This window comes from Gavia stellata, chromosome 12, assembly GCF_030936135.1.
Source record: "Gavia stellata isolate bGavSte3 chromosome 12, bGavSte3.hap2, whole genome shotgun sequence".
NCBI lineage: Eukaryota > Metazoa > Chordata > Aves > Gaviiformes > Gaviidae > Gavia > Gavia stellata.
This window is the reverse complement of record NC_082605.1, coordinates 21,449,466-21,593,644: the sequence shown is the minus strand read 5'-3', so window position 1 is coordinate 21,593,644 and position 144,179 is coordinate 21,449,466. Positions and strand designations below refer to the sequence as shown.

The 144,179-nt window shown below is 41.6% G+C and overlaps 1 protein-coding gene across 1 annotated transcript; it reads left to right on the top strand.

Annotated features, from left to right (window-relative positions):
* Positions 1–32,664: 32,664 nt before the first annotated feature.
* Positions 32,665–88,304, top strand: LOC104254057 (contactin-3). The gene is made up of 20 exons (XM_059823493.1): positions 32,665–32,695; positions 33,558–33,653; positions 46,607–46,810; positions 47,126–47,228; positions 48,227–48,411; positions 57,372–57,508; positions 59,851–59,980; positions 61,229–61,379; positions 71,997–72,124; positions 73,554–73,729; positions 77,424–77,541; positions 78,351–78,509; positions 78,606–78,755; positions 79,514–79,584; positions 80,501–80,735; positions 80,912–81,027; positions 81,999–82,185; positions 85,458–85,570; positions 87,451–87,619; positions 88,204–88,304. Exons 1-20 carry the CDS (start codon positions 32,665–32,667, stop codon positions 88,302–88,304), a joined length of 2,760 nt encoding a protein of 919 aa, XP_059679476.1.
* The last annotated feature ends 55,875 nt before the right edge of the window (positions 88,305–144,179 follow it).

Below are 144,179 nucleotides of genomic sequence, written 5' to 3'. Positions count from 1 at the left end.
CAATAACTTTTTAAAAAAGGTTACAGTAAAGCTGAGCTGCAGTGCTACTCAGTACTTATTTTTTGGAGTAATTTCAAAGCAACAAGCTTACTCCAGTGCCAAATATTCACTGAGGGTCTATAAACAGCCTAAACCCATCCTCCAGCTTGGCAGAGGTGACCTCGAAGGGGAGGGCAGGGAGCCCGTGGTGGGTCTCGTGCTTCGCAGCCCTTCGTGTACCTGTTGGCAGCACACTGGGATGGCGGCAGCAGAGAAAAACCTCCTCTTAGCTTCTTTTCTTTAATGGGAAGGCTGTTGCTCAACAATGAGCTGAGGAAAAACTTCAAAGAATTTTATATGTTGATGTCTGCTTGGTGTTGAATCGGAGTGTGTATGAATTTGCATCCTCCTTTGTGAAGAACTGACCTGTTATTGAGCAAAAGGATATGTTTATCTGGCTTAAACCTACAAATCTGAACGCTTCTAAGTGTCATGTTTTAAAAATGAAATTTTGGGTATTCAGGAATAGATCCTAGATTAGCAAAATCTTACATAACAGAGAGAAAATGAAGCATTTAAAGTAATTTAAATCCTACAAGGTCAGCTAGCTGGTAACTACTGTTCTCTCTTTTAGGTATTAAAATTACCCACGTATAACAATTTCAAATTTTTTTAGCTTCTACTAAAGTACTTTTTTCTGGCCTGAAATAGATCTATCATGTTCTGCTTTGCCCAGAGCACTTAAAGAACAAAATCAAATTAATTTAGCTTTTCCATCTTCCCCCCCCCCCCCCCCCTTCCTTGGAAGACTGCAAGAAAGCTGACATATAAGAGCGACCTACTTTAGCGTTCCTACTCCACCTCCTCCCCTCTCCCCTTGCTGCCCTTCTGGCTAGCCTTGCTGCGGAGGCCAAACGTTACGCTATAAAATCACTAGCTTCCACGGGCTGGGGTGGTGATGCTTGGGCAGGATTTAGCATTGCAGCCCAAAACCGGGGGTGTCGCGAGAGGCTCCTGTGCCGGGCTGGCGTGGCAGCGGTGCAGCTGTGGCTTCTGACGGCTGCGGGACCAGCCGCTCCTCACACAGCGTGGCCGGGGCTGTGGCCGGGACGGATGCTTGGTTGTCCTACCTCTGGTCTCTGGCTGCCTGCGGATGACCTTCCTTGGGGGAAGGTTTTGCAGATGGCCTTTGGAGACCCAGGGCGGGGAATGACCAAACCCGAGTGTTCAGTTTCAATAAAAAGTGTTTTTCTCATTATCGGTTTGTTTTTGGTTTTCTTTTTTTCTAAGAGGGGGGAAAAAAAAAGTCTTGAACTGCAGATCTGACACAACAGGTTTCTGCCTTCCTTTACGTGACCTCCTCAGTTTGTGCATCTGACCTCAGGGGTTTTTTTGGCTCCAGGAAAGGAAGAATTAAAATGTTGCCAAAACACTGTTGTGAGTTTTTAACAAGAAAACCAGAATTTGTTGTACTGACATGACTCCTTTTGGAAACCAATAACATTTTAGTTACGTACGATATTGTTCAGATCTTAGTTTATGAGAACGGGGTGTGGTTCCTCAAACTGTCTGATCCCAGAGAGCTGCCTGGGGGTGGGATAGTCCCCCCCTTTTTAGATACTTAGGTATTGCTGTACCCCTACAGTAAGCTTCCCTCTCCTACCAGCTTTGCTGGCAGCAGATACCTGCTGAGCGATCAACACCTATTACTTGATAGAAATGTGTGGGTTTGGTTTTGCTGCTTTTCTGGGTTAGAAACACATGAAAAAATTGGAAGGCCATACTGACAGTACGGGGGAGAGGATGCTGCTGTCAGTGCCATGGGCCTCGCTGCGGAAGTTGATAGCGTACCCTGCGTGAGCTGGGATCGCAGGATGAGAAAAGATATGGTTCTTGTGGCAAAGGGCCATGCGATGGTTTTTTTGGGGGGAGATTAAATTTTCCTGGTGAGTCATGGGGTGGGGATGTATCAGAGCGGACCCTCTGTATGCTCTCTTTTTCTGTGGTGCTTAGCTTGAAATTCAGACACTTGATTTACAGAAGTATTAAAAACTTTCAACTGTAATGTGAAGTACAGTTCACATGGAAAAATCAAATTCAGACATCTCAGATTTGACTCCTCAGAACTAACGGTTGCTTTCTTGACCTTAAAATTTCTGTGCGTTGATCCATAGACTAATTCCAGAGGGAACCATTTGGTCTGGTCTTGCGTACTGCAGAACCTCAAATTTTGCCCAGCTACTGTTCCTCTGAAGAAAGAGGATGCTGTGGAAGTGACACACGCAAAATATAAAGGCCACAGTTGTCATACAACTTCAGAAAATTTACTGTAAAGCTTTTTTTAGGAAAAAAATCAAAGTAAAATAACAACGTCGTATCCAGGCTAGTAGACCTTGGCAATCCATTCATCATCTAGCCAGTAACAAAGGTAGAAATGGAAGCCAGCAAATTAGTTCATAGTGTGGCATTACACCTGATGCACTTGAACGCAACGTGCTCACTGGTGGTTTTTTCCATTTTACATCCTCTTCAGACTTTTACAACACTGTTACACGCATCAAGTACAGATTCAGTATGGAAAACAAACAAACAAAAAAGGGTTAGGCATGGCTTTAATTAAATCAGTTATTGCACATGTTCAGATTGTTGCTAGTGTGGTGTATACAATGCAAGTGCAATGCAAGCTCTTCTTGTAACAAACGCGTTATGCTACTGTACTTTGTGTATGATTGCACCTCATGTACTCTCTCTTCCTTTAAAACTACTGTATCTGACAAGTAAATGAATACTTGGAGATTAGTGAGAAGTAGGAACTACGAAATTAACTTACCCGTCAGCTCTGCTCTTGCTGCATTATATAACTTCTAATACCTCATATATATACCTAAATGCGATATGTACGTACCCTTCTGTTGAGGGTTAAGTCATAGGAAAAAAGAGGGATTTTAGAGGATCTGTCAACTTTGTATTTATTAAAGTACATTATCAAGGAAGGCAGTTCTTAAGGATGATCATGGGGTTCACTTTTATGTTTGCTCTTTTAACAGGTTAAACCTTGTACCTGGAAGACTAACCATACAGTTCATCTGAGGCTGAACCAGAATTACTGAATTTAGGTGACTGAAGATGCTGCTGCTGTGGAAACAGCTGTTCCTGATATCATTTGTTGGCTGTCTTGGAGGTAACAATATACAATAATCTCTAATTTCCAGTTTCGAGCTACGCGTAAGCCTCCAGATTCCAGATTTGAACTGCACTTGAGGAATAGAACCATGGAGGCTTTGAAATGCAAATGTCACGTAGGGTTTAGAAACCAAGCATGCAATAGATGTCTTAAATAATACAAGATATTAACAGTGAATGAATTAAAATAACCTTGTTCCTCCAAAGTTCCTACATAGGGATATGCTTTCAAAGCAAGCAGAATATATTTGAATGCATTAAGGGTGTTATTAGTAATGCATGCATCGTAGGTATGCTGATTTAATAGCTGCAATATGTGTTTTTCTTTAACTGGAAGCTTTAAATTATTGCTGTAACTGGGGATGATTGCTGCAGCTTTTGTCAAAACTTTGTTTACTTTAGAATGGGTTTATTCATGAGGAGTAGTGCTATGTTACCGCTGCACCAATTCAGCAGTTCAGAGGTTTGCTTTTCCTACTCTGCCAGACAATAATCCAGCTAATTCTCAGTGTTTGGAACTTGTGCTGCCTTTCAGGTCTTTACTCTCTCCTGCCACATTAGCTCTTCTGAGTCATTTTTATTTACCTTATTGAGGTCAATGCTTACAGCAGCAGTAGAAGTCCCTCGCTTTTCTTGGTGAGCTCTTCGTTCAGCATGTGTTCTGCTTGAGCATCCCTAGTAATGCCAAGGTGCGTGTGAGGGGGAGAAGAGGCCCCTGTTCTGTCCTCAGGGGTTGACTCTTGGTGATTCTGGTGCACGTTGGCATTCCCAGGGTTGCAAAGAGCAGGCACAGCCGGTAGTGCCCAGATTACCTACATGCATCCTGTACAGAACGGTCTGCGCTGCTCTGGGAAGGAGGGCGGTGCATATGCACGTACTTTAATTAAAACATGTAAATCAAATGGTTTGTAGCCTGGGTTTGTTGTGAATAGATGTGTTTTCTTTGCGACAACTCTAATGCAGGGGTGGATAGAGAGAGACTTTGATGCTGTGGCTGGCCTGTGCAGTCACCCGGCTATGATTACTTACTGATACTGCATGTGCTGTGCCAGCCTTGCCTCTCATCCCCCTTCCTCCTGTAACCTATGCTTCTGTTCTGGCTGCCCTCAGGAGGATTGAATTCCTGCATGAGGTGCACAGAAACATAACTGTGAGTAAGGTATATGGATTTATCTTTATATGGAGACTCAGAAGGCCAAGATTTGCTTTTGGCTTAGTCAAAAACTTTGAAGAAAGGGAAACCATGTTGTTAAACCAGTCTGTAAAGTGAAAGGTGCTAGTATTGTCTCTATCAAACCCAAATCTTTTTCTACAGGAAAAAGAAAATCCCAAGAGACTTAAAAATATAAATTATTTTTTCTGCAGGACTACTTCACGGATTGCTTTCTGAAAGAGGTCTTGGGTGTTTCTGACTTGCACAGAAGTATTGCTTGAAATAGAGGGGCTTTGCTTTTCTCTCCTTTAAACTGCTGGGAGCAAAGCTACCTTTTTAGTACTTCTTTTGAGTGGATACTGTCTTGCTGCTGGGTCCATGCTTTCCCTGGGTCAGTCTGGTCCATCCCACTGCCATGGCATAAGCCATGCAATGAGTGTGACTTGCTTTGAGCCTGTGGAAATCCCAAAACAGCGAGGGAGAATGCGGTAGGGAGCTGTTTCCCTGCAGGAGGGTTACAGGTAGTGTTTTGTGGCATTCCTCGATGCTGCTGTTGTACTTCCAGCTTTTCTCTTCTAGCAGCAGATGTCTGCAGCAGCGGTGCTGGGCAAGGCAGGAGTGTGAAGTGGTGAGCATCTGCATTAGCTAGGAAGTGGAGCCATCCCAGCCAGGGCTGTGCCTCTCTTGGGCTGCATCTGGAAATACCTGAAGTTGAAAATGTGTTTGTAGTCTTAAAATGACTTGAAGGATCTAAGTCCATTCTCTGTGATGTCTACTGCTACATCTGTGTTATCATTGGGGAATTACTTATAAGGCAAATTAGCCACTGCTGCATCTGAATTGGCAAAATCTGACATTATGAATGTCAGCAAAACAATTTGTTGTTGCAGAATGTATGCGCTTCTGAATCTTTCTCTTATGTAACTTCGGATTTCTGCTGACTGCTCAATACAGCTGTTACTCAAAGGAGATATATTATTTGTTAATTTAAATAGAGACTAAGCCAAATAATTTTTTTTTAAAAGTGAGTAGTTGATGTAATGAAGTATACAGGGAGGGGGGGAAGGTAAAATGCAAACATTAAAAACCGTTAGCTACCTAAAGGATTTTTTCCAAATGCAGTTTTGCTGGTTTTGATCTGCTGAATGTTGTTTTTGTAATATTTACATTGCAATACTTAACTAATGTATTAATAGTTTTCATGCAGTAAATACCTTCTGTTGGTGATGGGCTTTATGCATGTTATTTGTAGTAGAATGAATGATTTCATTATGTTCGTGGTTATGTTAGTGTTAGATGAGCATTGATGCTATAAAAAGGCTTCGTTTTTAATCTCTTAAAAATAATTTCTTTCTGTGATATTTTGGTTGATACAAGGTAAGGAAGATCAGGACTAAACTTTATCTTGCTGTAGTTTTCAGTTACATTTGTACAATTTAATAGTTATCCATTGAATTGTAACAAGTATCTGAGATACAGGTAGTATAAGAGGGAGAAGGCTAGAAAAGCCAATATTTCATTCATAGATAACACACGGTAAAATGTTCTTTTGAAAAATGACAATCACTTTACCCTTATTGAAGCTGTATCTTTTTTAAATTGCAAAGCATCCAAATCTTCTGGCTTGATATGTTGAATTTAAATATGCTCTTTTTTTTCTTTTAAATGGAAAACACCTTTGAGATAATACATGAGGTAACATTCAGACCCAGGAGGGCAGGCTGACTCTTAAATAGCACAGGGTTCTCCTAGTCTCCCAGGCACTGCTGTTGTGTTACAAGCAGTAATATGGAGAAGGCTCTAAACATCCCTAGTTGGAGACTTGCAGACAACTACTTGGAGTATGAGCTGCAACATCTGTAGAACTATTGTTGTGACACCCTCAAAGCTTTGCTCAGATCACTTTGACCTTGCTAGTGGTTTGTGTGGAGAAGTACATAACCTTGTTCTACAAGGATGAAAGATTTTTCACCCGTCTGTTGAAGGACTTTTTTTATCTTTTGGTCTTTCTTACATTTTTATTTCATGTCATGTCAGTGCTTTTGGGTCATATTTAAAAGCAACTTAGATGAAAGCAAGTTTTCGTTTTGCTGCCTATGAAGAAAGGTAGCCTTAAGGATCCAGGATGAATGGGAAGGTTTCTTATGTTAAACCGTATTAACACCAGGTCTATCAAATGACTTCTGAAAAACATGTAGTAATGATGTGTAGTTCTAAGCAAATGTAACTGCAGAAAGAGACGCAGTATGAAAGGGAGGGATGATGTTAGCTGCAAATTCATCAATTTGCACCTCTCAAACAAAGTTCAGTATTTTCAATAGCAAAGTTGGCATTGATTATCATTGAGTTTGCTAGTAGAGAAGTGTTTGTTCAGCTAATTACTCGACTAGTAGAATACTTAGTTTCCAATGACCATTGCAGTAACAAGGAAAATGTTGCTAATATTTTGAAGTGCAAATGGTTGTGGTCTTGTCTAAGACTGTCCTCTTCCCGTGTTCATCCTGCTAGCCCTTCTTTGCCTCTATTTCAATTCATCTCCCTTCAATTAGGGCACTTCCCAAATGTCAGTTTAGTAGCCATGGGGAACTGGTAGATTGGAGGACAAGCAAGAAGTCAAGCAAAAAGCTATTTTTCACATTGCCAAAAGCCAGATGGCTTGATGGAGCAGGACTGCTTGGAAGCCTTGAGCACCCATAATTGATATATATCCCTGACTTGACATTGTTATATTGCCGTCATTGAGATTGTTGCTTGGAGTTACAGTCAGCACTTGCAGAGACGAGAGTTTGAGCCAGATGTAATTTGCTGAACAGCCTGATTTGAGCATTTCCAGGTGCCTAACCCATCTCACTTGAAACTCTGCGGAAGGTCTCAATCCTGACATATAGATCATCTGCAATTTGGAGACTGGGTGTGTGTCTAATGCTAACATTACCTGTTTGCTTCAGTTGCTTGAATGAATATTATTAGTGGACTTTTGGAACAGCATGCTTCTAAAATCCCCTTGGGAATCCTGTAGTTGAATTTATTTCAAGACAGATTTTTAGTAAGAGCAAGTTGTAAACGTAAAACAAGTTGTTAAACAGTTTTAAGAATATTACTTTTAAGCTATCATTAAGATACATCAGCAGGTATTCTGACTCTCTATAGAAAACAATTTTTCTTACGCTCAGCTTATAAGCAAAAAGACAGTACTTCTAAGACCTGTCTGCAGTTCAATGTTATTTCATAACATCATAGCTACAGAAATGGAGATGCTGCTGATCTTGGCTTAGAAACCTTGACATTCTCTGTCCTTACAGATAATGTATTTCAAACTAGTTCCCTTATTGCAGTGTCCTATATTGAATTGCTTTTCATTTATTCTATGTGAATCTTAACACTTCATCAAAGTGGGGATGTGAGAGTATCTAATGGAAAAAAAAATGGCCCTTGGGTTTTTGTTTATTGGTGTATGCTTATATCTGTATGACTAATGATCCTGCAGTCTTTTTGTCCATTTACCTTGGGGAGCAGAAAGTTGATTACTTGGCATTAAATACATATATGGAGTTTCAAAATGTCTACCTTGTTAGGAAAGGAATTTCAAAACACATACTTTAGTGTTATTATGTTTAAATTACTCTGAAGAACAACTTCAAAGATAAAAATGAATAAACGATGCAAAACAACATGAATAGTTAAAGTGCAAAACTAAGCCATGATCTGTGGTGAAGTCATGAATTGATTCCAGGTGTGTTTCAGCTTCTCCTGACTCTTGTATAGACTTCCACCCCTCCTGAGTGACCCAGCTGATTTCACTTACTCTTGTGGTAAACTGGGTAGCAGTTCTTTCCTTTCCAGAATGCAGGAGGCTGAGTGTGCTGCAGATGGTGATGCACTGTTATTGCAGTGACGGGTGAATATGGTGAACATCTAAGATAGATAAGGTAAACACCTATCACATGAGTGTGTAAACTGCTTCTCTGCAGTTTGCATGACAGCTGGCTTTTCTTACCACTCTTGCTAATTCTGGCTTCACTTTCCTGCTGCAGTTTATTGCGCTGCTCAGCCGGAGAGCAGCAGTAAGCTCTGTGGGGAGCGCTGCCTCTGCCAGCCCCAGCTGGCACGAGTGCTGTGCATTTGCTCACCCAGCCTTTCACAGCAGCACCGGTGTGAGCATGGGCATTAGTTTCTTTTGCTTTCTCATAATTTACTTCTGTTTTCAGCTGTTTTATACTGCTAAAACTGACTGCCTTGTTCTCCCTGGAAAGGTATCTTTTTAAAGTTTCTCCTGAGAAGTAAGAGGAAAAACAACTTTTGAAGGGGAAAGAAAGTTGTGAATAAAGAGAAAGTTTGGAGAAATGAAACAAGACCTGTGTCTGTAAATGCATAAAACTTCTTGTTCTTCAGGAGATGAAAGGGCACATTTCAAACAGCATGTCCAGGTTGAGACCTATAGAATCCCCTTGCACTAACTTCCTCTGCTAAGCTTCTAACTCATTGCAACCACAAATCCGTGTATCCTAACACTATTTTGACTGCACTTTATCTAAATAGGGGAAAAATAAAAAACATTAAATTTACTTTTTCCTCCAGCCATTGCAAGCCTTAGCTAAAAAAAAAAAATATAAAAATCTGTTGTAACATAGAGAAGCTATTGGGACATTGAAGCCTGGTTCCTATTCTGTCCCTTTACACTGAAATTTGCCACCAGGGAGGTTTTTCTTCTAATTCCTTATTGAACAGTCCATTTGAGTTTAAAACTAGATCATGTTATATGTATTTATGTCAATTCATGTGTTTTCATTGGTTTAATGTTCATTTTTTGATTTTGTTTTTTGTAAGTCTAATACGGAAAAAACACCATTAAACCCTCAGGCTCAGCAGTGTCATGTATCAGATGCACAGCTGTCCTCTTTATTAGTATTAAGTTTAGGAGACTTAGGAAATTGGAAGGCATAATTCTTTATTTTCCAAAGAGCATGAAAACAAACCTTCCATGTTCTTACTGATTTATTGTTGCTATTAAATCATGCCACGAGAACAGTAGAAATAACCTCTTTAGAGGAAAAGCTTGGCTCTCCACACCTGGAATACCATTTCATGAGGTGGTGGGTGATTTGCTTGCTTGGGCATGTGCAAAGGATCTCAGTCAGGTTCCTGTTTTGACCCCACATCTTCTGTCCCATATTGATTTGGGGGGGGGGGGGGCAAAAAGGGGATCCTACAGTGTGATATGGGTCTACTTTTTAGTATCATAGCGATTGCCCTGGATTCCAAATATCAGGATCCTGTAAGATCAATGAGATGAGTGAACAATATTCCTGTTCATTCTAGCATCCAGTATAATTGGAGACAGGCTTGAATTTTTGTTTAATCCTTACTAGCCAGCTGATCTGGAAAGCCAGTACCTTGCTCCTATACCGGGTTTAGAGATGTGCTAGTACGTATGTTTTCCCGTCAGTCTGGGATATGTACTTCTTGGAGTGCTGTTCCAAACACAGTAATGCATGTGGTCTCGATCCGTGCTACCTTGCATTTGTATGTGCAGTCTGTTTAAGAGCTCACTCTCTTGCCCAGTATCCATGGGTACATCTGTGTTTCTCTTGGTATGTGCTTATGTAGTGAGATGTTGTCTCCTTGTGGCTGAATGTCTTTTGAAGGCACAGGAGTGTGTACCAAACGTCACCATGTTGTTGATTTAACATAGATGAGGAAATAACTCATGTGTTTCTGGTGAATTCTTGTATTGAAACTAGTCCCATGTAGGACTCTATTTGCAGTCATAAATGTGTAATTCTTAGCGTAGGCTTCTTGGACATTGGCAGAATGGCAGCAATACCTTCCCCTGTGCAAAACAGATACGCTCTTAAAACTTGCAATAATTTTGATTTAGTCTTCGGTGAGGAGTTTCTGTATGGATGAGAATCCATTTGTAGAAAAACAAAATAGCTATCATCACTTACTACTATGACACTGCTTTTGTTAAAATTCAGTTTTCATTAAGATTTACAGCATTCAGACAGAGGCAGTCTCTATCTTAATGCGTAATGGTTTTGCATATTAATAGTAATATCCTTTTTGTACATTATAAATGTATAGTCATAATGTTAAAATGCATCTATGCCAATAGCGACTGTCAGAATTGTTTAGCTTGGATTGCTTGTATATTGCTAACAAGATTCATTATGCTGAGAGAAAATTTTGTTTGGTTCCTCATTTTGTAATTAATTCAATAAGAAATCTTAGAGTTGTGCTTTGCTACGAATTGTTTCATGTCATGGGTGCTTCATCAGACAACAGAATTGCTGCTGTAAATCTGAAAAGGCACCCATCGTAGATATCCCTTTGCACTTAAACCCAACATACTATCAAGCCTAGCAACTCCTCTATTACAGTCAACAAAGGATGCAGCAAACAGCCTGCTGTATAAGCTCTGGGAGGCAAGAAATCTGCCCTGCTGCAGGCATCTTTTGCTTATAAACTGACAGATGGTGGTAGCTTACTGGAGACCCAGTTTCACCTCGTGCTGTGAACCAGTGTAAATCTTGCCTTTGCCTCCCTGCTGCAGCTCTTGCTTTTAATAGTCGTCTTGTACACCTGTGCCTCGGCGTTGCAAGCTTTTCTGTTTTCAGCCTACTGATAGAGCACCCTCATTTCGGCAAAGGCTTTTTAGGGCTTGTTTTCATTCTTCATCAATATTGCAATAAGAAGGTGAGCAGCAATGGAGAATGTTGCTAATCCATTCACTTGGAATTGAGGGAATAAATATAGTCTCTTCATCAGGCTCTCCTGTTTTTTCTTTTTAGCTATATATACACCTGGGGCGGTCCAAGCCAATGAAAAGACTGTCATTGCCTGAACAGACTTTCTCCAAGTTCAGCGGATTTACAGGAGTCTGTATTTTGATGGTGGGCACACTCTTATCAGTTACAATATTTAATTCCTTAAGTGTGGAAAATGCTGTGATATTAAAACTCTTTTTGAAGAGAGACCTTAAATACTCTGAAGTGTCTCCTCGGTTTCTGCTTTGTCTTCCAAGTTGAAGAAAACTTTCTCTTGAAAAGCAGCTACTTCTTGCTGCAGGTACTGTCTAACCTTAAAGTTGAATCTTCACCTCCGGACAATTAATGCTTCATTTCAACAAGACAAATGCTGTCTTTATCTTCATTAATTAAACTCCTCACAGACTTTATGACATTTGAATGGAGAAATTTTGGCTAGTGGCAATTCTAATTTTTACATAAATCACCAAGAAGAAATTTTCAAGTGCTTTATGCTACAATAAAGTTTTGTTATTGCAAATACTACTGAGCATGAAGGCTGTACATCTGTATTTACAGTTCTTCTGCCTAGTGCAGTTTAAAGTATGGTAGAATATAGCAAATAATTCCAATATATTTTTTGTAAAAGATTATGGAGCTTGGGTGCATTTAATAGTAACCCCTAACAGAATACTTACTCAAATCCACAGTCTAAATATTTATTTAATAAGAATGGTGTAACTCCCAGTGCTTTGGGACTTCTGTTTGCTGAGTTTCTTGGTAGGTAGGTCATTGCCAGGTATTTAGTATATGGCTCAATATATTCAGTCTCCTGTCTCTGAGAAAGTAGCTTTTGAAGGTACATAGCCATTCCTTAGCACGTAGCATGCCTGCCGTGTGATGAGGGTAGGACAGGAGCCTCTCCACAGCTGCTTTTTTGGGGTTAGTGTGGTCCAACATTGGTAACGGAGACTTTCAGAAGCAAGGTCTTGGAAGTTGTTGCAGGACAGCTGGCTTCCACCCCAGCATCAAGCAGCTCTCCCCTCCCATCCCGAGGTGGTACGAGGGGATGCTAGGAGCTGTGTCGAGGAGAGGCTGTGTCATCTGCTCTCTGCAAGTTGGGATTCCTTTCTTCTCTCTTCAAGCATCAGCTTATCTCTTCTTCCCTGTCCCCTGGCAGCAGCTATTAAAGTCATTCTTCTTTACTTGCCAGGCTGTCCCTGCTGAAGAGATAAAAGCTTAAACTTGGCTGTTTTGCCTTTCTTCTGCTGGTTTGTGTAATGAAATGAAGATAAAGGTTTCACTCATTACCTGAATAGCCATCCTTTTGTTTCTTCTGCCTTTTGACAGCAAACTAGACAGAAGCATCCCAGGCTTGCTGTTCAGCCATCTTCATTGATTAAACTACCTTCTGAATTATCTATTGTTGGCTATTGCTGAAGAATAAATGATGACCAAGATGGATGAGTAATCTCATCTAGAGTCATAATTCCCAGGGTCTTGGGTACTACCTTTAATCTTCTATTTCTTACCTAAAAAACAGATCTAGTGGTGCTCATTGCTTTATGAAGGCTGGAGATCTGCAGGTGAGTCGTGCTACAGAAATACCAAGGCGGGCAGGAGGAAACTCTCTTCTCTGCAAGGAGAAAGGTAAAAGACACTGGGGAGGGAGAACACAAGGGGAAAGGATTTTGGGAGAAGTTTACTGTGCAGATCATAAGCTGCATCAGGCCCTCACTTGGGAAGCTCAGGTCACTGTTGGGAAGAAAAACATGCAAAAGTGGTTGTGAATGGCAGTTGAAAAACAGGGAGGTACACTGGTTGAAATCTAAAGCTGAATAATTTGGCAGATGTTCAGGAAAACCACAGAACTGAGAATAAATACTTTGTTTTGTATTTTAAAAAGCCTTCTAGAAGAAACTGTTCTGATTTTGTTGTTCTTAATGATCATGTTCAAAATGAATGCTTTAGTGTTTTAGTTTTTGGTAGTATTAAATATGCTGCTGCTAGCCTCTTGGACAAAAGCTTGATTTTTGACATAATTAACCTTTCAGTTAAATTTGTTATTGTTTAATAACAAATGGGATAATACTAGTCTTTAACTTTTCCCATACAGGATGTACATAACAGTGATGAGATTTGGGGGATCATTTTTTATCAGGGATCAGAACATGATTTTCACACTTGGTTTTCAGTAAAAAATAACACAAGGTTGTAAAGCAAAAGCTAAACCTCAACCCTATTACCGTACATGTTTGAAAACCTAAGCAAATAAAAGCTCATTTATATTCTTGTCTGATTAGCACAATCAGAACTTATTGATGCTAAAATGAACCAAATTTCCATAACTATAAACAGAATATTAAAATATAGCTGTTTAATGTAGCGGGATGGCTTTTTCCTTCTTGGATGGAACAAATAGTTCCAGACAAGACTTTCCTGGCGACTTTTTAGGAGTCTTGTAACAAAAGCATTTCAAACACATGCCTTGTGGCAGGAATATGGACCTTTTTCTAGACAAGTGTTCTTGGAAGAGAAAGCAGAAGATGATGCATACGTGAGTGTGTTTGTGCTTGGTTATCCGTTACCCTTGCATAGTCAAGGGTTGGATGTTTAGGGACTGTGAACTCAGTGGAGAAACATTTGAACATAGAAACTACCATATTTGAACCAGTCGCTGGAAGTATTTGTAGTATTTTAATCCAATCCCCAATCCAGGGGAACAGAAAGCCTTAGTGAAAAAGGGGAGGTACGGAGTAACTTTATGCAGCGATGCACAGTAAGGAACTCTGTATACTGAAGCCAACTGGATGTTTTCCTGCGGTGTAAAATGAGAAACTTGGAATAGCCTAATCCAAAGGGCACAGGGCTGTGGGTTTTAAGGAGACCTGGGTTTGATATGTGATGGCTGTGGCCTTGTGCAGGTGACTTAGCAGTTTCCCTTCAAATTGCCAGGAAGAAGCATAATGACACTTGCAAGGGTCTATGTGAAAAGTCACAAAACAGAGACTTTCTGCATTGTTCTAAATACACATCGGGGTTTGTTCCCATCTCACACAGAAGCACTAAGGTTGGAAAAGACCTGTAAGATCATCAAGTCCAACCATCACCCCAACCCCACCATGCCCACTAAACCATGTCCTGCAGTGCCACGTCCACATGTTCCCTGAACCCCTCCAGGGATGGTGACTCCACCATCTCCCTGGGCAGCCTCTTCCAGTGCTTCACTGCTCTCTCAGGAAAGACGATTTTCCTGATATCCAGCCTAAAACTCCCCTGGTGCAACATGAGGCCATTTCCTCTTGTTCTATCACTTGTCACTTGGGAGAAGAGACCAACACCCACCTCCCCACAACCCCCTTTCAGGCAGTTGTAGAGAGCGATGAGGTCTCCCCTCAGCCTCCTCTTCTCCAGACTGAACAACCCCAGCTCCCTCAGCCGCTCCTCATCAGACTTGTGCTCCAGACCCCTCACCAGCTTTGTTCTTGTCATTTTGTTAAGAAGTACCAAGTGTGAGAAATAGGTGGATTAGCATCACTTTTGTGTAGTAGAGGCAATGTAGTATGTCAGAGCTTATTTTAAATAAGCAGAAAATGTCACAGCTCCTGTGCCGCCACTCCACCATCACAGACTGGAAAGGCTCAAAAAGCCACCTTGTACCCGGTGAACCGCGAGTCACGCCTTGCGCACAAGGCATCTACTCTGCAAAATAGTTCACTGCATCTTTGGGTGCTCAGCGGCAAGAGGCAAAGGACTGCAAAGAAGAATGTAGCGTTCATTTGCCTTTGGCGGTTGTTGTGCAATGAGAACTTCAAAATGTTTTAAACCTGAATTAAAAACAGCTTAATTTGCATAGTCGAGGGTAATTAGTGTATATTTTATCCTGGTTCCTCATACAGCTATTTATAACTCTGAAAGCAATGTAGAAAATTCCCAAATAGTTCAATGTTAGCTTCAGTTCAGGCTTCTCCCACACTTCAGAGGTGGCAGATAGAAGTATTGCTATTGGTAAACAACTTAATGGCAAATTTTATGATATTGACAGTAACAGTCAAATTGTGACACAGGCTTAGTACTGGACACGGGATTTGATTCATGTTGATGTGAATGTATCCCAACATAAGTCTTGCATTGGCATCTTAAAGGAGCTTCAAATCTGCTCCTTGGTCGCTTCTAGGAGGCTTTTGCATAGCTTAGGAGAGCTAAAGTGCAAATAAGAACCGGTCTCTTAAAGCTCTGCTCCATGCTCAAGAAATCTTTTAGGTAGTTCATTCCAGATTATTTTCTGGTCTTTATGTTGCTGGAGATCATCCATCAGTAGAGACTTTGAATTGGGTCTTCTAAGGTTTCATCACATTTCTCATTTTCAAGGTTCACTGTATAGGGATATCATATGGCATGTTACTTACTGAGTCAAGGCAGCTATGGGGGTATGTAATGGAAGGAAATACATTTTCCCTACTTTTTTCAAATTGTGAAGAAACATTTATCCTATATCAAGAGCTTAAAATTGGGGCAGATTCATTCATTCCCATGATGTTTTGTGCTAGCTGGGAAGCGATTCCGGCAACCTCTGATAAGAGACAGTGTTTTCAGAGATAAACCACTGACATTAATGGTGTCTTGACTTTTTGGGGAGAGGGGGCGGTGTTACAGTTCTTTCTGCCTTCAAAATATGTAAGAATTGCCTTTGATTGCAGCTGTGGAAAAAACTAAATCTGAATTTACTTACTAGCCTATGCAAAACTTCATGCAGTCCATAGACTGTGGTTTAAAGAAAGAAAATTATATGGCTGAATCTGTTTTTTTAATATACATATTTTATATATAAAATATAAAGATTCATCTCAAATTCTGGATCTACAACCATAGCATTGATGCAGAGTTTACAAGTGAGTGACAGTAGCGAGCAACATACTGGAAAATATTACTTCTAATTATTTTTTAAAGTTTTTGGATCTTAACTGGAATGATTGTATTCTGTAAATAGTATCTGAAGAGAAAATGAAATTACATAAAAGTATAGAGTAAATGAGGGAGAAAAAGCAGTTGTTGCAGATCAGAACCTTATCAGTTGGGGTGACAGTTCCAATTCTATTTGAGTTCTCTTCAGTTCTCATCCTTTTTATGTTGGATTAAGTAACAGTTTTTGTCATCTTACTCCCATAGCAACCTTATCTTTCTTTTTGATGTAAATCTGCTTGTCTCTTACTATCTTTCAAAGCTTGTGCATGAATAGCTTGTGAAGGAGGGGAGTATGGTGAGGAGAGAGAGCAGAGACTTTCTGGCATAGGAAATAAGGAAGAGAATATTTTAGAAAGAGAGAAAACCATCATCTTTTGACCCAAAGCTATTTATTACATTGTTTTTTAGTGTAGTTTTCTCATGAAGACTAAAACTTTCACTTTGTTTTAGCAGGTTGTCTGGGCAAAACTCTTTCAGAAAGTTGAAGGCCAACCTCTACATGCCCAGGCAAAAAGACAGACTTAAAGTGCCGCTTTCAGTGAAGATAAGTTAACTTGCCGTGATTTTGTTCCTCATGTCACTTGGAATCTCTAAGAGAAATTTGGGTGCAAGCAGAGGTTTAGCTGGGTGCTGTGTTGACCCCCAGCTTTGTGTCCAACCCTTCTGCCTGTTGGTCCATGACTGGTGGCCCACAGCTGGGAATATCGTGACCTAGGGAGGGTCTTTGAATCCCCTGGATCACAGGGATGAGACCCCAGGTCAGGGAGTAAAACCAGTTTGTACAAAAGGGTTCACATCCTCTGTTAGTTGCATCTGCTTGCCGCTTTAGGGCATTAAATGAGGTTGAAAAAAGCAGCTGTTGCTTCGTCTCTGTACATCTTTTTCTCATATTATATATTTCACTTGATTGGACTTGCTTAATATAATAGGTGTCTGAACTGAAGTGCAATGGAAGATCGTTATGTAAATTGATCTGAATCAAAATTTTTCTTCCATAGCTGTGATGGAGATGTTTTAACTGTCTGCTACCTCAATCCTGACGGCCGCAGCTTGCTGTGAACCAGAGGCGCAACCCGGTTGCGGCAGCGTTAGTACTGATGCTAGGAAATAAGGATCTTCTGGAACTGCAGTTCTGCGTGCGCCTTGTTGATCACCTGCTTTTGGTTCTCCACCACCTTTTTTAGTTACTGCCAGAGTCCTGCTGAGAGCACCTTTGCTACCAAACTTTCTGCGTGCATTCAAAGCATATTTATTGTCAGTGGGTGGGAAACAGACTGCTTATTTACTAGCCTGTTCCTGTTTCATCCTCATAATCCCTCTTGGTCATTTCTCTAACAGCTATCTGCATTTTGGCAATAATTATTTTTGACTTAAACACTAATTTTGCTACCTTAAATACTCTTTGGAGGGCGATAATTTGCTTGATGAAATTATTTAGCACATGTAGTGTCTAGTTCTTAGATTGTAAGGTTTTTTGATGGTTTTGGTGGTGGGGCTTGTGGGGAAGGTTTTTTTGGGTTGGGGGCTTGTTTTGTTTGTGGGGGTTTTTTTAAGGCTTTTAAAACCTAGAAGTTTTCTTTCAATTGCAGAATATACATAAAGATTAAACCAATATAGCCCATTATATTTTTAGACATTTAGACTATATGCCTACATGCTGAAATCTTTTTAAGAGGAGCCTTTTTAAGTGCTAGCTTCGCTTCTGTAGGTGTAAGAATTTTTATAAAAAAAGTAACAGTTTGGGGATTTCCTGCCCCCCCCAGCTCTAAACAAAAAATGTTTTCATTTTAATTCTTGCAAATCATCTTTTTTTTTTTTTTTTTAGAAGAGTGGTGACTTTCCTTGCACTTCAGGACCGTTCTTAAACCTCTGGTGTATGGCTTATTTGGGAAAACAGCTTATATTCACTGAAAAATCAAAGCAAGTCATTGCTGGGGAAAGAATTTCAGCCCTTGTTTTGTTTGTCAGAATTACCCTAATGGGGTCTTGTTAGCCCATTTAGCATACTACAGATAATATTACGATAATACTTAAAAACATCTACATTACATTAATACCGCATTAAGGGCCTGATCTAAAGCCCATTGAAGTTGATAGGAACATTCAGTAGGAATTTAATGCTTTGATCTTTCAACTGTAGTATTACAACTTACAAAATGACATAAAAATGTTTCAGTCAACATAAACACATCTGTGTTATCTGTGTCATACTTCACCCTTCATGGCTAATAAAACTACTGGATTTGGAGCTTCCTCAAACTGAAGTAAATACTTAAAATAATAATTCTGCATGCATTTTACAGCAACAAGTTCTGAAATGGAAAAAATAATGTTGCTAAAAGGTGTATAATAAGCACAGTTGTCTTGTAATGTACCGAATTACACTAACACTCAGTGAATATATAAATATATAGTAAGTTTTAACTGTAAGTAACCCATGGCTGCAACACAACAAATGTCAGATTTAGGCGGGATTAACTGTTTAAATGTCTTCACTGTGCATCTTCTTACTTTAAATGCACTTTTTCAGGGCTGCCAACCTGCCTACTTTGCTTCCTGATGTTTACTGTTGGTGTAGCTACTTGCTAAGCAAAGTAGGTATCTTCACAGCGAAGCGATGGGACTTGCAGAACTACTCCTATTACACTGCATTGCTTCTGTCTTTGTATTGATAATGTATTTACGTAAGTGTTTCTAGTAGAATATGGTAGCGAGCGGTGACAGAGAGCGCAGGCCGTGAATTGTGGGGAGTCTCATCTAGTAACTAAGGAAATTCTCACTACTTATGAGAAGAGATGCAGTACCTGTTTTTTATTTTCCTGTTATTACCTCTCTCAGCCCTGTGCAGTGAGAGATCTTCTTTCTTTTTTATGAAACTGTATTTTTTCAGCCCATGGCTTTTCATTAAATTGTAGTTAACGATATACTTTTGAGGATTACATCACCCTACGTGGAGCAATTCGGCTTAGGCTGGAGATCAATCTGCACATAGAGCATCTGTCACTTGTTGGTGTCTAAGCAGAATCATTAAAAAGATTTGAGGTCCCACTGTGTTTCGGGGGTTTTCTCCTTATGTAGATGTCTCAATCTATTAAACTCTCTTCAGTAGCACTGGGATTGTATTTGTTTTTATAAACGGAGTAGCAGAAGAATAGATAGATATTTCTGGGCAGTTCTTTTTCTCCACTCCTGCAGCTTCTGTTGTCGAATGGTCTGATGCTGAATTTATTAATCTATGCAGTTGCTTGCTCAGGTGTAATCCCTTGTTCAGCCACATTTATTCATCCACTGAAGGATGTGCACATTGGTACATCATGGCATATTAAAGGTTTACCGCCGCCTGCCACAGCTGTCATCTCTTTGACCCTTCAGTAAACTAACAGTCTTCCACATAATTTTGCTTTCGTTCAAGTGTAATGCCATTACTGCAGAGGCAGACAGAATGCAATTCTCTAAAGATCTTGTCTCGTTCCCTTCTCTTCCGAGGAGGTTAATGTGCTCAAATGATCCCTGCATTTTCTTTTTTCACTCTCTTGCTGCAAGAATAGCAAAGAAGAAAGTGCTCTGGATCATCTGTTTGCAGTAGCTTTTGGGGGATGGAGCAAACTGGAAAGATGAACTCGCCAGTTAGGTGGAAAGCCTTTTTACCGCTTGAATTTCAAATGCCTTCATTTGTTTCCTTCAAACTTTTATTTTTGTAGCTTTTTATTAAAAGGTTATACAGATTTCTTTCTAATAGTCCTTACCATGGAAGTAAGCAAGTCAAAAACCTCTTTACCCAAACCCAGCTAAACCACATTTAAATGTTAATGACATATGGGAATAACTTAAGACTTAAGTTTAATTAGTGTTTTGTCCATAGACATTTGTCATTTACAAGTGGTACCATTTCAAAAAACAAACACACACACTCCCGCAACTTCATATTAATGTTTGCATTATTCACACTGTCTGCAAAGTACTAATATAACCTTGCGATCTTGCAGAGCTGATGGAGAGGATGAGAGTTTGTAGATGATGGGCTGAAACTGGCATCTGGGTACATCTGTTTGAAACCCTGGTGTGTAAGAAGGCAGCTACCATGTCGTTGAGTGCCGTTTCTCTTCACGAACTTACTGTCATTGTAATGTCTAATGAGTTGTATTTTCCTATTGCTTTTATATTGATTGCTTCTACTGTATGTACTGCTATTTTACCCAGTAACAAAGTTAAAACAATCAAATGAGTCTGATTTATTGGGTTTCTTGGTTCAGAGACTGATTCTACACTGCCACAGCTTCTCATCTGCTCTCTGAACTCTTTGCAATTTGCCAGTAGGCTTCATCACTTGCTCTCCGAGTACTAAAGTAGTGTATGATATGACGCTTTTATTGATAATCTGATATTAACAGTTGTGTTTTGCATTTCCTTATTGATTGTTCACACTCGTTTGCATCCAGCTATTTTTGAACCTCTGATTTCTTAATACATATCTCTTTCTGGTTTTATTTCTTACTCTTTTCAGAAGAATTTTTTTGAATATTCAGCTGCTTTTTGTTAACAAAATCTAGCATTTTTCTCCTTAGTATTTCATAACTTCAGCTCTTAACATATGCTACTCTTATACACAAAGATGAAAGGGTAAATAACTCTTTTGTTCGCTTCCATTTAAAATAACTGTAGCCTCTCTTTAAGCCAGTTCTGTCTTATCCATCCTGTATTTTTCTTTCTCCTAGCTTTTCTGATGGCGATTCAGTGGAATTACTATCTTGTTGCTTTTAGAAGCCTTTTTGCCTCACAATAAATCCTTCTCTACTGAAAAAATTGTCTAGGGATTTTGATCTTCATGTCTAACTGTGGGACCTAAACATATTTCCAGACTCCAGTATTTACTGACTCCATGGCAAGGGGAAAATTGATTTCTCACATCCCAGTGTCCATGAGAAGATGTTGGTCTAAAGGCTGGAAAAGGGCTGCTATGCATTGCAACTGTTTTCAGTTGAAAGCAAGACACTTGGGCATACCGTGGTACTTGTCTGCCACACACCCTGAATTGCATTGATTTGTCACTGTGTAAGGTGTCCAAGTAGATCAAGTTAGAGTGAGTTCTTATCCCAAATCATTGCTTTGTGTAATGAATTTAATTTATTCCAAGTCATGCTTGCAAGGGTGTCTTGTTCTTCCTCCAGACGACGCAGTATCAGATACCAGTTCATTCTGAGCAGGACCAAATGCAACTTTATCATCTATTTTACCCCTCTGTTTAACTGCGTAAAGATTATTGTTCCTGCTTTTATAAACCAAAACATAGGACTTGTTATCTGCTTGGGGATTATACCGCATGGTTTTTAAAATGTCTATTATATCTGGGTCAGAGCAATGATTAATATTTGGAAGAGAGGTTTTATAACCAGACAGAAGCTCTGGCACATGTACTGAAAAGGCCATTCTGATTTTATGGAGGATATGAGGGGCAGAAGTAGATGCGTGACAGAGCAAATGAAATTTTGGCTTAATTGCAGTGGGTAGGCTTTGTGTATAGTTCCAGTCAGGCAGGCTGGTTAGTGTGTGTTTGTGTAGATGGTACGAACAGAGCAGTTCTTCGATAGGATGAAAGGTAACGTTTACAGTACTTCAGATTTGAGAAAATAAGCTATGCCATAGGTAATTCATGCCCTTCTAAGATGAAAGATCAGAAGGAACTGTTAGATGATCTGTTTTGATCTTCTGATGTCACAATACAATTTTACTCATAACCCTGGTATTAAACCCCTACCCATTACGTAGTAACTTATTGCTGCTTCTGAACTGTCCACAGTTTTAATTCTAACTTGAGTTTATCTGGCTCCAGCCTTTGGGTTTGTCCTACCTAAGAAATGATACCAGGAGAAACTCCTGTGAAAACGCGATAGGCAGGTGAGTGGGCAGTGTGCTGCTGAGAGCTGCTGCAAAGCCAGCGCCAACCTCGCAGGTCACGGTGGTGTTTATTTTTCCGGTATGCCTTCATTCTGCTCTATTTCTTTTATTCACTGCTATGAGTCTGTTGATGGGAGGGTACAAGTGTAAGAAAGTTGCTTAGAGTGAAAACATATTTCAGCGTAGATAAGTAGAACTGCTGCAGCGTGTCTCGCTGTGCATGTTGGAGCAACTGCAAGGATCTCTGCTCATCAGGTTTCCTTAAACATCCTACCAGGAGCGTGAAGTCAGTGCTCAGCAAGAGCTGCCATGCATTCGATCCCTGCTGCAGCTTGCCGTAGGTGCAAAATAATTTGGCGCTTTCCACTGAATGTTCATACTCTCAAAAACTAATTAAATATACTCAGTGGTACTCGAGGAAAGGAGAGGATTCCAGATAAGACAAGAAACTGGCTGCTGTAATAGCAGGAAGCTCTGGTACGAATCATCGACTCCCCGTGCTGAGCAGCTCAAAAATGAGACCAGATGGCCTTGAGATCGCCTTTAGGCTGTTTTGGTTGAATTGACTCTTAGTCTTTGTCTTTGCTGTTTAAGAAACATCTCCATCAAATTCTGCTCCCTGAAGCTTCCCGGCTTCACTGCAGCATCTCCTTCTCCCTGTACCTTAGGTATTGACAAGAAAGTCCCTTTCTAGGTCTTCCCCTACACATGAAGACTTGCCAAGAGTATGCCCAAACTCTTGGTTGCTCCTCGTGCTTGCTCTTCATTGCTGTTTCTCTGTAATGCTCACCTAACAGAGTCTGGCATTGCTGTTGAGATGAGACAGTCTGTCTTGAGTTCGGACCCTGGCAGCAAAAACTATGAAAACCCTCTGGATTAAAAGAAAAGGGAGGAGATAGAGGAGCTTAATTGATTATAATGAATATCATGATCATAATTAAAGGGTAAGGGATTGGCAGAATGAGTTTTATGAGACTGCAGATAAAGGGATTTTAAGAGAGGTTGAGACGTTTTGCGCCCAGGTGTTGGTAAGAGTTGAGGAGGCTGGAACTGGTGGGGAAGCAAGGACTGAAGGGGAAGCCATTGAGGAGAAGGGGGCACAGGCACAAAGGTGTGTGATGACAGAAACATGTAGGAACTGCATCTCGAGCTAAAGCATCCCAGACCCCATGAGAGACCATGGCATTGGGACTGGGGCTCTCTGGAACTGGGGGTTTCAGTCTGGGTGGCTGCTTCATGGGATCCATGTTCATAACCTTCCTGGTGGCTGCTCTCCTGATAGCAAATGTCCCTTGGTGCCTTTCCCAGATGCAGCGTGTCCCCAGCCAACAGCAGCAAACACATGCTTCCATCCAGGAAAGGGGTCTGGGCGTCCTGGGAACAACAGGGTGGCCATGAGCCAGCAATGTGCCCTTGGGACCCAGAGGCCGATGGCATCCTGGGGTGCATCGAGAAGAGTGGGGCGAGCAGGGCGAGGGGGGTTATCCTCCCCCTCCACTCTGCCCTGGTGAGGTGCATCTGGAGTGCTGTGCCCAGTTCTGGGCTCCCCGGTTGCAGAAGGACAGGGAGCTGCTGGGGAGGGGACAGCAAAGGGCTACGAAGATGGTTCGGGGACTGGAACATCGTTCTTGTGAGGACAGGCTGAGGGACCGGGGTCTTTTTAGTCCGGAGAAGAGAAGACTGAGGGGGGATCTTATTGATGCTTATCAATACTGAAGGGGTGGGTGCCAGGAGGATGGGGCCAGGCTTTTTTCGGCGGTGCCCTGTGACAGGATGAGAGGTGACGGGCACAAACTTGGCCATAGGAAGTTCCACCTAAGCACGAGGAGGAACTTCTTTCCTTTGAGGGTGGCAGAGCACAGAACAGGCTGCCCGGAGAGGTTGTGGAGTCTTCTTCTCTGGAGATACTCAAAACTCGCCTGGATGCGTTCCTGTGCACCCTGCTCTGGGTGACCCTGCTCTGGGGGGGTTGGACTGGATGATCCCCAGAGGTCCCTTCCAACCCCTGTCAGTCTGTGATCCCAAGCCCTTGGTGCTAAAATTTTGGTGGTTTAGGTTTTTTTTTTCTTGGCCGATATTTGTGATCTTGGGCAACCTTAATTCTGGTATTTTCTAACTCCAAATAATTGAGTTTGCTACCTCAGTATGTTCTTTTAATTTTATTAGGGACTACAGAGTAATATGTTAGCACAAGAATGCTGAAATAGATTATGCAATGTTTTTTAGCTTTTGATTAAATAATTTCTTTAAGAACTCGTGCTTGTGCACAGGTTGGAGATGCAGGTTCATGGGGAAACTTTTTGTTATTTGGCTTTCATCTTCAGTATTCAAGACATGATTCTGCCACTTGGACTGCACAATGTCCTGTCTCCTAGAGATCAAGTAAGATTTTTTTCATTTTTGCTCTTTTATGTGAACCTGGCAATTTTTTATTGTTTTAAACTTTCCACTGTCAGCATCAAAATGATGTGGGTTTTTTCTTTTCTTTTTTCTGCCTTATCTGCAGTAGAAAATACCAGTTTTGCTTGTCAGCTGCAAATGACATCATGGCAAGAAATGCATTTCACTGCATCCCTGTTCCCTGAAGTCTAAGAAAGTAACTGCAGACCATCTGCTTTAGCCACTTTCAGCTACTGTAAAGAAAATGAACAAAATATGTTCTGGTTTGCTTTGATGTGCTCCTGAACATCCGTTAAGGTATAACTTTAGTGTTGCTGTATGGTGCCTGGATAGAAGTAGATCATTTTTCTTATCTGTCCTGTCCTCCTGAGCCTGTTAATGTAGTCTAATCCTAGCTAGTAACCTAAGAGATTTATAGCCATAAATGTTTGCAGCAATTTTTCAGAATCTGTTTTATGCTGTGGCAACATCTTTGTACTCAGCTAGATGCTGCTGCAGTTGTAGTGGAGCACCCAAGGAAGAGTGTATTATATCCCTGTTTCAGAAATGTTGGATTTGAACATCAGAAACAATTAATGTCAGTACCATGTGCTATATTCAGGATACTCAGTCTGAGTTACTTTATTTGTCAGATGTCAAAATTCACTTACCTCTTCCTTAAAATTGTTATGTGAATAGTTAATACAGTAAAAGAACTCTTCTTCCTCTACACAAACCAGGCAAATGTGCTACCGTGAAAATGTGTTACTTTTACTTCTGCCTTGGCATTTTTCATCTACCAGTAACTCGACAGTAAAATTAAAAGTTTTAATTTCCTCTGAATTCCTCTGTAAATACTGTTCTTGATTCAGTATTAATTTCTCTGCTTTCACTGTATCCCCTGTGTGGCTTACTTCAAGTAGGTAACTGAAGTTGCTTATGTAGAAATAGTCATCTTCTCTACGTTCTCTTGTACTTGTTTTATTTAACTAAAGAGTTGAGGTGTAATGTACCTGACAAGCCCACCGGTTTTTAGGTTGAGAAACAGTATACTGGAGACTTACTAAAATAAAAACAAAAAATAAAAATCCGTTAGTGTTAGCTCTTCCGGATCCCCAACATGTCAAGTTAAAAATACCGAACAGCACTTGGAGCTAGAGGCAAACCCCAGCTGATTCTGGAAATGCAAACGGCACAGGTGATTTTTGGCAGGGTAGGTCATGGGTTGAGGTTTGTTCTCTTCTTCTAGGCAAATTACTCTTGTGTTGTAGCTCGTGGCTGGGGAGATGGCTTGTTTCATTGCACGTGCCTGCTGGCTGCAAAGCTGGTGGTAGAGGGACAGACATAAACAGATAAAGCTACTTCAGAGTTTTAATCACAGCCAAGAAAGGCAGTCTCAGGGTTGCAAAGCTTTGGAGAGCCTGATCCTCAAAGAGGTGCTCCACAGGCTATGAAAGCTGGAGGCTCACTCTGAAGAGCTGGAGGAGCTCCATAAAGACGGTACGGTTTCCTCCAGGGGCCCTGTTTTTAATTAGCTGTGTTGGCATTAATGGCATCCCTTATTATGTTTGCAGCACTATATAAACTTATGCATTTCATATTATTTTGCTTAACCCCAGTAGGACACATATTTTGATGAGAATTATAAATATTTTGAAGGTCTGTGAATATTGGATTTTTATGCTGACTAACAAGTTGGTGTATTTCTACGTGTGAAGCAGCAGCTGTGGTAAGACATCTGCTGATAGGACACTTACTCATCTGCTATAGCTGTTATTTGTCATCGTTACATCTGTTATAGTCCACATGGCCCTAATCAAAGCAGTGGGTTTTTTGCCAGGTGCTCCATACCAAGTGAGATAGGGGAAATGACAGATTTTGGTTACCCGTATCCTGCCAATACTTTCTGGTGACAACCCAGCTATATTTTGTGATATTTGTGGGGGAATATGTCCATTTCTTTAAGGAGGGTGACTGTCCTGGGAAAGAGAAAAGAGTGAAGTTGGTGGCAGAAAAAAATCCCGTTGTCATCAGCATGTTCCTAGTGCTTCAGAAATGAACCGTTGTAGGATGTTTTTTGTTGATTGATTTATTTATTGAGGAAAGTCTTCTTGGAAACAGTGCCACTTATTTAACAAATAAACAAACCTTCAGGTAACTAAACCTAGATCTGGCAAAGCATTTAGCCATCTGTTTATTAAAACATGAATAGCGTGGTGTTCTTCACCACTAAACCCGCTTTGTGGTCATGAGTGGTTAGTGATGGAGCTGCATTGTGGACTATCAGGATATTCTTAGGGATTGTTTTAGGAAAGCATTAGGCAGACAAAATCGGTGTTGCATCTGAGAACTCAGCTGTAGGATAATTTCCTTGAGCAAACATCCTTCCCTCCTGGGATATTTCTCGAATTGCTTTGTTCAGTGCTGTGTTTGCCTTGAGTGATAATTCCCAGATAATATGAATTTATGGAAGGCATATTTTTGGAAATATTTATTGGAGAACAGTTTTCTTTCAAAACATGCAGTTCCTTTGTAATGCTATTTTTTTTTCCTAGTTCTTTCAGTGCATTTTTGCCAATGCAAAGCGTGTTTAAAAAAAACCATTCCCTGCTCATCAGATGTTGACTCAACTTTTATGCTATTAATGTTCCTCTACTGCTTTTCTCTATTCTGCTGTCTCTGGTCTCTTCCTTCTGTTCAACACAGCCCACAAAAACATCTCATTTCTCTCTGTCCCTCTTTCTCCCTCATTCCTGCACACTCTTCTACCTCTTTCCATGCTGGCATTTCACGTTCACCATGCTCTGATACATCCCTGCCAATTTCTTTTTAGCTTTTCCTGTTTGAGTTTTTGTAACGCAGGCTTTGTTGTATGACTTTTAAATGATTCTCCTTTAATTGGTGTGAGAGTGTTTAATTCTTTCCTGTTTCATTTTTCGCTGCACCCCAAGTGATTTAAGGGGAGGTGAAGAGTTTGAGGGGTTTGTAAGTTTTTGATGCTGTTGGTTGGTGCTGTTGACCACAGCCTGTTAGTCCCTGCACAATTTGCTTGTTAGATGTTCTGCTTTCCATGCAATGGAAACAACCTGCAGGGTCTTTCCCTCGCCTGCTTGCTCTACCTAGAAGTATGCTGCATCTTATTAGCAATATTTCTATGGATGTGAGATACAGGCTCAGATGGGCTTTGTTGAATGAGACTAATGTAACGTGAGCAGAGACGGAGCGGCATTTCAAACTAAAAACTCAGCGTTGACTTAAGTAGTGCTTTGGGTTGTGAATAAAAAGTGCCTTGGGGGTGGGAGGTTGCTTCTGCTGGCCCTGTGCTGGAGCCTTTAGGGCATGAATTGGCCAGGCCATGGGTGGCTGTAGGCAGCCGGGCTGTGTTACTTGCCGCGCATCAGGGCTGGGTCTCAGCCAGGAGGAGCGGTGCCGCTGTCCTGGGCTGCAGGAGTACACCAACAGCACCGGGGCTGCTCCTCTCTTATCAAAATGGGGTTTAAAAATAGTCTATAGTGTGTGTGTAACCCACTGTACTGTTACCTTCGTACAAACAAATGTCTTACTATAAAATGAAAGTTCAGCAGTGTGTCACAGCATTAAGGAATTACATGATTTCCCTGTAACTCCAGCCTGACAAAATTGAAACTGTGGAGATGGTTCCCCAGTAGCCAGTGAATGTCTTCTCGAGGACAAATCACCCCGATTCTTTGCGTGCTTTGAGTAATGTTCACTTTTGCACTGTTAACATTATTCTCCTCTCTCTCCTTTCAACCTCCAGCAATAATTGATTATTACGGAGATGATTTTTGGTCTCATCCCTCTCTCCCTTCCACCCCGGCACGATTCTCCCAGGCGTGATATGAAGCCCAGGGCAGGCAGCAGAAAGTCTTACTTGCTCCGTGTACATCTCTGCTGTCCTTTTTCCAAGTGCTGTATGTCTGCAGGGCTGTGTTGGGGTTAAAAGGCTGTGTAAACTACTATTCTGTTGAGCGGATACAAGTATTTTTAAGAAAATTAAAACTATGCCAAGTGTACGCTTGGTTTCTGGTATCTGTCTAAAGAGAAGTATAAAATACATGGTCATGGAAATGCCTTGGTGTAGCCAATTTTGGGATACAGAGTGGTGGGGAAGAAGCTTGCTTAAGCATGTAGGCGATTTAGGTGATGGTGAAGAGTTTTTTGTGGGTATTTTTTTTTTTTTAAAGAAACAGATTTGTCTTACTCTGTTTTCTCCAGAAGTTGTTATTACCAACATAGCTATTACAACATGCTGAGGCTGTTATTTTTTCTTAAGAGCTGAGAGACTGGCATTTCATTCCTTTTTAATAATGTGACTTTTACCAGGGCAAGCGGGTTGTGAATTAGTACTTCATTATGTGCTGACATGGAACAAAGTCCCCACTTCAGAATTACCTATTCAAGAAAACAGTTAAGATTTGGTTGTCTGACTCATTTAAGTACTTGAACATCCTACCAGTACAGAATTATACATAAAGTATATTTAACAAGTTCTGCTGCTTTGAATAATAATGAGTCTAATGAAGTAATGGAATAAATATTTTTGTGGCTCTTAAGGGACAATTATGTTTGTAAAGATGAACCCTTGTTCTGCAGTTATCAAAACATGGTAGAATTGCTAATAAACATGTGTTGACAATAAATATCAATTGATGTAAGTGTAATAAGATGCTTGGGTGTCACTGGACTTGGAAACCTACTGAATCCTGCTCCTCTCCAGGGAGTGAATGTGTGTTACTTTAACAAAAAAATGGAAATAAAATTAGAAGTAGGTATAATTTCTAGCAGCCTGTACTAATGTTATGAAGATCCTGTGTACAGATACATGTGACTAGGGTTGGAACATCACGCAGGTTTCTTGGCACAATGTGATACAACTCAGTGCTGCCACAAGCTAGGGGTTGTGTGTGCGGAGCTGCTTCGTCAGCAAATACTCTCTGAATTTTGGTAACATGGTGTTCTGTGTCTTTTCAAAGCATAGGCGTAATATTTGATCTGATCTTGCATGATCCGTTTGCTTACCTTCCTTGATTACAGAAACCAGAAACCTTTTAGAAGGTATTTGCAGTGAACTGCAATGAATGCAGTCAACAGGCATGCATTCTGCACATGAAGATCAGGTTTTTTTATTCCTTCTCCCATGTTGACATCAGGTGAGAACAAGGTCTGTTTTACCTTATACAGGTGCTTCAGGTAACGTATTCTCATCATGAATTCACAAATCCACGTCTTCTAATTGTCACGGGTATGAACTTTTAAATGCTTCTGTTCCAAATGCATAAAACAGTTATTACAGGGTAGAGGCAGTGAAAATGATGCTTATGTTACTGTTACTCCATATTTTGAAATCTTTCTTAGCAACGTGCTTGAGACTTAAAACTTAGCTTATTAAATGGAAGGAGAGAACCCAATGGAATACGCAATTTTCATATCCTTGCTGTTTGTATGTGCAAGAATACATTTAATTGTTCTCCTTTTCAGGCAGAATAAAAGGCTTTTCAATAAAGCTGAATTACATTTTCTTGCTCCATTTTATTGCAGTGGCATGTATATTTCAGTTGATGTAACTTTATGTAGTTGGTACTAAAGCGGTGAGGCAAACATGTATTAGCATGGGAAGGGAGAAGAAAATGCTGTTTCAGGAGTCAGAAATGTCTCAGTTGCTAATTTTAAACTTTATTCTGTATGGCAAACTATAAGCAGGCAATAAAAACATTTAACTTGCAAATTACACAGTTCTAGACTGGCTTTAAGTTGAATATTTTCCTTCCTTGTGTAGCCAGGTTTTTGTAACATCTTTACCAAAATATTTTCATTGTTGTGATTAGAGACTTCGCCTGGTAGAGTTAAGTAATAAAGTTGCTCATTTCTTACTGGAATGGTAGCATGTCAGATGAAAGGAGATAAAAGTGGGGCATAATAAATCATAATAAATGCAAGCAAGAAGTAAAAAGATATAGGGAAGAGAAACTAATTAAAACACTTTATTTTGGTGACTAGTTTGAGAAAGTAGATAAAGCTTTAAAAATCTGATGATGAATAAGATAATCCATAGATAACAGATAAAATGCAGAAATACTTTATGTATGTTTCAGCCCTTCTCTTTCAAACAAAACAAGGGGCTATTGTCATCCTACGGAGTGCCGAAAAGTGAGTCCTGTTCTGACTCATTGCTTCTCAAAACCATCTTCTGTCTTCTTCTTACCTTCAGTCTTTGTTTCCAGTTATATTTTTTATCTATTAAGACATTTCAGCAGGGTAAGAGCCTCTGATTTCAGAGATACAAATTGATCTGTAAAAGTAAATCTTTTCCATTATTTGCCCACCTTTTACAGTATTTTATTTACCCTGTCAGTTTTCTGAGAACTTAATGTTCCTTCCCAATGATTTCATGTAATAGCAAGTTTTGTTAGAAGATACAGCACTACTCCCTAGTGTTATTGTGGTTAGGATACTGGCTTTATTAAAAAAACCCAATAAACAAAAAAACTAAACCAAAAAAACCCCCAAAAGAAACAATCTCTCCTGCTGTTCTACTGAACCTGACTGGCTTTGACCTTTAATACTCTGAATATGCTACGGAGATGCCTGAAAATCAGACCAGAGTCTCGTATATAAGAAGGGAATACTTTCCAAGGTCAGAGGTTTAGACTTTGTTATATAATGCTAATAGAGAACTTCATTACTACTTTGCATGGTGATTTTTAATTATTTTCAAAGTGGCACCAGACAATGTGTAAAGAGAATATACAAGCATATAAATGAATTAAGTGATGATATTTCTGCAGCTGTGTGATTAGTCTGGTACTTAAAACACTCTGGAAGGTAGGATGGAGTGCTTCCTGCTAATTAGTGAAAAATTATTCTTTCATTGTAGTATGGTTCATATTCTTCATTTTCTGATGGATTCTGCATTACTTCTTGTTTCCCAAAAAACTATTCCCCTGTGACAGCAGTCTTCATCTGCAATCAGTGATTAATAACTTCTGCAGTACAACATTGCAACAGATCAAACCGCAGAGCTGTGTGGGTCCCCGCTGGGTACCTGCGGGATAACGAGGACGTGCCTTTCTGAATGCCTCGGCATGTCCCACGGCTCCCATCCCTTCCCAACGTGCTCCCAACCCCATCCCATGCTGCTCCTGTGGGGTGTCAGACAGCACAAAGACAACCGAGTTTCTGAAGGTTTATATTTGCAAGAAGTGAGTGTATGTGCTTAAAAGCAGTGATAAACCATTTCATTTTAATTACAGAAATTGTGTATTGCATAAGATTTGACTCGCAGTGGTTGTGATGTAAGAGGGCAAAATTTGGTCTAAATTAATTTTATATGTAAAATAGAGATTTTTTTTTTTTGTGAAGTTTAAAACGCAAATTGCAACGCTGTTTTCGTCCTAATATAGAATTGTGTGTGTCCTCTGGGGTGCTGTCAGCTCTTGGTTCTTCCTTTCATGACTAAGAGGAATTGTGTTAGGGACAGCTAATGAATCCATAGTGTTATGGAGGGAAGAAAAGGATGCTTAAAAGGCCTGAAACAAATTGCAGGGCAAGCTATTTTGATCTCCCAGTGAAACTGGTTTGGCTGTGGTTGTATGCGACCTCCGCAATGTGTCCAGCGGAAGGATCCAAACTAACTCTGTCCATGAAAACGTAGGCCATGAGACGTACCTGCGCAGAAATTTAGTTGGAAAGCTGAAAAGAGCCCTTTTAAGAAACTCTCCTGTGGGCTTTATGTGCAGCAACAAAGAATAATACAACAATATCTTATTGTGGCATTGAATGTATTTTTTTTAAATGAAGCATTGAAATTCTAATCACTCTTGTTCAGTGTTCTGACTGTTGCTTTTCAATATTAAAAAATACTCTGTTTTGGGAAATAGCTACTATTGGTCAACTCGCTACTCCTATTATGCTTAGTTATAAAGACAGCCTTACTTTAAAGACTGTGTGTTAGTATCCTTTACAAGGTTATAAACAAACATTTTTTTAAAAATTGTCTTCTGTTTGGTTTTATTATGGAAAAATAACATGGTTTATTCATGGAGAAAGTTTTTCTTGGTGTAGTACCTCAATCTTAGTTTATATTGAATGTTATATCTAGCTTAATTCAGGTGTACAATGAGGCCATACTTTCTTGGATCTTGAGTCACCAGTTAGAGGGAAAATTAATTTAAATTTATGATAAAATACTGCTGCTCTGCAATTTTGCCTATATGTATACTCGGTAGCATTTGTTTCCCCTCTTACACAGCTTAAAAAGATCACTGAAGACCTGAAGCCATGCAGAGCAGGGCTCTGGGTCGGTGCGCCGAGGTGCAAAGCGCTTGCCTTCGCCAGGGCTTAGCGATGTCGCAGGGGATTCTGCTGCAGGGAGATGGTCGAGGGGTTTCTTTTCTGTTTGAAAAGATATATATAAGATTTCTGAATAGCTGTGTTATTAGTGTTATTTTACGGTTGGTTAGAGGAGCTCAGTAGGATCTTGATGCTATTTTCATCAGGGCCTTCATTTCAGAAGAAACAGTGGCTTAAAGACCTATTTTTAAGTTACACTTATGACTCCTTTTTGGTTATCAAAATTAGGGTAGCATAAGCCTAGTATAAGAACAAAATTAGCCATAGGATCTAGTTCATTATGTTGTTGTAAATTGGTTCGCTTCAGTCCTAATTCTGTCATCCTCCCTCACGTTGAACAGCTATTTCTTTTGCAATTTCCTCTTCTGAGGAGCAGCTGAGGGAGCTGGGGTTGTTCAGTCTGGGGAAGAGGAGGCTGAGGGGAGACCTCATCGCTCTCTACAACTGCCTGAAAGGGGGTTGTGGGGAGGTGGGTGTTGGTCTCTTCTCCCAAGTGACAAGTGATAGGACAAGAGGAAATGGCCTCATGTTGCGCCAGGGGAGGTTCAGGCTGGATATCAGGAAAAACGTCTTTCCTGAGAGAGTGGTGAAGCACTGGCAGAGGCTGCCCAGGGAGGTGGTGAAGTCACCATCCCTGGAGGTGTTCAAGGAAGGTGTGGATGTGGCACTGCGGGACATGGTTTAGTGGGCATGGTGGGGTTGGGGTGATGGTTGGACTTTATGATCTTACAGGTCTTTTCCAACCTTAGTGATTCTGTGATCCACTGAAATCACTGAACTTAGTTGCCTGCTAGGAGATGTGGTGTCAGGGTTTGAGAACTCAAAACTCTTGTATATTTAGTCTTTTCTGTTTCCTAATATCCAGCTCACCTTTCTTCCAAAAACAGATCTTGAAAACTCCAGGACGAAAATGAGAAGCGCGGTGTCAGTTCGAGAGGGGCAGGGAGTCGTGCTGCTCTGTGGACCACCCCCCCGGGCGGGAGGTAAGGGACCTTCCAGGCTTCGTGCTTCAGCTAGAGCTGATTGACTGTAAAATGGAGTAGCTCTCTGGAAAGGCAGAAGAGAGATCCTTCAGAGAGCACAAGAATGAAACCTGGTTTCTGAAGTAAATACAGAGAGAGAGAGAAAACAAAACCAAAAAGGGGGGAGGAAAGTACTTCGGAGGAATTACTTTTATCTTGAAATGCCTTTCTTGCTTCTAGTAATTTCTGTGCGCTTAACTTCTCTGATTTTTATGATATTTCCAGTAATTAATTGAGTATCTTCTGGAGTTAAATTCTGCCCAATTTCACAATTGCTGAGCCTCAATGAATCTGGTTTTCTCTATGACTAGACAATTGCAAAGAGTGGATTGTTGTCTTTAATTATGCTAGTATCTGTCTGTTTTCTTGCAATCAAGACATTTGATAGTGTAATGTAATGATGCTGCCATAATTTGCCACCCTCCCCTGAGACAGTGGTGTTTTAAGAAAACTGGAATTACGGATCCTTGGTGGACCAAAAGTTTCAAGTACATTTTATCATTCATTCAGCATCTTCAGTCTTTGACTAAGTGCTATTGAGCCTCAAGTAATATTTGAAAGTAACTGGGTATATTTGTTTTTAATTGATATGGAGTCTCATTGTCGCTGTGATGATAAACGTTAGATTTGATTGCAAAGACAAGGTAATACAAGCTAAACATTGAACACAATAATATAGGTATTGTGGCCTCTTAAATTTGGCAGCGTCCAAGCAGACACAGCCATAAAGTGGCAATTTTACAACTGTCTGAGCTTGCAGAATTTTTCTCTCTCTAAACTGATACATACTCTTAAATCATCTTTATAGCCTTACAACAGCTTTGTCTTTTCAGCTGCTGAGAAAATGGGTCGTTCTCTTAGCTATCTATAAGAATTAGAATGATTAAATTTTGCTTCTATATGCTGCCCAAAGTCTGAATTACCCCAGCCGTTCTTAAACTCCCATCCCGTGCATGGGTAGGCACCCAGAGGTGGTTGCCAAACTGACTATGGCTCTGCACTGAGTCTTGCAACGTTTAAGTTTGAGTTGTTAAGCAGGAGGTGATAGAAAACATGCTCATGTTGCTAAGAACGTTGGTTCAAGTCAACATGTGGAAGAGGTGAGAATTTCTTTCGCAGTCAGCAGATGGGATATAATTGACACCCCCACACACTAATTGTGTTATTCATGCAAAAAAGAGAGAGCTGAAGGCTCCCTGAATTATCAAATGGAATTGAGAATTGGCACCAGAATTATTTAAAATCCTTGGATTTGTCTAAGTGTTGGAGGATTAACCATTAAAGTTTTCAGGAGATATGGAGAAAGGTGGAAAAAGTCCTTCCTCTTCTTTCTACGCTAAAATAAACCTATAGCATGGTGACATCGAGCATACAGTGCCTCTAGATCTGGCATGGTAGGATGCAGGTTGGTAAGTCTTAGATAAAATATCCGTCCATTAAGTAGAAGTAGTTTGTTAGGAATAGCAGGGATGGTTTAGGAACAGCTGACCTGGCCTGAGGGCTCTTCAGCCCTTTCCAGATCAGTGATCTGGTTCCTTTCTTTTCATTTCTTACGTTCTCTGTAAGGAGCCTTCAAGAAGAGACTTGATAAAATTGTGATTATTCCTCCATATACAGCATTCCAGTTATAATAGAAACCAATGTTCATCCCAAAAGAAATACCAGTTTATAGTATGGAAAATGGAAATTGCTTCCCTTCTACAATTTGGCTTTTTTTTCTTTGCTTACCTTAGCCACAGAGATTTACATAAGCAATATGAATATTCCCTTTCAATGGGGAGCAAATTATTCATTCAGTTAGCAGTACTTTTGTCCTTTTGAGGTTTGCAGTTCCAATTCCATCAGGGTATGGACTTCTACCACTTAAACCAACAATGAAACTTGATTTAACTTCATACATATCGGCACATATGCTGAGCTTGTATTTTAGCTTTGTTTAGCTTTGTTTCTGAGATGGCTGGTGGTGTATGGGGAGGGGAAGACAGTGCTCAATATTTCCAGTTGAGGGTGTACAGATCAGTTTTCTATTTCTGTCATTAAACGTGAGCCGTATCACAAACTACTCCAATATTCTATTTTGTTTAGAGTTAGTGAATTTTCCCTTTTTGACATTCCCTTTTTTAGCAGTCTTGTTTGAGATTTACTGAATGGGAGATTCAGTGAATGACGGGCTTTGTGTGTGAAGACTTTCCCCCAAATAGTTTACTAATTCAACTGTTTTTTGTTAGATAATGTAAGCTGTATTATAAATGAGCAGTGATTTCTGGATAATTAAGATGGTCATCTGTCACCGTTCTGCATGACCATACTTCTGTATATAATTTTTAATTCTGTTCCAAGGAACCTGTTAAAATATCCTGATTTTTCCCCAAATCAGTAAATCATCTCCCCCATACACTCGAAAGATAAAATGACATCTGAAATTGATTTCTGTGGATCTCCTGCTATCTTTTTCAATTGTTATAATGATTAAATTCTACTGAACTCTCTACAGCTCTTCTGACTTTTTACTGTGTTACTGTTATGTCTTTGGTTTTAAAGAATCATCAGTGAAAACGTCTCAACATACAAAACTTAATATTGGACGCACTTAACATGCAGCAGTTAACAAACATTCATGCGATGCTAATTTTTTCCTTTCTGCCAAGAATGGAAGAGGCTAGACATATGGAGATCTAAAAATGATTTTTCTCTGCTATTGATTTTGTTCCAAAATCGGTATCTAAGGAGTGACAAAGCCCTGCGTAAAGCAAATCCACAAGTTCCTTTAGGGTTTTAGCTACTGTTACTACTGTATGCGTATCTTGATTATCGTGTAGCTTGTCTTAAGATACTGTTTCTCTTTGGTGGATATTGTGATTTATATTTGTTTAGTACAGTCAGTTTTACTAATCTGACATTGATTTTCCATTTCAGGAAACGTTACTAATTTATGAGCTATATTCTGTTCTTCGGGAGGGGAGAAAGCAATGAGACATAGTCCTTTAATGTTGTCTGTGGTAGTTTCAGGGCTGCTTTACACACAGGAAAGATGATGATTTTTTTTAATGGTAGAAGTGAAGATTTGCTTGATGGTTATTAAAACTTCTCAAGGAATTCAGGCTTGCCTGGAAAAACTAGGCATTAGTTTTTTGTTGGTGGATATACTTCCTGTGGAATATGACCATAACCCACAAGGAGTTAAGTAAATGGCAAGAATGTTGTGGAGCTGACAAGCTATTGCTTGGAAATTGCAAGGAAATTCTACTTGTCTTATATACGTGATTAGCCTCGTGTGATATGTGTTCCTACTTCATGCAATATGGCAGGGAGATTTATACATATATAAAGCAGCAAGAATATGTTCTCTTACTAGCATGCCCTGATCAATGTAGACTTAATCAATAAATGAGACTGTATTTGAAGGATAGGGATCAATCTAGCTTATAGCTTATTGTTTTAAAGTTGTGACATGCTGGTTTGAAATTATATTAAATCATGGAAAAATAGATCCCAATTTTATTGCTCACTGCTTGGTATGACAAATATTTCAGTGAATAATGTCATGTCGGTTGCAAATTAGTATTTAGACTTGCAAATTTTTGCTCATGTCTCTTGTATTGCCATTTGGAGACCTGCAAGTTCCAGCAAGACTGTGCCTCATGAATAACATGGCATGGAAAGTATCTCAAATGCCAGAAATATTTTGTTGCTTTGCTTATTTCTTTTCCACAGCTCTTGAATATCAACATGCTATTTTTCAGGGAACTGTAAATTGAATCGATTCTACTTATTTGGCTTTGGAAACACTTTATACCCTTAAAACAAAGCAAACCCAAACTGCTGGAAGTCCAGAATATGGTTTCTTTTGTACTGCTCATCAGCATGTTTTCAGGAAGCGGAAAGCATCCTGGTTTTGCACCTCTACTTCTTGCTTTTGTTGCAGACTGTGGATGACGCCCATCTGGGCGTGAACAATAAATTGTACTTGCAGTATGCACATTATGAGGTTTTTGCACAAAAATGCATTCTAAGGAGACTAGCATGTTGAATATTGTAAAAGCAATGGCCTTAAAAATGATTCCGTAGTGTTCTCGAGCTGTTCCCAATCTGCCAAGGAGAAATGGTATTTTTGTTTAAAAATATATTTTGCAATAGTCCTGCTGGTGTCATCATCATCATCTGCACAAATTTTAGCTGACAGTTTGAAATCAAATGGTACCAGAGAGACACTTATATTTGTCCATATGAGGGACAATAATACATGTTCACAGCTGGATTTTACAATGATTTCTATCTGTCAGAGCAGTATTTTCACCACTAGTAACAAACCAATGCTACAGAGACACTCCCTCTGTTCTGCACTTTATCAAATGTAGTCTTTCTAAAGCACTTCTTTTGATAAACCTGTGTTCCAGGCTTAAGTAAACCAGACTAAAATTAGTATATCCTTATTTATGTATTTGTGTAACATCTGCAGCTACTTTACGCTACACGATTTTAAGCTAGCGTGGAGGTGTATAACTAGCCGTGTAGCAAAAATGCATGATTCCAGTTTGGGAAGGGGCAAACCGGACAAGCAAGTTATCACTCCAAATTCTTACAGAACTCTTTAACTCCATGTTTCATTATGCACATCAATGACACTGGACATATGAATATATTAGTATTTCTATTTTATTTCTTAGATATTTGGTCTTCTATCCCTTTTGTAAGTCTTAGTTTTGAGAGATGTATCTAGATCGTGAAGGATAGCTTCATAGCCAGGTAGTCAGCAGAGCATAAAGCCTGGAAATATCTATGACCAATAATATTAGCTCTCATAAATTTTGCACTACATCTTGAATACCCGTTGCAAAATGATTATGGGAATATTGCAGCTTTTTATCATTTTGTTCTTAAGGAAAGATTCTAGCCTTCAATCCTTCATAGATATTCTTTTTTTAAAGTAGCATTCCCAAGTATACAAATCAGTAAATATAACAGTATTGTTAAATCTCGGTATCTTAAAGCTAGATTATTTGTTTAATAAGTGGGAGGAGGGAGCATGTTAGAAGCTATAGTCTGTGCAGCGAGGGGTACAATTTCACCTAAAGCCCAAGGAGGAGTTTTGCGTAAGATTGGATCAGCTCCTCCTGGCTGCAGTACATTTGGTTTCCCCTAAAGATTCACTAAGATTTTAGTACATATAGTAGTGGCATATATAACGTGGGCTGTTGCAGGAGAGAGCAAAGAGCAGAGCAGATGTTGGTGGGACTGATACTGCATAAGTTTCATCAGCAAAGTGTATGTGGGCACTCCAGAAGACCTCAGAAGACTATGGAGTGTGCACTTTATTGCTGATACCTGCTCTTGTTTGCCCTCTTCCCTGAACCTGAATAAACTGAAAGAGGCAGCAGTATGGGATAAGAAGGTTTTAGTGGGAGACTCTTCCTCTCGATGGTGGAGTTACTTGTTGGGAGGAGTGGGGGATGGAAAGAAAGAGGGAGAGGTAAATCAGGAAGAACCAAATTGCAAGAAAAAAGTTGAGGTCGAGCCTTTTCACTTGGCTAGTCCTGGGTATCTCAGGTAAGCCCTGGGAAAAAGAGGAGAAAGTTGGAGAAAATAACTGGATTTGGCCCTCTACCAAGATTATTTTTATCCCTAAATTGTTACTGTGGGGTTTTTCTCCTCTGGCTCTTTATTACCTTCTCTACTAAAATATTTGAGTTTTGCTTTGGAAATAATTGATTCGGAAGAGGCAGGAGGGAGATGGCTGCAGTCCCAGCACACAGCCATAGCTGAACGTTACACTCCTAACAAGAGTGCTGAAAGTAATTTTTGTTTTTCACAGAACTTTACCGAGTACCTTCTCCTAAGTGAGTGCAAGACTACTAAATGAAGTTTGTCACTAACTACTACTTCAACCTACAAACGTTAGTATGTTCCCTTGAAAATACACTCTTGGGTATTTCCATTAGTTTCCCTTAGTTTATCTCCCTAATATTTAACATTCAGATGTGTTTTAGTTGAGCAATAAGCTAAACTATCATCTTTTTATCCTCAGAATTACTATAGGCAGGAAGCAATTTAAAATACTTTCAACTATTGAGAAAGCACAACAGAGTTGTTAGAAATGCTCTGAGCAATTAAATGTAAAGTTCTAGGGAGGTGATTAAAAGAACAATTTGTCATTTGAAATGGATATGGCTAATGGGTACGTATTTAAATATTGCTTCCTAAAGCAGTTTCTTACTTTTCTGCATACTTCCAGGGTACGAACAATTTGATCGGAGCCAGTACACTTTGAATGACACAGCTAGTCTGAAACAATTAGTTCAGAAATGTGATAAAGAGAAACTAATCCATCATCCCGCACAGCTACAGGGGAAGCGAAATTGGGTTTTTATTCAGCACTGGAACCCAAATGTAGAAAAGCATTTTGTTAGACTCTCCCATTAGCATCTGGATTTCCTTTGGAGCACCAAGGAACATTGAACCTGCCAGTTAAGGAGCACTTTTGTATTACAAGGTCACGTTTGGTTTGAAACTTAACACTAGTTAATGGTCAAACCCCACATGTGACAGGAGGGGCGGGGGGGAAAGACAGACAGCAGGCAAGGCCATATTGCTGAGCTGCTTTTCCAGTGGATGTGCTGCTTGGAAATGTACTTAACAGGAGTTCTTCTGTGGTGTTAATAAAGAAATAACGCTGCTAGTCTTGAACATCTGCGTCTCCCAAGGATGAGCTTAGAAATGTTTACGTTTTAATTACAATGCTATACTTTGCTTTTGACGCTGCCTTGAAAAACTTAGGAAAAACTCTACAGATTGTAGAGTATAGAGAAAGACAGACCTTCAGTGGGCTATTTCACATCGCCGGAGCTTTGTCACCTGTGGCAGCCGTGCAGAGGTAGCAGACTAGTGTGTGCGATTACTGCTTGGCCAGTTCTCGGGTTGTGGTGTAGGTGGGGCGGGCGTAGAGAAAACATACAATTCGTGCTGCAACTATGTTTAAGGAATTGCATCTTTTTTTACGTCACGTTAGCTCATTTCAAAATCGGAAAATGAGTGGACTCTTACCATATTCCATTTAAAAATGAAAATTAGGTGTTAGCCTGAAGTAGGAACCTTGCAATTTCAGCTAAAACATTTCAATATTCTCATTAAATGTGTAGATTGAAATTGCAAGATATTACATAGGTCTCTTGCACTGCTTTCATTGGTTTTGGGTTATTCTGTACACAAAGTTGCATGCCTAATTACCAGCACAGCATGCTGAAAATTGATCTTTTATATTTTATTACAAAATCATTCACCTTTTATGCCAGAAAGATTAATGGTATACATTAGTTTCAAATCAGGGTGTTTCCATTATACTCGGGAATAAAATGAGTTTCTCAGGATATGTTCTTCACTTTTTGTAGCTGGACTCAGCTTCCCATCATGCAATTTACATTTTGCATAAACAAAAATATCTTCAACCAAAAGAAGAGAGTTATTCTAAAGAGTTCAGGGGGAATTTCAGAAGCATTTCTAAATCTCCAAACTTTTTTTCCCCCAAGCGGGGAAAATGTTACAACTATTTTAACCAGATACTCATTGTCTCACCTTACTCCTGGTGGCCACAATTCAAGCCCTATTAATTGTCATCATTTTTATCTAGAAAACATTAACAAAAAGTAAACTGCCAACCTGCAGTTTATAGATAGACTGTACTCTGGAGTGTGACTGCAGCTTTTGTAAACAGCTAAAGATTTTTGCATTATTAGTGGCATAACTACTTGCATGCAAACCATTCTGGATGCCCCTCGGAAATACGCAGTCTGAGTTTTGTTTTGTTCTTCCCAGCTGAACACACTTAGGATACTTTTTCAGTTTCTGGGCATTTAATGTGCTGAAGAATACACCCTAAGACGCTGAAATGATGTACAATTTATTTCCAATAAAATTCTAAAGAGTTTTTTTCATTGTCAAAACAATAGTGGCACCTAAAGACGTTGTCATATCCAGTTTATGCATATGTTAGGGGAGTACTCTATATTGGAGTACATAAACACCTTGTCTTACATGTACAGTGCATAAGATTTTTATTTGTAGTACAACCTTTAATGTTTGCAAAAAAAAAAAGAGAAAAATGTGATTTATTTTTATGGCAGAGATGAAGCATTACCTTTTTTATTTTTTTTTTTTGGCTAAAGTCCGGGCACCAAGAACAGCCTTGCAGCTGGCTGTGCTGGCTTGCTGAAGGAAGGATGGACTACTCGAAGCGGTGAACTAAGTGGAATAAAGTAGCTAGGGTTTGCCCAAGTAAGAAAAGTAAAGTAGTTAATGAGAAGTTTAAAGGTAGTGTATGTAAGATAAAATGTGTTATAGCCCCTGGGGGCACTCGCATCCACAAGTACAGTGACCTAAACCCATAGCAGTGTAGTCCTCAGCGGATGAGGCTGCAGTGAGCCAAGGACAGTTGACGTCTAGGTTAAGAGCGTCCTCTGGGAGTTGAATGCACTTTTACTTCATGCAGATTAATTTCCTGCTTTGAAATAACTTGTTTGCCCTTTCCTAGGGGTTCCTGTGCGGACAGACGTACAGTGCTGACAAATTGACATTTCTGTGCGGGACTGCCCCAGGGAACCCTACCCCACTGCTTCGGGTCTGTGCCCCGAGAGCTTACTCTTTCCTGAGCGATGCTCATCCACAAAGCGAGAGGCTTTTCGCCATTTTCTGTCATTTCATCACAGTTTGAGCCGAAACTGGGCCAAATGATGAACTAATTGGTTTCTTCCTTAATGATGCAATCTGTCATTATCCTCTCAAAATCAGCGTTACTTTTCCATTACTTTTAACTCTAAGGTAGGTAATTCAGAATAGCTGGTTGTTACAAATTTCCATGTCTTTAATTGCAGTTTCTGTCACTGCTAAATTTTGTCTGATTACCTTCTTGCAAACAGTTTTTTAAAAGTCCTGTGCCATCCTGCGGGTTAGGCAGAGTGCCAGCTGAAGACAGAAAATACCAGGCTATTTCAACTTCCCATTGTATCTGTATTACAGAATATTGTAAAATCTGAATTGGAGACCTGTATGAAATAATAGAGATTTGGGTATCAACGATTGACGTGAAACTTCTTTTCTTGAAAAAATTAAAACATAAAACCTCTAACTATGTTCAGTCAGCTTGATGCACTCAAAATCAAGTATTTTCATTTCTTTTCACGATTATTTATGGAAACATCCGCTTCACTAATTGAAATCCAGTTAGTTTTGAACATAAGTTTAAATCTGTTTCAGCACGATACTGTTCACATCATTTACTTTTGGCTATTTTAGAAATCTCATTTAGGTGTGAATTATGGGGCTAGCGGATACATATTAAGCAGGTGCATAGGAGCGATGGTCCAGAACAAAAGGAGCAAGAGACGGTGGGGAATGACAAGCAGAGCAGACCTTCAGAATTTGTGCATTTAGTGGATAAAATAAACTTTGACTTGTCCTTCTCCTTTCGGTCATAGATCTATATGCCTTTTTTATTTTTTTTCCAAACTTTTGCTTTCCTGACTTCCTGAATTCATTTATAGTTTTGGATTTCTGCAACTACTGTTGTCTCGTAAATTCGCTTTACAAGAAATAAAATTGCCCTGGTTCCGTTCAGTGGTCTCCCACTGATGTGTTGCAGCCTCTCTTAGAGCAAATGTGTAATATAATTAAAAACAATCTTTTCAAAAGCATGTACATGAGCTTAAGGCCTAGCTTTGAACCCGGTTACAAACTACTGAAAGTGTGGGGCTTACCCCCTTATGTTCCTTTAGCAATATTAATGTTTCTTCTTACACAGGAAGTGAGGATATGGTTGGGGTTTTTTTAAGGCTCATAGATGGCAGGAAATGTCCATGGTAGACCTCAAAGGCCACGCGGATTGAATTGTTGAATTTTGTAAAAATTTAAGTTTAAAAATGATAGGCAATTTTATAAGCAATTTTTAACTGAACACTTAAGTGCACAGAGTGCCCAGAACAGTATGAGCATGCTGAGTGTGTTGTGGCTTGTAGACTGCACAGTAAATAATAATCAAATAATGCAAAATAAAGAGAAGAAGCCAACCAAGATGTAGTAAACAAATAAAAATTGAGTAATAACTGTAATTTCCAATATCTTATCCATGTATGGTTGCCAAATAACGAAAAAAAGGCATTGGAAAGCAAAGGCTTAGATCTCCAAGGAAGCCCAGAAGAGACATATTACTTCCATTTATAACAGAAAATCAACTGAAAACTTGTAATTGACAGAAAGGGAGTGAGTTTATGTCCCTTGAGGTGCCCTAGGATCAGCAACAGGCAAATGGTGTAAACATAATAAATCAGAGAACAAGTTCTTTAATATGAATTTTTTTGGAAAATAAGAATACAATTTTGTAAAGCACAATAAATATAAAATGAGATATGGCTGTGGGGCACTGGTAAAGAAACACCCTGCTCCTTTTTTAAGAGAGTCGATGAAAATAGATGTTGAATGGGAAATTAGGTTTCCAGGAGTGCTTTTTCATAGGCTGTTGAAGGATCCAATTAAACTGGAATACACTTTGCATGGCTTTCATAATCATAATGACTGATTTCAATGAGTTTACTCTTGACTTAACCCAATATAATAGGAACAAAATCAAGCTGCTTATTTTCCTGCGGCGTATTCAGATCTGTCCGTCCCCTTTGAATGTTTTGAATAATGTCTTTTTTATTTTTCTTTTTTTTTATTTTTGGGGGGGGGGGGGGTGTTGGGTTTTTTTTTTGTGTGTTTGTTTTTTTAATATAATAATATTTTGAGCTAAGGAGAACAAGTTGCCTAATAAATACCAGAACCAATAAAGCTTGGCTTCCCACACTTCTGTGTCTTGTGGATGCCTGAGTTTGATGTAGAGCTGAAAATGTAAATTTTTCTTTTTTTCTTGCAGTTCCTGAATTAATAACTAATTTGGTCTACAGCCTTTCCCTAAGCCTTATGGTCACACTCTTCATCCAGCTGCTCTGTAGAAATGGAATTCACTTTATTTTCTGGTCTTGCCCATTTAGCAAGATCATATAATCTTCGCTCTCGAAGAGGTTGTAGTCCCTTTCAAACTCTTCAGGTGTATTCTTTATTTTTTTCCCTCTTTTAAAATAATTTTTTATTTTATTTTTTCTGTTTGAAGTGGCTGATAGATACTGAATAGTGCTAGACCACAGCCAGAACAGCGCACAGAAGCCACCTCCCTGCTGCGCAGTGCTTACTCAGCAAGCCCTCTCAATTCAACAGCAACCTATTGACACCTACATCTTGGTATTTGTGTTGTAAAATGGAAAAATAGCTGTACAGAATATTTTTTTGTTGACTATACTAATATCCTTTGGCTTGTATATGAGACTCTTGTGGCACATCTCGGAAATCTTACTGAAGTCAAGCTAGATCACAGGGTTTTAATTCCCCCTGCACTAACTACCCTGTCTTTTCTTGGCAAATCCTTGTTGGCCTGCCTTACGGTAAATTAATGACACCTCCCGTGTTGTGTAGGAAGGAACTTTTAGAGATAGCCATTGTTTCACCTGAGGAGACACGCCACAGGTCTAGAAGGGTAGCTGGCAGTTTTCAACAATAAATATTTCCAAATACGACAAAAGTTTAACTCTTGAGAAAAGTCCCGAGAATGTTAGTTGTTCATACACACCGCTCCTGCAAAACTATGTTAATGGAAGGAGTTTAAATATTGATAGAAGAAAATTAAATGCAATTATGATAAGCCATTTCATTTGATACCCTTTTTGCATTAGCCAGTCCATAAATATTTTAATAATTTCATTTATTGAATGTTTTTTCATCTGCACAATCTTACCTTGTGTTAAATTGTACTGTTGGCTTAGCGCTTTCCTGGGTGCATATTCATATGCAACGATGAGGGTTACGAAAATGCCTATTCTCCATTTCATGCCTGCATCCAAATTTATGCACTTTCAAATTAAACCTGTGCAAAAAGGGATGATCTCCATTTTTTAGGGGCAGTGCAAATGCTACAAGATACTTTAACATGAAGGCAGGTCAATCAAGCCGTAATCGTCTCTAATTAGCACTTGCAGAAGCTGTAATCTTTTTATAAACTTTCAGCTGAGCGGCAGTTGGGTGAAAAATTATTTCTTTCCTGGAAAACCATTAAAAATTAATTTTCTTTGATTCTGTAGAATATGAATGAGACAAGCACATGGCCTTGCAGAGGAAGGGGGTTTTGCCAATTAAAATTGGACACACAGAGCTCAGAGTGGTGTTCAGAAAAAATCAAATTATACTGCAGTTTTTGCCAAATCTCTTAGTTTACCTTTTGAAGTGTGGTTATCCTTTCAAGTGACCATAATGAATGGTAGTGAGGGCTATTTTGCCATTTCATACAGAGATTTTTTTTTTATGGAATTTTTATGGATTTTTCTATGAAAAAAACCTAGTTTTGCTATGCGTTGAGTTCTAAGGGGAGTTTATGCTTCTTTCAACATTCCTTTCACTTGGCGTATACCTGTGCTGTTTCTGTCTGCTAAGTATCTGAGTTAAGTAGCTACTGGATGGAGATTGTGTTTCTATTTTAGCAAAGTTTGCTCTCTTTTTTGCTGTCTGCTCCACTTCCCATGCATATTAAGTCTTAAAAAAAAAGAGTGGTTCAAAAAAGGCACTTTGAATTCCTTTCACCTTTTTTTTTCTGCTGGAGGAGATATGGCTTTGGTGAAAAAATGGTTAGTTTTGCTTGTTTCTGGCACCTTTTTAAATTTAGTTCTTTCATCATTGGCTTGCTGGTCCTGTTTGTTACATAATACAGTATTGTATATGGTATTGAAATATTGTATACAGTATTGAAAACACAATACAATAATAAAATAAAGTGCTGTTGAAAAAAAAAAAAGTGGAAAGCCCTACCAAACACATTTACTTCTTTTTTTATTACCAACTAGAATTGTCATTTGCTTGGATCTTCAATGAATATCCATCGTTTGTACAAGAGGACAGTCGTCGATTTGTGTCTCAAGAGACCGGTCACCTCTACATAGCCAAAGTCGAGCCGTCAGATGTAGGAAATTACACCTGCGTTGTAACCAGCACTGTGACCAACAGCCAAGTTCTTGGGTCACCAACTCCTCTAGTGCTGCGCACGGATGGTATGACTTTCCTTCTACGCAGTGAATAAATAACACATTTAGTCGTTGGTGAACGTTTTTGTCTCTTACAGTGTAACCTTTCTGAGTGCATTCTCAGAATATTGATCACTTTATAAGAAGATAAACTGTTTTCTGTTGCATGCTCCTCTTCCTCTCCTATGTCTGACAGTGATTTCACTGGCAGGTCCCTATGCTTCTCTGTATAAATGGAGTGCGAGAGAAATAAACTTGATTTTGAATTTAATGTGCTGTAATGCTAAAGAGAGAAAAAAGGCATTAAGAACTAAAAACCACCTTTTCAATTGTCTCATATAGGTGTGATGGGAGAATATGAACCCAAAATAGAAGTTCAGTTTCCTGAGACACTTCCTGCAGCTAAAGGCTCAACTGTGAAGCTAGAATGCTTTGCACTAGGAAAGTAAGTTTTCGACTTCACCCGTACTGAAAGTTGAAGCACATTAGGGTTCATCTGCACAAGAGGTGTGGAGTTCTGGCAGTCGTTTTGGCGGTGTTTTCTAAAGACCCTATTTTGATCATCACAATTACTGCCTTGGAATAAGAGGGAAAAGAGTCTTGGAGTAATTTTTTATTTTGTTTAGAATTAAAATGTATATGTTGGCAACACAGGAATGTACATTTCATTTCAAATTATCTTGAATAAGATCTGTGCAGTTTCGCATTTAGCCTTTGACCTAGCTCTGCTTTCTCTGTGTAGAAGGAAATGTTGAAGTCTGCGAGAATTTTGTCTAAATTTTACTGTTAAATGTACTTGATGCTTTAAAAACACTGTTCTTCCTTTATGGCTGAAATACAGATCAAAATGCATTCCTCTTCTCAATGATATTTCACACACAATTGATAGCTTTTCTCTTTCACAGAGGATCTGAGAACGCATTTCTGTTTCTGTAGATGTATTTACTTACCACTTTGTGGTTTATTTGCAGACAGCTTTGTCAGTTGTTCGTAATTTTCAGTGCGAGATTGATAACTTAATCAGGTGCTATCACTTTGCTTCCCTGGCTAGGTGAGTGAAAGTTTTAAAATCGGAGAATGACTGGCTGTTGTAGATGGGAATTTCAAAAGACTTGCCTTGATTCTCCTTCCCTGGAAGTCACTGGTAAATCTCACCCATCTCTTCAGGGGAGGCCAGTGCTGATTTACAAGAACTTCTACAATCATTGGACTTTCACACAGATATTCATGAAAAATTTGGTACCACAAATTACAGCGTATGAAACAGAACGGTAAATCAGTTGCCATAGTGTCTGACCATCTGTCGTATACAGTATGAATACTACTTTTAAACACAATCTTTTAGTCACTTCTGAGTTTTATTCTATATTAGTTTAAGCTTCTAATTTTGACAATCAAGTACTTTAAGCAAAGCTGTTTAAAATCCCTTTATTTTCTTTTTAGCCCTGTGCCTCAGATTAACTGGAGAAGAACTGATGGTCTGCCATTTCCAAGTAAAATAAAGCTGAGGAAATCCAATGGCATGATTGAAATACCTAATTTCCAGCAGGAGGATGCAGGACTATATGAATGTATTACTGAAAACTCAAGAGGAAAAAACATTGCAAGAGGACGTCTCACTTACTATGGTAGGAAACTTACTTTCCTCCTTTCCCACCCTTCTTTCCACATGAAATATAAACCCCTCTAGGGTACTTTGGGGTTTCTAGCTTCTGCAATACCATCAAGCATTTGTGCTTAAAAATCCGTGGCATCTTAACTACTTGCAGAGAGTGAGTAGTTCTGCACCAGGTTTTTGCATAACACTTGTAATAAATGTCTAGGCTCAAAACGGTTGCTAAGAGTAGTGCAGAAAGTGCTTGTGCTTATTTTTCTATGGCGCAAAGACTGTTTTTTAAATATTTCTTATTGGTCCATTGGTGAAACCTTAGATTTTCAGTCAATTGGATTTATTTGGGGGATCATTTAGGCCTTGCATTTACAGGAAATACAAATTTTATCTTGCTTTAGGAAAAGATTACTGATGGATATTGTCAATCCTTTGCTTTCAAAATGGCCAATTTTATTTTAAAATGAGTAAATAAATGAGACAATATAATCCAGCATAGGAAATGACATAATACAAAATTTAATAGCTGGAAACAGACAGAGTCTCTTGTGCGTTTAAGGCTGTAGAGTGAAATGAATATCAGCAAAGCACATTGGTGGTGTTTTAAAGCTAGAGTGATTTGCAACAAAGTGGTAATTGACAATTTTTGTTAAAGCCAGATCTCAGCAAATATAATTTTCTTTAGGTAAATGGCAATTTAAAGAGTGTTTCAGACTGCGCTTTGGCATGCTATTCCTCATGTAGGAATATTTGGGCAAAGATTTTCTTTAAAGCTGTGTAAAAAAAGCATGGAGCATAGCTACTCTACAACTTTGAGCAGATGTTCTTTTGGTTTACTACTTCTGTATGGGAAGCTGCTGTTTACTAGAACACACAGAGTGCTGCAATGTAGATTTTAGTCAATGAAGATTTTAATTGAAGGCACAACAGATTTTTATAAGGAGGAAGGAAAAGAGACTTCTCCCCCCTTGCCAACTTCCAAATTAATCGTACACTGAATCGGTGTCCCATCATTGGAAATGTTCAAGGTTAGGTTGGAAGGGGGACTTTGAGCAACTTGGATTTTCCATATACTACTTGTAATTACGACTTTTGGAGAAATCCTATGAATAACATAGGGCAAAAGGTCTAAGATACTTCATCTGCCAGTGTCATCTGTCATTCCAAACTTGGCACTATGTATTTGATTTTATAAAGTGACTTTTATTTGCTACTTGAAAGTTTCAGACAAGTTGTGGTGTGTACATCAGTTTGGTTTGGTATTCCTACTCCAGTTTTAAATCAGGGCACTTGCTGTAAGACACATCAATGTAAACTACATACAAAATAGAGTATATTTGTCCATTAGTCCTTGTAATGTAATTACGACAGTGGGCAATCTTGCGATAGTCGACCTGCTTCCCAAGTTTTGGTTTGCTCACTGAAGGACACAGAGCTGAAATAAAGGATGTTGCAAACCAATAAAAGCAAGCAAGTTGCAGTTTTGTGACACGTAAATCAGTGTGAACATTTCTGTTACAAGTCTAGAAGAGGATTTGAACCCTCAAATAGAGTTCATAGTCCAATATCAATGTCTGTCCATATTAGATTCGTCCGTAATATGGATATTTATCCTAAAAAGAATAATGAGACCTGTAGTGGCATTAATGGCACTCCAACAGTTTCATTTCATTTGTTCTGCTTAATGAAACCCATTCTGCAGAATTAAGTAGATTTAAGTAATCTTCCTTATTTTGTTACTTGCTTTGTTGTTGCAAATAGAATGCCAACACGTCTGCATTCAGGATAGGATCCTTTTGACAATTTTGATAATTTGAAGGATTTTAATTATGTTCATAGATTAATAATGTTCTATAACTGAAGATAATATCTTCTGATGGCTTGCCACTGCGTCAGATATCAAAGCTCAGAAATCTGTCTGGTAAAGAAATCTAACTGTATGCCACTCAGTCTTCCAATAAAAGATCAATATTTTAAAAAGTTGTTCTAAAAGCAGATGAGGATTTGGGGAAAATTAATGCAATATACTGAAGACTTAGAATAAAAAAAATCCATCTGCCAGAAAATACCAATGCTGGCAAAGATGACTCAAATCTCTGTGGTAATGTTAGTGGATGTTGGCTGCTGTTAAAATGTTTTATTGGTAGAAGTGTAAGACATGTCTGCTAACAATATATAGGAAAATACATGCATTACAAATGGACGAATTCCTTTTTATTTCAACAGTCAAAACATTTATTTTTTTTTCTTCTCAAAAGAACAAAGCACATTTCTGGCTTACCCAAGAAAGAGTATAAGAAGAATTGTGGTTAACATTTTCCAAGTTTTCTTAGTGAAATAATGTGGAAAATAAATCTCTTCAGGGGAAAAAAAATTCGATTTCACTGAAAAGTAGAACGTTTTCCTTTCTTTGTAGATTTTAAAGATTCTTTGTAAATGAAACATAAAGCTAATCCTAAACAAAAGCTTGAAACATTTCATTGCTCTGCTATAAAGTGAAACTCTTATTCTCCTGATTTGTTTTATGAGCTGAAAATGTAAAATTTGAATTCTGAAAATTGGGTTTTTCAGTACATAAGTGGTTTGATTAAAAAAAAAATCAATTATGTTTTCTATGCTATCCTGCCTCTTCTTTCAGTAATGAATTATAGTCTTGAAACCACAAAGCGCTTGAACATAGGCTCAACTTTAATTGTATCCATAGTCAATTTTCTCAAGAATGCTTATAAATTTGGTTCAGACATTCTGTGTACATCTGTAACTCTTTATGAAAAATAAAACAAGTCTGTTTTTTCTAATTTCACTGTGGGTTTTAAATATAATCATAGAATCGTTTAGGTTGGAAAAGACCTTTAGGATTATCAAGTCCAACCGTAAACCTAACCCTGCTAAGTCCACCACTAAACCATGTCCTTAAGCGCCTCATTCACAGGACTTTTAAATACCTCCAGCGATGGTGAGAAGAGGAGAAGAGACCAACACCCACCTCCCCACAACCCCCTTTCAGGCAGTTGTAGAGAGCGATGAGGTCTCCCCTCAGCCTCCTCTTCTCCAGACTGAACACCCCCAGCTCCCTCAGCCGCTCCTCATCAGACTTGTGCTCCAGACCCCTCACCAGCTCCGTCGCCCTTCTCTGGACACGCTCCAGCACCTCAATGTCCTTCTTGGAGTGAGGGGCCCAAAACTGAGCACAGTATTTGAGGTGCAATCTCACCAGTGCCAAGTACAGGGGCACGATCACCTCCCTGCTCCTGCTGCCACACCATTTCTGATACAGGCCAGGATGCCGTTGGCCTTCTTGGCCACCTGGGCACACTGCTGGCTCATATTCAGCTGGCTGTTGACCAACACCCCCAGGTCCTTTTCTGTGGGGCAGCTTTCCAGCCACTCGTCCCCAAGCCTGTAGCATTGCATGGGGTTGTTGTGGCCCAGGTGTAGGACTTGGCCTTGTTGAACCGCATACAGTAGGCCTCGGCCCATCGATCCAGCCTGTCCAGATCCCTCTGCAGAGCCTTCCTGCCCTCCAGCCAATATACACTCCTGCCCAACTTGGTGTCGTCTGCAGACTTACTGAGGGAGCACTCAATCTCCTCATCCACATCATTGATAAAGATATGGAACAAGACCGGCCACAGTACTGAGCCCTCGGGAACACCACTTGTGACCAGCTGCCAACTGGGTTGAACTCCGTTCACCACAACCCTTTGGGTCCGGCCATCTAGCCAGTTTTTTACCCAGCGAAGCGTGCACCCATCCAAGCCATAAGCAGTCAAGCAAGTCTCAACCCATAGCTGAAGTCGATAATTAAAATAGATACTCTAAAACTGATATTTTGGGTTCTTTCATAACATTACTAACAGACTATTAATCTTCTCCTGAAGGATTTTATCAAGAAAAACCCAACATCAAATATTCAGGTTTTTTGTCCTTTGTACAGTTCCAACATTTGTTTAATGCCAGTTTTCTCCTCAGGGGAGTTCAGACTGTGCTAAAAATAGGACAAGATTATCTAACTGTGATTTAATATAAAACCTGAATATATAAATAATTTGCTTTCACTTTATTAGTATATTCGTTTGTCATCGCTATTAGCCCTTTCCATAGAGATAATAGAATAAGAAAGAATCCATGGAGATGTTTCATGGCATGGAAAAATGAGAAAAGACGAAACAATTACTTTTTTGTATTTTCAGATGCAATTAAACATGTAACATGGCAGAGATATGTAAAGCAATTAATTTAAAGTATAATTGAAGAAAATATATTCTTAATTAGCACATGCTGATTTAATGGAACTCATGCTTGACAGTACCAAGGTAAAATGTTTAACAGGGAGAAAAAATTCTGCTGCTGTTCTCCTTTTGCTCTGCAGTGGTGGTCTGTGATAGCAAAGGTGAACCCCCCAGTAAACATAGACTCTACATAATTTTTTAGTATATCAAAAAATACTTGTATATTTTTTAAATTATTTTGGTAATGGCATACACCAAAATTATAATGAAACTACATTATTATTGTATGTGGAAGACCCTTACTGTTTAAAGCTTTTGTTTGATAGCCTGACTCTATCTTATTTATGGCAGTGTCTTCAAAATATTAACTACAAAACTATAAATGATTAAATAATATCAAGGAGTTGCTGAGTTTGATCAACCTGGAGTTTAATTGTCGATGCTGTCTCATAATTTAATTGCCTTGCTACAGAGACAAATTGTTCATCTTTTTTACATACTAAAACTGTCCCCGATGATGTAGCAATTACCTGTTGCTTGCGAGCATTTTTATTTTTGAATGGAAGTCAAATAATGGACATCTTCAGGGATGTGTTAGAGGCTTCTCTAGGCCCAGTTTTATCAGAAAAAAATTACTCATGCTTAAAATCACTTGGAGTTTTGAGATAAAATAAGGTTCATCACTGCTGTAGGCATCAGTATGAGTATAATAGTCTGACTTTCAGATACACTACCTAGAAAAATAAGGGTGGGTTGGGTTTTTTTTTCCCCAGTATGCTTCATAGCAGCTTTCTCTTGAACTATGGAAAGTTCCTTTTGACTCTGATTTATTGCCCAACTGCTGAGCTATCCAAAGGTATTTTCAAAGGAGATTTCCAGCCTGGCTTTCAGACTGTAAATTTCGAAGTAAAGATACATGTATAAGCAGACTGCATCTTATGTGCGAGCCCCAGTTAGGGAGTATTATGGATAGAGCTTCCCGTAGTCTTCTGCCTCCGAGCAGAGGCATGGCAGACCTTAATACTTTCTGGGATAGCGCAGTATCTAGACAAAAAGTCACGGGCCTGAAGCTCTGCCTCTCCTGCTATTCCTATGGCTTACAGAATTGAAAGCAGATTTTTTTGGAGTCTCCTACTCTGAAGGAAATCAGATACAAAAATTGCTGTTGACATGCATCGTGCATGATACCCACAAATTATTTACAAATTAGATCTCAGCACAGCTTTTGAAAAGTGTCAACTTCTTCAGCCATTGCTTCCAAGAGCTTCATTGCAGTCACTCATTGCAGTCGGTCTTCTTTTGCATCAAACCCCAGAACAGTTATCGCAAAGGGTTTCTTAAAAATCTGAAAAAATGGTTCTTGCTTTCCTTATGGCCTACAGGGTTGCTGTAGAGTGTGATGAAGCAACAGTTGTTTTCTTCAGGAAGACCTGCCTGGACTAATTAGCTGGAAGAAAAGGGTGACCGTAGCCAGCAAAAAAATGATGACCGAGTCTTCTCACTGGGATAAATTTTATGAAGTTACACACTTGTATCTCTTCTTGCCTGTGGGACCATGAGTATAGCAAGGAATATTTTAGGCAAAAACAATGGAAGCAAAATAGTCTGGTGCTTTTCCAAGTGACTGACCATGAGGCTAACAGCTAACCTTCTTTAGAAAATCAGTTACCTACAAGTATTTTGTCCTAAGGGAACTTTATATGAATCTTTCATGAAGATTGTACAGCAAGTTCCTAAGAATTCTTAATGTTAGCACACAATACGGATTCCTGTCACAGTCTCAAACCCTGCAGTACAAACTCCATTAAAATCAAGTTCCAACCTCTCAACTTACAAGACATTGTCTTTTTTTCATCTCAATGAAAATACGTTGCCTGCATGCCTATTCCTTGCTTAAGGAGGAAGGAGCGGTGTCTCCTCCAGAAGATCGACGTTATACATCAAGCCAGTGCAGTAGCTTCATGAGAGAATGAGGCTTTGTTGTGAAGTCATTAGTCTTCCTTCAGGAGCACTGATGTGGCAGTGGTGGTGGAACCAGATGTTCTAAGCAGGTAACATTTGCCTAACAGTGACTAGACCTCAAGAGGAATAAAACTGTGTATTCAGAATCTTTTAGGTACAGTCAGGTAGAGCTCAATAAAAAGGGCAGTGCTAGGCTTGGAAAGCCTTGCTTATCTTTTGAGAGGGTGTGTAGATCTGCTGATACATGACCTTCTGTCTGCACTTCTCTCAGCTCCTGCAATGTGGACATCTTTACCTTGGCCAAGTTTCAGAGTATTCATTCAGTGGAATATTCCCAGCTGGAATTGCCCCTGTTTAGCTGCCTTTTCAATTTTTAACTGGTTAGTTGAATTCTTTTTCAAAAAGTTTCTAATAGTTTTACAGCCTTTTTTAAAGACTTTGAGATGTGGCAGATTGAAAAGTGTATTTTTCTTTCTGCTGAATTCCTTCATTTGAAGAGAAAAAGAGCCTTCCTCAAGAAAATCACTAAAGTCTACATCAACACTCTGTTGCGAATAAACAAGCACCATAAATTTCTCACATTGTGGCTTAGGAAGCTCTGTTCTGTTCATTTCTGGTTTGAGTGGTTGTCTTGCTTCCATGCTTTCCAAAACAACCCAGTTTATCATATCTACCGTGGAGACTTGGGAAACCCTCTTATGGAGACTGTCTGACATGGAATCCTAAAATGAAGATTTATGGTGTAGACAATGTTTTTCTTATTAATGGAATTGAATCCAAGATCTTGAACTTGAAAATAGACTATATTTAACCTACTTTGAAGTGGAGATATGCAGCAGATGTGAAAAATTGCACATACATGGATCCATCAATAATTCAAGCGCTGTTGCTTGTTGCATAAATATTTAGGTATGCAAAGTGCAGGAAGCACGCTGACATGGCTTTCATCCCCTTAACACATGTGGGGCAAATATGCCAAATGACAGTGTGAGATTAAGCAGTGGCTCGTTCTTGAACTCTAGTGTTGTGACATTAAGTTTTAACCAAAATTAATATCAGTGAGATAGTACGTTGTCTGACACAAAGATCAAGTTATCCTGTCTTCTAGAGCTGACCTTGATAAAGAGAGTGTAAAAAATATATCATCCTCAGATCAGTGAAAGGCATTAATCCTCATAGGGTGTAAGGGACATGCAAAACAAAAGAAATAACAGCAGGTTTCACTGTCAGCAAATACTGGTTGAATTCCAAAACCTCCTAAGTCTATACATCAATGAATACATTTTAGTAAGTTCTTCTGTGAGAAGTTAATCCTAAGTATGTATACATAAATCATTAATAGTATTAATCCTTGTTATTATAAAAGTACGGTACTGTACATGATCGTGTTGAGATCTTATCACTGTATTGCAGAATATAATATGGAGAGAAAAACTGTATGCTAGAAAAGAATGAATCCTTTTTAATGAAATGAATACCAGCCCTCATCCAAACATTGGTCTGCTGGTCTTGTGCCTGTGGCAATGGAACAGGTTCAGCTCTCAGCTGTGCTGCAGACTTCCCTTGTGGCCATAGGCGAGTCGTTAATTTCCCTGGTCTGAATTAATTGCTGGTGTAACTCCATTGTAGTAGGAAGTTCAGTGGGAATTAATCTGACCTTCTGTGCTTCCAAAACTCATCTATTAAATAGTAATATTCTTCTGTATCACCAGGGACTTCTTTTTTTTTCCTAGTTGTTTTGATAGGAGAGTGTTATGAGAGTTTCCTAAATTACCAATTTTGGAAAATCTTTAAGGTAATCAGATTGACTCCAGAAGATTCTTTTGCCCTTAGCTATATATTTGCAACCAAGTTTCATCCTACTTTTTGTCTGTTTTCTCCATACACAATGTCTAGAATTTATCTTTTGTTGGGCAAATAGCATACATTGAGATTATAAACTTTCTAGCAAATTGAATAAATTCAAAGAAGATTCACATGAATTAGCTATAAAACAGTTGTGCTGTTGTGTGAAATAGCACTAAAGGAATAAACTACTGTTGTCTTTCATGCGGTGATGTTTATTTGCCAAGTTAGCTTTTTTTTTTTACCCTGTGAAAGCTCTAACAGATGTTTTAAACTCTATCTTTACAGTTTTAATTGTATTTTAGGTAATTCTGAAGGATGTATGGTATTAATACATCAAAATTTTGTTCAAAAATTAGTGATTTTTATGGACTTTCTTAAGGCCATATTCTAGTTTGCATCACCCAAATGCTGTGCTAAGACTAATGCTTTCAAAAACAGTCTCATATATCCATATAATCATCCAGTTAAGTACTGACTAGCATTAGAATACAATTCAAATGGTATCTAGAACTAAGGCTGACATACTATTACATTTTTTTAGGACTTAAAGGATTCTCTTCAGTATTAATTTGATGATTTAGCTGCATCAATTATTTAATTCCAGTATTGCCACTAATTTCTTTATCTTACATTTACCTCAATTTCAAAGTTGTGTTCTTTAATCATTAGTGATTTTAATATTGGTTTCATTTGTTCAGCTTTAGTGATCTGTAATCTCAATATTCTTTTGGTTTACTGCCTGTAATAAAAATGTCTGAAAGGAAGAGTGAGTAATTTTTTTCGTTAGGTGACTTGAAGCAGAACCAGTGAGGATCTCTGGTGGTACAAACCAGCCCACGCAGAAAACTGATGAGTGCTGTGCAAATTAGCCCGTTGATTCTCATATGGAACAATAACTTGTTAGGATCTTCACTGTTGATATGTATTTAATCTGCAGCAAAACCTCACTGGATACAGATGATAAAAGATATTGAAGTTGCTGTAGAGGACACCTTATACTGGGATTGCAGAGCAAGTGGGAAGCCCAAACCGTCGTACAGGTGGCTGAAGAATGGAGACCAACTGTCAATAGAGGTAACATTCTGTTTTGAAAAACATGATGCTGTGTAAAATTAACAATACTGTATATAAGTATGAGAATTCACAAAAATGTGTGTAATTAGTCAAGAGAAATATTTGATGCTGGTTTTTGTATGTTTGTCAAGAGCATCCAGATGGAAACTTAAAAAGCTGAAATACCAGAAACACAAAGATAAATTATGTTATACAAAAATATCCCAGCTAAAAGGAGATTCAAAAGCAACGACAGAAGCATAGAAATAAGTATGTAAGGAAAGACTGGAGAAGGAAGTTTAATTAAAGTTATACATTAAGAACCATAAATGAGGGGTAGAGAGATTTTGTTATAATTTCTATTGGCATTTCATTCAAGTTAATAAGAGAACATACTCAAACTTCTTGATGAAAAAAGACAAAAAACCCTAAAAATTTGTTGGTCGCCATTACTTGATGCAAAGAATGAAATATAAACAGTAATGTAACATAGGTATTTGTTTTAATCCAATCGTTAAAGTAAATTCATGGAAAGCAATGCATGTGGTAACAGGGAAAAGAGTTTCTGCTTAGAAGGTGAGATACCTGGTCTCCCAGATCAGAAACATGGAACATGTGTCTGATACCCATATTGATTTCAATTCTTACTGCTTCATTGAGAAAACTGCCCAGTTCAGGTAATCAGGAATATAAACTATGGGCACTATCACATCGCAGGAAGGCATTTTGCCCTTGGCCAATGCGTTGTGCTCAACGTTGGCGCCCACAGTTGAAGAGTTGGGAGCAGGGGAGTTGGACTAGATGACCTTTAAAGGTCCCTTCCAACTCAGATTATTTCATGATTCTAAGAAAGAGCGACTGCTCAAGTGAATTCAGTGGATGGCCATGAAAAATGATCGAAGCACTGAAAAACATTTCTTACCATTCAGAGTGCTATAGTTATATGCTCGCTAAAAGGAATTGTAGTATTTTGTGGACAGGTTAAACGAGGGAGTACAAAATCTCATCTCAGTGATTTAAGAACATTGTTACCATATCACACAATGTCACTAAGGTAATGCGCTTTTTTATCTCAGTAAGTACAAAAATACCTTCTCTCATTCAGCCTTCCCATTTCTCCACTTTTGAGCATTGATATCCTGCCTTTTGGCATGGTGTCAGGGCATAAGCATGACTTACTCTGGAAATATTTAAGGTCTGTAAACTATAGGACTAGCTTTTTGAAAGCCAGCGCTGAGGAGACATCAGGAGTTCTCTGTGTCGTGATCAGTTGTCGTCAGCTCGTTACTGCAATAATCTTTCTTCATGCTGGGTCTCCTCCACAAAAATCTCCTGGTGGGTCATTCCACTTAGCTTCCCTTCTCCAGAAATGAATCTTTTGTTAGGAAGAGTAGAAGAGCAGCTGGAGATGCTAGAGAGAGGATTGAGACATGGAGACTCAGGCTCGTTCCTCTTTGGGACTGCTTTTGTCCTTTGTCTAACTGGCTGAGTACCTTGCATGTAACTGGGAGGAGACCTGTCAAGGAAGGAGCTGAGCTGAGCTGTCCTGGCTGCCCATAGATAGCCGAAGTCACCCTGCAGTGGGGCCAACTGTAAGTACATGCCCTTAAGAAAAGGCAGAGAGTGACTACCATTGCATTAGGCCTGGTGAGCCACGGCCAGATCCCAAAAAAAAATCAGAAAATGTTTTTGAGCAAATAGTTTGTTCTTTTGTCTGTTCCTGTTTCTCTGGTTTTCCCCAAAGGAGAAGCTCCTTTGGTTTGTTCTTTGTCACTGCTTCCTTTTTTTACCAGTTTCTGCCACTCTGTCCTCAAATTAGTCACTTCTTATCATAAATTCATATAGCTTTCCAAGAATAAGCAAGGCGAAAAGATCCCTGTATTTCAGTAGTTTTGTCATCTCTAAGGCACTTAAATATGTGTCTTCCGTTTAATGACTGTTGGAATTTTTTCTGCATGGTATTACAGAGAGCTCATTAGCAAATGGCATGTGTGAAATCTCTAAATAGCATGAAATGCCAGTGCCATCTGTATAGTTTGGATACTCTGGTCTGTCGTGAGGAGGCTAGTATGATTTTGTCCATATTTCTAGGAAAACACAAGGGTATTTGAGATTGCAAAGCCTCTGTGAAACTGAGCAAGTTTGAAGAATCGATTTCATACAGTGTTGCCAAGTCTCTGTATTTGGTCACTGTTGCCACACCAGGATGCGGTCACGTCACTTATTTTAGAACTATGCTCATGATTATGCTGTTACATTTACCCCATTTATTGTATTTATACTGTCCTATTTGTATTTCTTACATATTTTAAATCTTTCACAGGAAATAGATCATCAATAAAGGTATTTTTCTTAATATTCAGGGAAGGATCCAAATTGAAAATGGTGCACTTACAATATCAAATCTAAATCTGACAGATTCTGGCAGATACCAATGCATAGCTGAAAATAAACATGGTGTCATCTATTCGAGTGCAGAGCTCAGGGTTGTAGGTAAGATTTTCCTTTTTCACTAAAACACAAACCTCATTCTCCTTCTCCACACGTCCTCCACCCACCTCGTATTCCACCTCGTCATGATCTCAAATTTAACTTGCTCAGATGCTATCACCGAAATAAACATTTTTGTCGACCTAATATCTTTATCTGCAGTGCCGAGGAGTTGACTCATCTGCTTCCAGAGGATTTGCAGTCCAATCATTCATTGCTTTAAAGCAGAGCACAGCTAAATTATTCATTAGGGGAAGAGCAGAGATGGGTTGGACACAGGCCTGAAGATTAAAACTGCTCACGTGGTCTGGAGGCAGCACTGGCTCAGCACATCAGGCGGCTGCACTCACCTTCTGCACCACGGCTCCCATGCTCCCAGGGGAGCCGTGTCATTTAAAAGCAATAGGCTGCTTCTGTGTGCAGCCTTTCTTGATCGAGGGGATGAGGGATTGTCATTCAGTCATTCAAACGGCACGTGCTTGAGTCTAAAATAGTGACAATCGGTTGTTTGAGGGAGACGCTGAACTTGTGACTGCCTTATGTACTCATATGCTTGTGCGATTTCTACCTCCACCATAGACTGATTTCAAAACTAAGCCGGTAAGAGCAGCGTGTTTTGGGGACATGAGTTATTTCCATTCTGTTGTTAAGATTGCAGTCAGTCAGCAGACTGTTCCCTCAACCTTGGTCTCCTAAAATACTGAATTTCCTTTCGAAGTTCAGCGTTAGTATAGGTAGAAGCCATGTGCCTTTTCTTACCTGTTAGTTAGGGCAAACTGTACCCACTCAGAATGAGCTACACTGTAATTTTATGTCATGTAACATTCCCGTTCTGACATTGCACTCTCACACAAAACTAGAAGCCAACCATTTTCTTGAGTTTTAATGAGACTGCAGTGTTGACTGCCCTCCCTGGACTTAGACAAGTCATTTACGCTCACATTTGGCAAAGCGTAAAGGCACGTGCTTAACGCTCGTTGGGTTCAGTGAGCCTCAGCTCAGATGAAGTTGGTGGGGTCTTCTGGACATGCTTCATTAGGTGACATACTCTGCACAACTGAGACCTTTACTTTTGTACCAGTATAAGGAGGAGAAATGCGTAATTGTCCAACAGAAGATCGGTTTGAACTAACTAATTCATGTTTTTAATTATGTTTGGAATCTGAGAAGTGTCGTGTAAGTGCTAAATGGTAATATCATTAATATAACTAAAGGTGCTTTATTTCACTGTTACTGTCCCTTCTGTTTTAGCTTCTGCTCCAGATTTTTCCAAGAATCCAATGAAGAAACTGATCCAGGTTCAAATAGGAAGCACAGTTGATTTTGAATGCAAACCCAAAGCTTCCCCTAAGGCCAAATGTTCCTGGAAGAAGGGAGGTGAGCAGCTACACGAAAATGAAAGGTATCAAGTTATATTGGTTTGTTTGTTTTAATCTTTAAAAAAGCTTTTTAGAACTTTTTATGCAGTGAAAAGTCTCTCTGAAGTCTGTCTAGTTGGGGGGGTGGTTTGGTTGCTTTTTAATTGTCGTTGTACCTGAGCACTGAGAGTGCATGCATATAGCTTTCTTTAAGGTCAAGGGCCAGCTTTTATTTTCAGTTTAATGTAGAGTTTGGCCTAATTTAGAGAGAACCAGGTACTGATAGAAAACTGGAAATGCAAAGCTTATAAAACAGTACTAAAAACCTTCAATGAAATACTCTGAAAATGCTGGCAAGGAGGCAGATGAGACATATTACAGCCATGGTGATAATGTGGCTGAGAGAAAAAAGGAGATTTAAAAAAAAATATATATCCAGCTGGCAAAAGTTAATATTTGGGAGGTCCAGAATAGCACTCTTACCATTCTATTATTTTGATTTTTACCGTTCTTGTACTGTGTTTGTTTATACGGGAAAAGTTATTACAAAGATGACTCAAAATTGTAGGTGACACACAAAAAAAAAAAAGGCAAGGTTTCCCAGATGATTGCACAAGGGACCTCATGAACCCAAACACTTGAGCTGAATGGTGACAGATGAAAATCAGTATTTACAAATGGGTAATACACTTTGGAAAGAAAAAGCAAAACAGTAAAACTGCATCTATCCAAGTGTTGTACAGTAACTGCGAACACTTAGGAAGGTGATACAAGTATCGCTGTGCATAGGTGAGTGTAAACATCTGCTCGGTATGCATTACCTGTTAAATAATAGAGTGGTGATATCTATGGGACAGAACAGAAAATAATTTTTAAAATTTTGTTACACCATTATAAAAACTAATTGCCTTGGATCCAGCGTTAAGTGCTGGTCATCTTCTCTCAGAAATACATAGTAGAGGTAGATGAGGGATGGTTGATGAAAATACTTGGAAGCGTGACTCATGGATCTCTGGTCAGTTCAGTGACTGAAAAGATTAAGACTGTATGACTTCAGGAAGAACTTAGAGGTATGTGAAAGAAAATGAGATGTGTTCATACTTGTTCATACATATATGTAATTTCATGTGCATGTTGTTAAGATGAAAACAGGAAAATATACTTTCAGGTTCTTTTCAAGCAACCATGAACTTTATATACCAATGATAATGTAGGTTGCCATTTCTTTAGTGTTGACATGATAGGGAGCGTGTTTTGGTGTTAGTAATTCTCAGTGGAGAGTCTGTGATTCACCTATATCCTCAGCTGCTGACTTCCAACAACATGTAAACATTTTTTCCAGCAATAACCTTTAAAGCATTATTGAGTTAGTCATAAACTACAATTGCACAAGTCTACTGACTGAATTGTATAATTGAACTATACAGAAGTGTACGTCTTTGCACTCTGGAGCAGCCATTTGCGTTGCGTCTCTCCGTCGTTGGGGATTATTGCCTTTTCAAGCTTTCTGGATTACATTTCTATACTTGCATAGACTGGGAGTTTCAGGTAGTGAACTGGGACAGAAAAAAAACCCTTGGATGAGAGGTGTAATTAAGTTAGTTGCATATCTGATTTAGCATGAAACTCGGTAGTTTGATACTTTAGGACATTCCAGCTGGAGCACTTCACCACTCAGTACAGGCTGTAAAAACCCTTAGGAGCAAAAAAACTGTTTGGGAGTTTAGTCTGCCCTGAGGTCAGCCTTTCTGCAGGTAGTTGCTGGATTATCCGAGTTAGCGACAGACTGTAGTCACAGCCGCAGAAAGTCATAGGGTTTGCCTGGGAGCAGTGAGGACAGGACGACTGCGAGTGTTCCTTTTGCAGCACTCTGGTATCGCCCTGTACTTCACACAGGGTAGTTCAGGGACAGTGGTACCACTGATGTATCCACAAGTCCAGACGTGAGACTGAGGAAAGGGAAAGTTTTGTTTTTGAAGGAGGATTGCCGTGACAGTGTGTTGTTACTTCATGGATGTATCCCTGCTCCTCTAGGACTTTGTGTTAGGTTGTGCAAAGCTTAGCCTGTCATTGGGAAGGTGTTTCTGAATCAGCTGAAATTCTTCTAGTCCTATTCCAGTAAAACACCACGTCATGGCTTTCTTTTGAAATTTCTAAATGCAGAAGATGCTACCAGATAGATCAAAACTTTCAGAGGCTGCAATTGAGACCATTATTTGCTCCATCGTAAGGCTAGAGCTCTCACCGTGTACCCAAAAGGTTTGGATGCTTGCTGTCATCTTGATCTGTGCAGCTCTGGCTCTTTCTTCATAGGGACACAATAGTTTTCATGCGTTCAAGTGTTAAGCGTTGTCAAATATGGCAATCTGACAGAAGATGAGGCATGTATCATTATAGAGCTTGACACGGTACCACAGCTAGCTGGCTGCATGCCTGTAAGCAAGCAAAATCTTATTCAAAATAACACTAGTTGTTTTTTCTTTCTACGTGAACCCTCCCATCATCTTGTAATGACATGATATCATATTGATAAAGAAGCCTGTAACACAGGGCCACAATGATTTCTAAAACTTACGTGAAACCTGTTGCTTTTTGCTGATTCTCAATTGTTTTATTTTTATAATTGCTTTTGTAAAGTGTGTGCGTAAATAAATGCATAGCACCCGATTTTCTCCATTTAGGAAAATTCCTACCTTTCGTCCCCATACCATTTCCATAAAAAGGCAGGCAGGAAGAATGGTATCCTTCCCCATTCCTGCCTGCCTCTTTTGTTGGAGCTGCCTATCATCAGCCTTCAGCTAACCTGTGTAGTTCAATTCATGATAGTTAAAGCTGCCAGGCACGCCTGGACCTTGCGGGGCTCCACACGTGTCCAGGAGAGCGTTTCAGCCCCCACTTGTGTCTTGCTTTGTCAGCTTCATTTGTGGTGGTGGTACCAGGCTAAAGAAAGTAATGTTCGGTTTCTGAAAATGTATTGAGCATACGTGATGCTGCCTGCATAGATTTATGAACACAAATTATGGCTTTTAGTTCTGCAAAATGCAGGTATTTCCAAAATATGGCCCAAAGTGTCTCCTCCTATATTTTTGACAGCAAACTGTAAATGGCTTACAGAGGAAACATAATAACAAGCCAATAATCCTGAATTAATCTAAATGCAGTACACTCGCCTTCAGAGAAAAGCAGAAATGCGATTCTTTGCAGAAAGCACTGGAGTTCATTACCATCTGCTATGAATAATTGCAATTCATGAATTTCTTGCAGTTCTACAATTCTTGCAATTCAGGAAAAGGTTTCTAGTTAGCAGTACATTTTTCAGCCATTAACTACATTTCTAATGGGAAGTCTGTTGAGGGGGTTGGCTTTTTTAATTGCAGAAAAGGGGAGGAATGAGTTCCTAAAAAGGGTAATGCTAGCTGCAGAGGTCCAGTATGCACTTTACCTCGGAGAGGTAGGGGAGGCAGAATGAGCTTAATTACGTTTGGAGCTCAGACCTACAGTAGGGTTCAGGCTCACGGAGTGCTCCTTGGGAGAGACAGACAGAGATGGAGCATGGGATGGAGACTGAGACTCCCCTCCCTTAGAACTGCCATTTGCTTGTAAAGAGCAAGCAGGGTCTTCAAAGAGTGCGGCAAGTTTTTTGTCTCCATAAGTCAGTTCCTGCAAGGGAACAGCTCTTGCATTATATCCCACATAGATAAATATATGTATAGTTTCCCAAATTCATTTGCCCTTGAGTAGTTAAAAACAGATTCTTGTTGGTTTTGGTAGACCTGCTTGTGGCGTAATGGACTTATTCAGGGTTGTTAGAGAATGGGGGTACTGTAATGTTTTGGTTTTCATGTAAACGTACACAAATGTTGGAGCGTGTCCTCTTCTGAGGATGTGCCAGCACATGCCTCCAGCACTCTGGTATAGATACCGTGGTTAGACCATGCTAGTTTGGGTTGTACCTCAACTGGGAAGGCTTTCTGGAAGGCTGAGAGGCCAAACTTGGCTTAGCATGAGGGTGGAACTAGCCCTTAATGTCAGCTGTAAAAGTGAAAATGTCACATGAGATGCAGCAACATGGATCGAATCTAAATGTTTTAAGAAAACTCCCATTTGAATAATAAAAATAGAGCACAAATACTCCATTGCTTCAATGTATTCTTAATATTCTGTCATAAGAGGACTTAGGTTTCGCTGGAAGTACTGACCACATTACTTCAGTAAAGCCTGAAAGATTTTCATTTTGATGGCACTGTTGCTTGTATTCTTTATTTATTTTTAAATGGTGCTGCGTTGTCAGTATGTAGAAGATTTGGATAATGACTCAGTAAATTTTAATTAAATGAGCTGAATATGATATGTCTTGTGGAGGGAAGAAAATATAACTCAAAATGGATTCATGAGCTCTGGACTGAGAAATCGCTCAACACTGAAGAATACAATCTTGCTTCTTGTTAGTTTTGCAAAGTATTGAGAGTATCTTCAATAAAGAGAGCTAGACAATAAAGAGCAGTGGAATGCAGAGAGAAGTGAAAGCATAGGGGTCACTGTAAAACATGCAGAAGAAAAGACAGAAAATGGGAATTAAATTAGTTAGGTACTGAAGGAAGAAATGCTTCCCACCAGAATGCAGTTTTGGACCTTTGAAATAAATAATTTTGGGTGATGTAATGAGGATAATAATAAAGAATTGGCAAGAATTCTCTTGTCTTTAATGACCGCCAGATCAGGTACTGAGGGTACATGATGATTACCTGGCACGGGTCAATTTTCACCCCATATTACGGTTATAGTGTGTACCACCACGCTGGGAGCAGCTAGTACTTACTCAGGCTGTTCTTTGCCAACCATCTCATATTATAAGGCCTTTAGAACATTTCTCTAAAGGATATTTTATCTGCAGTCATTAAACCACAGCTAGGTTTTGTTTATTCCAAATTAATCTGGAGCAGCTTCTACTGATAGCAGACCATAGTCCCCAGGGTCTCCAGGTAGAGAGAGCAGAGGATGCAAACCATAGTTGCCTTCATGTACGTTCTTCTGTGTTGAAATGCTGGCCTGAGACACCCCCATCTCCAGATGGATGGACTTTTATTTTTCTTTTATCCTCCAAAAAAGGGAGGGTTAGATGTTTAACCAGGGTTAAACGCACTTGATGCTAGTTTAACTCATCAAAAACAGGCGACATACCAAAATATGCTGTAGCCTAGATAACCCCTTTTAAGATTTCTGTAGATTTTTTATGTGGGTGTATGATTTTTAATTGCCATAGAGTACTAGACGGTGGCTGCATGTTGGCTGTAGTGGGTCCTGTGCTCCTGGGTCAAATAGCTGACTGGAAACAGATTAATACAAAGGATTTTGAGATCATCTGGAGCGGTGTTTCACCTGTAAACAAATCGACCTTTATTGCTAGATGTTTCTAGATTTACCAAGACTAGAAAAAGATTAAAAGATGCTGCAAATTTTAACTTCACTAAAAGACATTCTAATGCAATTCTCTTAAAAATCTCCAGTTTCAGCATCTTTAACTGTGGTGAAGTGATGTCAAATTAAGCAGGAAAGAAAAGACGAGAAATAATTCCTGATAAAATGTTGCATGATTCTTAGAAGTATCAGTTACTGGTTTTATCTTCCCTACAGTTGGAATTAAGTATTTTTATATCATTTTGCGTTACAGTTTGAAATGCCGTGATGTGGAAAGTAATGCATTTACTTACCAGTACTTCAATATGAGCTTTTTTTTTTTGCTGACTTTCTTGTTAATTAGTCTGGTTTAATTTAGTTGGAATTTGATTGATACATAAAAAGGCAGTTTTGACCCACTTTTCCACTGTTCCTTTGTACTGAAGTATTATGAACTGGAAAGCAATATGTTTATGTTTATTATCATATCAATAAGGATCTAAAATAGTTGGCTTTTTTGCTGAATAATCTGACAAAAAAGGCAGTAATTACTTAGTTTGATTATGTCTGTTATTTTAGTAATAAAGTATTGTCACAGGAAGATGACCAAATTTGCATTCATTAACAGTTTCATTAATGACACTATATTTCAGGTGGCAGCCTCATGGTCTTGGATCCTGAGGCATGTTCTGGCCCTTAGTCATGTGTATATGGTTGTACTGCATCAACGATTCAATTTAACAGGATTTCGGTCAGTAAGGTAAAACGATGCAAACCTCTAGATAATGCTGTCCCAGTGCTCTGAGCAAGTAGGTCTGGGGACATACTAGGTATGTAGAATAGCTTGAATATTCTTACACCACAGACACTGAAGTTGACAGATCTCCGATTGGCATCCTGGAGCACCACTTGCCCTCTAGTCCCAGATGATACTTGTTTCAGCGTCTGAAAATGTGAAAATTTGGTGCAGTCTGTAACAATAGTAAAATAATTTATCAGTATGAGAAGTACGTGAGCTTATTTCACAGTTGGATTTCTCCCTGGTCGGTTATGACTAAATTATAATGTCATGTATAAAACCGGACAGACTGGGCAGAATTGATGGAGACTGTAACCCCACTGAAGTCCCTGAGCTGTCTGGAAGATCTGTAATGCTAAATACATTCTCCTAGTTTGGGTGGGACAGGAAGACTCTCATAGTTTTACCAACCTGGGCCTCTCAGGTCAGGAACCCTGCAGTCCTGAGGTTGGTTAATCCCTCTCCCCATTCTGTTGACCTCAGTCAAAGAGCATGGGCATGTTAAGACATTTGTCTGTTGTAGGTTTGTTTAATTGAGGTTTTGTTATGCCATCCTTTTGACTATTGGAAAAAAAGAATCTTCTCAAAGATCAATTTCCCACAATTTTTCTCAAGAGTTAGTGAGAGGTGATGATTTTGTCAATGATGTTTTGATCCGATGACCAAACAGGTCCTAAATCAGTCTCCAGTTGTGCAAATGGAAATGTGCCAAAGCGTTACTCCACCAGTTATCTCTGTTTTACAGGCCTAAAAGTTTCTGCCATTTGCCAGTGCATCAAAAGTGTGCGGGTTGTTGAAAATGGAATTCACTTTCAAAACTGCTGGCCTTCAGCAAAACGTATTGGAAGAACACTTGTAGATAGAGGGAACGCCAAAAGATGTGTTACTTTTTTGGGTTAGAGATCTAGATCGCTTCCTGGCAGCGAGCCAGCCGTTAGTACATTTGTTTTATCACGGTGTGTGAATATCTAATAATTTTAGGTACATGAAAAGCTTCAGTTTGTCTAATGTTAGTGTTTTCATGGGCTGCACTGCATTTACTGTTTTGTAATTGAAAAAGTAAAGCATTTCTCTTTTCAATTTACCAGTAAAGATTTTATTTTGACAATAATTTTTTTCTAGAATTGATTTGTTGGTTGGGTTTTTTTAATTCTGGGAAAAAAAAATATTTTTAATTACATCTTGGTTTTAATAAGCCTATTGCTTAATTATTTTAGGCAAGCTAGACTTGCAGATAGCTCAGAGCACTCTAAATATGATTCATTTTAATTAAACAATAGGCATTTTCTGGTTTATACCCTGATCCTGTTTTTCCCTTTGTTTGATCTCAGGCTTTGTCAACACTGTTGGGTTTTCATTTGATTTTGCATTTTTTCTACTGGAAACTGCTTCAAAGTAGATGATGCAATACAAGCCTTTGCAAAATACGCAGATAGCTAGAAAGTCCAACAACTCAATAGCTTGCTTGCAACCATAATAGATACATTTTAACACCTTTTATTGATGTTGTTATAATTACCTATGAAATGTATTAATCACGTCTTTTACACATTTAAAATACCTATAAACCATATGGTAAGATTTAATTAATTATAAATGTTCCATCTAATATAAAGTGCAGCCAGATATTACTTACGGATTTTCCAAACCAAGTTAATAAGCCTCAGGGAGGTCAGCTGTGCTGACGCTGATGAAGCACATCCTCCTTACGAATATGCTTCAAACGCCACCACACTGGCTCAGGTACCTCAGTATACTTTGGAAGATGGAAAGATGGTTACTTCCAAATGTAAACCGATTAAACTCTCTATTTATGACTCTTTTTCTCCCCCAATTAAGATGCTTCTGTCTGTCGTTCTAAGAAGGTGACTTGTTATCTCTTGTCATTTGCATCTGTTAGTTTCATTATTGGATCACCTTTGCCCAAAGGAAATGTGTCGCAGCTAGAGTGTTGAGTGTTGCAACACCTTTTTTTAAGAAAATACAAAATGCAATTCAAAATAATTAAGAAAAACAATTTGAAGTTGTGCTTATTTCTAGAGTATGTTTCTTTGTAAAGAGCAGTGCAGCTGTGGAATGACTCCAGACTCCTGCTTTCAGGCATTTAAAATGCAGTCTCCACGTGGCCTTGAGGATTAAGTGAGCTTGCTATTAAGGGAAAGGAGCAGCATAACTACAGAGCCATGATGGACTCCCACTGCCGTGGTCTGCCGTTAGTGAACGTGGTCTTGGAGGGTCAGCAAAGTTAAGGGTGAAGGATAAGATCACTGAACTCATCAAACTCCAGGGCTGCCTTCTGCTGCCATTGTTTAGCAACTTAATTATTCTCTGAAATACAGATTTAGACAAATTGCTTTTTAAAAAAATACCATTGTACACTGTATTATTTATAATATAAATCGCTATAAATAATTAACGACAGTGCAGCTTACTGAAGCATATACCTTTTATGGGCCAACTTTTATTTTGGCAATGCAATTAAATCTAAGGTGGTGCATTCACCAGGTGTGTCTTAGCCGTGCCTGCCTAAAAGTCTTCCCAGGCTTGCCCTGCAGCCAGTGCTGTGATTTCAAGCTTGCATTCTCCTTCATCAGCACTGTAGCACATGTGGAGCTTCACATGGAGAACTGCTCACAATGAGCTGTTAGATACAGCACGGGAATGCCAGAACAGCAAGGAACCTGTTTTTTCAAGTGAGCATCCTGCTTATCCTGTGCTTGGGACAAGTTTTGAGAAGAAAGGCGGTGATCCCAATTCCCACCTAACACAGCGGACTTCCCCATCTACTTTTAGTAATATGTGTTTAACTAGAGAGAACTGAATCAGGGAGGTGGTGGAGTCACCATCCCTGGAGGTGTTCAAGGAACGTGTGGACGTGGCACTGCGGGACATGGTTTAGTGGGCATGGTGGGGTTGGGGTGATGGTTGGGCTTGATGATCTTACAGGTCTTTTCCAACCTTAGTGATTCTGTGAATCTCAGTTGGGACAAGTGATGGAAATCCATTGATACTAATTTGCCTCAAGTATGTTAAAAATAAAAAGAGCAGCAGGGTGTGTATTTAATGAATTCTGTGCTGAGTAAAGCAGCAGGTTAATAATGAAGTACATGCCAGTGAGAAGGCAAAATCCTCATGACTCTTCTGAGGAAGGGAAGATAGCAATGTTAAGCTTCGTGATGTTTGCTGCCTCCTCAGCTGCTACTTACTCTGACAACTGTGTAAGACTCCAGCTAATGCGGTTAGAGGTTCGCCTGGAGCGTTAATGTTGTTTGCTGTTCTGTTGATTCTGTGTAGCTAGATGTGGGTGTTTGGGGTATTTCCAAAATACCTTCTAGCTGTGGTGCTTAGGGAACCGACAGAACAGCCTCAATGTGATTCATTTGGTGCCTTTGAAATGGATTGATGTGATTGGAGGTAGAATTAGGCGTATCAAGAAAATGTTGTTTACCTTTTTGTTAATTATTCTGGACATTTTTATATGCAGTTAGTTATATAGCTGCTCCAGGTTATCTTAGGGAAGACTTGGTGGAAGGTCCTGCATCTAAGGATATGACAGATAGGAGGACCAGAAACAGGGCAAGAGGGAGTCAAATTAGTCTTAACCTTTGCATCCTTCCAGTGCTGTTGTCTAGGATGTCATCTGTGCTGCTGGGATGCTGGTGCTCTTCTGTCTATATCAGTAATGCAGGTCTTCTTTTGTCCACATCTTTTATAAGCATCTTTCTGTTTTTGTTACATGCTATCTGTCCATAAGGCATGATTCTCACTGGTGGAGTTTGTGTGGGGTGGAGGGAATTTGCTTTCCTTCAAGTCATTCCATAAAGTATACCTCTGCTATGTCTGCAGGTCACTCCTGCCCAGCTTCGGTGATAAACTGAGACAGAAGTCTGCAACAGTGTGACGTCTCAGTTTGCTTTCTAAACAAATACTGAGTTTATGCTTGCATGGACCAAATCCTGCTTTACAGAGTCAGTTGTGCAAATGAGCTATTGACTTCGGTGCAGCATGTGTTAGGCTTGTATATATGAACCCTGAAAAGTGCAAAATGTGGATTGCTTATGAAAAATCCCATTGCATCATCATAAGAATGATACACAGTTATTTCAAAGTTACCGTGCAAGACTGCATGAGGTAAACAACCTAATACAGTTGAAAATTATTCTCGTTTCAATTGGTGCAGCTGAAAAAGATGGAGTTAATGTGGGATTTCTCTCTCTCACACACACAAACATACATATGCACACATACATATCTTAAACATTGGTTCTACTGGTGTCCAAAGCGGTGAGTAATATACAGATGGGTTCAAATTTGTTGCATATTGTCAGTGTACGGCCACAAAATTTTCAAACATCAGGTTGGTAATTGATGCAGTTTGATGTATCTAAGATAACAGTATGAGTATTAAAGCGTTTTGTCTATAAACCAATGCTGCAACTTTTAAAATATCTTCATAATTTTTTAGAATCACTTTATTAAAGGACGGAGGACTAAGAATAGCCAATGTGACCAAAGTTGATGCTGGAAGCTACACGTGCCTGGCAACAAACCAGTTTGGGACAGCCAGTGGCTCAACAAACTTAATAGTTACAGGTAGGGGAGCTGGAGCGGAGGGTCGTCTGTGAGGTGATGTAAATTGAATTGCAAACTCTGCAACGATGTGGAGTCTGAGTTTGCTTGTGGAAAAAATACTAAATGTGGTGGAAAGTAGAGTGTGAGAAGTTACATATATGATATATAAAGACAAAAGAATATTTGTTACAGATCTTTTATTTGTTGAGAGGAAGGAGACTGAGGGATTTTCTGTCTTTGACAAAGATATTTCTCAGATGTGAGGGAGTTCTGAACACTTTCCTCCCTTCTCTCACTTATCTAAATACTAAATAGTGCAATTATGCTTTTAAGTTCAGTGTTTTTTTTAATTTGTTGAGAAAAAAATAACGTTGCAATCAAAAAAATATTTGAGGTAATTTTATATTGCAGTCCAAAATCTGTTTAGCCCTAAGGAACTATATGCTGTTTGCTTATGGAAAAAGATGTGGTAGAAACTCCAGCTGCAGGAGCGTTCAGGGACTTCACAGGCAGTAAAACGTAAAGTCTTTGAAAAGACAATTGTATACATAATTGCTGTTAAAAGGGTTCTTGCCCCTTCCTCTAAGTCATCTACTACTAGCTGCTGTCTAAGATACTATATTAAAAGGACCAGTAGTCTGTGAAGTTTATCTGAAGAATGTCTTTTCTCATGACGTTCTTTTTTAAAGATCGGAATATCTGAAAGATTTTCCAAACTCGGAATTATGTAATATCCTACTGCATTACATATCCTATACATCTCATAGGTCCAAACAGAATTATTTTGTTCAGTGAATTAACAGCTTCACATTTTCTGTCTGTGCTCCTAGATGATTCATGTCCCTTTATATACAAATGATAGAATTATATACAAAGGATTTCTAAAATTAAATTTTACTTTTGCAGTATTTACAGTACTTGAAATTTTTCTCCATTAATGTGATTCTGGAATAACAAGCAGCTGTTCTTAATGACACTATTTATGTTCTATATGATATATGGACCCAAATATCCAATGCATTCTGCCCTATGTGGGTTTCCTCTAGTTCCCAAATTTTATTAGCTCCTTCTCTCACTCCCACCTCTTAATCTTCCTGGTGGCTGCTACTTCAGCTTCCTGCTCCAAAACATAGTGTTATTGCTGAGAACCACACACGCTCTTGCATGGTAATTTCATTGCCGTGGGTTGCAGTGCATTTAGCTTTGTAAAGTATATTGGCCTGTACACAGCAGGTTAAATTTTACCTTTTCAGTGTCGAGTAGCTCCCACTGGTAAATGAGCAAGGACACAATGCTCCAACAAGAGGGGTCGGGCAGCAGCATTTATAGTCCAGCTGCATAATTTGAAGTGACTGTCATTAATCAGATTTGAAGAATGTGGTAGAATACTAGTAGCAAGCAAAACTCAGCAATCCAGGAATCCATTAACTGGTATTTCTGCTCTCAACAGAGCCAACAAGGATTACTTTGGCACCTTCCAACATGGATGTCACTGTCGGAGAAAGTGTCGTCTTGCCTTGCCAGGTTCAGCATGATCCTATACTGGACATCAGCTTCACCTGGTATTTCAATGGAACGCTCACCGATTTCAAGAAAGACGCTTCTCATTTTGAGAAAGTTGGAGGGGTAAGTTGCAAACACCTTCTCTTCATTTGCCTTATAGATGCATGCAGCACAGACAGGCTTACTTTTTTTTTCAACATGGTAAAAGTAAGATGTTTTTTCTCTTTTGGGCCTGTAGAATTTTCTTCTATGCTGGAGGGAAATCATTCATTGAGCTAGCTTGCTGCCCGTAACCCGTTGTTCAGACGCCTTGTGTTTTAGACCCGAAGTATTGTAGGTTCCTACCTCTGTTTCTGCATCTGGCCCCACCTGATTTTCCCCAAGACGACATGAAACACAGCACTAACAGATTAAGGAACTTGACGCAGATTTTGTGAGCTTCAGCCTAAAGCTGAACAAAAACATCCCATCTTTCCTTATTTTCCCTGCACTTGCATCCCTAGTGTATCCCAAAACATTCTGCCTGAGCATCCCCGCATGAGAAGCCATATATCTCATTAAATGTTTCCTATGCAGGATGCAGAGAATGCTGCTGGGGATGGGGGCGGGCATGATGACATTAATGGTTTTTAGAATTTAGCCTTCTAATCAAAACACAAAAAGTAAAGCAATAAGACAGATGAACGATGTATCAAGAGAATGAAATCAATTACAGCAAAAGGTCTTATTACAGTGCAAGCCATGGCCAAGCGATAACAAAACAAGCAGCTGAGCGTGAGCATGAAACTGGCCATTATAAGCCTTCATAAAGTTTCCTTTCACGTATTCTTGCCAGATCTCCTGCTCTAGAGGAATAGCTATGGGTTAGACACTACTGCCTGTGAGACGGTGACGTTTCAGCACCTAACTTTTTCCTTTTTGCCTGTAAAACCTCAAAAGGTTTAGCATTTAATCAGTAGGCACCAAACACACAGATTGTTCTGCAGTTTGCAATTGATTAAATATAAATGCATGTGGAGATGATGAGATTTCCTTGTAGGAGCCATGAGATATTCATATATCATGTACATTTTCACAGAAATGTTTTGAGAATTACAAACTGACCATCTGTCATGCTGTAATGGGAGTGCTCCGATTTCATAGCCCGTTACCTTCCAGTATTGCTACATGGACTTTATTTATTTAGTAATATTTCCCCCCAGCTGTACTCTGGTTGTATATACAAATAGCAATATTAGAAAGGAAAGGTTAAAAACATACCAAAACCCAAATCTGACAGTTTTACTGGCTCAATTAAGGCTTCATAAGTTGATGGGAAAATGCAATATTTTTTCTCACTAAAAATTCCAGCTTTTTCCTAAAACAAACACCGGCATAATTCCAAATCAAAGCCTTGTTTATGTGCCTTTTTTTTTTCCTCTGAGGAAAAAAGCATCAAAAAGTAGTTTCTCACAAAAAATTCTCGGTCAGTGCTGAAGAAGAATCCAGGGTGAGTATTGGCTAACTCAGAACTCTGAATCTAGAACATTTTACTTGGAAATTTGTCATAAGGGACAGAATTAGGGGTTTTTATGGAAAATAGACATTTAGGGGTTTTTTTTAAAACTCTTATTTGTGTAAAGAGGGATTGAAGCTCATTAGTAGAAAACTTCATAGGTTACCAAGAGATCCACGAAAATACTTTATGGGCTTTGTATCACATTAAGGTCAGTGGAATAATTTCATCTGGAGTTACATGCGGGTTATGTAAGTAAATAAGCATAAATATGTTCTAAGCTTTCCAATAGTTGCAGTGTGTATTTGTTAAATGAAAATATCTGTGCAAAAATAACTTCAGCTTTCTTGGTCGTAAACATGGCAAAAGGAAGATAATTTTTCAGTGGTTAGACTTCTATGTAATGATGTCTTGGAAGTCCCTGTCACGCATGCCTGAGGTCTCCGACATGTAGTAGGTAGTGGAAATGTTATGGGACCACCACCTGGTCTTCCAGATGGTTAGAAAAATATAGGATGTAACACTGTCTTACTGCTCTTTTTTTTGTTAGACAGATGATTAATACAAAGAGTGTGGCAAACCAAGCAGCTTCCAAAATTTTGAACAGATTGCCTCTAAACTGTTTCAGGTATCACCTGCTTATAGAGCCCAGCAGCGGCTGAGATGGTTATGCAGTCAGGAGAAGGAAAAGCAATTTCAGCTGCTGTTCAGACTGCATGGGCTAGTCTTTATTTGTATTCTGTGTAGCATGGCAAAGGAAGGTGATCTTACTGTCACCTGGACTTGTCCGTGCTGACTAAGATTTAATCTGGCTAGGGAAGAATGTGGATACCGCTGCTGGTCTGTAGAGCCGTGGGAGGCGAGCATGCCGTCTACGCTGTAGCTTTTTGCTTCTGCAGGTTTCTGTGTTTTCCCCAGTACTTTGGGATTCTTCCCCAAAACATCCACAAATAATTTAAATGCAGTGTTAATATTTTGGTGGGGTTTATTTCAACTTAAATTATTCTATTTGACAGTCCCCTTTGCCGAGATGTTTTAGACTTAGTTTGCTAAAATAAGTTTGTGTAGCTTATGATTTGCTTGTGAGTATGCATTGTTGGTGGTGGTCATTCCCTGAATACCCACTCCAGTCAAGTAGATGGATTTTACATTGCCTTCAACTCAACTTCTAATGCATTGTAGGCAATCAGCACTGAGTTGTCCTGCAAATACTTACATGTGTGCTTTCACAGAAGACCAGGTGTTGTGTTTAGACTGGATATTAGGAAAAATTTCTTTCCTGAGAGAGTGGTGAAGCACTGGAAGAGGCTGCCCAGGGAGGTGGTGGAGTCACCATCACTGGAGGTGTTCAAGGAACGTGTGGACGTGGCACTGCGGGACATGGTTTAGTGGGCATGGTGGGGTTGGGGTGATGGTTGGACTTGATCTTACAGGTCTCTTCCAACCTTAGTGATTCTGTGTGATTCTGTGATGCTGTGATTTTTCACCTGGAATATACAATGTGATCTGTGTTAAAGTAATTCAGCTGACACAGAGAGGAGAATTTTTTGAAGTGACACTGCCTGCCAAAGGTTTAGTATCAAGTTCTCTGCTCAGTGGTGTAGAAAACAAACAGTATACAAGGAGCCCTAATGTGATACGAAATCACAGTTTTCACTTAAGTTTTATGTATGTTTCCCTTGATTCAGGAGATCAGCCACATGCTATGACATGATAGAGACCAAGGGGAAAAAAATGACGAAGATTAAACAGTTAATGAAGAACAAAGAACAGAACTTAGACTTGCAAAATTGGAGAATTTAGCCCGAAATGTACAACCTTTAAATGAAAGCATGCTCACATGCTGTAGAAGGGACTGAATTCAGCTTTGTCGTTTAGATTTGAACTCCTTAAAAATCTGTGATAACTAGACCTATAAATTCTGTCTAGAAGTCAAATTGGTTAATGGCCATAGAAACCACATTTTTCTCTTTTTTAGGGCTTTGAGACAAATGGTTGGTCCCAGGGCACTGACTTTCTACATGGCTCCTAATAGCAGTCAGGAGGTGCATTCCCAGTACGAGCTCACCACGTTGTAGCTTACTTGTCCCGTAAAAAAGGGACACTACCTCATGTTTATTAGGCAGATGCTTAACAGACAACTACCATGGAGCAGCTGATGGGTAGTAACTTGCTATCCTGCAGGGCTGTCTGCCAGTGCAATTTTTGAGCAACTTTATCTTCAACATTTTTGGTTGATTTCTTTTCCATTTACAAATACAATCTTACTATTAAATTGCAAGGTAGTACATTGACGTTAATAAGAACTTTGTATTTCAACAGAGCACATCAGGAGATTTAATGATTAGAAACATCCAGCTAAAACATAGTGGAAAATACGTTTGTATGGTGAAGACGGAAGTGGATAGCGTAGCGTCTGCAGCGGACCTTATCGTACGAGGTAAATTTCAGCTTCGGTTACCATGAATCTTATTTTCTAACCTTTGTGTATTGTAGAGTACAGAAACAACTGATACTGTAGATTGTAAAACCCATCTATGGTTTGGAAACCCATCTATGACTTGACTTAGCTGATTCTGCCTTACAGTTAGGGAGAATTATAGCTCAGTTTTTGGATGAAGCTTAATTTTTCCCAGAGAAATTAAGAGCTGAAAAATATAATAAATCTTGATATCACATCTTTTCTCACTGACAGTCCCTCAAGTCACTGATGAGAGGGAACAAGAGTTACTTCAACCCCCTTTGCTGGTGCAGATGAAACAAAAAATAGCATTTTTGCCAGGATGCCCAGAATCAGGATTTTCCAGAAGGCAGCAGAAAGCTTGCCTGACTGAATTGCTGCTCGGGGTGCTGATCAGGTGTTGTGCTGAAAAATTGCTGCAGTGCATTGTACAGTAAAACAGCTGTAGATAACAAATTGGCAGACTACAGAGATGTATTAGTAGATTAAAAGAGGACATCAAGGACTGAAGTAAAAGACATTGGAAAGATAGAGGGATCATGCTGAACAAAGGTTCTTGAAAAAAACCAAAACCCTGTCATCTGTGCCACAGTTCAGAGTATTTCAGAATTAGATTATCAGAGTGAAGTTTAGTGAATGTAAAACAATAATTACAAATGTTCTTATTCCAAGCTGAATTGTTTTCTTTGTCCCACGGTGCTGATAAAATGGGAATCCATAGTGCTGGGTTAGTGATTTCCAGGGTACTGGCTTTACAAAACACTGTCTCTTTTTCAATCTGATTCTAGGCTCACCTGGGCCCCCTGAACACGTGAAAGTGGATGAAATAACCGATACCACGGCTCAGATCTCCTGGCAAGAAGGCACAGATAATCACAGCCCAGTAACCACTTATACCATACAAGCAAGAACACCTTTCTCAGTCGGCTGGCAGCGAGTTACAACAGGTAAAACACAATTCTTGTTACAGGTTCTGTTGAAACTTTTTTGACCAGGGATACCATGTTCTTAGTTTCTTTTTTCTTTCTTTTTGTTTTTAATAGTTCCAGATGTGATCGATGGAAAAACATTCACAACCACAGTAGTCGATTTAAATCCTTGGGTTGAATATGAATTTCGTGTAGTTGCCAGTAACAAAATAGGAGGTGGAGAACCTAGTTTACCCTCAGAAAAAGTAAGAACTGAAGAGGCAGGTTAGTGGGTTCTTCTCTTTGTTTTTGATTCAAGAATCTTGAATATTAACAAAAAAGGAGCATTCGTATCCTTGGCTCTTTGCAAAGGAGCTTGGAATTGCCATTGAATATAAAAGCCTATAACTAGTTTGTTCATGATTTTTCCATTTAGCTGTGGGACAGTTTGTGTTGCATTACTGAACATCACAGAAGCGTAACATCTAAATACATTTAAACTGTATTTAGTATGCCAAAGTCTGTCAGTTCAGGCAGCGCTGCAGAGTCTGAAGGTATTAATGGATGGAAAGAGGTTAATTTTGACAGGGTTTTTTCATTCCTAGTGTTTGATCAGTGTACACCTTCCGTGTAACAAGCATGTGGCTCAGAAGAGCACATCAATTAAAACCCCAGGAATTTACTTGGAATAAGGCCCTTGCCCAATACATCTGTGTAAGTTAGCCCTATTAAAAAAGTGAAGCATGCCTCCGATTTTTAGAAGTTCATAAACATTAGCATGCAGGGTTCAGTCTACGAGCTAGTGAGGTTCTTCCAGTGCTCAGAAAAACATCTGCCTGCCCTGGTAATGGAAAGCAGCACGGTGAAGGCAGGACGGGGCTGGGGCTTTCCAGGACTGCCCACCCTGCCTCAGAAGCATTTGCCTTGATTTACAAAAGCAGTATGAATGCAACTGCGTTAGCTTCAGAGCATGAGGTTAACGTTTTATGATGTCGTCTCTTGTACCTGCACTGTGTAGACAGCTATACGTTTCCTTTTCACAGTTCCCGAAATTCCCCCATCTGAAGTCAGTGGGGGAGGAGGCAGCAGGTCTGAACTGGTCATAACATGGGATGTAAGTTTTCTGGCAAGCAATTTTCTTCAGAGAATGATTGTTTTCATTCAAACTCTTCTTAAAAGATGAATTTCCCTGGCTGCAGCAGCTTCTCATCTAGGATGTATATGTGCTCGGTAACATTCTGTAATGTGAGCTATGCACGTTTGCCTTCCCTCTTTTGCTTTCGTGTGTTACTGTGCTAGGTGGCAATCAGTAGGAAATTTAGTTCGTTTGTCCGAGATTGCTTCTGTTCTCAAACAAACATTAACGCTAAAAAGGGGGCAGGAGGGCGGGGAAGAGGAAGGGGGTATCGCTCAAAGGCTGAGCCAAAGAATTACACTTTTCAGTGCAAGTTTGCAGTTCTTGCTTTCCTACCATTAACTCTGGATGCGTGCGCTAGCCAATACAAACAATCAAATGCTACGTTATATGTTATGTATCCCGTTTTTAATGAGTTAAAAAACGTTAACATACTAACAAACATTGACTACTCTGTGCAGTTATCTAATCATAATCACATCAGAGGAAGGTATAACCCACTGTACAAAGGTAGTATTGGATTCTATAATAGTTGACTAAGCAATTATTAATCTTTTATGAACTATGGGTTGTGAAATTGGAAAAAAAAAATTGTATTTACTGAAGAGTGTCTTAAAACGGTATACTTACCATTATACTATACTTATATAGTGGAAAACAAGGAATATACCTGAAAGTTGTTCTCTTCTTGAAGTGCAAACCTTAAAATAGGTTCAAAGGAATGCATTTTGCTCTGCTGTACCAGAGTTAATTTGCTGATGGAATGATCCCAAATTCAGTACCAGAATGTGGTTGCCATCATGTATGTTAGTCTGTTAGTACTTTCTTCCTGCAAAACGCGTCCAGTGCGGTACGTAGCATCACGGACTTCTGTCATCTGTTGCTTTTCTCATAGCCCATCCCTGAAGAATTACAAAACGGAGAAGGATTTGGCTATGTTGTCGCTTTCCGCCCCTTTGGCACCACAACATGGATACAGACTGTGGTCACCTCTCCTGACACACCAAGATACGTCTTTAGGAATGAAAGCATCTTGCCCTTTTCGCCATACGAAGTCAAAGTTGGTGTCTATAACAATAAAGGCGAAGGGCCATTTAGTTCAGTAACCACAGTTTTTTCAGCTGAAGAAGGTATGTGATCGAGTTATCTCCAGACTGATTGAGTTACCTCCAGATATTAAACGTGAGATGTTTTGTCACAGAATATAGCCACAGTTAATAGACAGGAGATCACGTTCAATACGGGCGTGTTTATTTCCACACTCACCAATGCTGCTGCTCTCTCATTTATTGATTTCCCAATACAGAGCCTAGCGTAGCACCCTCCGGGGTATCTGCGACGAGTCTGTCATCCTCCGTCATCGAGGTCTCCTGGACGGCAATTCCCTGGAAGATGAGTAGTGGAAGGTTACTGGGTTACGAGGTACGTACATTTAAAATACACTCCCATGTATCGGTATTGCAAAGGGCCGTAACCGAGAAGGGTTGTGCAGGCTGCTGGACAGCAGCGTGGCTCAGCATTTGACCCAATGCATCCTTTACTTCTGCAGGACCCCAGAGCATGGGGAATGTTGTCATCATCGTTCTTTTCCTGGGGCAATTGATAGCTGTGGCTTTTGGCACTAGGTCTGGGCCAGTATCGAGGGTTTTGTGAATGGAGGCCAGGCTGTGGGGAGGACGTTCTGCAAGACCCTCTGCTGATGGACTGCAGGACTCGGGGCTTCAAGACCCAAGGGATCTCTCCAGCCCAGTCCTTCTCCCCAGAAATTTTCGAACTATTCAGAAATCAAGATTATGTTAAACTGGATTTTTTCATAAAAATATTTGAAAATCAAAGCAAACAGCTATAGACTCTAGAAATACCTAATTTACAAAAGATTACTGCATATCTTGCTTTCTTTCTGCCCCACCTACACCAAAAAGCAGGATATTTTCTTCTAAGTATCTTTGAAAATGAAGAACAGAATGAAATTGTGTTTTGCTTCCTGTGCTGATAGTCATGTGTCTGTCTAACAGTATTTTCAAACTGACATATTTTTCAGAATTACATTTACTTTCAAGGAAACTATTTTGTAAGATACAGTCTTATGAGTTTAACTTGTTTACTTTTTAGATGAAGTAATGGTTTTCCTCTGCTCATTTTTTAATTCAAGCAAGATCTAATATTTCAGTTTCCTTATTCCTACAGTCACACTAAAAAGAGCAGCAAGCGTGAAAAGCAGATGGATAAGAATTTTTTTTTTTACATAGTAAACATATTTTTGAAACTTTAATGTATTTCTGCCTTTTTCAGCTGAGAAAAAAAAAATGCACTTAAAGGAGTCAAATGCAATGCTGTGGGTGAACAGTCCATTCCATGTAAGATTTTAAATAGTTTTGGTTTATATCTACTAGGTTAGGTACTGGAATAATGGTGGAAAAGAAGAATCTTCAAACAGAGTAAAAGCTGCAGGGAATGAGACATCAATAAAAATAACAGGTTTGAAGAGCAACTTAGCATACTACACAGCTGTCCGTGCCTATAACAGTGCTGGAGCAGGTCCCTTTAGTGCCACAGTAAATGCTACCACAAAAAAGACACGTAAGTATCTTGAATTTAAAGTGGGGAGAGACATAATGGTGTGTCTTGCAGGGAAGTGAAAAATAGGTGCAATATTGGGAATCACAATATGTGTGTGTAAGTAAGTAAGTGACCTAAATTTTCATACAGACTGGAGGAGCTACACAATTAAATCGAGCATAGATCTTCCATTTTCTACCCTCTGCTACTTTAGCAGGATGAGTAAGTAAAACAACTCTCAACTATGCCTGTGGAGCTGAAGTAAGATACATAATTCCTGCATAAAGCCTCTATTATTCTTCTAGTGACTGGGAGAACTTTAAAAGATAAATTTCTGTTACTTGGAAGTTAAAAAACAGCAACTTGTTGAATTTTTCAGGGGTTTATAACATATTTATTAGAAGTTCTCTAGGGCATGGCTTTTGAAGTGCAATGATGATCCTCATACAATTCATACAAAACAATCCTTCATGTCCATTGTTTCCCCTTGAACAAATTGCACAAGAGGCCACTTTACTATTAAAAAGGAGAAATTAAGCTGGAGAACAGATTGTCAAAGGCTGCACAAATTTTTCTACAAATGGAAATATTTTTAGTATGCTCTTCCATTGTGATACAACTTAGAATCAGGGTCATCAATCTTGAAGTATTTCTGTCAGACTCACAAGAATGTGCAATTAAATCTGTCTGAAAGGTCAAATTCCCTGGAATAGTCATTAACATCCTTCTACCAAAAGTAGTTGCATCATCTATATTATGAAATAAGCTAGTTTATCAGAAATGATCATATGCAAAACCGAGTGTCACTCTGTCACCGAGGACTAAACCAACTCAGATTAACTTACATTTGCTAGAGTTTAAATATATTATATGCATCGTTAGTTACCACGAATTGGCTGGTATGAAGGAACTCGCTGCCTGTAGAAGGTATCTGACATGTGAGGAATGGTTTTCTCTAATTAATCATCTTTCTTTGTGGCTACTGGCTGCTCACTAGAGGTTGTGCCAGCCTGGTCAGCTCAGTGATTTTTCAGTCCTTTTTTAGTGACCACCTGCCTTTGGGCTGTGTGAATGAGAACTGGACAAGCACCTGATCCCCCTGATTTGAAGAGGATCTGGATCAGGCCCTTACTCAAGATGGCTGCTATTTGGAATAATTAAAAAGATAAATTAGTTCCATTATGTCCATGTATCTTGGTGGTGAATTAAGGAGAGCAAAAACGTTGCAGTGCAGTATAACGTCAATCTGAAGGATTTTGCTAACTACTAGTTGAATTGACTAAGACAAATAATTCTCTGCACTGCTGCAGTAGAAACTGATTGTTCATTCAAATGTGTGATTTTTAATCAATCCCAATTTCTACCTTAACTTGAATATTTGTGATTGATGTGTTTTTCACTGTGAAGGATTTCTGTGCACATTGCATTTACATTCACCCACATGACCTACAAGATACTTCTCAGTAACTATTAGCTATATCAAGAAACACAAATACTTAAGTTCATTTGGCAGTATATTTCAAGATTTTGTAGCCCAAAATAACAAGTGTAGTCTCATTTTACAAAATATTGCTATATAAAAATGGCAAGTAACTGGGGAAGACTTGCCTGAGTTTATAAGGCATGTTACAATTATTTCATATTTAGAAAGTCTTAAAATGCAAACAAATGTTCTGTCCGTCAGGTCTCATTTAGAGAAATACTAGTATATATGATCAACTTTGAGGAGTCTCAGAGGAACCTGTGTAGCTACTTGCATGCTTAGCACTGGACATGTACTTACATGATGTGGTGGTTCAGGATCTGACCTATTACAAATTAAGTTCTGCAGTTCTGAACACTGAAGATTACTGGAGATTTTGGTGTCTGAAGCGAATTGGAGCCTTCTGAATCACTTCCATAAGTCAAGTGGTAGATAGAAGCTTACAGTTTTTACATCTAAATACTCTTCATTTTTTCAGATGTCATATTAATATTTTGTTGTGGATTTAAAAGAATGACTCATTTCTTTTGAAATTCAGCTTTAATATCTCAGTGTGAAAACTGTTCACCTATGCTGTAACACTTAATTCTCAGGAGTAAAACAATCTCCTCTTACATTTACAAAAAGCAGCTATTAGTGCACCAGGTTAAATCCTATTTAGTATATAGAACAAGGCAAATACTGCAAAAAAAATACCTGTGAGTGGTTGTTTAACTTTAGAAGAATTCTTTTAAGTCTGGCTCTTACATTTTTGTGTCTGTTTTGTGTTAGGAAGTATAATCAGGCAGGTTTTGATTTGGCTGCTCATGGAAAGAAGTTAGGGAGCTACCTGTGTGAAAGAGTGTAAGAATAAAAGAGGAGGAAGAAAAGAGGAAAAAACCCTACAAGCACATGCATAGGAGTGTTTAAAACCACTGTCAGTGTTTAATACTGGAACCTTCATCATCAAAGCGTAGCACAGTCCACCTAAGCAGCAGTTGCCTCCACTAGGTGACAGCAACAGTAAATTGTTTTCCTTAACACATTTAGAAAAGATTTTAGTCGTTGATTATGTCACTGCATGACCCATTTTCTGGGAAGCCAACTTGAGGCATCTTAAGAGGTTTGTACTTACCTTCGCCTTCCCTGAAAGCTTGGCAGTTTCAAGATATATTAAAGCGTACAGCCAAAAGCATACTACTCCTTTTGAAAATAACAGTCTCAGATTGTTAATGAGCAAAAAACCCCAATAGATTTCCTTGGCTGAAGCCCACTATTGTTCCAACTGCAGACACTGAAACGGCACAGGCTGCACTTCAAAATCGTGCCTCGAGTTAAAAGAAGAACAAAAAAATCTGTCAAATATTTTTACTTTACAAACACATTAAAGTAAATCAGCATAGCGTGTAGGTTTGAATATTCACCAAGACTAAATTTGTCTAACACATAATCTGTTGTGAAGTATTTGCTTATTTTTGGCAATGTACTAGAACTAGAAATTGTCTGTTACCATCACTGGTTTCATTAGAGTTTGTTCTAATTGATCACCCATGTCCTAAGACATACGCTTTTGTTTGGCTGTATTTAATGAAGGACCATCAACAGATAATGCAACTTCAGAAATAACATTTATGGGCCATTCTGTTTTTCCTTCCTTCTGTTTTTTCCAATTTAGTCTCTGAACCATAGAGTGTACAAACGAGGCTGCATTTGAGTTGCTTTTGCATCCGACATGTAATGACAGTCAATTACCTGAACTATTACTTCCTACCGTAGAATAAATCACTAATGCCAATTAAATTAAAGTCATGCTTTTATTATGTATTTGAAGCACCCAGTCAACCGCCAGGAAATGTTATGTGGAATGTCACCGACTCCAGAGTAATCCTCAGCTGGGAGGAAGTAAGAGCTATGGAGAACGAGTCCGAGGTGACTGGGTATAAGGTGAGTGAAAACAGACCAGAAAAATACCTGAACACAATCCACAGTTTGTTTTTTCTTGTCTATTTGCAAGGCAGTAAGTTCAGAGGATACACAGTACCACATCTAAACCATTTCAGTAGCGTCTCCTTTTTATAGATTTAAATCCTGTTCTAACAATGTCTCATAAACCACGGTCCTTTTACCACTAATGCCTCCTCCTCATGCAAAGAAAGCCGGAGCTGCAGGCATTGCTGCCAGCTCTCGGGATCCCACTTAACCCAAATGTGTAACACTTGGATGTTATAACATGTGTAACACTTACCACATGTATAACACTTATAAATATATAACACTTATCCAAATGCATAACGTATAATCCAAGATTTAGCTGATGGATATAGTTTCCATTGCTGGCCAGGTATATTTATTGGTACCACATACTGTTAAACCTTCTTCTTCTTACCTACTGTGGGACATGCTCATTGTCCTGATAGAAATTACATTGCTACATCTACTCTAAATCTGATCAGTGCACAAATACACAGGTATTTAAAATATGTCAGATATCATAAATACATTTAGGAGAATAGCTGAGGATGTTCTTGATGAGCTGCGTACAGCTGGATTCCACATCCTGCATAAAAGATTTATTCTGAAGATCTGACTGTGCAGTGTTCTGAGTTGTACTGGCAAGAAATACATGTTTACAGCTTAGATAAGCCACTTAGTTTCATAGATGGCAGCCGACCTAAAAACATACCGTGTAGAGTTTCAAGTTGCGTACTCCATCTCAACGATTTCAGGTGCCCCTATGAATAAAAAACATTGTTAGGTACGCAAAGATAAGCTGAATTTTGATAATGCTGGTTAATTTTACTGAAATAAAGCACTTAGGGGGTCGATTTTATCCCAAAAGGCAAGGGCAGTGCAGTTAACTAAAGTTGGGTTTGCCAGGAAGAGAAGAGCCAGCAAATGACATTGAAAACACAGGAACAGGCGTAGCACGGTCACTGTGGAAGTGAGCCGTGCGGCTGTGGCCCTCCGAGAGCGTTCTGTAGCAAGGCACAGCATTCGGGAGCATGTCTCGAGGGTGGCAGCATGTGTGTAATTCCAGTGGCCTTGCGGGTTTTTTTGCATTTCATCATTATTGCCGTTATTCTGGGGGGAGTTGGGATTGTTGGTTTTTGCACTGGGAAACTCCCAAGCTTACCTGCTTGTCAAATTTGTGAAACTCTGCCAGGTGAATGCACTGGGTCCACACGTTTTTTTAAACTCTGCCAGGCCATCCCTCTCCATGCCTAGCCTTGCCACTGGCGCTAGGGACCCTTCGGGCTCATCAAGCCTTCAGGACAGAAGAGAGGCTCATGTTACGCTTAAATCCCTCCCTCCTGCCTGAGCGTACTGAGCAGCAGGCTGTGACATTCAGATGTAGCTCCCATTCTTCAAATCACAGAACACCGAATGCAGTTAAGTTTCATGACAGAATAATCACTCAGCACTTGCAGAACATCTTCCAACATAGTCTGTAATTTTGGCTAGCTCCCGCCTTCCCAAACTATGCTTTGGCATAAGAAGCTGATCTAGATAATGATAGATTCCAAATGGTGGGATAATCTATAGAACAATATATTATTAAGAAACTCAGTAGAATATATTATTCATTTGTTATCATTATACATTGTGTCATTTTCGATTAAAGCTGGAATAAAAGAGCTTGATTGATGTTACCCTTCTTTCTTTAAATGTAATTCTGTCCTAGAATATTAACCAAAAATCAGATCTTTTCTCTCAGCCCGTCTTTTTAAAGACTGAAACCTTGTTTCTACAAAACACAAATAAAAATCGCAGGACAGGTCCTCGTGGAAGAAATGACGTGCTACAGCTCTTCGCCTGTGTTGCAGGTTTTGTACAGGACCAGCAGTCAGAGCAGTATGAACGTGCTGAACACGGACAAGACAACAGCTGAACTCTTGCTGCAGCTCAACGAAGATTACATTATAGAAGTAAAAACCACTACTGATGGCGGAGATGGCCCTAGCAGCGACCAGATCCTGATTCCCAGACTAGCTAGTAGGTTGAAGCTGAATCACTATTATTTTGTCACACGCTTATATGGGGTCCCCAACCGATACCAGAACCCCCTTTATACCAGCCGCGGTATAGAGACGCATGTCTCGGCCTTGGTGTAGTGAGTCATTACTGCCTTTGCAGTCGACACCCAGCAGTTGTCACAGCTTGTCTTTGCAGGAATTGAGTCCTTATTGATGGGGAGAAAAAGCAAATTAATGCTTGTATGTTGTAGGGTAATAAGGTAATAAAAAGAAAAGCAATTAACAGTCTTCATGCCCCACGCACAACAAACTTCATTCTATTGAACTGGTAAATTACCGTGTAAATTGGTATTAAAGACATTAGATTTTTTTTTACTTCTCTCCCTTTTTTTAGTATTACCTTGAAAGTAAAGACCATTTGTACAGTGTCAGCATTTTGCAGTACATTTCTGTAGTTTAAAAATATTTAGCGTTTATAATTTTAATTGCTTGTCAGAAATAAAAATGTACAATACTTTTTGCTCAGCATCTAGGAAGAGTAGTACTTTGACAGAGCAGATACTTATGCTTTCATTTAATCCTGACCTTTTTCATTTGTCACAGGTATGGATGCAAGAGGTTCTGGTCCATCAGTCTTGAACATCTTCAGTGTATCCAGCTTCTTACCAACAATATTTTTGTTGACTCTTAATTCAGTGTTGTGATGATACGTTTTCATTTGCTGGGGGAAAAAAAAAAGAATTGGTTACTACAGAAAAGTGCTTTTTTAAAAAAAAACTGCAGTGGTTAATGCATGTTTTTCTTCTATCCTGACGTGTTTTTACATTCTTTATATTTCACTGTAGGTTGAAGTAAAAATATTGTGTAAAGTTTAGCAAATCCTTTAAAAAGGAGTCTAAAATGCCTTAATACTTGAACCAAAGGAGTTTACATATTACATACTTCAGATACAATGTAAGAGAGAGGGAGAGCAATGGCTCCGTAATCAGAGTTACGAGGAAGAGCTTAGCTCAATGAGAAACTCCATTTTGGCAGTGACACTGAATTGTTTTGGGTGTGTTCTGCGTTGTTACGGTAACATCATTCTACATACGAAAGACGAAATCAGAGACAAGGCGTTTCAATTGGATGATACAACGTCGACCAAGCGGCCGTTCTTCAGACAGTGTCATAATCAGTAGGTTTGGGTCAGTTTTCTTACTGCCCTTTATATAAGTTATTCTAAATCTAGCAAGAAATCAAAGCTGGAAGGTAGAGAAAAGTCAGAGTATGGATGTTAGTTTTGCAGAGTCCACGTTGGGGTGTCCAAGAGGCAGGGCTTCCACTACTACTCTTAAATGATTTCACAACTGTGTTTCAAAGAAGGCTCTCTGTTTTATCACAGCGTACGTTTATGTACCCTTTCAAACACCTAAACTTCCTCTCCGTCAATAGCTTTTGAAGTTAATTTCCTTATATCCCCACCTTATATTTCTTACCCAGGTTCTTTATTCATAACCAAATTCTCCCACCTTCAGGATCATTTTTATTGCCCTTCTCTGAACTCCTGAGTGTGTTTCACCAAGAAAAGTGCCCAGTTGTAAGCGCTATTGAAATGCAGTAGCACCATGGCCTTATGAAAAGGGACTACTACCACCTCCCTACCTTGTGATGTGGTGCTTCCAAATATGCAGCCCCAAATTATCTTGCTCTTTTGTCTACTGCCCTGCACTGTAAACTCGTCCTTAATTCAGTGTTGCATTCCTAACTCTCCTTCCTGCTGCTTTTTAACCAATTCAAAACTCTTTCACCTGGTCTGGCACTCTAACACACCCCATTACTGTCATAGGATTCTGGTAAGTTTATGGCAATACTATAGGTTATAATTAAAAAAAAAATTACACAAAGACACTTCAAGCTTGCTATTATAGAGAAATCTATGCTTTCTTTCATAGCAATATATTAAAGATATATATTAACCCTGGTACATTTGACTTCTGTAGTTGTGAACTTACTTAGTCAAATCAGCCTTTTAGACACGTTTTAGAGAGCTGCCAACATAAATGGTAGAGCAAGTGTTCATGTGACATAAAGCATATCCTTTTAAAGACTTTTTTTTTAATCTCACAGTGTTATTACAACACACAGAACTAGAAAGGGAGAGAACCAGGATTAATGAAATTACAGTAGCACTGTAGAAAAAATACCTTGATATGCATTCAAATAGAAAAATACCTTATTAGTATCACATCCAGCTGAAAATACGTGCTGTCGAAGTAAGCAAGATCTGTATATACTGTACATACATAGTTCTAAATGGCTAGTTGCTTTTCGATGTGGCTAACCAGTGATGTTTTCAGACACTTGCGAGTGGGGGGGGCGGGTGGGAGATGGAGAAACCGGTGTTACTAGTAAGTGTATAGTTATGTTTCATGCAACAAAGGGTGACTCTTTCTATTCTTGTTTCAGAAAATTCTAGTCCATGGTCCTGTCTTGCCATTTTCATGCGATTACATTGTATTATTTAATTTCTAGTTATATATCTCCGTGAGATATGTACCGAGTACCTTGTTTCATATTGAAAAGTTTGAAATTTATCCTTAAACTTCCAGTTGTGTGTGTATCCTATGGTTATCTGTATGCATTTTTTTCTATTACGCTAATAAAATATTTATTACATTGAGGGATACTAGAATATTTCAAAGTAGTATTGCTTGTCCATATTAGATATTTGCACACACGAGGATTTACTGCATCTAAAACTCCTGGTCTGTGTTCACAGCATTCCTGCTCACCGGCACTTCTTGGCAGGAGGGGAGTGGTTTCCCGCACAGTAGCTTTGCTGCCCTAAGACTAAAATCCGAGCACATATACCCAGGCCTGTTTGTACAGAAAGCAGGGCAGGAGGGAGGAAAGGAGTAAGGACATAGGTAAGTCCCACTCCTGCGCCGGAGGAGTCAGCCATGCACGTGTCAGGGGCACAAGGTTGTGCTCGAGGGACTGAGCTCTACCTCTGCCCACAGGTTTGCAGCACGACGGACAAAAAGCCGGCTCCCTTTCCCTGCCTTGGTTTCCCCTTGATCCAATTAGGCTGTTTCTTCTCCTCTGAAATGAAAAAAAGAAAGATAATTATATTGAAGAAGAGTTCTTTATAATAATTTATTTAGTGCATCACTATTTAACATTAAATTGCATGGCCTGTTCTCCTCTGGAAATTGCCTATTCCTTACATACTGCAGCTTCCCATAAAGCCAGAGTCTCTCTAGCACTAAAAACCACCTCACTGGGAACACAGACAAACCAGAAATGTATAGTTTAAGCTTTTAAAGCATGGCTCTACCCACGTTACTAGAGAGCTGATCCAGATGCTGCAGTAAGGGTTAATAATAATCCCAGCACGTTTACCAAGGGTATAGGCAAGAGGCAAGACTGTCGGGTTTTCCCTTTCAGATGGCTGTAGGTGGGCATGTGCCTCGCCAGTGTTCCCATTAGTCTTCCTTTAAACTGACCTCTGTCCCTTCCTCATCTCATGGTAATTCAGTTAATGTTTATTTGTGGTAATAAAACTGACTTGATTCTCCAGGGAGAGTTGGAAAAAAATAAGTTGTATTGGGAAAGTACAGGAGGAAAAGGTGAAGAGCCAGTAAGGGATGAGGTGAGAGGTCCCTGAGCCAGCCTACCTCTTGCAGGCTTTTCCAGAGCAGCTTCTGTGACTGACCAAGTTAGCAATTCAGTCCTGGGGAGGAAAAAAAGAAGAAAAAAAATCAATGATGATGAAAAATGCGAACATCACTCGTATGACTGGAACCGCGGGTGATGGGGAAGGTATTTCTGCCATTCCACTTGTACTTGCACCAAAAATAGCCAGCACTGTCACTTACTTAAAATTGCTATTATTTGAAATCCAGTAAGACACAATAGTAGGCTTGAGCCATAGTTTTTAGGCAAATGCTATGGTAAAGGGTGTGGTTTTTAATAGCCTGTCTAAAAACATAGCTGAATTCCTCCAAGCTGTTCAGTAACACCGAAGGCTGCCACAGAGCGAAGCCAAAAGCTGGGCGGAGGAGGAGCAGGGGGGTGGGAAAGGCGAACCCCGGGGGGGACGAGCCAGGCCTCTCTCCGGCTCCCTACGGCAGGTAGGGTGAGAGGTGGGTGCTGCGAGGGGGGCGAGCACCCGCAGCGGCATCGCCACGGAGACTCCCAAGGGGTTCCCCTGGAGACTTCGCAACACAAAACTGGGCAACACGCTGGGGTTGTTGGCCAAGGTCTCAAACCGTCACTGTGAAAAGGAGAAAGGATGCAAGAGTCCTGCCACCAGCTGCATTCGCACACCAAAGACAAAAGAATTTGATACAGCTTAAAAAAAAAAGTTTGCAGCTGCGTGTGCCTGCTCTAGAAGCTGTAACGGCTTTCGCTGGAAGCCGGTACCGGAGGAGAATGGAGTGCTGTGGATTGGGATTTGGAGGTCTGGAGGGTGAGGGCTGTTTGTTTGTTGGGTTATTTTAGGCATGGGTTTCAAGTTTCTCATCTTGCACCGCTATTCCCCCAAGATTTGGTTTCTAAAGGGTTTCTTGTCCCACCTGAGTAACGTGGTTTTTTTCATTCTTCCCTGACAACTGTATACAAGGGGATTTGATGACTCCTCCTGTGCTTCTAAAGTGAATTTCTCAGAGGTAGCTGGTATAAGAATTAAAAAAAAAAACTTTTTCTTTGGACAGTTTACTCTGTCGGAAATGTTGTGAACACGCAGGATCCTCTATGAATACAAAATGAGTTAAAAACTAATATCACTTTAGCCCTGAGAAATATTGGAGATCTCCATTTTCTACTTAATTTGCCTTTCAGTAGTGGAATGCAGACGTGGGCAGTGCCTGTCAGGTTATATATGTTATGTCTTAATAACAGGCAATAAAGCAAGCTGTCCTGCATGAGGGAGTGCATTAATCTGACAGCTTTCTGTCTGAAATAAATAACAATGGAATATTGTGAAAATAAAATGAGTTTGCAAACAGGCACTCGCTCTCTTAGGAAAAAAACAACCTCCTCAATTGTTTTATGCTAATGCTTTGAACTTCTGAAAAGCAATAAAAAAGGATATGTTTAGCAGAGATATAACCGAATGTACGTTATTGTTGTTTTATCAAGCCCGCTTGATAAAAAGAGGCACTACTTTTCTTTAAATCTGATGCATAGGAAGTGCAAGCTGCAGCGTGAGGGGGGCAGATGGTACACCACCTCTCCAGCTATCAGTCCTGCCCTCTTAGAAAAGGGCTTTTCTGCGAAGGCTTTTCACAGTTCACAGCTGCCCCCCCCCCCCAGCACACGTACAGCTTGGGTCTCACCGGGAAGCGGGACGTACAGCCTCTAAAACACGGTAGCCGTTTCTCTTTCTCCAAGCTTAACACCTATTTCAACAGCCTCAGCAAGCGGAGGCTGCCTGCACCCTGTGCATAGGGGAGCTGTTTCTCAGAGGTGCTATTCGTGGCTCACCTTCGGCTTGGAAGTCTTTCCCAAGGTCAGCTAAGGATGCGGACATCTCGGTAGCATCGGTGGGACCGGTCACGACCACACCATCAGAAAGTGCTGGCTGCAGGACAAGGAGATGCAGACAGACGCTCCCTTGGCAGCCTTCCCAAAGACCAGCGCATCTCCCAGTGCTGCCCTTGGCAGAGGGCATCTCTCCAGGACAGACCTTCACTCCTCCCCGGAGCCGCGCAGCCGCTGTCCTGCCGCTCAGCGGGGAACCACTCTGCTGCCACGCGTTTCTGCTAACGTCCGCAGCCAGCGCAGCGGGTGCCACCTGAGTAGCAGGTAGCGTCTCTTCTTTGCCAGAAGAATGTGGCTATCTCTAGGAGATATCACAGAATCACAAAATAAAATCACAGAATTGTTCAGGTTGGAAAAGACCTTTAAGATCATCAAGTCCAACCATAAACCTAACCTTGCCAAGTCCACCACTAAACCATGTCCCTAAGCGTCTCATCCACACGTCATTTACAGTCATGCACCCAAAGTGGTGGTTCGCAGTGGTTCCTTCTTGCCTTCACATCCGTGACTTTGTTAACATTGTCATCTCTTTACTTTTTAAAATATATGCCCTCTTTTTTCAAAGAGGTCTAAAATAACCCTAGCCTGTCACCAATTTTGAGTCTATTTTCATGTTTTCCTCTTGCTGACAGTGGGTGTGCATTGCCAGTCCTCTGACTCTGTCCTGCCTCTCGTTCGGTGCATCAAAAAGTTCCCCTCCCCAACAGTTTGGTATTTCGATAAATAGACACTCGCCCTTCCTTTCGTGGGTCCTCTTCATCAGCTTTAACTGCCATGTTGCAGCATCTGCGATGGCACTTATGCAATTCATACCATGCTCTTCGTTTGCTTTGGTTTTGAACTCTCTGTTTTGAGACTTTTCAGTTTGTGCATGAGAGTGTTTTAGTATTAGCATTTCACAAGACCTGCATGTGCATCTTTCCTTTGCTTTTTCTCATCTCTAAGGGTCAAGAAAGCTTGATAAACTCATTTGGTATTAAATTTCTTTTCTTGAGCTCTTTGCTGATCTTTCTGAGGTCAAGAAGTATCTTTGAAAGTCTCTCTTTTTTTTTATTCAATGAACAAATATAGGAGACACGCCAGTAACCCTATGTAGCATTACTAAGACACTTTCTTCCCAACATACCTTAGATTATTTTCTTACCCTTTAAGAGCATAATTAGTCCTGTGAGGTCTGGACCATGCCTGCTCTCTGCGCTGTGCTCTTCATTCCATCTCGGCGATTAATTCCCTTTGGGTGGGAGAACTTCAAGGCGTCGGCAAATGCTGAAAAAGGAAGAATCAGAAGCATCCCGTTAGGAGCCAATAGAAAGGATGCAACTTCCAGATGGTCATTAATTCAGCCCATGATAATTGAAACTCAAAGCAACTCCTAGGACAGGGGGACATCCCAGAATTGTCCATCAGGAAAGAGCATCTTTTGAGAGAGTCCAGCTCCTTGCTGCCTGCTCAGCCTCCAGCCTCCCAAATCCCGCACTCCTTGGGATGCAGAATGACCCAGCTGCAAGCGGAGAAGGGACAGAGTCGCTTCCCGCGCTCCGTTGCCAGCTGAGGGTGCAGGGTTGGAATCCTCCAGCAGCACAAGGGGAAGGTTTGCACGCCCTTGGTCAAAGGTGCGACCTAAAACCAGCTACCAAACCATCTGGCCATAAATAAAAATGCGAACATGAAAATGCTTCCTTGGACTGAAAACGACTGGCAGCTGGGCTCCGGAGCGACTCCCCGCTCTCCCCGAGCGCTTAACGCAGCGTCCGCCTGCTCTGGAACTTGAGGGGCCTCGGTGCTCTCCCCACCCTGCCGCAGAGTTACAGCACACCGAGGCAGGTACTTCAAAGCACCCATAGGGACTTATTTTTAGGCACTCTGAGCTCATTGCTCTGCAGCCCTAAATAGAAGTGCAGATCGATTTTTTTTTTTTTTGTCACCTCCAGGGAAGGTGCTGCCAACGCTCCCCGGAGGTTTGAGCACCTAAATGCGCTCCCCGTGCCCATTAATTTAGAAGGAATATCGACAGGCAGGAAAGGCGTTCATTGGGATTGCTCTCCCCGGTGATTCATTTTAGGGGATCTTTCAGTTTTATGCTGGAACACAAGCAACGACCTGTTACATCAGCTAAAGACATAAAAAGAAACGAGTCAGAGAAAATAAGGGAAAGCCCTCTCCTTCCTGCCCTTTATGATACAAATACTAAATCATTTTCCCAACTGAGGACCTGTAAAAGAGTCTATCAAAAAGGACAGGTGTTTAACAAGAACTTCTCTCATTAGCAATCCAAGGAGGGCCACGGTTAAAGCAGACAAATAATTTGATTTTTCTCACACTTCCTAACATTGCCACCAAACTGAGGCATTTAAAGTTACACTTGTCACAACACTAATTATCTATTTGAACAGCAGAGCTCTCAGCTGATTGAATGAGCTCTTCTGCAGTGAGAACAGATCATTTCATCAGCTGCATCTGATCGTCATTACTTTTTGGATATAGGAGGTAAATCAACTATAACAACAGAAAATATGGCTTTGGTACCTTTACAGCAGCTTCATACGAGACAGAGGGGAACACCATGCAGCAGCCAAAAGCTTCGTCTGGGGGTTTTGTGTTGCCTTGGAAACATGAAAAATAAAGCGCCATTAATTACCTATTTTCAAGCAACCGGAGTATCCAGTGCGGAGGGCCTGATCCAAGGCTAATGAAACCCTTACCCCAATTTCAGCAGACTTTGACCGATCGATCAGCCCTTCTAAACAAGGAGAGGACCGAGGCAGCACAAAGCTCAGCCATGGACTGTGCTTCCAGAAGAGTTACCAGAAGGCTTCAGGCAGACACTCAAAGCGGTGGTTCGCAGTGGTTCTTTCTTGCCTTCACATCCATTACTTTGTTAACATTGTCATCTGTTTATTTTTTAAAATATATGCCCTCTTTTTTCAAAGAGGTGCTAGCATCTGACCTGATAAACTTCCATGCAAACACGTATACAAGACCTATATAAATCCCACGGATACATTTTCTCCAGATAGGAAATCACGCTAATAGTCCCGGTCATCAGCACAGAAGGATGAGTTCAGCCAGACCTTCTGCTATCATTCTTTCTGCCCAAAATACTGCCAAATGACAAAGTCTCTACTATTATATCTTCTGTATAATCATTGTTAACTGTTAATTAAACATTTTTTAACTACAGACTGCTTGCTTCTTTTCCTCCCATTAGTAGTGGTGCTTTGGTCCTAATTAGAAATCTCTGTGAAATAGGTGAAGACTAGAATCAACCTCTTCTTGTGGGAGTTTGAAGTTGTCCTAAAATTTTCTTTTGGAAAGACTGTTCACCACCCCCTGCCAGCACAGCCCAGAGCAATCAGCTAAAACTCCAGCCACAAAGGTGTGGAAGGATAAAAATAAATCCAGTAAAATCTTCTTAATTTTATCCAGGAACCCTTCTCATTTATGAACTATGCAAAATGTCCCTTCTCTTTCATTTACAATGAATATTAATCTTTGTCTATCAACCCAAGCACAATTTTAGAGTGTTTTCTACTCATTCATATTCACAAGGTTGACCATCGTCACTAAAGAACTTTGATTATCTGGTTTCGGATTTGGGCCGGGATTTAACACAGCAGCACTTGACACCACTGACAGCATTTCATTAAATAGGCACTGGGACGGGGTGAAGTCCCGTGTGCCACACAGCCTGTTCAAAGACGGGCACGCACCGACGAGCTGGAGAAACGTCAGAGCTTGAGACTCCAGCATCTGCAGCCGCGGCAGTAACCCCGTGCAGCGGGCAGAGAACAAGCCCATGGCACAGCCCAGACAAACGCAGAGCACACGGGGACTTCTGCACCGAGGGGACGTTGCAGCGGTCCCCGGCTGCTTCCTTGGGGCATAGCAGGGGGCACAGCGAAGCCGTATTGGCACATAGCTCCCCGCAACAGTGTGATGGGCACACCTCGTCTCCTTCTTGTCTCCATAGGCGTGACCGAGCTCCAGCCTCGACTTCACAGCAGTTGGTACTAAAAAGAATCACAGAATCCCAGAATCACTAAGGTTGGAAAAGACCTGTAAGACCACCAAGTCCAACCATCACCCCAACCCCACCATGCCCACTAAACCATGTCCCGCAGTGCCACGGCCACACGTCCTTGAACACCTCCAGTGACGGTGACTCCACCACCTCCCTGGGCAGCCTCTTCCAGTGCTTCACCACTCTCTCAGGGAAGAAATTTTTCCTGTTCAGCCACAACCCCAAAGCTGACTTCACCACTTAACCCCAAGAGCCTGACTCGTCTAATTCCAGCCATACCTACAGCTTTTCCATCATATGTATATGCTCCTATAGAATTATAGAATCACAGAATCACTTAGGTTGGAAAAGACCTTTCAGATCATCGAGTCCAACTGTTAACCTAACACTGCCAAGTCTACCACTAAACCATGTCCCTGTAAGGTAGTCTGCCCCATGCCCATTGGCATTACCGTATGTGAAGTTCACGAGCCATTGCAGTGCTCGTAGGCAAAACGCGTCAGCAGCATTTCAAACTGCCTCCTCCACTTAGGAGGTTAATGAGCAAAATACGCTGGAGACTGCGAATTCTCCCAGGTCTCTCGCTGCCTCCTTCCCACCTGAGCTGCTTCGCCCCTCTCAGCATACTTCTAAAGAAGCGCAATTAACATTTTAAGAAAAGTAATCCACCAGCAACCTCCGTTTATTGAGACTATCATCTATAACCAGATTCAAACTCCTCCTTTTCTCCGTTGACACTGTTCAACAACTAAGGCTGAAAAGGGACCGTGTCGGACGCTGGTGATGGTCCCCGCCGTTCAGTGTGTGTGCGCTGGGGGAAAGCGGCAGACCCAGCGCCGCAGCCATCCCACCTCTGGTCACCCCCCATCCCTCCGCCGCAGCCCAGGGGATGGGATTTGGAGCTCCTGCCCACAGCACAGGGACAGGGCACAGCCACCTCCCAGGCTGCTGGAAAAGCCCCGCTTTCATCTTGTAACACTGCACAGACATGGCAAATGCTATTTTTACATTTGGTCCCAGCTATTTTAAGCAAAAATTTGCTTAAAAAGGCACCAAAAGGCAACCTTTTCCTTTAGTTAGCCATCCATTTCTAAATGAACTGTTTATATCGGTGATTTTGAGTTTTCTTTTCTCTCTCCAATTTTCCTCAGGGATAATGCCATTGGCAATCTCCATGAATCTCTTTTGACTCTTTCTGAAGGTTAAACTGACTACAAGGAAGCTGGATCAAAGGGAAAGAAAAACTTTATTCTAGAAGCACAGAAATATTTACGTAACACAAGATAAGCTAGAACTCCTCACTTCTACCACGTGGACACGCTTGTAAAAAGCGTATAAAAATAGGCCATTTTTAGTTCAGTTGGGGAGGGGAGGAGAAAAGATATTTTATAGCTCATGTAAGAGAAGAGAGACAAGGCTGGCAATCAGCACAGTTTGTAATGCACCTAATTGAAATGATTCAGAGTTTCCAGGGTTTCCTGCCTGAAGGAGAAGAATCTCTTGGAGCCATTTTCACGCACAAGAGGAAAAGAGAATGAAGTATCCCACCGCAGCCTGGGACTGACGCCTCCTCCGAGCAGCAAACCAAGGACCACGAGGAGCCCGGCTAAATAAGCCAAAGGTTCAAACGTCAAATGACAAAGCTGGCTATTGATTGGGAAACGACTGCCAGAAACAGTCGGATTGAGGCAGGCAGCCCTTGGAAAGCAAGGCAAGAGCTTCATTTCAACCTCCTCTTCTGAGCTCCTCAGCTGTGACCACAAATTTTGGCAGCAGTCTGCTAATAGGACTGACGAGAAGTAATACAAATTGACCTAGGGTTGGTCATTGCAGAGCAATAATAAAAATGATATAAAAGAGACATTTTTTCACAACATATTCCTCAAGAATTGGCCTCTTTTTGGCCAGCTCTGGTAAATTCGGAATAACGGGAAGTTCAATACACTTAACGATATTTATTCTAACAAGTTCATCATCTCTTCTCACCGATGCGCTGGAACCAAACCCATAAATGTTTCGATATCAAACACCCACTTCTGCCTGCCCTCAGAGGAGCAGAGCTATCTATTCTGCAGTTAATTAGCTATCCTCTAGGAAGAAATGAGAAAGGCCATGCTTTAAATTAGACCCATCTGGTAAAGGCTTTCTTGAAAAGAGGAGACTTCTGTCATGTTTTGGACCTATCAGAGACAGAGGTTTCCCAGCAGAGGCCATCTGTCTTGGATAACTGCTGCCAGTCCTCACGATTATCAATTAGTCGGTAATGATTGTTTATATGAAAAAGGTGACCGAAGAAGGTTCAGGAGCCGATCCCTGACGCTGGCTGACCTCTGAATATGAACGTCACGGAGGGGGTCTAATAAAAGCCCAGGTACCGAGACGAGGAGCGGGGCATAGCTTCCCAGCCCCTGCCTTTCCTCCAAGGAAATAGCAGGACTCTTGCTCTTCTTTGAGTCCAAGTAAGAACCGAGATGCTGCTGCTTGTGGCCACTTTCCTACTTAATTGGAGCATGCGCTACAAAGTGTGGGACAGGTTTAGGTCCCTCCCCTGCCCAAGGGGTTTTAACCCAGTATCTCGGATTTTCTTGAAGCCTTGTGGATTAGAGCCATCTCTTGCGGCCAGCACTGCCCGCAGCTGCCGGAACTCCCAGCTCCACATCTAGGATGCTTTTAGAAATGAAGCCCCCCAACTTCTAGACCCGGATAATGTGCTAACCAGGCTCTGTTACATACAGCCCATGGCACAGTCACAGCTTCAAGACTAAATTGTGGCAAACCGCACTTCCCAAATCTCAGAGGTGCCTCACACCCCAGCCAGGCTTGGATCTGTTTTTTTCCCCCCCTATTCTATGCAGTTTCAGTTCATTTCCAACATGCCGCGTGCTCTATTCTCTGGTCACAGCGCAGCTGAAGCGCAGTCACACGAGTCCTGCCGTTACTAAAGCAGCTTCTGTCTCGCTGCTCTTATCGGGGCAGCACAGGGCTGGGACCAGCTTGTAAGGAGAGAAACTGCTTACATAATTTATGATGTCTCTTGTTGTCAAAATAACCAGAGAAGCTTAAAAATATAAGCAGACAGTGTGTGGAACAATATGCTTAAAATGTTGAATTATATGATAGTGGCATAGAATGGAAAATACTTGAAGTTAGAAGAGACTAAAAACGTAAGGTATTAGAGAAACATCAAACATTTTCTGTATTTCACCCATCGATAATGCATCATATGTTGCTTTTAAGACAGAAGATGATGACGTCCAGGTGGCTCAGGGAAGGTATCTGACGTGCCAAATAAACATTAGGGCAGCAAGTGGACTCCGCAGGTGGCATGTCACACCGGTAACCTCCAGGGAAGGGACCTACCAGACAGCTGCTGTACATGGGCTTTTTAGGCATTTTTCATTAGTGATGAGAAAAAAAGCGTTTGGACATCTGTTTCTCTATACGTTCAGAACACCTCAGTTACGTGAGCGCGGTAACTCATGCACAGAGAAAACAGATGCACGAACGAACATGCCAAAAGGTGCCGGAGCATCGCTGTTCACAGAGGGAAAATCTTCCTCTGCACACCCATGGCAGGGCAGGACTCCTGGCTCCCGACGTCAGGATCTACTCGCTTAAATGGATGAGGACCAACGTATAAAGTATATACACAGAAAACGGAGGGAGCGGCTGGCTGTTTTCTAAACCCCAGCAGCAGAGAAGACGCTGATTAGCAGGTTGCAGACGGGCACCACACGTTTTAGAAATTAAACTGTAAGTTGTTGGGTTGGGTTTTTTTTACCCCATCAGTTGGATTTCTGTCTGTGGGAAACTTTTCCTCAGGGAGGCTCTTTTCACAGAAACAGCAGGGCATGAAGCGGTAACAGCGTGAAATGAGAGATCTTGAAAAGCCGCGTTGTTCTGCAGGAAGCCCTACATTTGCATGTTAAGCTATATCTATTCCCCGAATGCTCAGACACATGAAAGCAACCCCAGATTTTTAGTGAGCAGCAGATCTTTTAGCTTCAGCCTGAATTTAAAGGTCATGCATGTTTGGAGCTTTTTCTGCACTTAGCTGGAGCAGCGTTACACAGCTCTCCTTAGGAAGAGAGGTGAGAGAAGCGCCGGCTCAGCCGTGCCGGGACGTCGGGGTCACAGTCCCGTCTGTAGCAAACAGTGTCTGACATCGGCCCCCGTTCCCAGTGACGGTGGCCCCGATACACTGGGATGTTGTATGAGAGACACTTCTCTGATACCAGTGACCTTAACAAGAGCTTTTTAGCACTTGTCAGGGCTGACAGCTGAATCCTTTTAGGCATGTAAATGCAGCGCGAGCGGCAAGCAACTGAATGAAACCCACTGTCCTTTTCACAAAACTGTCCTGAGGAAAGTTCAGGACATTTAAACTCAATTTTAACCTTATTCATCTTCAGAAATCAGACCTATTTTTGACCAGGCTGAAGGCTTCCTACCTGACACGGCGATTCTGCCCGTCGGCTTTGCGCCGTGCGGCTGGAGGGGCGGGCAGGGCTGCAAGGCACTGATGCTGGGCTGTGCTTCTCGCTCCTCCTCAGCCTCCCACGACGCCCTGACGAACGGTCAAGCATTGCAAGGTTGTCACCAAGAGCGCCGAGCTCCCCGGCACGCTGTTTCCTCCCTTTCTTAAACATTCAGGAGCAGGTGGAGTGGGAGATAAAGAATAAAATTATGACCCTTGTCGTTGTCTTCCAAATGAGAAACACCCCCCCATCAGCGACACACACCCCAACACTGACAGCAGAGGCAAAAACCCCTCAGACTTCCCAGCACAACTGCATATAGTGGGACTTAAAAAGACCTGTTTCAAGATGCCCTCCTTCTCCCTCCCTCCTCTTCCTTCACGGTACTGAGAGGCATTTCTCACATAACCGAAGGAAAGTGCCTAGCCTCAGGAGAATGTTACTTTAAAGATGAGCGTGCCTTACTCAGAAATCCTAGATGTACTCGTTCAGCGCTTCATCGAAGGGTGAGTTCAGGTCTGAGAGCAGCTACGCTCAGGGGTACCGCCAGCGCTACGCAGGGGAAGTGGGTAGATACAGCTGGTGTCACCAAGCCAGCAGACTCGCTCAGCAAGGCCAGACATCCACCCGGGGCTTTGGAAGACGCACGTTCTGGCCTCCCGGTTCCCTTGCACGAATGCATTTATGCTTTGCTCTGTTGCCTCTGCCAGCACTGATGATGCTGAGACCACTGCTTATCCTGATGGTGAATGTGACAAAATTGCTTGGGGGTTCTTTAGCTGCTTGCTGCACCTAGCTAAGTCCCTTGCCTTACACTTGGAGTAAGTTTTCTGTTACTTTCTGCCTGTAAACTCCTATCCAAGGCAACTTCTTCCGTTATGGCAGTCCCTGGGGCATCCATCCACGACAGTATTTGACACTGCAAAGTCTCGGAGGTTTGCTCTGTCACCCGGCACCAGAGAGCTCTCCCAGCCCCAATGCACCTGGAAAGATTCCATGTGTCCGCCTGCAGGAGTCCCGCTGTACCTCCACCGTGTTGCTCAGGACCATGGTCTGGATCAGACCACACACTGAGGAGGCAGGAAGAGGAGAAGAGATTCTCCTTTTCCCGCTCTCCCTTCAACAAATCCACACCTGGTCATCGCGCTGGCTTACGGCATCTGATGCTACTTTGCACCCCTTCGCATCCACCTCTTTCCAGCTACATCCTCTCTGTGTGCGTTGCATTAAGTTACCCAAGTTTTACTGCTACGTTTAGGGTACAGAGCAGAAGTTACACAAAGCAACAGCATCCCTGTGCGTAAGGCAAAAGTGATCTTGCGTAGGGGATGGAAATACTTGTAGCTCACAATAGCCACCTGAAATGGGGTTATATAAAATTGTAGGTAGTACCAGAAATTTCAAAATAGCAAAAAAATTCTCTCTGACACACCTATAAAATGTAAATATTGCGTATTACTTTTAAATGCGTTATTTTATGAGAAACGTGCTCATACTGCATTTAAATGTGTAACTATCTCAGGATTTAGTGCATCAGTTGAAAATTTTCATGGTCAGGATAAAAAGAAGATAAATAAAAAAGCTCTGAATCAGAGTTGCTCACCTTTAGCATGCTCATTTGGGCTCTGCTCAGGCTTTCAGGCACAAACAGCTCCATATCTTACAACACGTTAACGGTGCGGTCAGGGAAGATTGCCTTTGGAAAGAGGAGCAAGAAAAGCAAAGCTGAATCACTGCAGAGACTCAGTATTTGGGGAATACTGAGGAGTCACTGTCAATAAGGCTCAACACTGTATAACCAGCAAACACAACTTCACCAGGAGTCACTAATCTCTTACAGAAGCTTAAAAAAAAAAAAAAAAAAAAATCACAAACTGAACCAGTGCTCTTATACATTAGCCTGAGACCACTAAAGTATTTGCACATCCTTGATTTTCTACGGCAATTTTGTATCATTGGTTTAAACCACCATTTATCATTTGGAATGAAAACACCGAAATTCAATAGCCTTTAACAAAGGACCCACTAAGCCTTCGGTTGAAAGAAACTGCGTATATGCTGCCCTGCTGTTTGAAAGGCAGGGATCACGCAAACCTTAGCCAACGTGCTCCAGCCAAAACAAATGAAGTTGTCCCATGCAAACATTTCCTGAGAGTGGGCTTCATTCTGAAAACAGGTAAGGAAACTGCAGCCACATCCCTAAGCTGGCTTCCCTACGGGGTACCGCCGTGCGCATGAAGTTTAAAGTCATATGGTACAAATTGTGCATAACCATGAAAGTTCTTACGCCAACAGTTTTCACTGCAGAGCACCGTAATATGGGAGCAGCTTAGAAATGTTCTGTGTATGAAAATGCAAAGCAAGCACTTGCTGTCTTAGGACTGATGTTCTTATGAAGAAGTTATTGACAATATCTACTTCTTTTAGTGCAAGTTCAAAGCCCACAAATGAAGCCTTGGGCCATCACAGAAATATGGGAACTGCTTTTGTAATTAGGATTTTTTATTATTCTCATTGTAGGCTATTAGGCTGAGGGTCCACATTTGTAATAAATATTTATAATTCAATTATTTACAGAATGGACAAAAATGTAAAAGCAAGTAAGATGCAGAGTAGAAATATTTGTGGTTTCGTATTACCGTAAAAGACAACGACTTCAAAACATATCTTTAAAAATTAAGGACAACATTATTTCTAGATGTACAGCTTTTAATGGTCTCAAAACCACACATTCAAAACTAAATCAATGATAAGCATTGGAGATGCAATACATACCATTCCAGCCTAGTATACATGCCAAGACAACAGTCTGAAGCAGGAATTCTCGCCCTGAAACCATAATGCCTTTGTATGGTCACAGAGAAGTTACAAAACAACATCTCTGACTCCTTTCCCTTCACCTGCAACGGGCAATAGAAAGCCCCGTCAATGAAAAGGGCTATTCAGTGACCATCCACGTCATCCTTTTCTTAAACACATGTAAAGCTGGACGAACAAGAGACAAAAATGAAGGCTGATGTGTATCGCGTTTCATATTTTGGTCTTAAGTCTGTCTTCTCATCATGCATGCGTTGTTAAATGGAGTAACGCATGGGGCTGAAAATTACCAAGCAGGTGTTTAAAAGACATCTGTAAGCAGTTCTGCTATAGTCTAATTAGTGTTCTAATGCATATTACAGTGCAGAGTCATCATTATTTCCTCTCCATTAGCTGCTGATATATAATGCATCTTAAAAAAATGGCTAACCCGTTTTCTTTTTTTTTAAATAAAAAAAAGAGCTTATTTCTCCCATTAACATACAAAGGCAATAGGAATATGATTAATGCATGCCATCTAAACTATGCACATTAAACATTAAAAACCAATGCACCATCTCAGCCTAACGTGCATTTGCGAATTATAAAATACACTTGTCAATATTAACACTGCCACCAAATGAAATGTTGTTTAGAAAGAAAACAAGAGAAAAAGAAACCTTTTCTTCTAGCTGTCTTTTTGTAACTGCTGATCCCTAATTCCTCTTCTTTGGAAAGAGAGAGACCACCAAGTCCACCAAGATGCATCCAAATTATTCAAGGCATGGTCTGACCTGGTGGGTAGAGAGCTACAGGATATATCTACCTTGTAGTCACTCCCGTGAGAGCAATCTGCGTTAGCTCCACACAGTTTTAAATTAGTTTTGGCTAGCGATAGCACTCTCTCTGCCCGAGCATACAACTGTAGCACAGAGAAATTGCTAAAACACTACCCGCTCCTCTCAGCTTCTCAGATGGACTTCGCAACTGTGCTGAGCACAGCCCCGCTGCAGCGGAACTGCTCGCAGGATCCCGGCCAGCTACTTCAAAGCTCACGCGTGTCTAAACTACAGTCACAGCAACACAAACATCTTTAGAGCTTGGGCCTGCCAAACGGTGACGTGTGTCCTCAGGAGCACATCTGCCCATTGGACATACTCGACACCTCTCCCCACTGGGGTAACTTGTGCCAAGGACAAGGTCGTGTCCAAGCTTGCGGTCCAAGTTTCCTTACATTCCTCAGGCTTTCTAGCTACCAAAGCAGAAGAAATTCAAGTGCTCCCTTCCTAGAAATCTTCTGACATCTGCTAAGGAAATCTATCCTGGAAAACTCTGTATTTACCTTGATTATCCCCACTCAGCTGAGCTTCTATCCCAGTGGAAATTCCAGTCATGGCTATAGGTGAACCCAGTGGTACAGCACATTTGGTTGTTGATGTCGAACAACCAGGGGTACAGTCACTTGCCCAGCCCGCCCTCTCCTGCTGTCAGCACATCCCCTAGAGAGGGCTTACGATAATTTGGGAGATTGAGCAATACGTCAAGGACCCAGCTCCTTTCCTCCCATGCCTGTGCAGACTGGATACCCGCAGAAGAGCACTAAGCGATACCAAGGTCTTGTTGAAATGAGACATTGCCTTTTCCATCTCAAAATTCCACTTTCCATCAAACATTGAAAATTAAGATGAAGTCACCAGAGGGGATGGCAGCTGAGGAAGGTACATAGGAAGGTACATTTTTATGCCTGTTTGGCCTTTGACAGCAGCCCTTTATTTATAGCACATGGCAAGTCTTCAGCAACTTCCCAGTTATGCCTGATCCCCCAAACTCAACTTCAAGCTTCTCTGCAGTTCTGCTCTCCACCTGCTCCGAAAGAGCAATAACAGATGCTTTACAAACTGATCCCTTACGAAACGTAGTACCAAAGTCTATAATGAGGTTTTACTGCAACAACACCAGATTTTACTCCTCCTCTAGAGTTCTACAGAAATCTGGTCAATTCAAGCTTTGGAGAGCAAAAAGACCCAAAGTTGACACCAGTCATGAAGCTGATACAAGCAGCAGAGATGTCAGGGCTGTGGGGTCATGCTTCCTTGCCTGCTCTGCACCCAGCACCCATACAGCCATGGATTTAGACCTTGATCTAAAAGACAGTGGGTGAATTCTCACCCTGCTGAAGCTCACTGGTGCCTCACCAGTGACTTGGCACCACAGCATCACTCTGTCCTCATAGAGGATGAGCCAGGTCCATACCAACACCATCAAGTGACTGGAAACAGCCCCAGGACTTGCTAGGGACGTTTCTGTCCACGGCACAAGGACACGTTTTCCTTGGGTTGCCTGAGCACGTCACCTTCAGCCAAGATGAGGGGAGTTGCTTACCTGGGGCTGTCTCCTTGCTGAGGAACACGGCAGCTCGCACTATGTCATACGGCTACGGGCACACACTGACAGAGAGTCCAAGTCCCCTGTTCTCATGATGGGGTGAGATGCCAGCAGCTTCTACAAAGCCAAGCCAGGACCGATTCCCCACTGTGCACTCTCGTGTCTCGGCACAGCCACACTTCATTGTGACATTACGGAGCGTTGCATTTCAAAAGCATCAGACAAACACAAGTCAACAAGCACTGTGACTGATGCTACAGGTAGGTAAGGCTTATTGCCTTCTCTTTAAAGACAGAGAATCAGCAGCAAACAGGTTAAACAATTTAGCACAGGTTATTCAATAAATCAGTCGCAGAGCCTGGGTTGGAATCCAGAGATCTCGTCTCCTGCTATCGTCTTGATTTAACTTTGCTAGAACCACCTTAATTACTTTGTTTTGTTGTTACAGGCAAAAACTCGAGCATAGTTAATAGCATAAAGCACTGTGCAATGGTGAAAAGAAAGCTTGATGGGATTTTGTCTCCTTTGCTTCGAATACCCAGGACAACGAGGCAAAAGGTTGAAAGCAGATGGGCCACTGAGTTTCCTTGGTTTGTTTTTAAAGGGGTTTTTTTCCTTATTTTTATTATTAGCCAAGAACACTCTGAAGTTTCCAAAGGAAAAGGGTAATGGTGTCAAGAAAATTTAACATGTATTTGAGATGAATTCAATGCAGCTCTATTAGCTTTAGGTTGGCTTCTTTTCTTTTTTTAAAGACATGTTTACATCTCAGCTTAAAGAAACTATTGAACCACATTTAACTAGAGTGGTTTGCTATACCGCGAGGCATAACAAAGTAGCCAAGAAGCACAGTAGTTTGATAATGTCTTAATGCACCACGGACGTAGCATTTGATTTCATATATTGATCACTCTGTATACAATTAGTTGAGTAAGTGCAAGTTTCCAGTTGGTGCTGCTCCTTACTCTTGTTTTCTGTAGTGAATAAAACTGACTGAAGTGTAAGTGTGGGAAAGCAATCATGTTTCATGACCTTAGAAGTGACATTCATCCACAGTAATGAAGCATGAAGGCTTTTTAAAATCATGCAGAAGAGCAGTCCGTTGGAGTTATGCTGACTGGTCTCTCACCTATGATTTAAAATGATTTTCAATGGATGCTTAAAGAAACACAATTTTAATTTTATTTTTTTTTTTAATTGAGGTAAACCTCCAGCTTTAAGGAAGTCAGAGAGTGACTACTTGCTTCTTTTCAGTTCCAGACACTTCTATATTTTACAAGTAAAAATTGCAAAAATGTTTAATATATTTAAAGGCAATAATAAAATTTTTCTTCCTCTTTTGTCTGACTAAAGGTTGCAGATATTTAGATTATATTCTAATTGTTGATTACTCAATGGATACAGGTAAATGTCTTTTATCACTGAGACTTTTGAAGATGTTATTTCGACACGTCCGCTCCGACCAACACCCACTTAGCACATCAGGAAGTAACTATAAAATGAACTAATTCAACAGCTATTTTCTGCAGTCTAAAGCGTAATCACCCATGAAATGTTGATGTTTTTCAGGATAGCAGAAATTTATCGCTTATGCTTAACCTGGGCTATTTTTCCTCTCCATACATCCAAGAACAGCAAAGCGATGCTTGGATGTGCAGACAGAAAAGGGCAGATGCTGACGAGCTGGTTCTCCCCCACTCCGGCCCAGTTAAAACATCGTTTTAACACTTAGGAAAGCGTGGTGGAGCACGGGCAGATCTTCCAAACACAAACTGAACTGATAACCAGGATCCCCGCCAGCAAAGACACTTGTCCCCTGGGTAATGCCTTCTTTTTTCCCCTCTTCCACCTTTCCTCTGCTTCTTGTCCCACTACCAGAGGATGCGTCCATAGATTAAGAGGTTTCCGAGTAATTTCTGTGAGCATCCGTAGGGAGCCACCTCCTACCCCGATGAACACATGCTTTCACAGCATCAGCTCTGCGACAGCAACAGCAAGTTCCCGCCCGCCAGTCTTCAAGGACATGCAACGGGGCTGGGTTTTCGAAAGCGCTCTACATCCACCGCACTGAGCTACGTCACAAAGTTCGCTCCGGTTACGGATGCTGGATATTAACAACAACTCTAAACATAATAATTGGTTCGTCTATCTCAGACTTACAGTAGCCTTTCTGTAAAAGTATTTTACAGTTGAATAACTTTGATATTTTTTTCAGCTCTATGTAAAACAGGCAACATCATTATAATCCTTAGAATCTAATAACGACTCCATCAGTGTAAAATCATTATCCTTAGGCAAGAAGGAAACCAATTCAATTATGATGTTGGTTGAAAAAACAAGGGTGAAAAGTTGTAGTACATATTAAACTTGAGGCTGGAAAAGTTGTAGTACATATTAAAACGGTTACTACAAAATTTGTGCATCCAGGCTAACAAATGCTAATATGTTCTTTTTTTACCTTCTAATTTATATGATTCATGTAAGCCTGCAGCGAGAGAAACTTGTTTTAAAATTCATCTACATTAAAAAATAGCAATGCAATGAATTGTAAAGTTATTAGCATTCATGTCTGGTTGTGTTATTAAGCTGTACACATCAAATCTGGTAGTACAAGTACAGAAATGTCATAATGAAGTAGAACAGCATTTAATCAGAAGAATTTCTAAAGGTCAGCAGAGCATCATATAAATTCATCCATGCATGACAGCAGTATGAAATAAATAACTGAAAGAACACAATAAGAATAAACTTCAATCTTTGAGCTTTGTTTCCAATAGTAGAAGAATTAGCCAAATTTCATGCTGAGAGAGCAGCTAACAAAAAATATTGAATTCTGTAGCTTTAATTAATGAAAGACTAATAAGACGCAGATAAGGAATTTTACACGAGGGAGCTAACGAGGTATGTACACTGATAGCTTCCTATGAACAGCTGATCTCATACGTCTCCGTAAAACTGAAAAGAAGTGTTCAGTTCAGTTTTTCCTTCCCCATTAGCCAGATGAGCCCTAAATGATTCCGTTTAAATAACCAATGATTTGTTAATATTTTTGCAGTCATAACAACAGTTTGACTGCTTTAGGAGGTGTATTATGCGCCCGAGACTTGGAAGCTCCGAACGTTGGAGCCATTTTAATATTGTGTAGCGACAGCCTCCGTTTTCCTCGCTGAGCGCTGTGATGCTCCGGTACGGTCAGAGCAGATGCCGTGGCCACCCAGGGCCAGGCTCTGGTACCCGTCATCGTGTGCAGCAGCACCTTGCTCTGCACAAAACCTAATTGATTTCACTGGGCCACTTCCCAGAATAAAGTTCAATTCACGGTGATTCGAGGCACCAGGATCTGGCTCGGAAGGTGCATTCACACGGTCTGGGAGGGCGAGACAGTGCAGTGGCATGCAGGTGCAAGGAGACAGGCTAAATAACTAATGCACCAAAGACCGTTTCCGAAGCCCTGCGTGTACCCATGGCTTTCACCTCATTAGTTGTCTTGGACAGAAAAAGGAAGAGGCCCTTTGTTTCCAGCTGCTCTCCAGCCCCAGGCACGGCCGGCACAGGAGCCGGTGGGACCTGGGGGGTGACGAGCCCCGTTTCCCTCCTCTGAGCGGCCACTTTTGGGGAGGATCAGGAGCACTGCACCGGGGACCTAATCCTTTATTCTGTTTGAACAGGATCACTGTTGTGTTTTAATGATAAGGATTTTTTTTTTTTTTTGCAGTGGTAGTTCTTTGTCAGAATTCCAGCAAACCATATTCCCGGTGCGGCAGTAACAGTATCTGTGCTGGCGAAGAGAGGAGAACGCAGCTGAAGTGCTTTACTGCTTCCACATATTGCGGGTGGCCAAACCCCTGAGCACTGAAACGCCTGTGAAATGGATCTCCGGGCTTTCTTAGCCTAATCGCAAATGGGAATTCCTTACAAAGCAACCGCTTCTCTCCTGCTGAACCTGCAAATCCTCCGAGCGTCACGTGCATGCCCGTATCCGTGTTGGCCCTTTCCCTTTGAAAGGAGTGCTGATAGTGATGGAGGACACTTAGGATTTGGCACTATAAAGGAGAGAAAATACAGATACTACGTATTTCTACAGCGATGAGCCAGCTGGATTATCTGTGTGATTTTGTGCATCACCAAGAGGAAAAGAGAACATGCTACTCTACATTTCAAACTCATTTGGAGAATCCACCACTGTCCCTCCGGAGAAGCGCTTGCTCGTTTCTCAAATGATGCGGAATTACATTTCCCAGCCCAGCTCCCAGCACCCTCTCTCCTCTCCATCCTCCTCCCCAGGGCCTGTGCTGGTGCCCTCAGCACGGGGCAGCGGAGCTGAACCTACAGCCTCGGGCTTCAATTCCCTTCACCAGAGCAATTCCTACACTGGGTAATAATACCAACATCTCACACACTAGGTCATAACACTAAAATCTTAATCCATACATCACCCATCTACTAAGGCAGAGCGTGACACACACAAAGAGGACATTACACTGTCAATTTCCATCTCCTTATTTCATATGTTCCCTCCAGGCCCCATCAAGAGAATATTTTTTTTTCTTAATTCTAATAAATGACTGCAAAAAGCAACAGACAACTCTAGAGGCTGAGTATGGTCTCATGCATCATTTTCATGGGGTTTTTTTAATTCATTAGTGTCTGCATTAAATGAAAGAATTTATAACCACACTCAGGTTTCCTGAGAAAACATCCTAGCAGTATGTTTACTGAATCAGCAGGAAAAATGAATAAACAAAATGAAATCAGAAAAGAAGAAACAGTATCTAAATGAAAGCTAGAGGAGCTGAAAAGAACCATGAGATTATAATCTTAAATTAAAACTGCGGTGAGGGTAATATAAAAGATATTCTAATCACTACATCCAATTAAATGAAGTAAATCACTAAAGCATGTTAAGTGCCTTAACTATTATAATAATTAAGAATCAAACAGAAATCAAGCATCTCTGAAAGACTGATGATGCACATTAGTGAACAGGGAATGCTGGTTCCCATTCAAATGCAGAAGCAGAGCAGAAAACACAGGAGATTTCCCCCTGCCTAAAGCCAGCAAGGGCGCGAAGGCGGGTGTCCCACGTGGAAATCCCACTGGGAGATGGGGCGGCCTCTTCCCCACAGTGCCAACCGTGTCCCGCTCCCTCGGGAGCCCCTCACTCCTGAGATGAATGGCATCGTACGCCTCTGCCCCGCTCCTGCGCAGGGAAAGCAGCGCCGTGCGTCCTACAAAGCCACGTCTCCTACGGAGGACTCCCACGGATGTCTGCAACCTCTTCTGCTGCTCAGCTCCTGACAGCCCCTCTCCTCCGCTCCCTCCCTCCCGAGGAGACACGCAAACAGAAATCTGATGAGAAGTTCCACGAAAAACACTATACTCAAACTGCAGTGCTCTAGGCAAACACTGCTTTGCACATTTTATGGTCTCGCTGTCTGAAGCTCCAAAGCAAACGTATGAATTAGAATCCTAGAATGGTTTGGGTTGGAAGGGACCTTTAAAGGCCATCTAGTCCAACCCCCCGCCATGAGCAGGGACATCTTCAACTAGATCAGGTTGCTCAGAGCCCCGTCCAGCCTGACCTCGAATGTTTCCAGGGGTGGGGCAGCTACCACCTCTCTGGGCAACCTGGGCCAGTGTTTCACCTCCCCCATCCTAAAAAATTTTTTATATCTAGTCTGAACCTACCCTCTTTTAGTTTAAAGCCCCTTGTCCTATCAACACAGGTTCCTCCAGCATAGAACAGCACCCTACAGCTCAGTGACCACACTGCCAAACACTTCTTTAATAATGTGTATTATCGTCCAAATGCACTCGGTACCCATTTAACATCTCCCGCGATGGAACATTCTGGCCCTAACACAGTGATAAATCACAGCACAGCCATCCAGATAAGAATCTGCGGTTCATGTACAAGTCCTCATTAAATTAAAGAGAGTCATCTTCCTATTCTAAACCAGTCTGAGGCTGTGCGTGGGTGATAGATATCTTAATTAATAAAATTAGCAACCAAAAAGTACAATTTAGATACAACATTTATCTGCAAATGATAATTCCCCAACTTTTCTGCAATAGCTGGAGCTAAGCTTTCTGAATACGAAACGTCGCTGTTGTGCTCGGCTAAAATAGCAGCACGCGCACCGACCTCACTGATGACTCCCCTACTTCCAGAGAGGTTTCAATAAATCTTTTTCTTTTTTAGAGTCAGTGCATCCCTGCTTACACAGGACCAGTTTTTACTGAATCCACATATCTGGGGTTTCCTTGCCTTCAGAAAGCTATGCTAAATAGTGCAGGACAGTTGAAATTAGATGAACTCTAAAATTCGAGTCAAAAGTGTGCTTTGTCCAGACAAAACGTAGGCATACGTGGAAAGAAAGGCTACAGACCGGTTCAAGGGAGGGAAACGTGTCCTGCTGGAGTCCTCTGCTGCGCAAAGACACCCTGAAGTGCAGGGGGACGTTTTCATGAGATGCAGTGAGCACAGCGGCGGAGGGATCATTTGTGCTGTGTTTTCTCCTTGTTTCGCTCATGCTGTAGCTCTGACGATTATAAATAATAGTTTATTTAGCTACATAGCCCTACGCTTCACGGAGGAGGAACAGTACGTAACAGATTTTAAGGGCCCGTAAGTTATTATTTTTAACAGTTCTCCCTCCGTTTTCACTTTACACATCCCTTTTGCCTGGCAAAAGTTTGTAAATGAAAAACACACAAAGACAAAGCAAACCGAACAAAAGCAACAGCGAGTTTTGTTCCCATTCTTTTTCATATTTGTTTTCCCTGTAAGAAAAATGCATTGAAGTGCTCAGTGTGGGATTTCATATGTTGCAATTTTATCTCAGGAAAGTAATCTCTCCCACACCGCACCGTATGTAAAGGAAGAGAATACAGCAGTAACGTGGGGGGTTTTCATTCCTACAACTTCTTTATTGCCAGCAAGTAAATACAATTACACATTGTGCACAGCAATACATGCTAAAACTATAAAGTATCTGCAGTATATGGAAGTCTATTCAAGAATTGTCAAGCCGCCGCTCAGGTAAAGAAGAAAAGAGAAAACTCTTACGGAAGGCCGGGCTCCCGGGCTGTTTTGGCAGCAGGAAAGAGCGTGGATAGGAACATGAGCAACCTGCAACCTGCAAAGGCCAGTCCGCCACTTAGCCGGTACCAAAAGTTTTATTAACAGGCTGTAACACTCCCTACTCTGCAATTACATTTGCAATATTACATTTAAGAAGCTCATTTTCACCGAGTCCAGCTCATAATCATTTTTGTGTCTTCAACCATAGAACCGTTAAAATTTTACAATATTAGATTAAGTATAGGTATTTCATTGGCAAGACTAATCCTTGGATTCTTCCTTTACTACATTCCCGAAGCATAACCCGCTCCGATCCCAGTGCCGAGAGGTCCTGGCAGCCTTCAGCTCTCTCAGAAATCAGTAGATTCCCCCCCAGAATGGTACTCATGTCCTGACTACACACTGCTGGCACTCTCGCCCACCGCCCCCAAGCAACCGTGGCCCCTGAAAGCGAACGCTCCCAGCCCGGCCAGCGACGCTGAGCCCCGTTCCCACCACTGTGGGCTGTGGTTTCTCAGCCCCCGCACAAAAACCCGATTAAACGCAAAAGGCTGTTCAACGCATTCAGGAACGCAGCCTTGCAAAACTCAAGTGAGTACTAAGGTGATCTGATCCGAGCCGTGAGGGAGGATGAACCCACTAGGATGGTATGAAAATCCAGGGCTAGAGCTTGCTTCAGACACACACACGGAGCGGTGGAGGGGTTTAACTAAGGCCTGCCAGCTAAAACCAGCGAGCACTAGACTCATTTCCCAGTGGAGATGGATGTATTGCCACGTTATCAAACCATGTGCTGTTCTCAGCCGCAGCTTTCAGACCAGGCTCACACCAAAATACAGTCCCACTGAGGGGATTTGCAGTGTGATGCTGCATTAAAAAAACCTCAAGTTAAAGACAAAAAGCAACAGCAGCGAAGTAACAACATTAATCCAAAAAAGGCTCAGTGGAGGAATCCCATCAAAATAGATACTTTTATCCACAATCCAGTTCAAACTTTCTCAATTTTAGCACAAAATATTGCAAACTACATTGGAAAAAACCCCAGAGCCTCAGAGACAGCCTTGTCCTTCGGTGCTTGTGCCACACCACGACAGAGTCTCCACTTTAATAGGAGGCTTCTTTTTTTAGGGTTGCTCTTGGGGAGCAGCTCCTCCACTTGGCCAAAGCGACGCTTCGGTCCCTCCTGCCCTTTCAGACCCCACGACCACTGCAGCAGGCGACTTCGGCTTCAGACCTGCTCCTGCGCATGATTTTTCACCTCCGATGGGCCCCCTCTACAACCCGCCTCTTCCATTATCTATATCGTGCAAGTCTTCAAACTCTCATCCCCAAAGATTTAACCAGCCTCCCAGGTCTTTTCAACAGTTCCTCACCCAAGAGCCTCCATTTATCTGTAGAAATATTTTACCTTTTACCACATAAAGCTTAGATTTTTCTGTGTTTGAGCTTCAGTCTGCTTTATTTTATCTTCTCATATATCTCAGTGTCTTTTACAGTTCCTGGTTATATTATTATGCATTTGAGCAAGCGTCCCCTAAGGAATGACCTTATCTATAGGTATTAAAGCTTGACAGCTTTCAGCTGTTCTTTTACTGCTGGATTTGTTCTTTGGGCTGGGGAAGGGGAAGGCCAGGTTCTGTGGATAACCACGAAATATCTACTGAGATCTCCCTGCCCAGATTTAACCCTTTTCACGGGTTCTGTCTAGAAAGTCTTGGATAATTGCCCTGTCTTTTCTTTCCCCAAATTATCCCAACAAAGAAAAATTTGCATTTCTAGCAATATTTTGGAGGTCTGGCATTTCAGAAACGAGGATTGCTTCCCCAAATGCAGAACAGGAGGATTTGATCAGAGCAGTGGTCTGCATCCATGATTACTCTCCCACGTCAAACACACTGACCGACAGCTTCAAATAAAGATGCCAACAACGCAGAAGGCAGTAACTGGCCCCAAAATATGCTTCCATTAAGAGTTAACTTACAAAATTTTATTTTCCATCTACTTTTTCAGCTCTTCAAAAATATATCCTTATTAATGGAATTCTAGATGTTCTCATTATATATTCCGCTTTTTAAGCACGGTAAATTGTGATCCTGAACGCTGCCTAGTGACAATAAGTTCCTTAGAGTTCTTGTATACAGCGCTGCTCTTCCCATTAAATTTCCAATAAAGTATTTCCATTTTTATATCTGAAATCCCAGAAATGGCACTAGAGAAACCTAGCATTTTACTCTTAAATTTAATACAAACTATTTCACTCAGCATGAAAGCATTTTAAAATGACTCCAGTGCAGATTGCGGTTCACTGTTGTATTTGGTGAGCTTAGTATGTCCATAGCAACTGATGAATATTACTGCTGCTATTGCTATAAATAACAAACCTATTTGGCAAAGTCTGAGATGTAAATATTACATCCAGCACAAAGGCAATTTTCTATTCCTTCTTTTGCTCCCTTCTGAGTTAGGAACCTATACTTGCATGTCGGTAGATTATTTCCAAATAGATCTGCAGGTGTCACAATACTGCAGAAACTAGCAATTTTGATTGACGTTGCTTTCAACAAGAATCACACGTTTGGGGTCAGGTGCAGGAGCGATGCTGCGTAATGCCGGGCTGGCTGTGGCAGCAACACTCCCCTCGACCCGTGAGCGCTCCCAGTCCCAGCACTGAGACGGTGCAAACCCAGAGCGCATCTTTTGGAGAAGTGTCAAAATTCGTGGCCATTTCTGGCTTCATCTTCAGAAAGTTAAAGGCAGAGGCTCACCTGCAGTAGCATATGTGCAACTGGGTCACTATTTTGCATGTGCAAATTAGGCTTGAGGGCACGCAAATGGAGCTAATATCCTTTTCAACAGATGGTACCACTGACCGTGAGCCCCTGTTTGGAAACGCGCTTCTTCAGAGGGAGTGCCAGAAGCTATACACGCGATTAGGAGAACCGAGCGCAGTTACGTTGCCCGGCGCATTTGGGAAGTCATGTACTGTCAAATGTCCACACATTACTCTGCTCCTCTTGGCCACTTTCCCACTCCCGGCGAGGGAGAGGGGGACATCCCTGCGATCTGCCCATGCGACGATGCCGGGACGGAGCACGGCAGGAGCACTCTGTAACGGGGCTCTGGTTAGGTGGGGACAGTGGCAGTGTGCCACGGTTCCTCCCCGCGAGCCTGGTGACTGCTTGGTGGGGCACGGACGGAGAGCAGACCTGTCACCTCCCCGGCAGTGCCCTCCACACCGCTGCAGCCAAGCTCTGGCAGGGATGCTAATTGCTTTTGAACTGCCACTTCGTATGAAGAATTCAGATGAACTGTAGAAGCACTTCTCCTCGGCTCCCTTCCCGGGTTCAGCCAGGAATGCCACCGGCTGCTGCTGGCTATTGCATCCCTCAAGTAGTTAGACTGTTGTCTCAACTGCAAAGTGGCAATTCTCCGATAAGGGGTGATCAGAAGCAGCTTCCTAAATCATCTCGTGGTTGCCAGTCTGTCCCCGCTGCCCATCAGGCTGGCGTGCCTCCCACCCCTGGGACCTGGAGGCGCTGGAGAGATGGCCTCTGCTTAATGGGCATGGCAAGCAAGGGGTTGGGGAGCAAGCCTGAGCCTAGACCCAGGTCAGACGTGAGCTGTAACTGCAGCAAACACAATGTTCTCCTTCCTGACCCCGCTTTCCCCACGCATCCACTCTCAACAGCACTTAAAAGGGGACCGATGTGTTGCGTCCTACCCAGATCTCACCTTCCTGCCATTGCACCAACACACCAACAATTCACTGGGACACTGCAGCTCCCCAGCTCTGCCACACGCCAGGGTCCACGCCAAGACACCAGCCAGCTAAGCCTTATTCAAAGGCACGCTGAAATATCCTTTGACACAGCATCAGAAAAATCAGTGTTGAAACCGTTTGATTCAGAAGGAAAATAGACCTCCCTTCCGCCCAGGAACTGGCTGTTAGTCTTATTAGCTAAATCTCGTCTCGTTAGGCACAGGGGCCTGCATTGAGGTGTACTGCTCTTGACATTTCAGGATGTGGGTAAACAAGGTAAACAGGAGTGTAGGAGAAATAAATGGGAATGTTAGAGAACGGCTGCTCAGACGCAGTGCTAAACCCTCCGGCACCAAACGCTACAATTCTTTGTCATAAACACATCAATTACAGTGTTTATATCAAAGCTCTCAATAGATTATACTATTAATATAAAAATGACAGCTGTCATGCAACACATACAGCAATGTCACAGTTTCAAAGCCTACAACAAAAATATGGGGTTTGATTCTGTAAAAGTCAGGTTTGTGCTCGGGCAAATAGTTGATTAAATTCAAGGAAACTATTCAGCTACATAAATAAAGACCCCAGAATCAGTGCCAAAACCGTGTTTGTAATGCAAATACATTATTCTCAAGCAACTTAACTAATTCTTAACATAATAATAAGTAATTAAATGGTAAATGTGAGCAACTATGGATTTTTCAGTGCAGGTAATATAACATTTACAACAGCAGAATCGCTGCAAAGTTCACTGGACCCATCTGTAACCGGGACTGGTTAAGCCACTTTCCGTGTACATATCAAACCCATTTGACTTCAGCCGGTCTTACAGCCAGACCCTCAGAACGAAGCGGGGTCCCTCACTCTTGAAAGTGAAGCCTTAGGAATTAATAAATTTAGACTTTTGTACCTGTAGGTGAAGAACGCTCTTAAGGTGACACGCAGACGCATGATGAGCTGGCCGGAGGCCACAGTCACAACCTTACAGAAACGCACCTCAAACCAAAGGCAAGCATGCAATACTTAACCTCCTTGCCACGCGCGCAAGGGCTTACGCAACGTGCTCATAAAAGTCCTCTTTCAGCAGGCTGGTGTGCGGACATGTGGAGGGTGAGGCTTGAGAAGACTTGAGAGGGGCTCCAGGCAGCAACAGGAATTCAGAGAAAGTCCTGGATTTAGAGCTAATGTTCTGCAACATGACGTCAATCAGAAGTAAGTGTGTTAAAGTAAAGATGGATGAAGGCAAAGAGAGGATCAACCTTGCTGTCCAGCACCCAAGAGCAGTCGGCTCATGCAAGCACCTACAGAAACGCATGGCAATCCTTGGTAGACCTCCCCTGATGCAACTGCAATATACATATGGTTGGGTAGCCACGCAAATAATTTTAAACAATTGAGCCATTAAACTCTGTATTTGCCACCTACAGTCAAGTGATGAGACTATGTCCACGATTTCTTGAAGAATAATTAATTAGGGGCTGTAACTGCTGGTTTGTCACCGGGACAATTTGTTGGAAAAGAATAAGCTCTGGGTTTCTTTATAAATCTTAAAGCTCTCAGCTTTCAAAACCAAAAACCAGCCAAAGTATTACACTAATTTACTTTAATGACTTTAGAAAAAAAGCCATTTTCTTCACAAAGGGAATTGGATGGACAGGGAAAATACAGACTTTTCTTGCAACGATTCCTCTATAAACTGCCTCAGTGGAATGGATGGGACAGTTCAGGAATTCAGACTCTGTTCTGCATGACCGAGGGTAGCAAGGTCTAAGATATGGCTTGGGCAGCTGCCCTGGGAAATCAAATACAAATGCAGATACTGGGGTGGAGAAGAGATGAAAGCATTCATTCTAGAAAAGGAAACAGCAACTCAAGCCCACCAGGAAAAATATACATGAAAAGCATTTTAATTTGCACGTTCAGGTGGTAGCCTCTTCCTTACGTAGCATAAGCAGGGGTAAAAAAAGAGTAATTTAGCCACATTTAACACCAACTTAATTTCCGGTATGACTTTTTACTAGAATAATTTATTCTTATTGAGAAATCTGCTCGTGGGAACCTAGTTACTGCCAGAAGTCAAAAGAAGCTGTTCTTCAGCTTCTTCTCCAGGATAAATCCTTGCAGTAATGGAGCACTCCTGAGAAAAGAAAACTCTGAGCTGAGATCTCACTCAGGAAAAGCTCTTCCCGGGCTGGCTGTCACCTATAGGTGCTGTGTCAAAGGCGAGGTGAAGCTGAACAATAAATGCAGTCTATTTCCATGTTTCCAGACTCTCTTCTACTGAGAGGGGAAGACTGGAGGTGGGCTATAGCACAGCCATGGAAAACATGGCATCTGTTCATTCATCTAATTACAATTAAATGCAATAAATTCAAAGAAAACTCACCCACCACATAAAGCAGGCAGTGAGGCTCACGGTGAGGATGTGCTTTCTACAAAGGTTTAAATTCTGTTGCACTCACCTAAGCTGCAATGCTTAAATCCTCCTCTGAATCTTGCCCTGGGCCATTTTAAATGCACAAACAGATGCAGAATGAGTCTTTCCACAGCAGAAACACCTCTCAAGAGCCTAACCACCTTCCAAACAGCTTTGCATTTTGTTTACTGAGTTTTATTGTCCCTGCTTCCCAAGTGCCTGCTTTTAAAATCTTTGCTGCTTCCTCTACTGTTGCTAATTTTACCAGTTTGGGCTATTTTAAGTTTCTTTCTGCCAGCAACTGTCTTTGAATTCTCTATTAATGCCAAAACGCCCACATCATAACCCCATGGACATTCCCAAATCAGCAGTTTTTTAAATCTTTTCCATTCTGCCGCGTACACGCCACTGGTTTCGCCCTTCCTCCTCGCCCCACCAGGACCCATTCCCGTCTGCCGGGGTCTGGGGTGCAGTAAAGACTTCATTGAGTTATTTTGCAAGCCTTCTTTTATCATCAAGTTTCTGAGAGTGTAAGAAAGTCTTTCAGAGGAAAGAGGTTTTACTGCCACAGAACACTAAGGAAAATCAATTTATCTTTGTTCTTATCTATAACCTTATCTGCAAGAAAATACCAGCCCCATATTTCAATATACTGTTGCCAGTTCTCATTGTCTGGATTAAACAATCCCATTTTTCCATAAATTGTTACACTTCAAATATTTAATTGGCAATTTTGGAAACGGAAAGTTCCCATTGTTTAAAAAAAGATGAGCCATGCAGTACCAGAGGGAACTGTTGCTTTATCAACCGAACCAAAAGAAGCGCGAGGTAGAAATTCCCACCGTCAGGACCACCTGCAGCAGAGACCTCAACCCTCAAAGGCCAAATTCAAACCACTTCCATCAGTTTATAATTGTTTTTTCCCCCCCCTAAATTACATCGACAAGGCCAGGAAGAATCCACAAAGGCAGGAGGGGATTGAATGGGAGTTAAAACTGGACCTGGCAGCCGGCTGGATTTGACCCCGACTGGTGCTGGTGTCCCGGGTCCAGCCCCGGGATCCCTCCGCTCCCCTGCACGGGCAGCCCCCTCCCTGCCCTCTGAACGAGCAGCAGCAGCACGGAGGAGACAACCCGGCTCTCCCAGGGCTGCAAACTTCACGTCCCCAGCATCTGGGTCCAGAATAGGTCCGTGTGTGTCCAGGGGAGGAACGCTAACCCCAGCGCTGCCTTTGGAAGAAGGGGAATTGACGGGGAAGGAGGGCCTGGGAGCAGACACAGCTGCCACCGACTGCCGTGGCTGCAAATACCGTAACCCATCGGATGTGCAAATCCTCCGAGCCGCGTGAACTCACTAACCCAGTGCTCAGGCAATTAGTTGCCTTGATGTAAATGTGATCTAATCATAGCTGCTGCTGCTACCTCCAATTATTGGAGTTTGTTTCTGTTTACATGATATTTACATAACTGTATAGGGCTATTAAGCACTTGCACCCAATTAAAAGCTGAATCATACACTGGATAATTCACAGGGACTGACCAAGCTGCTCCACTCGCGAGCTGGCAGAACACCGGGGCTCCCGCTATTTGCCACAATTCTCCTTTCCCTTACAGCTGGGGAAGGAGCCGACAGCACCTCTCCCAGCACAGCACTTACTCATTGCTTTGCATTTCCAAACGCACAACTGTTTTCTGATCTCTGCGCTGTCGATTCTGAAATTGTTTTACACCCCATAAATTCCATAATGTGCCAAAGCAAAGATCTACAAACCGTCATCATTTAGGATGATATACATTTAATTTCATCCAATAAAGCTGCTAGCACTTACTACAGCGCCTTTCCTAGAAAACAACTCAGTGTCATCTAAACAGCATGTCTCCTGCCTGCAGCTTTCCTTCAGCACGGAGCCGGGGGAGATGGGGCCAAATCTGCTCACGGGAGAACACAAACTCTGTCAAGGCAGCAGAGCCGCAGCTGCTCACGCTGAGCCTGAACCAGCACAGGCGGTGCCGGATCCGTGCAGCTCCGGACAGGCTGCCCGCGGAATAAAGCAAAGTCAGAAAGGTCTGAGGCGAATGGCCAAGCCAGACTTTTGGTTTTTGTGTAAGTGAATTAACACGCTGACAGCTCACTGTGTCTTCTGAGCTCACGCTGTCAGCCTGCTCGCTACCTGCTCTGAAGCAGGTAGAAAAACTTGGGTACAAGCGGTATTTGGACCTTTCATCTTTAAAATCTGAAAGGTGGTCCCGCTTTGCATTTCCCCTAGACGCCTCGTTATCGTTTCTAGCTGCTGTCCTCACGATCGGCGGTCTCTGGGTGGCGAGGACGTCAGGTTTCTGCTCCAGCCCATGATGTGGAGGCTGCGAAACCCATGCACTGTGCCAGGACACGGCAGCACAGACTCGGGCTGCAGAAAAGCCAGGTACACACGCTCCAGCCCTGTGGACTTGGACCCTAAAAGCCTCCCACATCCAGGACCTACACAGGAGACAGATCCTCTCTCCAGACCTTGTCCAAGCCCCATGCTTGCCGTATAAACACCACAGCAGGAAGGAGGTAGGACCGCAGGACGTGCAAGCGTACTTCAGCCTACTGGCACCGGCATCGGAAGCAGTGAAGAGCTGAGCTGCATGGGCTACCGGGCCACCAGCAAACGCTGCTAGGGCTGTTCTAAAGGAAAAAAAAGTGCCTGGACCCTGATGTATGAGTGAGTGGCACTGATGCACGAACGCATAATGAAATAAAGCACAAAATCCATACCACGCGTCCTCCCATTTGTCGTTACCTGAGCTAGCTTGCGCATCACCTCTGACTCTCTACCAGCACATCTCCAACGGGAAACGCTGGCACGGACCCTGCTGCAGTGCAGGAAGACCCAAACCACCCGCCAGCCCTCGCCCTCCCACAGCTCCCAGTCCACTGAGCAGAAGATCTTTGCATGACCTAGCCTAGAGGAGTAAAAAGCAAAAGGGTGCTAAAGATATGTCAAATAGACCCTACTAAATAGGGGCACAGGTGTGTATTTCCCCCACCCCACCCTGCTGCGCTGCTGCCTTGCCCTCCTCCTTCTCCGGAGTAGCTATTTAATGCAGTTTTCCTCTGGCAAACCCCTCCTTCCAGCATGCTTTTATACCTTTCCAGCCCAACTCGCAGTCAAATTTATTTCCATAAACTCACTGAACTGTAGATTACTTTACAGTAAAGCGTTTCCTTTGCTAGCTAATGTCTCCCATGTGTTTGAGTATTTAAAGCCACTTTCAAGCACGCTTTGCTATCTCTCCTTAGCATGCACAGCAAAGTGCCTGCACAGGGTTTTCGGCGTGGAAGAATCTAGCATGGAGAGAAGCTAAACAGAGAAATGCTGTCACCAAAGAGGAAAAAAAAAAGACAGACAACAAAAGCTGACAAGAAGAAAAACTGACACTGGAAAAATGCCAGCCCTGCACAGTCAATCTTCAGGTTGGCAGCAGAAATGCCATTAAGTGCAAAAGGAAGAGGGTCTCTGATGACAGATGTATGCGCAGGCTTAACACAGGGTTGATTAAAAAATAAGCAACAATAAAAAAGTCACATTTCTCTCCACTTAGCGTTAGCAACAATCTATTGCAATTCACAGACACGACTGTGCGGAAGTTTATAGCATGCAGTCAAGGAGAGCCCTTTCCCAGCCCCACGGATCAGAAAAGACATGTAAAACCACCCAGCCCAAAACACTTGGTTTTCTTCAACTTCAAGTTTTTTCCCCTCTCTGGAGAAAATCCTCCTCTTGGCACCAAACTCAAGGAAAAATTTTTGCAAGAGCGGGTCCAGCCTTGGCAATTTCGGTAGCTCTGGGCAGTGCCACGGTGCAGCGGTGCTCCTCCACCACGAGCATCCCATGGGATCCGTCACCCTCATCCCAATTCTGTCCATGGCAACTTTCCAGTGATGGATCCATTGGTGCTGGAGAGTCCTAAGAGAGCACCCAAGCTCGTGCATCTCTGCCCAAGCTCTTTACCTCTAGGGGAAACCAGACCTTGTTCATTTTGCCACAGAGTTGGCAGAAACGTTTTTATTTATCAGTATCACTCTAAGCAGCTGTACTTTTAAAAACTTCTCTGCTACTGAAAGGAGAACTGTTTTCAAAAAGCCCATTCAAATTCAATTTTAGGGGTTTTTCCTGATGATTATGATACTTAACCTTTTTTCAGAAATACCCTGCATGAACTAAGATCTGAAGTTGTTAAAAGCAATGTGGACTCATTAAATGATTTCAAACAAATGGGACTGGAAAATTAAGCTTTTACATGCCAGATATATAAAAGTATTTAGAAGTCTAACGATGCAGATAGTCACCTAGCAGGATTTTTATTCTAAGTGCATCTGTCACTATTTAAATATATATGAAAACTGTCCCACTGCCACATTTTAGAAATAGGAATACCCAGAAAGATCTTTAAACGAGTTTAGATACCCAACTCCCATACATTTTGCCCATGGCTCCTAAATCATTGTGTGGTTTTTAAATGTTCATCTTCCAGCTAAACAGTATCAGTTGTCCCAAAACCATAAATGCAACAATATCTGCCATGGTAAATTACCCAACCAGTACAGCTAGTGCCCAGACACATGATTAAGTTGCCATGGATTAACAAGCAACTACATTTCACTAAGCTGCCTATACCAACGCTTGCAGCCCAATGCAAATTAAGAAAAATGCGTTAGCATAAACGTCTTTCACTGAGGTATGAGCCGGTATTTGTCACGGGCAGAGGACACAGGCGATCAGTTATTGCAGCTCAGCGGAGCCACAGTAACTCTCCAGGACTTTGCTTGGGAGCTCTAACAGCTACACCAGTGGGATCCAGGAACCAGAAAGCTATACCCCAGAGCGGCAAAATACTTTCAAGAGACCGAGGAAGAGTCACCACCGGTGCCTAATATCGGGCTTGGTGAAAGGCAGAGGAGAGATCGGCGACGTGCGATTCGGCAGCCGCCCGGAGCAGGCAGCTCCTCTCCAGCAAAGCTCCGTGAGCCCAGGCTCCGCGGCGGGCGGCGGGAGCAGCCTCACCGCTGGATGGGGAAGGAGTCAAGATCGTACATTAAATAAACCAAAGCAGCCTGAGAATAATGTGCTAGAAATAACTGAGTAAGCGCATTGCGTATAAAACTCTGAACTCCCTGCCAAGTCTTACCGGAGCAGGACAAGCGTTCTGCCCCCTTCCCAGGTACCTAAACAGATATTGAGGAGGATTAAAAAAAAAAAAAGGTGACACACAAATTTCCATGTGGGAGGAGAAGAAAAAATCCCCTATAGATTCCCCTGTGTTTTTCTCAGAAGCAGCTGGTGCTGGCCACTGCGAGGGAAAGGAGGTCTTACATGGTATTGCAATGTTTTTGTTCCTATTCCACTATGTGAATATCATGTCTTTGATTCATTTATTGCACCTGCTATAGAAGTCCAGCTTCTGACCTTAGCAGAAAAGAGTGGACACATTATTCTCACGATGTTTTATGCACAGACCTTTTTAAATGAGGGACACAAACCTTTCTGGAGACGACTCCTTTTCTTGCCTTGTTTTTCTCTTCATCTAAACCAAAAGACATTCTGGACAAAATGTATTTGTACAGTTTTTGTCAACAGAGAGCTATAGTTAGAGCTGGTTGGGTGACAAAAAATTGGGTTCTTCAGAAAAATATTCATATTTTAATGACTGCTCTAATTCTGCCGGAGGATGGTAGGAGGCGGAAGGAGCCCAATGCCCACAGGGAGGTGAAGGCAGAGGTTTGTGTCCCCAGCCCGAAGAGGAGGCACACGCGGAGCTCCACGAAACCCCTCTCCCTGCCAGGGCACGGATTCAGAATTGCTCTGTCACACAATTGCCTCCCTATGCCCCCAACTCCCCACAATCAATTACTAACACAAAGCAAGACGGCCCCAATGGCGCAGACGGAGACCAGCCCGCAAGGGCAGCGAGGTGGGAGCAGGACTCTCCTCTCCACCCACAGCCCTCGCAAGAAATGATTTTGACTCTTAGGACTTGACTCTTGGCCCTCCCTTTACCTTCCCCTTTTCCCTACAAATCTCATCAAAGCATTTCTGAGCAGTTGTGGCTGCAACAGTGATCGCAAAACACGAAGAAACAGTCAAACTCGATGAATTGATAGAAGAGCCGACAACACACCTCCCAAGGGAGAAGCAAATCTCATCGCAGGTTATCCAAATAGTGCCGGGGCAAAGCCAAAGTTTTCAACTCAAGCTTCAGCTTGGAAGTAACTCCAAGTACAGTTCAGGCAACACAGAATTAAAGAGCAAACATTTTAAAAAAACCAAAAAACAAAAAAGAAGAGAGCTTTTGTTTTGGGAAAGAGAGGGTTTTTAAACCAAGAGACTGTTAGTTAGTGTCCATTCTGGAAACATCTCAAAACTGCCCAGAGGCAAAACAAACAAAACCAATTCTTTGCTGGCATTTGGGACACTTGGATGCTACTTGCCCTGGGTACTTCATTTAATATAAAAAAAAAAAAAATCACCCTGGAGCAACAAACAGAAAATTTGCTAGTAAACAAGACAGCTCTAATTATTTAACGGTGGAATCCAGAATAATTAAGCCACAGTATCCAGAGCAGCTAAAAGCTAATTATATAAGCAACTATCCAAAATATTTCAGCTATCTTTCAAAAAACCAGGAAAAAAAGGCTGTTTCATTTCAAGGCCAGAGAGTAGCCAGCATCTCCAACGACAAGGCTTCAGGGGGATGCAACTTCGCCTTTCCCAGTGGCTGTCTGGGACTTGGACTCCTTCCCCGGAGGCACTGGCAGGCGACTGCCCATTGGAGCAGCTGGTCTCCCTCCGGGCACGTTGCTGGCAGCTGTTGGGACTCTCCTCCCAATTCCCTGCCCTCTCTTTTCTCCCTGGGATGCTGCCAGGTCCGCCCTGCCGCACTGGCAATTCACTCCCCTGCCCAAGTGCCCGCCCTGCTCGTGTCGGGTCCAGGCTCGGAGACAGAGGGCTCAGCGCGCACAAAGCTTTCCCTGCACAGGGCTTTAGGAAGCCATGGGGGTTTTGGACTTCAGAGGCAGGGGATGGAGGAGCTGGCACCAGGAGGGCCAGTACAGCCTTGAGGCAGGCACCTGGGAGGCTGGCGACTCATTTGCATGGCAGAGAGCTTGGAGGCTGCGTCATGTCATCAGGCAATTTTGGCAGCTCAAGGGAGAGATTTGAAAAACGCCAGGAACATGTCAGATGCCAGGAAAGGTCAAAGCTGCTGCCTGTGGTCCAGGATAAAGCAGCCATTTCTCTTGATGAGGGGGAGCGTGGCACTCAGCAACATAAAGCTCCCAAAGATGCCAGAATCAAGGGCTGGTTAAGGAGATTGAGCTCCATTTGGTACCTTCATGTCTCATTACCCTGCCACACGGGTAATGCCAAATGCCACGTGCTCATGAGAAAACTGCAGGCAGACGTAATGCTTCGCTCTCGCAGAGGAGCTGGGATCTACCTGGACATCAGCTGGGGTTGGGTGCCTGAACCTCGACGAGGATCTGGGACTCCGTTCCTCAGCTGTACGACAACACACACACCCCGCCACTGCCTCTGATTTCAATTTCTGCAGTAATCTTGACTCTGATCAGCTAATGACACCGGCTTCGTGCTAATGTCACTCCCGGGACATCGCTGTGAGCCTCGGAGCCACGGGTGGGAATAGCAGGGCTCTCAGAAACGCAGCCGTTCGGAGCAAAGCGGCTGCTAACGAGCGCATCTGGCTCCAGATCTCCACCTCTTCCTACGTCCCGCTGATCAGCGGTGATCCCAGCAGCTTTGCAGATGTTTTTAGGTATCTGGGCCCTGTGCCAAATCCACATACTGACCTTTGAACAACAGCTATTTTTCCGTGACCGTGCTCAGAGCATCAGCCTCCGCTGAAACCATCAGTCTCAGAAGCGATGATTCAGTCTCCGTTTCCCTTCAGACCTCATCATTACAAGGTCATCAAGCACAGCATGGTTTAAAACACACATAAAGCAGCCACCAGAGTTCTTAGGAATATCAAGCAGTTTTGATATCTTTCCGCAATACTTCAATCTGACTGCTGATTAACTCTCGCTTTATATTTAAAATTCCCCTTGCCAAAAGAATGTCTGAGGGGGTGTATGAAAGCTGAACGACACGACTATAATTACAGTCAAATGGATGTTGCATGGGTAAAACAGGATGGCTGCAGAAAGACTGGGGGGTGAAATTAAATACTTGAGAGAAGTATTAGAAAAAAATGAATTAAGTCCCCAAATTACAAGGATTTTAGCTAAATGCTTTTCAATTTCTTTAAATTCGCCTCCTGGCTTTAGACTACCTTGTTCAGGTTTTTGTCTATTATTGAGAGTTAGAAACACACTTAAAAATAATACCAAGTTCCTCACCCAGTCGCATGAGTCAGAGGAACACGGGCGTTAAGGAAGTGCAAGGTATTGCATGGCTCAAACTTACGTTATGGAGTTGGCAGCGCAACTGCATGGCCGATTTCACAGGCTCCCCTGCACTGAAGGAAAGTCGCCAAAGGTTATCATCACCTCTCCTCTGTTCGCTTCCACAGGTATCCACACTTTGACCAAGTCCACTAACTTTCTGCCAAAAGCCATCCCTTCTTCCCTCTCCCCTTTTTTAAACTCTTGCTTTAGATCGCTGCAACCTCTCTCTGTCAAACCTCCAGGCTTTTCATCTCTCCTTGCAGGAGCGTATGCCAGGCAAAGTAGCCAAAATATCTTTTGTGCTTCTCTTGAATTTGAGCCCCTTTTTGAGCCAGTTTTAAACTGCCTTCACGCCGCCCAGCACAGAGAAGCCTGCTGATGTGGCCAATCCTACGTGCCTATTGCTTTTCCCATAACATACTGAGCGCTCTCCCATCCTTGCCCTGCATCCCATTTCCATACAGGACTGGGACCACACCTGCACCACACCACGCAACGCGCTGCAAAGACGTGGCTCTGCACCTCTCAGCTTTGCTCTTGGTGTGCCCACAGACCTCCAGCCCTTCCCTTGAGCCCCGTCTCACCACTCAGGCCACTTACATCCATGGTCTGTAAGGCTCCGTGCAGACCGGTATGACTGCCGGCTCCCAGCAACTCAAGGGTTAGAGGCATCGCTTCTCTTAGGCTGGGTTGCTCACGGCTGCGATACGTTGTTGTGCTGAGCTTATTTTAGCTATCCCCATTCCTGCTGAAAACTCACTCGTTCGAGCTGACTTACTTATTATTTGAGTTGTTAATTTTACGGTTTTATTAAGTGACTCTGAATGAATGCTATTAAAGCACATGGTAGTTTGGTTGATTGAATGATTGATCTTACACAGTTGTCGTCTTCCTGCACTCCTAAGTACTTTTATTTGTGATTAACAAACCTCACCATTTTGCTATTCCACTTCATAGCTCCCTGGCTCATTTTCAGCTTCTCTTTTTTAACATGTTCTTTATGCAGCAAAGATCCCGCTTAGCCATCTCTAAATGAAAAGTCACAAGAAAAAAAGAAAAAAAAATAGCAATGCATAAGAGAAGCACACGCACACTTTTAGGAGTTGGTGAGGATGCAGGCTCTGACGGCTCCTTCCTTCATCAAACTTAGCATCTAGAAATGGTGTGTGATTTATCTGCTCTTCACGGGTTTGGACAGAGAAAAGAAGGCTGAAGGTCAAGAAGGCTTTTTTTTTTTTGAGTAGTACTATTTGAGATTATTTTTTATTTTAGTTTTTAACGGACTTCCTGGGGTTTCCAGAGGAGAGGTGGGGACAGTGATCACAGCTCCAGCTTCATCCTCTATCAGTCTGGAATTTTGTGTTTTTGTGCAATATAAGCCAGGGGCAAATAAAGAAACAAACCAAACAAGCCCTGAGGTATGATACTCCAAATTGCTTGTTTCACCTTTAGTAAGAAGGCAATTTACTTTGGTAAATATTATAAAGCTGTTATTAGGGAGCATCAAAGATGCCAAGACATATACATGATTTAAAGTATCTCGCTAAAACTGAATGCAACTAGAAGACAAGGTTCAAGAACAAACAAAAAACGTCATGGGTTTTTCTTAACATATTCACAGAATCACTGAGGTTGGAAAAGACCTGTAAGACCATCAAGTCCAACCACCACCCCAACCCCACCATGCCCACTAAACCATGTCCCGCAGTGCCACGGCCACACATTCCTTGAACCCCTCCAGGGATGGGGACTCCACCACCTCCCTGGGCAGCCTCTTCCAGTGCTTCACCACTCTCTCAGGAAAGAAATTGCTGATATATATTGCTATATATATATTGCTGATATAATCAAAAGATCAAGGAAAGTAAAACATACAAGTAATTAGGAAAGTGTTTTTCAGGAACAAATATCCAAAAGCTTTTCCCATTCTATGAGAATTTGACATTTTGGAGTCTTCCTTCCTGAAATGGGACAAAAATTCAAAATCTTGACATTCAGCATACCTCAGCTGCAATGTTCCATCTAGATTATTGCTGGGATTATTATTTTTTAATTCCCTTAAATATAAAACAAATTCAGTACCTATTCCATTTTTAAAGACAAAGTTACTTTGACGCAAAAAAGGTATCGCAGAAAAACAAGGTGTGCCAAGTCCTGAGCCTGAGGCATACAGGAGATGCAGCGAGCTTTTGGCAAGATGAAAGTACAACAAAGAAGGAGCACTTGCTTTAAGAATTCCTTAAAATAGAACAGGCAAAAGATGATATCCCATAAAGAAGTGAAAGATTGGAGGGCTGCGTGATGGCCTCTTTGGAGAGTGCAGAAAGCAATCAAAAGTTTTATATACATTAGAAAACTTAATACTGTTCACCCAAAAAAAAAGGAGTATCGTGAAAAAATTTGCCCTCAAGTCCTCGGAGAATTTAAGGGTAGAACAAGCTGGTACTCTTGGACTAAGACAAATAAGACAGTTTATATTGCTTTTCAATTATTGTAGGCTGAGGATCGCAATGGGGGAAAGGAAAAATGTCAAGCAGAGATAAGAACAGAGGATAGAGGATAGTGGAAGGTGGATTTTCCGAACGCTGCGTGTGGCTCCAGCCACAAGCGTCTTCGCCTTCACCCCCAAACCCCGCAGCTGAAATCTTCCTTACCTCCTTGCAGATTTAGAGTAGTAACCGGGTTTGGTCCCGGGAGGGGAAAGGGACACTAGGCAAAGATCACACAGCTGCTGGCATGAGGCTGGGTTTGTGGGGAGAGGTAGTATCATCATTATTGAGCAGAAGATACAGCTGGAGACAACGAACAAGCCTCTGGGTGCCCAGCCCCGCGCTGGTTCCTCAGGGCGAGAGCCAGGAGCGAAGACCCCCCCAGCCAATTAACTTGACTAACGTTACTGTGATGCAAGATGCAAGGAACATCGTCAGCAGCAGCCGTGAGGCTCCAGACAGTATTAAGCCTCCCCCGAATCCAGAACACGAACTTAGCACAACATCCCTCGCGGGGACTGGACCCAGGACAGACTCGGCTGCCCCAGGTTTGGCATTGCACAACACACGTTTACCCACCTGGGTACTCCCTGGGGGTCTGCAGCCCCGAGCTACTCGCCCAAGAGAATACACGGGCACGTGCGGGGACAGCTGGGATCCAAAAGCGTGACCTGCAGGAGCTGCTTGCTTAGCCGGGAAAAAATGCCAAGTGGGGAAAGGGGTTTAGACGTTGGATGTGGAGCGCACGGAGCCAACTGCTTCATTCAGGATACGCAGGTCTGAGCCAACTCCTCGTATCACGGAGCAAAGACCTTTCTTTAAAACATGAGAAGAGGGAGAGGGATCAGCGGTGTGTTACAGCGGAAGCGAGACAGGACAGCGGAGCTGCCTTCATCTAATAGCTCAGCAATTTGGGCTCCGTTCTCTCTTCTCTGCTGCTGGGCTCAAAATACCCTCCGTTTCCCAAAAGACAACCCTAGCTGCCAGCCTGCAGGCTGTGCAGAAGCTGTTCCGCTTTGTACAGGATAACTGAAGATTTGCTGTGCCATTCAGAGTGACTTTTTTTTTTTTTATATCATCATCATCTGGCCCCTCTTCAGAGCATTCATCCAGGAAAGGGGAGGCATGGGGCCTCAATCCATGCTCCAGTGATTATTTAAGTACATCAAATGCTCATTAGATAAGGTAAAATCAACAAATATTCACCAGGGCATGGACTAGAGAAGAGGAAGAAATCAAACTATTAATTCAAAGGGCAAGAGAAGCATTTGTGAGCAAAGTATGAAGTCTTCTATGGGAGAAAAGCAGCAGCACTGATGAAGAGGAAGAAAGGGGAGGCAAGAGATGTGATAAATTCTAAGATTAAAATAGGAAAGAGAAGAGTTTTGAAGCGAAATGAACAGGAGAATAAGGAGTCTGCGTGTGTTGGAGTGGAAAATGTAAGTAGAGACGCGGTGATAAGGTCAACCAGAGCAAAAAGCACCTTGGCAGCTCCGTTGAGCAGGACAGGGAGGTTGGCACAGCGGGTGTTCCTGAGAAGGGGTCACTGTCATCCAAACACAAGGGAAACAGCAGCTTGCACAGATACCAGCAGAAAGAAAAGACCAGAATTTTGGAGAAACAGTACCATCTGCATGGACCAACAAGGCATGGAAGCGGAAAGAAGCCAAGTTGCAAAGCAGAGATAAAGAGCAGCATTCCCAGGCACAGCAGCGCTGGAGGCTGCAGTGGGACGGCGGGATGCTATTGCCTCCTCCCGCATCCAACGTCAAACCCAAAATGCACAGTGACGGCAGTGTGTATCTTCTGACCGGTAACAGCTCCAGAGGAGAGAGAGTTTAGTGTTTGTTATGTTCAGTTTACGACAGCGTTAAGACAGCAAGAGAGAGGCTATACAGGGGATCAGGTTGATCCAGTTTACACAGGTCCTCACACGTCTGATAGACCGATGTTTGAAGGCAAGCTTGCTTTCCTGGCAAACCTTTCAAACCTTTTTTGGTCTAACCCTGTTCTGACAGAATCCCCTTCTCCTATCTTCTGATTATACTCCTTACCCCATGAAGACTCTGCACAAATACAGTCCTACTAGTAAGCCATAATATTAACAGCATGCATAACCCAGTACAGTATTGAACTGCTCCATCACAGTAATTACTGCAACAATAATGCTTGATCTACTTGAACAAAATCTACGTGCATTCACCAGGAACAGAAGTTACAGCTGCTAGAAGTCAGATGCACAAAAGCAGCATTAGAAAAAAATGCAGATTTGTGGAGGAAAAAAAATAAAAAATCTATTGTTGCAGATTTACCCACATACCAATCTATTTTCGCCTCTAAGCTGAAACAGGTTTTTGTTTGGCAACTGACACACATTTGAGTCACAGCTGAGGGGAGAGAATAATACCCACCTGCTGTCATATTGTTCTCCAGCTGATTGTCCTCTTGATCTGTAGTGCTCGCATTCGCAACGGGGAGCACGCGGAGACAGAGAGAGGAAAAGGGGGTTGGACAGACAGGGGAGATGGGCTGGAGAGAATAGTCAAAAATGCACAAAATGCCCTAATCAGCAAAGTGAAAAGCAGGGTGTTTACAGGAGGGCAAAAAAAAAAGAAAGAAAAGAAAAAAGACTAAAAGGTTACTGGGTGAGATCTTTTTTATACAATAACCAGTATGAAATTAAGCCTTATATATCACACAAATAAACAGCTCAGATAATCTTGCTATCTGAGGGTGCTTTTCTCCTTCCACAATCCAACAACTCTGTTGACTTTATCATGCTGCAGTCCACCTTTCGTAACGCTTCTGAGGCGCTCTGCAAAGACCAGCACGCACGGACACCCTCCCACAGCCCCGGGAGCACGACCACGAGACCAACGGATGGATGACCTGCTCAGTGCCCGTGGCCACGCATCTATCTGCAAAAGGAAAGGACGTAATGCGAACGGGAAGGTCCGCAGCACTTTTTCTAGGGACCAACTGTCGGTGGAGACTGATCCTGGGTGACCAAGTGCGACGGGCACAATCTCACCCTCCCCGGCTTTCACGCAAAGCCATAGGAAAATGTATTCACGAGCACACAGCAGTTGGCTGAAACGGCTAAATGTTGCAACTCGACGGCAAGGCCGGGTGCAGAAACACAGATAATTAATGAAATAACCTCCTCCTGTAGTAAGAGCCTCCAGGACGAGCTGTCTCGGCACAGCCGGGGGGTCCCACGCTCAAGGATGCAGCGCAGGTACCTGTGTGCAGGCAGGGCTCAGGCTGGGGTTGTGTCCCCCCTACAACCCATACACCTGATTTTCTTTGAACGGAATGATTCTCTACCAAAGTCCATGAGAGCTCTACAGTGTAAGATGGATAGCCCAAAAAAAAAATCACATGCAATCTCCCGCTTCGGCCTGTCCCCCAGCACAGCATGAGGCAATGTCTTCCCAGCGCATTTTTGCCCTGTGCATAATAATAGAATAATAAATAACCTGTCATTGCGAATGCCGTATCCTCAGCAGTTAGCAAAATAGAAACAAAAATCAATCCAATTGTATCACTTCAACTTGCTTAGTATTAAAAAAAAATGGCTTATGTACATTTTAACTCAATATTTTAATAGCAATTCCAACACAAATAGCTTTAGTAACTAGGCAAGCGTATTATTTCACAGCATTTTTAAAAGCTCAAGAGCTGCGATGCTTCAGCAGGTACCCTGCAAGAGCTAGTTTTCCTTTCACTGCCCTGCAGCCTCTCTCTGTAGAACCCAAATTACTTTGCTGCTATCTATTCTGGATGCCAAAACAGAATATACAGTTTACATACACCATCTGAAACAAAGCATTAAACAAAAACTACATGGACTCAGACTGGGACTATACAGAAAGCCTAAATCCGAGCAGTTCTCACTCAAAATGAGCACTTTTTCTTTTTTCCCCCATGAAGTATTTTTATAGACTTGTCCAGGCCAACCTTCCTATTACCCATGTCCAGAAATATTCGTACAACTGACAGCTGAAAGACCTGTCCGTGCAGGCCCTGTGGAAGGAGAGCTCCAGGCTCAGCTCAGAGCGGGAGATGCTCAGGACTCCCCGTGTGTCCTGTCATTGTCACTGCAGGACGGCGAAGGGACGAGGGTGAAGCACGTTCTTAGAGCTGCTCTCTGATGACGGCTTACGTCTTCCCATAGTTGCCGTACATCAGCAGCCCTAATGACAGCCCTTCTGCCAGTCACACGATACAGTCCTAACGTGGGAAAGCACCTAAATGCTCCTGAACTGCTTGGGAACCGAGCGCCAACCAGTTGCCTGTGGCCAGGTACCAAAATGAGAGTTTATCTACCGAAGTGGGACACAGCTCCTACATTAAGAGCTTTCTATTTAAATTTGCAAGATAAATCGAAGTGTGACAAATGTAAAAAAAAAAATTAAACCAGATTGTTCAAGTGTGATCAAGCTCTGGCTGTTCGGACAGTCCTGCCGTGTTCCCAGCGCTGGGAGTTTGCAGCCGCCCCGGCACTCACGGGTGCACACTGTAACTGCCTTCCTTTTTGAAGAGAGCGATGCCTTTGAGCTACGTTTTTACAGTTCAGTTGTTTGTACAAATGAATTGCTTTTTGAAATGCCCATGATCCCTCTGGGATCCAGGCTGCTGATCCATTCGCGTGGATCCTTCTCTGAGTGCGAGTTCAGGTTCGTGCCAAGGCTGCAGTGCAGCCCCACTGCTGTCATACCCAGAGACCTCCAACGTGTCAAAACACGGTGAGTTTAAAAAAATGAAATGTAAAATTCATGTTACCTATGACACACTGGGGCCACTTTGGCAGAAGTCCAGGCTTAATTACACTGTTTCAATTTATCCTGGTCTCTTTAATGAGGAAGACTCATTAATATATATACAGTCAAACTCAGGTTTCCCTACCTCGTGGCACGTTGCAATTTTACGCTGACCCGTTACCTGCTGCATAGATTCTCATTAAGTATGACATAGATCTGTTACATTGCTGAGCTGGCTGTAAATTGAACTTGTCATAGTGAAGTGCATGTTTTCCAGTTCTTCATCTCTTTGGTTCCTGTTGCTATAGTGACCATCAGAAATCAGAGCAAAAAGGCAAAGAGGAAGAAGATCCTTTTTCTGTTTAAATAGTACCTTCCATCCATAACACTGGCAGTATTCTTTCGTTCCAGCTTTACCTGTTAGGTTAGCTATACAAAAGAACTTAGCTCTTCCAGATTTCAGGGTCTCATCCAAACCTGCTCAAGTCAAAGGCAGTCTTTTCAATGGCTTCAAGGAGCTCTAGATCAGGCCTATACTGCCTAAAAGATTAATTCAACACAGATTCGCAGTGCTTTTCAGTTCACGTTAGCTTAAAATCCCCAGTATAGGTGTATGCTGATGTCCTGCTTAGGACAGTGACTGATGGGATGAGCGGAGCGGGACAGACATACATACGTCAGCCTTGTGGATAAAGCCAATGCTGAATCTCACTTGTTACCATATTCCCTTTTCATCTCCTGGATTTATGTACCACTTCTTTGTTTAAAAGACAGAGTAAGTGCTCCTTGATATCGGGCATTAGCGTTAAAAGATAAAAGTAAGCCAGGCTTTAAATGACAGGCCTCAGGCACTGTCTGACCGGAGAGACATCAATACTAAAACATACGTTACAGCCTCAGTAACGTACAGTATATGCACGTGACTGATGAACTCAACCTGTTTAGCACCAGAAGAGTGTCGGGCTAGATGTTTGGTGCAGGGATCATTACCGTTGAAAACGAGGAAGACACTAGGAACAATATACTGCTTTCACCGAGATGTAAACCTGAAGCAGCTTAAGCAAACTCAGCGTGCCAGTTAGCCACACGTGCGCAATTCCCGAACAGGAGCAGGTGACTATTTCAGGCTGATAACTGCTTATTAGCAGTAATGCTGTATTAAACTTGAATACTGCCTGTACTCAGACGTCTCCTGTCTAACCAGTGGGGATCTGCACAGATTACATACCCACTGCAAGCCACCACGCTCAGCTAAGCCTCAGTTCATTTTAGATACGCCGTTTCTACCCTTAGATATCTTGTCACATGAAAACGTACGGCTAAATACGTTGACGAATTGTACTATCTTCTAGCACAGTGGTACCCAAACAGTAGCATGTATCATTTATGGTAAATGAGCTATTTTTAAGCAGTACATGAAGACAGGCTGTTCCCGCACACGAGCTGGTAGAGAAGCTGCACTCCCACAGCCACTCGAGGTGGGACCACGGCAAAGGGCAGGATAGCCTAAATCTGAAGGCAATGAGGGCTGTGGCAAGCGACTTCTGCGTTGAGTAACAGGTAACTATTGCACACGTGAAATTAATAACCTTGAATCCTGCTACTCCTTGGATCCCCGGTACTGCACTTCTGCTCCTGTAGGTAAGAACCAAAGTCAGTCCTAGAGGCAGGTGGAGACTTTTCAGAGACTGAACACCGAAGAGAGGAGTTCCGAGGATGCAGTTTGCATGCAATCACAGCTACGTTTGTGTCTCTCCATAAAGACCTGCTTCCCTGTAAGTAAGAAAAAGCCCCTTGACGTCATTACTTAGCGAACGCGGCGCTGGCAGCAGTGCCATCAGTGCCATTAGCGGGAGCACAGCACCCACCGCAGCACGGCAGGACAGCTGCGATGTCATTCTGAAAGCAGTGATTAACAACAACATTAGAAGAAATTTGACCAAACGCTGCTAATGCATCACAACAAAACAAAGGAAAATAAATCCCCACCCAGCCAGCAGCTGCCGGCTGCTGCCGAGAAGTTCATCAAGAGCTGTCTCGTGGGCACCGCTGACGGACGACGACCCAGCAGCGCAGCTCCTTGCTGGGCAGCGGGCAGTGCCAGCCAGGAGCATCATCCCTGGCCAGGGATGGAAAGCCTTCAGCCTGAGGGACAAAACATCCCTCAACTCTAGCAAGAGGCGTCACAGGATTTATGGAAACGTTTCAAAACAGACATCGAGAAGGCAACCTCCAGTGGCCCAAACGTGACTCAAGTCTGTCAGACGTCCACCAGATCTGGCGTCTCTCTAAAAATGCTCTAGAGCCGCCAAGCTTCGAGCACCCCTCTTCTGCTGGATAACTGAACATGGGTTCCGTCAGGGATGCTGAGGAGCTTCCCACAGTGCTTACCCCACCGAATTTTGGACTGCTGCCGAAAATTACCTGAAGTTTATCGAAACATTTTCCCCCTCCTAAGAGGCTGCAGAGCTTTTTTGTGCCATTTATCACTGTTTTGTCAGGAAAGTGGGATTTGGGCAGCATCACCTTTCCATCGGAAGGGCAGGCAGAGAAATGAGTTCTGACCAGCTCCAACTGACTTTGTGTCCCACTAGTGCCGGACTGAAGGAAACCCGGGGCTATGTTTTTCTGCAGATTTACTGACCTCAAGTGATGATTTCAAAATAACCGACATGCCTGAGGAACGTAACTTCTATTTTCAAAAATAAGCAAAGCAGGATCCAGGAGTCTTAATTTTGATATAGCTAGACTTGGTCTAGGTTTAAAACCACTACTGTCTATCAGTTTTGATTAGAAAGATGTGGTTTGTAACTACATAAAAGTGAAGCTATAGGAGCTCTAGCATGAACTTCTTGCAGCATAAGAAACACTCTCCCTGTTATGAATTATGCCTGTTTGGAGAACCTGCACCTCCTGGACAAACTTTTATAGCAGTGTAACTGGTCCAAGCGTAGGCGAGCTTTGAAAGTGTATCTGTAATGATATAATTCACTCAGCAAGACCTCTATAAACAAAGTCGTCGGGATCATGTTTGAAAGTGGAACTTAAAAGTTATATTAGTACCCTCAGTAGCTGGGCAGCTCAGGTGCTCTCAGCTGCATACGCAGAGATTCCTGTTCCCACTTTAACTTGATGCCTGAAATAAAAGGTACCAGTTACCCTTTGGCTCATATATCAACTACGTGCTTCTGAAAACTTGACGCTACATGCCACTCGTTGCAACAACAGCTCGTACTTCTACCCAGAGGCTCCCATGCTCGCTCTGCCAATGCTCCAGCCCAGAACGTAACTGCAGATGGAAACATTTCCGAGTCATGTTCAAAGTGCTCCATCTATATCAACATCTGTCTGTTTTAAAGTCCATGTTTAAATGCTTTGGGATACAAAATCATATACTCAAATTCACTTGCTGATGAGCCTTCCACTTCCCCGAATCCCGCCTACAATAAATGCAAGCCATCAACATAACACCCTGCAATTTACCCACACTTGCATTTTATGGAAATATTAAAACTGAAATGCCAAACAGATGTTCAACAGACCTGTTATGATAAGAAAACAAATTAGAAATAGAAGTTATGAAACTAATGCCTTCTTAAGGGAAAAAATGCATAGAGCTTGAAATTTGATGGTTAGCATAAGTAAAAATTTGGAAATTAAAAGTTTTAACTTTTTAAAAATAGGTCAGAATCACAATTTTGCTTGTGCCGCAAAGAGAAACAACCGATTTCTCGGCTGACAGCAGGTGGCAGCAGGATTCCCACCGCAAATTCCAGAGTTAGAATTGCATCCCCTACATCATATTTGAATACTCTCATCTATGCCCTAAGGTTGTGTGATAAGTGGGCTGACAGAAACAAAACTGGGTTGAATACGTCTTCATTTCCACAACTGCAATCCACTTAGCTGCCAATGTAAGTTTATAACGCAAGAGTTGAAAATACTTGGTGTTTAATGTTTCTAAGTAACATCCACGTTTTTTCCACTATAAGCCCAGAGTTTGCATCATGCATTCAAAACTATACACTGCTGTTACATCACGGCCCTCACTGTACATGGTCCTTAGAGACACAGCCTGGGAATCTGGAAGTGATGAAATATTTTCATGAAGTATCAAGAAAACATTGATAAGAATTTCTAGCAACTATATGAAACTGCATTCTGTAACCTCCCCAAACAATTTCGGTTCATCCAGGGAATTGCTTGGAAAAGGGATGCACAGACAACCACTGAAATTTGCCTGATACAGAATCACGTGCTGGTCAGACTGGCTCCCCCAGAAGCCTTATTGAATTTAGGACTGATCAGAAAAAGCAGGAAAAAATGATTATTGATGATACAAGGTTTTGAAACATGTAGCTAAAGGAAACCATACTTGCGACAGTATTCTTATTTATTATAGCATGGTACTCGCTGCACAAGACCTAGACGTCAAGCTGCTAACTGAGCGAGCTGAGTACAATAAGGCAGTCTGCTAAGATCCAGCGTGTATGCCCCAAGGAGGGTTTTAATGCTACAAATTTCAAAAGCTTGGAGGCGGACTCAGCTCTGCTCCCCCAGAAACCAATGCTAACGCTTCCTCTGATGTTAGCATGGGAAGAAGCAAATGAAAGCTAATGCGGAGAGTTTCTGACTATTCCAGCCTACATGCAGGTATTCTAGATTAGTTCGTTACAATAACCTGAAACTGCAGTTAATGAAGAACAAGACCAAAATGCTTTAAAATAACAGGGGGAGTGGGGTTTTTTCTTTTCTTTTTTTTCCTTTTTATTTTTGTAGTTAGCTTGTTCTGAAGCTTATCCTTCAAAGCTGCTTGAAGTAGGGAGGAATTGTAGTGCCAACAGGAGTGAATGGGGCCGGCTGGATAGAGCAGGAGAAATAAAAGGACAATAAACACAGAAGAAGAGGGTTGGCAGTCACGGCCAAGACAGCCCACTGTGGCAGAGCTGACCGAAGCTGCTGGCTGAACACAAAGGTTGTGAGAGACCCCCCAAGACTGACCCAAAGCCCACTGTGGCCCAGAGTTAATCACAGGTTTTGAATAAAGCCCACAAAGAATGGAAAATCGGGGGAGCAGAAGGCCAGAGGGAACTAGCTCTCACCACGGGGTCACTTGGGAGACTCCTCTGCCAAAGCACTCATGAACTCAGCCCTGACAGGCTCTTACTTTGCTTTTCTCACTGCAGTTTACAGAGCAAGAAGGGCACAGCCTCCTGCTCCCCCTTGCCTGCGGGAACCGTTCCCATTGCCACGGAAAAGGGGGTGCTTTGCACCCGAAACCTGGGTGCCTGCAGAGCCTGGAGTGCCGAGCAAGGCCGGGAGCTTTATTTGACTCCTGTTTTTTACCCCATGCGGTTCTTCCTTCCTGCCCCTCTGAAATTCAGAAATATTCACCACGAGCCAGACCTCGCTCCAGACCAACCAAAGATATCCCATTCAAGGAACGTGTGGATGTGGCACTACGGGACATGGTTTAATGAGCATGGTGGTGTTAGTCGATGGTTGGACTTGATGATCTTGCAGGTCTTTTCCAACCTTAGTGATTCTGTGATCTTGCCACGCTGGCAGTAGAGCCAAACCAGGAGCTTTTCAGAAACCCAGCTGAGGCTCCACTCCACAAGTCCAACTCGTGACATACACACCCCTGCCCCAAGCAAACAAACATTTAGAAGAGCTCAGGAAGCAGTTGTTGAGTTCTAGCTCCAGCAGCCGTGGTGACGCCTGTGTTGGGAACAGCCTGGCTGCTCCGGTTTGATTTTTGGCAGGTTTTAGTCTAACAGGCGAATGGCAGCGAGTTTAGCTCAAGGAGTCTCATTTGCTGCCAGGGCTGAGCCTCACCTGGCTCCATTGGTAACCCAACCCAAAAGTATCTTGCAACAAGGAAGGAGACAGATCCCAAGGTGCAGAGGCGGTTCCCCAAAATCCTATTGCTCTCCTGTGTTTTACAAAAAACTTTGACAGAAAATACTTGACATTATTTAATCCTATGAAGGATAGGTATTTTTTTTTAAAATATTTGTTTGTAGGCTTAAATAAAAGAAAAATTCCACCAAGGTGAGAGATAATTCTCTCCTCTGCCCCCCTATCATCCTGCTTTTAAAGGATGAGATACAAGTCATTAATATTAGAGTGACTTCACAATTCATTTACACAGTTTTACTGCTTTAGACAAAACACAGCCGAGTTCCAAGCCTGATGAAATACTGTTATCCACATAATTCATTTTGTGCAGCTTCAGCAAGGTATCTGGATTTGTGGCTGCTCCCATTTGAGATTGAAATTGAATTGAAAATTCATGCGTAAGCCATGTGGATGAGGCAAGTCTGAGTATCAGGGAAGTGTCAATTAAATTCGCCTTCCAGTCTGAAATAAAAGCCTGATGCAAAGGCCTTGAAAGGAGTCCCCATTATCACATCAATTGAAGACAACAGAAATAACTCAAGCCAGAGGTGAATACAAGCTTATTTCAAGACATGATAATAAAATTTCGATCTATTTTATTAAGAGTGTGAATGTTGATCGCTGTACACAGTAACAGGGTATAGCATAGCAATTTATGGTTTTTCCTTTGATAACATGTACTTATTAAGGATGTTATTGATTAAACGTGAATTAGCAACTCACTGATTAACTCATCCCTCATCTTTACACTTCTATCACAGCAAAGACGACGTAAGCAATTTAGGAATTTAGATATTGCTACGAAGTTGTATCAAACTGACAACTACATGCATTCTCTTGGAGAAACAGATACAAGGCACTTAGGGGAACAGCATTTGTATTGTGTAACGTTTGCAATCGTGGTTTTTTTTTCATGGGCAACACTTCTGGGGAAACATATTTTATCAAACCAGTATGAAAAATCACTATGTATGAACAGAAACCGCTTTTCTAGTGACAAGCGAGCATTACAGCGCCGGAGTTTCCGTTTGCTCAGCAATCCCTACAGTTTTGATGCTTCTCTCAACCTTTTCAGCACGCACAATACAGCTACTCTCCACTCCCTTGTAAGACACAGAAAGTGTCGCTCCCAGTTAGCCGCAGATGCAAATTACCTGCTAATATATCATCTAAAAGCAGACGGCACGTACGTTCTTGGTGGCACAGACCTCTCAGGGCAAACTGGAGGCTGGGATAACATTTCTAGCCCTAATTCCACCCATTTTTTGCCAAGGAGCAAGCCTACGCTTCCATCACTGGCATCAACAGACAAACCACAAAATGCAAAGCCCCCGGTTTTTACTTCCTTTGTGCCATCTTAAACATAACATACCAGGCTTCTGATCGGAGAAAGGAGCAGCGCGGAGCACGTGCTCCCAGAGCTCCAGCGACTCAGCCCACGGGCAAGAACTTGTTAGTCAGGTCATGGCTCCATTCTCTGCAGCCACAGACTAAAAGACATTTTTTGTTTTCTTTCTAGCAAGCATATATAAAGGAGACTTCCTATACTAGAAAAAAATACGTACGCTATGTTTGCTTGGAAGCTGTACAATCAGGTCAGCAGTCATAAACTTGCATCGAAGCAGGAAAGACTGTCCATAAGCACACAGATGACCGATATTTGTACCCAGAAAGCCACTTTAGCTATTTCTGGATGAGTAACAAGCTACAGAACATCACTATTTCAAGGATCAACAAAGCCTCTAACTGTCAATGCTACCCATTTCATACCAATTTAAATGAATTTCAGAAATTCACAGCTAAAAAATCTGAGCATCCCCCCTTAGAGTGTCTGAGCATCCCCTAACAGCGTCTGCTGCTTCGTTCTCAGTTCTGACTCTGACTTTCAACACATCTGGATTTTTGTACTTTTTCAAGATCCAAGTCCATACACTCTTTCTGGAACATGCTATTCCATACGCCCCTCACACAAGTACACCTTTTAAAGAACACATTGAGCACACTGGAAACTGGCTGGGAATAATTTAAAAGCCAAAAGAATAGCATGAGCTGTTCTACATAAAAATGTGAGTCAAACTGGCATATCGTATTTAAAGTTACACATCTATTCCAGAAGAGTTATTTCATCCACATTTCAGAGCTAACTATCTGTAGCAATATTGAGTAAGAAAGTACCTAGAGAAACAGTTCAGAATATAACTAAGATACGAACCTTGAAAATATCATATCAGATTAGGCTTGGTTGAATGGGGAAGACGATTTGGGGATCGGGTTTCCAGCAAAATTTCAATACATTGGCTATAATGAGGGCTTGATTTGTTCTCCGGATTCCTTTAGCATAAAGGATATCCCACAGCGGGATAGAGCCGGTGAAACGACCGTGACCATCCCCTCACGAGAGTTCTGAAACAAACAGTGAAGGATGAAGCACACTGGGGACCGGAGCCATCATATTCAGGGTTATTCTAACTTCCACTTGGGAAAGCAGTTCTGGAAGCCTAAAAAAAGC

Bases quoted from the DNA above. Each gene is read 5' to 3' on its own strand.
- LOC104254057 (XM_059823493.1), top strand. From the start codon at position 32,665: ATGTCGCAGGGGATTCTGCTGCAGGGAGATG. The intron at 32,696-33,557 runs GTCGAGGGGTTT...TTCCAAAAACAG, and splicing joins GATTCTGCTGCAGGGAGATG to ATCTTGAAAACTCCAGGACG. The intron at 79,585-80,500 runs GTAAGTTTTCTG...CTTTTCTCATAG, and splicing joins AACTGGTCATAACATGGGAT to CCCATCCCTGAAGAATTACA.